This window comes from Ursus americanus, chromosome 11 (assembly GCF_024610735.1).
Source record: "Ursus americanus isolate L20-20 chromosome 11, mUrsAme1.1.p, whole genome shotgun sequence".
Lineage (NCBI taxonomy): Eukaryota > Metazoa > Chordata > Mammalia > Carnivora > Ursidae > Ursus > Ursus americanus.
In genome coordinates this window covers 20,683,544-20,827,722 of record NC_142137.1, presented here as the reverse complement: position 1 = coordinate 20,827,722, position 144,179 = coordinate 20,683,544, and the positions used below count along the sequence as shown (strand labels likewise).

Here is a 144,179-nt window from a genome sequence, read left to right as displayed (position 1 = left end):
ATCATCCAATGGAAGTTACACTGAATTTTGTTTCAGAATCACTATGCTACTTGGAAGAAATGTTACCAATAATGAATCTTTTTCTTTCCCTACACTATAGAGAAAAGTTGGAATGTATGCTGAGACCTTACATAATTGTGATAGGCAGAATGATACCTCTGAAAGATGTCTATGACTTAATCCTTGGCATTTGTGAAAATGTAATATTACATGGAAAAAGAGAATTGCAGATGTCATTAAGGTTACAGACCTTATAATAGGAAGATTATACTGGATTACCCAGGTGGACCAAATCTAGTTGCATGACCTTTTAAATAGAGAAATATAGCAGAAGAGGGAAGTCAGTGAAATGCTCCGGAGGTAAAGTCAGAGCAATTCCTAGCAGGAGAAGAATCAGCATGCCATTATGGGCCCTTAAATGGAGGGACCCTTGTGGAAAGGACAGAGAAGCCTCAAGGAGCTAGGTAGGAGGCCCTCAGCTGACAACTAGTAAGGAAACAGGGACCTCAAACTTACAACCACATAGAGCAGATTCTGCTAACAATCTGAGTGAGTTTGGGATTGGGTTTATCCCCAAAGCCTCCAGTAGGAAAAACAGCTCTGCCTACATCTTGATTTTACCCTAATGAGACCCATGCTGGACTCCAGACTTAAAGAACTATTAGATAATAAATGAATGTTCTTTTAAGGCACTAAATTTGGTAATTTGTTATTAAAAAGAATGCTAACACTGTTATGTAAGACTAAAGGCAGAACAGAGCAACCAACCTTTTCTTATGCACGTAGGAACTAGAAACAGAATAATTTAGAAGGAACAAATGATAGGTAAAGTGTCCTAGACATACCTCTGTTACAACCCACTGGATGGAATGATATTGTGTATCTCAGACCTATTGTTGGACACAGATCTGCTTAAGTTTCAAAGCAGTAGACCTAAACACTGTTGGCATATATGCTAGGATCAGTTGAAACATACTGTTCTAAAATTTCCTGGAATTTCTCCACTATTTCCAGTTTGGTAAGCCTAGAAAATTAGATAATAAAAACAAATGCACATTAGCTAGGAACTTTGTGTATGGTTAAGGAGGTGAAATCTGAAATAAGCCTAGTTAAATGTAGAAAAGAAACACTTTAAATGTGTGAACTCTCTTTCAGAATCTGTTTGACATTAAGCAAATGTTTTCTATTCTTATGTACTTTTCTATTAATTGTGAAAAATCTCTTAATCGTGGAATGGTGTTTATGAGAGATAACTAAATATAAATATATGGTCATGAAAAGTTGGCTGTAAGATGCAAATAAGGAGCAATTCAAATGATGAAATGTGTGATTAGTGAAATCATCCTTTATATGAGGGCAGTTATCAAAAGATTATAAGGCATTTATGAGGAGTGCAATTGCTCAATCAAAAGAAAGAAATTAAGCACTTACATCTACAAAGCACTATGCAGAAATCTTGCAGGCTTCAAGTTTTATTGGAATTCTGATAAATTAATCCCTTATATTCATTTGATGTATTTTCTTACTATAATATTATGAATCTTAATTTATTGTTCACTCACTTTGGATTTATCACTACATTTTATGTTCTGGAGTTTGTAAACCAACACTGATGTTACTCAATGTTTGTAAAGACTGTATTCTCTAAATTCATGATTTCCTTGTTTTCTTTTTAATTTTTTTTATTATATTATGTTAGTCACCATACAGTACATCCCTGGTTTCTGATGTAAAGTTCGATGATTCATTAGTTGCGTATAACACCCAGTGCACCATGCAATACGTGCCCTCCTTACTACCCATTACCAGCCTATCCCATTCCCCCATCCCCCTCCCCTCTGAAGGCCTCAGTTTGTTTCTCAGAGTCCATAGTCTCTCATGCTTCATTCCCCCTTCTGATTACCCCCCTTTTCTTTATCCCTTTCTTCCCCTACCAATCTTCCTAGTTCTTATGTTCCATAGATGAGAGAAATAATATGATACTTGTCTTTCTCTGCTTGACTTATTTCACTTAGCATTATCTCCTCCAGTGCTGTCCATGTTGCAGCAAATGTTGAGAATTCGTTCTTTCTGATAGCTGAGTAATATTCCATTGTACATATGGACCACAACTTCTTAATCCAGTCATCTGTTGAAGGGCATCTCGGTTCCCTCCAAAATTTAGCTATTGTGGACAATGCTGCTATGAACATTGGGGTGCATATGGCCCTTTTCTTCACTACGTCTGTATCTTTGGGGTAAATACCCAGTAGTGCAATGGCTGGGTCATAGGGTAGCTAAATTTTCAACTTTTTAAGGGACCTCCACACTGTTTTCCAGAGTGGCTGCACCAACCTGCATTCCCACCAACAATGTAGGAGGGATCCCCTTTCCCCACATCCTCTTCAGCAATCGTTGTTTCTTGCCTTGTCAATTTTTGCCATTCTAACTGACATAAGGTGGTATCTTAGTGTGGTTTTGATTTGAATTTCCCTGATGGTTAATGATTTGGAACATTTTTTCATGTGTCTGTTAGCCATTTGTATGTCATCATTGGAAAAGTGTCTGTTCATATCTTCTGCCCATTTTATTATTTATTTGTTTCTTGTGTATTGAGTTTGAGAAGTTTTTTGTAGATCTTGGATACCAGTCTTTTATCTGTAGTATCATTTGTAAATATATTCTCCCATTCCGTGGGCTGCTTCTTATTTTTTTTGACTGTTTCCTTGGCTGTGCGGAAGCCTTTTATCTTGATGAAGTCCCACAAGTTCATTTTATCTTTTGTTTCTCTTGCCTTTGGAGATGTGTCATGAAAAAGGTTGCTGTGGCCGATGTCGTAGAGGTTGCTGTCTATGTTCTCCTCTAGGATTTTGATGGATTCCTGTCTCACATAGGGGTCTTTCATAATTTGGAGTTTATCTTTGTGTATGGTGTGAGCGAGTGGTCAAGTTTCATTCTTTTGCATGTAGCTGTCCAATTTTCCCAGCACCATTTATTGAAAAGACTGTCTTTTTTCCACCAGATGTTTTTTCCTGCTTTATCAAAGATTAGTTGCCCAAAGAGCCGAGGGTCCATTTCTGGGTTCTCTATTCTGGTTTCCTTGTTTTTAATTGTTTTTAATCATCACCAAAAACTAGTAGATTTGCATATGCAGTAATCTAGATAGTCAGAGAGAGCCCTCCTCTTAAAGGACTCATTTCATAGTACACATTTCTTCCTGAAAAAGGAAAGATGGTCATGGGTGAAGCTATGATCTAGGAGATCAGGGGATGATCTGAGTAGGTATAAAGGAAAGGAGGTCTTAACATATGGTCTCAAGGCAAGGAGAATAAGGGTCAGGAGTGTGATCTGATAATATAATGTATATAATTGATATTTGACTGCTGGGTTAAGAATAAAGGAGTTAAGTGAGAAGAAAGTGAAAAGTGGTATACTTGCAAAAATCTATGACTCTTCAACCCATTATTTTTCTAGTCTTTTGTTAATTCATCAATCTATGAAATCTGAGGTGAAATTCAGCAATAGTAAGGAAAAACAAGAAAAACTGTAAGATGTTATATATATATAAGCTGTTGTGATATTTATATTTTATAGATGTCTTGGAAAGAGTATAAAGTCTTTAATGTGACAAATGAATTGCAAACTTTGTTAAATTTACTTTATGACATTGACAAAAGGTAGTCTGACAACAAAATAATAAGTTCTATATACTATGAAGTTCCCAAGTAATTGAGATGTGGAATGGTCTGTATATACAAGATCCAGCTATTGTTGCATACTTGTTGAACCCCAAAATAAAATAGTTAAAAAATGAAAGACTTATGATTAATCATTTTACAGAAGAGAGAACCAGCTGCAGTTCTTCCATAAAATTTATCTAATGGGTTTGTACCTCACTACAGTTGGAAGACTTTGATCATCATTTACTGATGATTACTATGGCCCTGAAGTAGTGCTTTATAAAAGATAGTTAATATAGAGGATGCCATTCCTCACTGCTGGCAAGTGTTCTTAAAGAACCTTCATGGTTGAAGATGAATATCATACTGAATATTAGTCTCTTCTTTTTATCTAAGAGGCAGCAGAGATGAATGCCTTTGACTCTATCCCTTCATTCAGGCATAGCACAGAAAACTCACTCCCTGCAGACTGTAGGCCTAAGGAGTCATCACCAGAGGAGTTTTCTTACCTTGGTTCAATGAACATTAGGTACAAGAGATTATTGCAAAAGGAATACCTTTTCGGTAATGGCACTACTGACATTCGTATATTTTTTTCATAGTTTGTATCTGTAATATTGTAAAATACACACCAAAACACATGAATTCATACATATATACACAAATGTTAAAAGTAGATGACATGATTTTCAGTGGAAAATTTTCATGCCATTCTTAATTTCTAAAAAGTAAAAGAGAAAAGGTCTCCTCAGAAGAAAGATGTCTTAGATGCTCAGTTTATCACCGTCAACACCCACACCTACTCCTCATTTTCTTTTCCTCCTGAACTCAAAGAAACAACGTTATATCTTTTATCAAAGTTTATTTTTGAGAGTATTTGTAGATGTAGGGTTTCTACAGAAAAGAATATACATTAAAAAATATTTTTGTACGTAGTATCAGTTGCCTTCTAAAGGGTTTCCCCATTGTAGAATCCCAAAAATATTCCACAAACTTTTCTTTTCAGGCCATATTTTTGTTGCTACAATAAATACTATCGATTTTTTTAAATTTGCTGATTAAATGGAATACGTCAACTCATTATTTTCTAAGTTATATTTATCTATGACAATGATTCAAGCAATTATTCACATTTCCTGTGAGTTCCTTTTTTATGCCTTATTTTTTTTTACTTATTTATATCAGTGCATTAGGTAAGAGTCTTTACAATCATATATGTATGTATATATATGTACATGTATAAACACACATATAAGCATATTATACCTTATAGTTATCAAAAAGAATCCAATCTTGAATTCACTTCTATTAAGTTCCAAACAATATTGTAAGATTTTGGAAATAAAAATTCACCCCTTTGTGCCATTCTTTCCTTCTCTATAAAAGATTAAATTAATATACTCAACCTATTTATAATAAAGTTCGGCAGAGCAGAAGCATTTCATAAATGAAATAATAAAGTAATATTAAATACTTTACCATCATTACCAGTAATTTATCTTTCTTCATTGGCTTGGCTCTTTGGGGAAAAAATATATCTATCTATATCTATCTATATCTATCTATATATATCTGTATCTCAGTGAACATGAATGTGTGTGTGTATATATATATATATATATATATATATATAGCTATCTATATATACAGAGAGAGATACAGATACAGATAGATACAGATATATATAGATAGATAGATACAGATAGATATAGATAGATATAGATAGATGATAGATAGATAGATAGATAGATAGATAGATAGATAGATAGATGATAGATAATGTTGGCCATGACTCTGTACATATGCAGTTCTCCTAAAACAGTTTTTATTTTTAAAAATGTAGGCCAACTTATTAATATTTAATTTAGTGGTTTCTAGATTTTGAGCCTTCAAAGACTTTACCATCACAACTAAATGTGACCTCTCTTTTCTATTATGTTAAAAATATATTTTGTTTTCTAATAAATATTTACATTTCTTTTTGTCTAGACTGTAAATTTATTAAAAAGTATGAAATATGAGTCCACTTCTTTCTTTAAATGATTAGCCAGGTGTCTCAGTACCTTTTATTTCTTCAGACCAAGGACAATTGACGGGATTTTTAAAATTTCTTTATAAAAATTATATAATTGTAAAAGCATTTTGTATCAGATTTTGGGAACCCCAGTTTAAGTTAATGGCAAACTAAAGCATTACAACTTAGATTTTGTTGTAACCAACAGAATAGACAATATTTTGAGGAGTTAAGCTACTTTATTTTTTTTATTTGAGTATAGTTGACACACAATGTTACAGTAGTTTCAGGTGTACATATAGTGTTTCAGTATCTCTGTACATTATGGTATGCTCACCACAAGTGTAGCTACCATCTGTCACTGTACAAAACGACCACCATATCATTGACTATATTCCCTATGCTGTACCTTTTATACCCATGACTTATTCATTCCATAACTGGAAGCCTGTATCTCCAATTTCCCTTCACTCATTTTGCCCATCCTTCCACCCCTACTCCCACTAGCAACCATCAGTTTGTTCTCTGTATTCATACCTCTAATTCTTCTTTTTGTTGGTTTCTTTGTTTTTTATATTCCACATATGATTGACATCATCTGGCATTTGTCTTTCTCAGTCTGACTTATTTCACTTAGCATTACACTCATGTTGTTGCAAACGGCAAGATCTCATCTGTTTTGTGGCTAAATAATGATCCATTGTATAAATATAGCATATCTTCTTTATCCATTCATCTATCAATGGGCACTTAGGTTGCTCCCATTATCTTGGCTAACATAAATAATGCTGCAGTAAACATAGGGGCCCACATACCTTTTTGAATTAGTGTTTTAATTTTTTTGGGTAAATACCCAGTAGTGAAATTACTGGATCATATGGATCTCTGTACTTCATTTTTGAGGAACCTCCATACCATTTTCCATAGCGGCCATACCAATTTACAATCTATGGACTCAATGCAATCCCTATCAAAATACCAATATTTTTCACAGAACTAGAACAAATAATACTAAAACTTGTAAGGAACCATGAAAGACCCCAAATAACAAAAGTAATCTTGAGAAAGAACAAGGCTGGAGTTATCACAATTCCAGATTTCAATATATACTACAAAGCACTCATTTGAAAAGACAGATGCACCTCTACATTTATTGTAGCATTATTTACAACAGCCAAGATAAGAAAGCAATTCAAGTGTCCATCCACAGATGAATGGATAAAGAAAATGTGGCATACATATATATACAATGGGATATAACTCAGCCATAAAAAAGAATGAAATTTTGCCATTTGCCAACATAGATGGACCTAGGAGGTGTAATGCTAAGTGAAATAATCAGACAGAGAAAGACAAATACCATAAGATTACACTCATATATGGCATTAAAGAAACAAAACAAATGAACAAAGGAAACAAAAAAAAGAGACAAACATAAAGCAGACAAATACAGAGAACAGACTGGTGATGCCAGGGCTGAGGTGCATTAGGTTGGAGGGTGAAATAGATAAAGGAGATTAAGAGTACACTTATCGTGATGAGTACTGAGTAACGTATAGAATTATTGAATTTTTTTTTAATAAGCTCTATGTTCAACATGGGGCTTGAACTCAATACCTTGAAATCAAGAGTCACATGCTCTACTGACTGAGCCAACCAGGCACCCCTAGAATTACTGAATCATTATAATGTACACCTGAAACTAATATAACACTGTATGCTAATTATACTTCAATAAAAAAATAACAGTATGGTACTGGCACAAAAACAGACACACAGATGAATGGAACAGAATAGAGGGCCCAGAAATAAACCCATGCCTATATAGTCAATGAATCTAGGAGTCAAGAGTATACAATAGAGAAAACAGTCTGTTCAATAAATGGTGCTAGAAAAACATGACAGCTACATGTAAAATAATGAAACTGGACCACTTTCTGACACCATACATAAAAATAAACTCAAAATGGATTAAAGACCTAAATGTGAGATCTGAAACCATAAAAATCCTAGAAGAGAATCTAGGCAGTGATTTCTCTGAATTCGGGCATAGCAACATTTTTTTAGATATGTCTCCTAAGGCAAGGGAAACAAAAGCAAAAATATGCTGGGGCGCCTGGGTGGCACAGCAGTTAAGCGTCTGCCTTCGGTCAGGGCATGATCCCGGCGTTGTGGGATCGAGCCCCACATCGGGCTCCTCTGCTATGAGCCTGCTTCTTCCTCTCCCACTCCCCCTGCTTGTGTTCCCTCTCTCGCTGGCTGTCTCTATCTCTGTCGAATAAATAAATAAAATCTTTAAAAAAAAAAAAGCAAAAATATGCTATTGACACTACAGCAAAATTAAAAACTTTTGCCTATCAAAGAAAATCAACAAATGTATTATATTCTTTAGTCATTTATTTTTACATTATCCTTATTTTTTCTTAATGAAGTTATAGTTTTCAGGATAGACTTCAGAGGTAATTTTTACATTTATTCCTAGACTAGATTTCTTACATTATTGTAAGTTGTATGATTTAGAAAAGCTTATGTTTGTTGTATAAATAAAATTATCTGTACTCTGTACCCAGTGACCATGATAAATTAATTCATTGATTCTAGTAGAACATCTGTAGATTCTTCTGGATCTCTATGTAAACAATCATGCCATCTGTAAATGACAACTTTAATTTGTCCTTTCTGAAACAATTATCTTTTATTTGTTTCTATTGCCTACTGCACTTTTAGAAAATATTTTATTTCAAAGTTAAATATAACTGATAATAAAAGAAGACTTTGTCTCATTTCAGAACTTTAAGGAAATAATTTGATATTTTACCATTAAAATAACATTGCTAAGGTTTTGTCTGTGTATGCACATATGTGTGTATTCTTTATCAGATTAAGAAATATCATTCATAATTTGAGGAAAATTATCACAAACACCCTGAAATTTTATCAAATGGCTTCCCTGAATCTGTTGAGATGACTGTATATTTTCCTTTATTAGGTTAACATGGTAATTTATGCTGATTGATTATTTGAATGTTAATTTAATCTACAATGCACATGACAAACCCCACCTCCTGTTGAAGTATTAACTTTTTTTTTTAAAGATTTTATTTATTTATTTGACAGAGATAGAGACAGCCAGCGAGAGAGGGAACACAAGCAGGGGGAGCGGGAGAGGAAGAAGCAGGCTCATAGCGGAGGTGCCTGATGTGGGGCTCGATCCCATAACACCGGGATCACACCCTGAGCCAAAGGCAGACGTTTAACCACTGTGCCACCCAGGTGCCCCAAAGTATTAACTTTTTATTACCAAATTAAATTTTCTAATATTTTCTTTAATATTTTTGCGTAAATTTTCTTTAATATTTTGCATGAAAGAGATTTGCCTGTGATTTTCCCACTGTACAATTTCCCTTTCCCGATAAGTTTGGCATCAAAATCATGTTGGGCCTCAAAAAAACTGTTGGGAAGCAGTTGCTATTTTTCTGTCATGTAGAAGATCTTATAAAAGATTACTATTATTTTTTCCTTATATATTCAAATTCACCAATTAAGCCATTGGAATTTCTCCGTGGGAAGACTTTTAATAAATATATTAACATTCAATCTTATAAAATATCTAACTATTCAGTTTTTCTATTTTTTTTTCTGTGAGCTTTAACTATATTTACCCATCTTATATTTGGTCTTATCTCTATCATATATATTTTACTGCTACGTATATTTAAACATTGTAAGACAATATGATCATTGATTTTTCCATTAACATGCATATTTACCCTAACATTAACCCCTCTGTTGTTTTCTGCATTTTCATCTTCCATCTCAGATCATTTTCCAATTACATGCATATTAATGACCTTTGGAATATGTCACACACACCTTAATATTCTATTCTGTTTTTGTTTGTTTTTCCATTCTTGTTATTCTTCTCTACTTTAATTAGGATATTACTATTAACCTTTGTTCTAACTAATGAATTTCATTTTATACTGTGTCCAATATGCTCTTAAATTCAGAGTTTATAATTTCACGTACTTTACTTTTCATTCTAGAATGCCCATTAGATTCTTTTTGAAATATTCTAGATATTTTTAACTTCTCAACACTTTATACTTCTCACTTCATTGTTAAAATAGTCCACCTTTTTATCCATTTTGCATAGAATCTTTGGCTCTACCTTTTTAGCTTCCCACATAGCCTCAGAAATCAGAGAAAGTATTACTGGAAAAAACTAGTTGTGCACGTGAGATCCTCGAATTCTTATTTTTGTCCACTCTAGTTTTGTACAATGTCTAATAACTTTAAAAGCTTTTGTTTTCCCCAGCAGCAAATTCTTGGCAAACCCTTTCTCCTCAGTCCATGAAAAAAATTGGCAAATGCTCCCAGAAAACAGAACAAAATGAAAACCAAGTAAGTCTGCTTGTTATTATTTCATCTATTAATTGCTCTTTCATCTCTGAAATTTTAGTAAACCTTCCACAAGTTGCTGATGGCCTTAAACGTTACTTAATAATTTTTTCCATTTTACTAGTGGTTACTGGGGACACTGATCTACTGCTACCTACAACATCCTATCTGGAAGAAGTTACAATCATTTTGATTGACTATTGTAATTATTATAAAGTTCTAAACTTTTTCTCTATTAGATTATAACTTCTTGTTTCTGTATTTGTGAAAAAATTTACTTACATAGTTAAAGCAAGATGAACAAAATTTATATATCACAGATTTAAAGCAAAATAAGCAAGAGATTAAGGCTTCAACATTGGAATTTCACAAAGGCATTAATTACAATGAAACACATTTTTAAAATGCTACCTTTAACTCATGAGGGTTTTGATATCATACTATTTTGATATAATTTTATCTTAAAGATAAAAATGTCACTATGAGAATCATATATTTTTTAACCACTCCATGTAACACTTTTGTTTTGTTTGGAATTCAGCATTGTCCTAGAAACAATCTTAATATACCTAATACAAGAATGCCGATAGCTCTAAAAAGACCTCAAATATATATGATTATAACTATATATACTCTGGGTAACTAGAGTGTTCATTTTCTCCATATGTATCTTCTAATTTAACACAGGGAAATACATATTTACAATTGCACTTTAAGCTTATTTTGCTTGCCTCTCCTCTATAACCTTATCCAATAAGCAAAACACAGCAAGATTCATTCTCTTTCTCTGAGACTAAAATATCTTACTACATACTATGCCCTTGCAAAGTCTTGGCTGAAATAATTCATAAGTATAGAAGCTAAACGGAATTAATTATATTCAACTCATTTTTCAAGTACTTTGAAGCCTATTTTTATGTTTGGTAAGATTACCAAAAGGTATCAACTTCAAATTGTATTACTTTATTCCCTTGAAAAATCACCTAGTGTTTTAATATATATTCTTAAGTTTATTATTTTAGCAAAGTATCCTATAAGTGAAAATAATTGAAATTACTGAATTTTAATTTATAGGACCCAGGAATTAGGAGGGTTTTTTTTTTTTTTTGATACAAAAATGGACACACTCATTTAAGTATTCTCTTTGATGTAAAGAGAAGCTTGCATATTGCACTTCTGCTTCCTGCCAAAATGCCATGGTGTCTAGAGGAAAAGCACTACTGTGATTGCTTTAGTTGAGAAAAGAACTAGCTACCTTTCTCATGAAACATTATTTTTACTAGAAAGAAATACCGACAAGCAAAAAGTATGGATATTCAGACTTAGGTATTATGTAATCATGTTTTTGCAAATGACTGGTTACTTTAAAGAAAACAAATGATGATGGTATTTGCTAACAATGGTAAAACTTGAGTTGAAAAAAATTTTAAAAACTGCCACAATGAAGTTAAAAGATTCTGGACACTTAAAAATTATACTTACAAAATTGGTAGTACTGTTAATTAATATGATTTTTTGATGTATCATAAAGTATATCGAGTTTTGAAAGATCTACCTAACTGCCAGAACTAATATTTTCCAAATGCCAAATGACAAAATATGATGTTACAAAATCACACAATTAAAAGACCAATTTAAAGAGCAAGATAGGGGGTGCCTAGGTGGCTCAGTCTGTTCGGGGTCTGCCTTTGGCTCAGGTCATGATCTAATGGTCCTGGGATCAAGGCTAGCATTGGGCTCCCTGGTCCGGGGGCAGGGCGGGGGAGGTCTGCTTCTCCCTCTCCCTCTGCCCCTCCCCTTGCCTGTGCTATCTCTCTCTCACAAATAAAATAAATAAAATCTTTTTAAAAAGTGCAAGATAGACCAATGGATTATAATATAACAGCTTATAAAATTGCCATTCATATAGTTTCAGATTCCATATGGCAACTAACTTTTATGAAAGTAATCACTTATCAAATTTTGGTGTTGTATCCAAAAGGGTATCACAACTATCTGAAAACTCTATTAAATGTGCCTTCCTTTTCTAAGCACATATCTGCAAGGGGCCAAGTTTTCTTCAAACACAAAAAACAACGTATTTCAACAGATTGAGCACAGAAGCAAATCTGAGAATCCTAATATCTTCTATTAAGCCAGATTTTAAAGAGATCTGAAAAACTGTAAAATATTACCACTTTCTCATTTTTTTTTGTTTTGGAATATATAGGGTTTTTTTCATAAAAAATCTTACTTTCATTTATATATTAATAATTTCTTATTGCTATTTAAATAAATTTGTAAATATTTATTTTCAACTCTTTGTCTTATATCCTACTATGATAATATTGATAGATATGAGCCACATAAACAAAAGTTCTTTGGGGTCCACACTAATTAAGTATAACCATGCAAGTAAACAAGTAAATTATAGTTGAAAAGTAACCACATTATTTTGAAAAGCCAGTTTATTGCAATTTGAAAAGCAAAAGACCTAGCATCCAAATACCTCAGTTCAAAACTTTGCTCTGCAACTCAGTTTAGACAATTGGTTTAATGACAATAATACCTATTCTCAAGTTTCTATAAAAGGGGAACCAAATTTGTTAGCATAATTACACTTGTCCATTAGCTAGGTGAGAGAAGGAAGACAGTGCCATAATCAGAGGCATCATAAGATTTTTCAACAATTTTACTTAGGTTGAGCAATTTGGTGTCTACTAGGAGATGAGGTCATATCCATGGCATAAAAAAATATTTGTGGTGTAAAATTCTAATTGTGTAGCAGTATCTAGTTTAGATTAATACCTGTCTCAAGCTAAAAGCTTACTCTTTTTTTTTTTAAACATTTTATTTATTTATTTGAGAGAGAGAGAGAGCAGGGAGGAATGGGGAGTGCAATGGGCGAAAAAGACTCCTCGCTGAGCAGACAGCCTGATGCGGGGCTTGATCCCAGGACACTGGGATCATGACCTGAGCTAAAGACAGATGCTTAGTGGACTAAGACACCCAGGCATCCCAATTAGGCCATTCTTGAAGGACTGCATAGTTCAGCAACTTGTCACCTGTGCAAGTAGATTAAGAGAATTTTATTTCTAACACAACTATAACATTTTTAGTTGATAGTATCTGTAATGCTCTTTTCTCCAAAATTCATAGATTTCTAATCAAGTTGTTCCATTTTTTCCCATGGTTCAACAGCATTCTTAGTCAGATGTTTGCATTAAAACACTTATTTTAGTTGGAAGTTTTACTGGGTTTTTACAGAAGACTATAGAAGTCTTCCTGTAATTCCATTTGTTATGATTTAGGATCTAGAATTACTTGGGTTCTTTAATTCTATAAAAACCACATTTTCTAAATTCCCTCTATTATCTTTTATGCCTCCTTAAAAACTGGCAAGTCTTTCCCTGAGTCCATCTCCCTCTTATATCTTCCAAATCCATCCAGTAATAGACAACATCTACTCCTTATTTGCCATTTTCAAACTCTTCCCTCAGAGCTATAGTCACAAGTGTCTGCTTTGTAAGTCAGAGCAGATGAAATCTTGCCATGCGTTTTAGACAGAATGACATGATTATATAATCTCTAATGGCTTTCTCCTCACCAGCTTCCCAACCTCAAAATTGAGGCCACCTCTTGCAGAACTGCATTGGCAGCCCACCATTTCAGGTACCTATGTCTATTACAGTTGGGGCCCATATGCTGAACAAATGAGTTCTACAATGTGGATACTGTTTGTGAACCTCCAGATTTGTGCTTCAAGATCTAGATATTGATTCTCTCAGCTGTCATGTGTCCCTATGAATGCCCTTGTCTAATGGTGAGGACTTTCCTGTGAATAAGGTGTTCATTTCTATGTTATTTTAAAATATAAAAATAATTTATAAGTGGCATAGCATAATCGGTTATAGTACTTATTTTGGCAACTTGGCAAAGTGATTATTTCTTTTTGAAATAAGAAAAATAACTTTAGTTAGGATCTCTGAAAGTAGGTAATTGTCCTTTGTAATGAAAACACAAATAATGAGAGGCATTTCATTTATGTGCAATATGGAATTTTACCATAATGATAATATAAAATTTGTCGCATGATAAGAATGGTAGCAACAATATAAAGAGACCTATGTATAATCATATTTTGGTTGAAGAGAATATATGTTAATAAATTATATGTTAGAAAACTACTCACTTATAGTACTGTACCACTTTTATTTCTCTTTAGTGAACCTGAGGTTGGAAGAAAATTCTTATGGGATTTCTTAGGTAAATATTTTGTATAATAGCAGAAATAATATTGGCAATAATAACTGTAACTTTTCCTTGAAGAATTATCTTTCTAATTTCTACAAGTCTCGACTATTCTTTAATCTTAAATTTATTTACTTGTTCCTAAATCTTAGCAACAATCAGAAAACTATTTTAAATGCTTAAACTTTGGCAATAATTGGAAAATACTTAAATTTATTTGAGTCTTTGTGGGACTGATGAGTCAAAAGTTTGAATCAAATATACACAGAATGGAAACATGAATTGAGAATTTAATGTTGTATTTTGAGGTATAGTAATACATAACATTTAGTGAGTGCTTACTATGTCAGACCTCGCTTTAATCATTCTGTGTGTGTGTGTGTGTGTGTGTGTGTGTGTGTGTGTGTGTGTGTGTGTGTAAAATCTCTAATTCTTTCAACAGTCCTTGGAGGCATATGCTTTTATTGTGCCTGTAACACAGAGAAGTAAACTGAGTCAGAAAAGGGTTAGCCAATGGAATAACAGTGACACAGCTAGTAAGTAGTGAAGCAAGGATTTAAACTCAGCTGGTCTGAGGGTAGAATACATTCTTTTATCTACATAGTTCATTTCTTGAAAGCTCACAATGTGTCAGCCACTCTATTAAGTAGATTATGTATATTATATCATTTAATTCTCATTACCACAACATGAGGTATGTATAATTATCCTTATTTTAGAGAGGAGATTACTGAGGCTTAGAGAGTTTCAGTAATTTTTGAAGTGTCTCACACCTATGTAGTGCACAGTTGTGATATACAACTGTATCTGTTGGACTGGTCTGCTGCTTTCTGTAGTAAAAGATGCTAATGAACTCTTTGGCATACTTTTATGCAAAAAAAAAAGAATAATAATAAGAAATTAAATGAAATTTGGCTCATGCTGGAACAGTTAATTTTCTACTATTAAGCAGAAGAAAATCAAGGTGTGTGTGCTATTACTTCCACTGGTTTTTCACTGTAATACTATATTCCAGACACCTATAAACTCATGGATATAAACATAATCCAAAGCCTAAGCAGCATCTTTCTTGTTCAATGTGACACACTGGACTTTGACAGAACAGACATAGAAGAAACATGTACTTTGCCATGTTTTATTTTTGTCAGAAAGCTATGCCTAATACTGTCACTAGCCTGAAATCTGTAGGCTTGTAGAAGAGTGACACGTGGAGATATTTACATATCCCAAGGCCATACTCTCAGCTATCATTGGACTGTCAAATACATTGTTGATGGAAACCTAAAAAAGAATTTTTTAGACTACTTATCCTTTTCAAAACTGTCCATCCTACATGCCCTGGTTTATCAGTTTGCTTGAGAATTCTATCTATATTGTATCTATAGAAACTTTAGCATAGTGGAAGAAAATACTCAAGCATTTTTAGAAGTATATGTACATCTAAATTATTTGCTTCATAGTTTGCAATAATTAGGACAATTGCTTTTTTTAAAATAAAGAATGGCTCCTATGATTTCATTAATGTTTTATTTGTTTTTTAATTGTTTTGTTGATTTTTAAAGTGGTAACAATGGAATATTTTATAAATATGGAGGTAAGAAAGGCACACAGTGATTGTGTTGTCTACTCTCACTTCCCTGTTTAAGTAATTAAACAGAGAGGCCACTAGACTGAAGTGGCTCTAACGCTTTGGTACTCTATGTAAGCAAACCAAAACCTAAGCCAGAGTCAATGAACCTGAATCTGAGAAAATGAAATTTAAGACCAACCAGTCACAAATAGCTACAAGGCTTTCCCAAATAAAGCAACTGCTTAAGTTATAGCTAACCAAAAGCTTTCCTTGCTTTGCTTCTATAAAAATCTCTCCTTTAGCTCCTGTTGGTGAAGCATTCCTAACCACCTTCAATTTGGTGCTACCACATTTGAATCTGTGTTTGCCCAAATAAAGTCTTGAAAATTTTAATTTGCTTCAGCTTATCTTTTAATGCCCCAATCATCAGATTCCCCTCTCCCTCCTTGTGTGTCTACTTTCATAACTACTTATATATACATATATATCTACATGAATATACATGTATATAAATAGATATGAATGATTCACATATATGAATATGTGTTCACATTATTATTGTTTTACACACATGGCAGCATATTCTATACAATGTTCTGCAACTCACAGCAATCTTTCCCTATCAGTATAGTACGTGCAGTACGTCTTTAATGACAGAAACTATGATAGATAATGCTTATTTAGATTTGTTATTGCTATTTTAAATGAGTCTTACATGCCCTCTATATTGTATATATTATATATTAGTGCTAAAAATAAAATTAAAAACTTATTTTCTTTCTATGATGTAAAAAAGCTTACATCAAGATATCAGAGAGTTCATAAACTTGACTGGCAAAAAAATGACATCTATAATTCCACTAACATAAATTTAGTATTTCCTTTGATCCTGAAAGTAGACAGCAAAAGGTAGCTGTATTAGCTATAACTCTGACTTGGTCACTAATAGATTTTGCAGATACTTTCCTATGAAATTATACATACTACAGATATTTTAAATTATGGTTAACTGTATTACCTTAAAATAACAGGAGTTATTAAATTAGATGCTAGATATTTATGTGATGTGTTAAGTAATACATAAGCTCTGTATCACATTTTTAAAAAGTAATATATTTTTATATATACAAAAAAACAAATAAAAAGCATAATTCCTTTTTTATAATCTTATGAATTTTATTTTATATTTAAGAAGAATAAAATCTCAGTAGCTATCCAGATTACAAAAGAGGTCCTTGGCACAAACATCTCTCTATGTTTAGGAAACACTTACATGATTTAGTTTACATGGTAATAGCTTCCTGTTTCTTCAAGTTATATTAGAATTCCGTGACAAAAATTGGGAGGCCTGGTCCACTTTAGTGACTCTCTTTCTTTTATGTAGCTTTTTGCCAATTTATATATTCAAATTATCCATTTTATCTAGATCCCTTAAATCGCATACAGTTTGGTAATAAAAAATTATTATTCCTTTAAGTTCTTCTCTGACATTGTGACCACTTCGTCATTTCTAATCTTGTGGTTTCATAACTTTTTCCCTTGTTTTTGAAAATTACATTCTTGCCCCATCAAGAAAGCCCCTCAATGTGTTAACCATTTTCTGATTTTTGTTTTATTCTTTTATGTTTTGACTTCAATTAATATTTTCTTCTATTTCTGTAGTTTCATATTCATTTTTAAGTTTATTTAGGAGGAAAATTAACACATTTATTCTAATTCTGTCTAGTTTACACTATATTTATTCAAGGCTATGGATTTTTCCTTTATAGTTATTAAGTTCTAGTTACCGTGTTTCTCCTTTTTTTCCCTACATAGTCTACAATTTGAGTTTTGAGTTGGTGTGTTAATTTAATTTTAATTACTGGGAGCTAAATTTTTCAATTTCCAGGGAATTTTCCTCTGAAATTAATTTCAGCTCTTACCTCATTATGACCAAAGCATATTATCTGTAATTTTTAAACATTTTTTTGTAATTTATTAATTTTCTTTAGTCTAATTATCAGTGTCATTATGAATGTTTTATGCGAGCATGAAAATGATATATAAATTATGTCTAATATTCATCACACTTTATTTCCTTGAAAAAATATATTACTATGGAGAATTTTTTCCATATTTTTTATACTTAATAGTTGCTTTGGTTTTGTTTTGTTTTGTTTTGTTTTTTGCCTGAGTGTACCTTAAAATGATGGGTATATGTTTTGAAGCTTTGATATCAATTTTCCTGAGATATGGAAATTTTTAAAACTCAAGATTTAAATTTATTAGTTTTTGATAAATTTACCTTTTTATTTTTTCATTATTTGATTCTCTCTTTCAGACATTTATGTTTTTTGATATATCTTAAATATGTCTTTTAAATTAGTTTTTGCTTTTCATACCAAAGGTTTATTAAAGTTTTTAGCTACTTCCTAAGTAAATATCCTTTCTATTGAATTTTTACATTAAAAAGAAATTAATTTTATGCTTATAATTAGAAACAACACTTACAATGCGACTATACAAATTGAGGTAAAAATAAGTATATATCTATTTTGTGACTTTATAAAACTTCATTTAACATATGTTTAAGGAAAGCAGAGTAACAACAGTATATGGATAAGTAATGAATGACTGTAGGCAAGGCAAAAAAGTAAGATTGTACTTTTGCAGACTGGGGATAATGAAATGTGTGTATATAATTCATATAAACAGCTGATGGATGATGAACCCATTCTCAGTTTTATCTTTTAATTTTGAATAGTTGAAATACTTTGTTTCCTCTCTTTTACTTTTTCCTTCAACACTGTCTTGCAAGTGCATTACTGTTTTCAACAGTCTCTCTTCTTTGTGCTGCCTCCAACTGTGCTTTCCTTCTTCATAGTTTCATTCTTCAACTCTGCCACCTCACACACAAACACATACCTCAAAATTTTATTTTTGTTTTAAGTTCTTATTTTATAAATGAGATTGTTTTAGTAAAATGTTTTTAACTGATGGAAATATATTAAGTGACAATTTTCATTTCCCCTGTGCCACATTTACTTATGATTTTTGGCTGCCCTCAATTTTTTTTCCTCATCTTTTCTTTTATCTTATAATAGATGTATATTGATTCTTAGCTAATTTCTTTTTTACAGCAAGAATATTAATGCTTTCTAATCAAATTATTTTCTGTATACTCATGTCAAAACATGAACAAAGGTATCTTCCAAAATGAAAAGTTTTCTTCTCATAATCTACTATTTAGATTATGTGAGCTCTTTAAATTTTTGTCTTTACAGTCAGTAAATACTTTTCACAAAAACTACTCACAGTGCAAGATATCTCATCTTTACTTCTCTCCAGTAAGAAGCTGCCTGAAAATATTTTTGTTTGTTTGTTTTATTTTATAACCCTGTCTAGCTTCTAAACGATTAATACCAAATCTGACTCAAAAAATATACCTAGCTAGCCTGCATGTATATTTTCATGTTTCTAGAGAGAGATTATTAGATTTTATTTATTTATTTATTTATTTATTTATTTATTTATTTATTTTGGATTATTAGATTTTAATTTCAGATTCTGCCACTTATTTTAAAGAACAATGTTTTATTTGCCTTTTTTTGTATTTAGTCATGAATATCCCAAGTATCTTCCTGCCCACTTGAACAACACACATACACTTATAGATACATATGTGTATACATACACACATACACGTATGAGTGTGAGAGAGGGAGAGAGAGAGAGAGAGGAGACTTTAGAATATCGGTATCTCTTAGTCTCACTGATTATGGCTTTTTCTTTTTCTATTTACCTTGTTGCTTTTGCGTAGTTTTAGAGAAGAAAGAAACGATCATTATTAATCTGTTGATGAAAATTAGAATGGAAGTTATATTTTAATCTTATATTTTATTTTCTCAAAATAGAGGGTTATATCATTATAATCTACAAATTTGTTGGAAGTTATTTTACCAAGAAAATTTCTAAAAAACACCAGAAAAAAAGTGACATAGGTGGTTTGAAAGAAATTCTGCAGTTTGATGCTGCTGGTAATTAGGTTTTGTCATCTGGGCCACATTTTTATTTGACTTCACACATTTTCATTTGAACACCAACTGTTACAAAGCATATGGACTTCTATAGCAATCCCATATGCTACATAATGGCTGACTGCTATCTATTTGGGGTTCAAACAATGAGATTTCATAATGATTGTAAAGTAGAAAAACTTTTCACCTTTTATTCAGTTTAATATATATTTTAGAGACTCTATAGAATTATGCTGTTTTGTTGGGTTAAGTTCTGTCCTCCTTATGTACATTTGAAGTTTGAGGAGAAAAGCTTATAAAACATTATGAAACACAGTACTCCAAATGAGAAATATTTTGTACTAAATGCAAATAATTGAGGGAATGCAAATATTTTGTATTAAATGCAAATAATTGGAAGGCCATACATTTTCATTTATGAATAAGAGCATCATTTTTTCAGGATGTCACTTAAAAATGGCAGAGTAGGAGACTCCAGCCTCCATTGCCCCACAGAGGTCAACAATTAGGCAGCTGTATATGAACAAAAATAGCTCTGGGTGAGATCAGGAGTCTACTTCAGAAATTTCAGCAACATACTGGAACAACAACAAATAATAATCCCTAAGAATAACTGCACAAAGAGATAAGGAAGAATAGCCTCATTCTGCCTGGACATCATCCCCCAGCCAGCACTACTCAATGCCAAGAGAAAACTCCCTGGCCCAAAAGACAACACCCAACCAAGAAAGGGAGAGTGGAGAGAGCAACCAGTACTTTTGGGGCACTGACAAAGGACCCGCTGCAGTTTTATCCCACCCAGAAAGTGGCAAATCTGAGGTTTATAGAGATGGTTTGGAACAAGGAAGAAAGCAGGGTCTACTAGTATCAGCCACACAGCAAGACAAACTTCAGTTCCCAGTGGCCTGGTCTCCAGGAGACCCCAGCAGCTTTTGCTGCCTAAAAAACCAGTGTCTAGCACAGCCACTGTGGACCCTCTGCAGATTTGACCACCCAAGTTTCCCCCACAGGTTTTTGTGTTCACAGACAGCAGCCAGCTCAGTCTATCTCTACTCTCTCTATCTCACTTCCTGTTAAAATCCAGGATCAACACTGGCAAACAGTCTTGGCCTCTGTGGCTATACAAATGCAAGACACTAGTCTAGATCCCCACAGCTGACTGCCACAATTGCGTATGCATTGAGGGTTAACCCCTATATCTATGCACCTGCACACTGCTGGCCCAACTCCTGCCATTGGCCTTCACTGCTGTGCATGCCAATGGCAAGACCCTACTGCTATGGCATGCATGACAACAGCTAAGATCCCCACAGCTGCTCATGGGCCTAGCTCCAGCCCTGTCTCCTTTCACTGGCCTGTACTTTTTGGTTTATCTGCAGCTAGCCCCTAGAGCTGTGCACCTGCATCCTGCTGGCCAAACTCCCATCACCAGCCACTCCTGAAGTTACACTGTGATCCTTTGTGGTGGCTCCAGGTCTGTGGGGGCATGATATCTCATTGGCTCAGGCCACTGGGGTCTATAACTTCAGTAACTGTGTGGCCCTCAGCAAGCACTGTAATGGGTCTGTAATAGCTGTGAGGGATTCTGAGTCCTTAGCAGCACCTCCACTTCCAGTGGCTAGGCTAGGGACCAGGGCAGGCATTGGTGGTGGCTGGAGCCAGTGGTGTGCACAGACTCAGCTGTGAGGGCTGGCTGCTGTGTGTCTGTGTAGTGATACGGACACCTTTGTAGTGGCAAGGATCAAGACCAGCAGCAAGTGCCAGAGCCAACTGTGAGCATACTAGAAGATATAGGGACCCTAGCTATTGGCATTCACTCCAATGGCTACAGGACACCCTGCAGCACATGACAAGGGTCATGAAGTTGTTGAAGTCATGGATCCCAGCAGCCTGAGCCAATGAGATACCATGTTTCCCTGAACCCAGAGCCACCACACATCCCCACTCCATTAGTGCCCTTGCACCTCTAGACTTGGAGTCATAGAAGGCTGCAGTGTGCCTTTGCACACAGTTGAAGGTCTTTCTTTACCAATGTCTTTCTTCACCTGAGAGAGGTGACTGCTTCATGAAATTTGCAGACACCTACACAAGGCTATAGGGGTCATGAAGAATCAGGGAAACATGACACCATCAAAGAAACACTGTAAAACTCCAGTAACTTATTCCAACAAAAAGGATACACATAAATTGTCCGACAAAAATTCAAAATAATTGTTCTCAAGATGCCCAAAGAGCTACAAGAGAAATTATTTAATAAAATCAAGAAAATAATACAAAAACAAAATAAGAAGTTCAACAAAGAGACAGAAAACATAAAATAGAACGAAACAAAAAATTTGGACCTGAAGAATACAATGACTGTATTGAAGACTTCAATAGACAGGTTTAATAGCAGACTGGACCAATCAGAAGAAAGAATTAGTGCACACAAATGCAGATCATTTGAAATTATCTAGTCATAGAAGCCAAAAGAGAAAAAAGAATGAAAAGGAATAAAGAAAGCCAACAGGGCTTATATGAATATAATCTACACATTTGTACAGTTCTGGAAAGAAAAGAGAGTGATAAAAGGGAAAAAGATTATTTAAAGAAATAATGTCCAATAACTCTTCAAAACATGGGAGAGTATGGACATCCAAGTTCATGAAGTTCATAGATCCCCATACAAATTAAGCTTAGAGAGATCTTCTCCAGACATATAATAAAATTATCAAAATCAAAGACAAAGAAAGAATCTTGAAAGCAGAAAGAGAAAAGAAGTTTGTCACTAACAAATGAACCATCATAATTCCATCAGCAGATTTCTCAGCAGGAATCTCGAAGGCCAGGACAGAAAGGAATGGTGCATTCAGAGGGCTCAAACAAACAAACAGCCAACCAAAAATACTTTATCCAGCAAAGTTGTCTTTCAAAAATAAAGGAGAAAGACAAACAAAAACTAAGGACGTTTAGCACCACTAAACCTGCCTAAAAAGAATCCTGAAAGGAGTTATTCGAGCTGAAATGAAAGGACCTTAGTGAGAAATATGAAAATATAAAACATACCAGTAAAGGTAAGTTTAAAGTCAAAATCAAAATACTCCAATACTGTACTATGGTGCAAATTAATCACTTAACTCCAGTGCAAAGGTTAAAGGACAGAATATTAAAAATAGCTGTAGGGCCCCTGGGTGGCTCAGCTGATTAAGCGCCCAACTCCTGATTTTGGCTCAGGTCATGATCTCAGGTTTCTGAGACTGAGCCCGATGTTGGGCTCTGTGCTGGGCATAAAGCCTGCTTAAGATTCTCTCTCTCCCTCTGCCCCTCCCCTCTCTCCCTCTCTAAAAAAAAGAGCTATAGCTATAATACTCTGTTACTGAATACGTGATATAAAAATATGTAAACTGTGACATCAAAAACCTAGAAGGTGGGGGGAAAAGAATCAAAGGTAGATATTTTTGTATGCAATTAAAGATAAGTTGATATAAACAGTTGATATGAACAGCTTAAAATAGACTATTACATCTACAAGATGTGTCATTTAAGCCTCAGGATAGCCATAATGCTAAAACCTATAGTAGATACACAAGATAAAGAGAAGGAAACCGAGTATACCACTGCAGAAAAATACCAATTCGCAAAGGAAGACAACAAGAAAGGAATAAAAGAACTACAAAAAAGCCAGAAAATAATTAATAATATGCATTAATAAGTCCTTACCTAACGATAATTACTTTCAATGTAAATGAATAAAAGTCTGCAATCAAAAGGCATGGAATGGCTGAATGAATAACAAAATAAGACCCAACTATATACTGCCTACAAAAGACTCACTTCAAGTTTATTTTTCAATTTTAAATTTTTTAAAAGATTTTATTTATTTATTTGACAGAGAGAGAGAGAACACAAACAGAAGAGTGGGAGAGGAAGAAGCAGACTTCCCACTGAGCAGGGAGCCTGATGTGGGGCTTGATCCCAGGACCCTGGGATCATGACCCGAGCCAAAGAGAGTTGCTGAACCAACTGAGCACCTAGGTGCCCCTCACTCAAATTTAAAAACATACATATGCTCAAAGAAATGAGAGGTAGCTTTACTTAAATCAGACAAAATAGATTTTAAGTCAAAAACTGTAACAATAGACAAAAGCGCCATTATATAATGATAAAGGGTCAGTACATCAAGAAGGTATGATAATTATAAATATGTGCCTCTGCATAGGAATAAATAAATATAAAAAGAAAATACTAGGAACCCACTTGCTTTGTCCTTAACAATTGGTATGGGCCACTAAAAATAGTGGTTAGTCCCTGGCAGAGAATAAAGAGTTTTGAAGAGAGAAAAAAAAAAAAACTAATAGAAATAAAACGGGAACTAATAGCTGAGGACCTTAATATCCCACTCTCAATACTGGATAGATCATCCAGACAGAGAATCAATAAGGAAACAGTATATTTGAACAATACTGGGACCAAATGGATCTACTAAATATTTACAGAACATTCCACCCAACAATAGCAGAACACTATTCCTAAATGCACACAGATCATTACCCTGGATAGATCACATGTCAAGGCACCAAACAAGTCTTAATAAACATATTGTCAGGCAAATTAGATAAAGAGCCAGCCCTCCCCCTCCCCCACTCCTGCCCTGAGGCTCCTTTGTTTTGGTGATCTTGGTTAATTTAGATAACAGACCATTTGGGTCACTTGTTTTGTTCTTCCTGCACTTTAAATTCCTACTCTTATGTTGTAAATTCATCAATAAAGAGGGAATCCATAAAATCCTAGGCCCGCATCCTCGACTCCAATAAAAGAACCCCTGGCCCAAGATCTACTTCTCTCTCTCTACCCATGACCTCACTATGTGACTGCACATTTGCCAAGTACCTTTCAGGACTTGCGAGTAACAAATCTTGTTCTTTTTCCAAGGTTTTCTGATGGTTATTACTTGAGGGTGTCTTGTTGTAATAATAAGAAACACAAGAACTGGTCTAACCACAACATTGGTTATCAATAGGCTGAAATGAGCACAAAACTCCCATGGATGAAAATGGTTCAACATCTATAAATAAATGTGATACACATTAACAGAATGAAGGATAAAAATCATATGAACATCTCGATAGGTGAATTTAACAAAATTCAACATCCTTTCATGATAAAAACTCTTGACAAAGTGGATATAGAAAGAACATCCTTCAACATAATAAAGACCATATACATATGACAAACACAAAGCTAACATCATACTTCATGGAGAAAGCTTGAAAGCTTTCCCTTTAAGATCAGGAACAAGTCGAGGATGCCCACTCCTATTCAGCAGAGTACTGGAAGTTCTAGACAGAAAAATTATGCAAGAAAAAGAAGCAAAATTCATGCAATTGGAAAGGAAGAAGTAAAAATATCTCTGTTTGCTGATGACATGACATTGTATATAAAATATTCTAAAGAATCCATCAAAAACTGTTGCAAATAACAAATTTAGTAAAGTTGCAGGACACAAAATCAATACACAAATATCAGGTTACATTCATATACGATAACAATGAATTATTTAAAAAGAAATAAAATAATCCCATTTACAGTAAAAATATTTAGGAATATGTTTAACCAAGCTAATAAAAGAGCTATATGCCTTTTTTTAAAAAAAAAGATTTTATTTATTTATTTGACAGACAGAGACAGCCAGCAAGAGAGGGAACACAAGCTGGGGGAGTGGGAGAGGAAGAAGCAGGCTCCTAGCAGAGAAGCCTGATATGCCGCTAGATCCCAGAACGCTGGGATCACGCCCTAAGCCGAAGGCAGACGCTTAACAACTGGCCACCCAGGCGCCCCAAGAGCTATATGCTACAAACTATGAGATATCAATGAAAGAAATTGAAGACAAAAATACATGGAAAGATATCCTGTCTTCAAGGATTGAAAAAAATGATATTGTTAAAATATCTATTAACTCAAAGCTGATTCAATGTAATTGCTATCAAAATTCCAATGACATTTTTTTGCATCAACAGAAAAAAAAAATCCTAAAATTCATATGGATCCACAAAAGTCTCCAAACAGACAAAGCAATCTTAAGAAAGAACAAAGCTAGAGGCACCACACTTGCTGATTTCAAACTATCCTACAACACTATAGGAATCAAAACAGTATGTTACCAGCACAAAAACAGACACACAAACCAATGGAAAACAGAATAGAGAGCCTAGAGTCATACAGGGGTCAGTTAATACAGGGTCAACTAATATTTGACAAGGGAGTCTAGAACACTCATTGGAGAAGACAGTCTCTTCAATAAGTGGTGTTTGGAAAATCATATATTTCAAACAAAAGAATGTATCTGGACCACTATCTTACACTACTAACAAAAATTCACTCAAAATGGATTCTGGACTTAAATGTAAGACAGAAAACCATAAAATTCCTATAATAAAACATAGGGGAAAATCTCCTTGTCATTGTTCTTGGCAACTTTTTAAAAAATATAACACCAAAGCATAAGCAACAAAAATGAAAATCAACAAGTGGGACTACACAAGCTTAAAAGCTTCTGCACAGGAAAAAAAGAAAAGAAAGAAAAGAAAAGAAAAGAAAAGAAAAGAAAAGAAAAGAAAAGAAAGGAAGGAAGGGAAGGGAAAAGAAAGAAAGAAAGAAAGAAAGAAAGAAAGAAAGAAAGAAAGGAAGAAAGAAAGAAAGAAAGAGAGAGAGAGAGAGAAAGAAAGAAAGAAAGAAAGAAAGAAAGAGAAAGAAAGAAAGAAAAAGAAAGAAAGAAAAAGAAAGAAAGAAAGAAAGAAAGAAAGAAAGAAAGAAAGAGGAAAGAAGAAAAGAAGAGAAAAGAAAGAAAAAAGAAAGAAAAGAAAAGGTAAAGAAAAAAGAAAGGCAAGGCAAGGCAACCCATGGAATGGGTGAAATTATTTGTAAACCAAAAATCTGATAAGAGAGTTAATACCCAAAATATTCACGGAGCACATAGAACTCAGTATCAGAAAAACAAATAGGCCCATGAAAAATGGGTGAATGAACTGAACAGAAATTTTTCCAAAGATGACATATAAATGGTCAGCAGGTACATGAAAAAGTGCTTAACATCACTAATCATCAGGGAAATGCAAATCAAAACCACAATGAAATATCACCTCATACTGGTGAAGATTGCTTTAATCAAAGAGACAAGAAAGAAATGCGCCTTTGAGGATATGGAGAAAAAAGAATTCTGTGCACTGCTGGTGGGAATGTAAATTGTTATATTCACTACAGAAAACTGTGGTAGTTCCTCAAAAAATTAAAAATACACCTACCCTGTATCCCCACAACCCCTCTTCTGGGTATATATCCAAAAGAAATGAAAACGGGATCTAAAAATGATTTGTGCACTCCTATGTTCATTGCAGCATTATTTACAATAGCCAAGATATGGAAACAATGTAAGTGCCCATTAGTGGATGAAAGGATAAAGATGAGATTACATATATATACAATGTAATACTATTTAGCCATGAGAAATAAGGAAATCCACCATTTGCTGCAACATGGATTTACCTTGACGGCATTACACTAAGCGAGATAAGTCAGACAGAAAAAGACAAATATTGTATGATATCACCTATATGTGGAACCTAAAAAAGCCAAACTTGTAGAAACAGAATGGAATGGTCATAACAAGGGCCTGGGGGTGGGTGGTGGGTGGGTGAACTGGGAAGATACAGGTCAAAGAATATAAACTTACAGTTAGGAGATGATCAAGTTCTGGAAATCTAATGTGAATAGTTAACAATACTGTATTATGTACTTCAAATTTGCTAAGCGATGAGATCTTAATATACTTACTGCAAAAATGAAATGATGATTATGTGACATGATGAAATGTTAGCTACTGCTATGGTGGTAATCATATTGCAATATATAGATATATCAAATCAACACACTGTACAACTTAATCTTTCTCAATGTTATATGTCAATTATATCTCAATTAAAATATTTAATTTTTTTAAATTAAAAAGAATAAAAATGCAGAGTAAAATAATGATAGAAGTCATCAGAATGAAAGACTATGTTATATTTTCATTAAAATATATGAAAACAGTGCATCATAACTTGGTTTTATTAATTTACCTGCTTTCTATTTATAGAAGTAATTATTTGCATAAACAGAACTCATTCATATTAGAAATCTAATACACGCATTTCTAAAAGTAAATGAGCAAATACTTCCTAGGGAAACTTAAAACAGAAGAACCAGAAGCAATGGATCATAGCATTTTAGGAAAGGAGATAAACTGAGTAGACTTCCACAAACATCTTTGCATGTGCTATCCTTTGGGGTATCTCTCTAAACACTAACAAATGGTCAACATGTTTCTATTGTCCTTAAATAAGGGTTTTAGGACAAAGCAGCCACTTATGGATGCATTAGATTCGTTTCAGTTATGAGCGAGCAGTAGATCTATTTCAACAAAAGAAATTTGTAAACGTTAAAAATGAAATTTAAGTTAATGCAGTTTCTACTGCATTATTATTTCTACTGCAAAATTATATAATATAACAATATTATGTCTTTTGCATGTGTTTTAAAATACCTGAGGACATTATCACCATAGTAAAATATAAAGCACTACAGAGATTTAGAATACAAGAACATATTTCCAAAATGTTAAATAAATATAACAAAAACTTTAACAGTTACCATTTTGAAAATTTAAAAAATGTTCACTCTTTTTAGTTTTTGTTTTAATTATATTGATATGCTGAACACTCAACAAAGCACTGAGATGATGCCAAGTCTCCTTTTTCTTAAAGACCACACATTTCCCCATAATATTATCATGATTTTATTTTTAATAATTTTATAGTAAAAGCAACTTCAACATCTTGAAGAAAATATGACCATAGCCCACAATTTTAACATAAACTTTTATCAGCTAGCAGCATTTTTTGGCAACCTATATTTTTATTTATTCATAGGAAATAAATAAATAATAAACTTCCAAAAAATTGTGATAAACCATTTGTCATAAAATAACCTATTACTTACTATAAAATATGAACTGTATTATCTAAATAATTATCTGTAACAATAAATTTTTAAAAGTATTAAATATATAAAGTCTTAAGCAAATACTTGCATAAAGCTAGAAATAATGATAGCCATCATTTTCATGTATGTAGAAAATTTAGCACATTCAAAGCAAACAGAACTTTATTGTATCATACTAACCATAAAAAATGTAAAGAAAAGTATATTGTGAATGATAGCTTGTACTTGAAAATACAGTATTTGTCAATCATAGCCTGGTAAGTATTCTAAATATGCTGAGGGAGATAAGCAAATTCTGATTATTCCCGATTCTTTAAGGCTAAGCACCCACAAAAGCTCTGTAACTACTATCACTTAAAATGTGATGTGCTAATTTGCCTAATAATACTCCTTTTGGCTCTGTGAATGGTGACAAACCACTGGGGTGTATTAACCTCAGCAATGGACAAATTTACGTTAAGTGTAGGAAATGTTAGACAATTTTGACAAAGTAATTAGATGTCTATGATAAGTAATTCACTGCTCTTTCAAACTGCTTTCGTGGTAACAAAGAAACTACTTAGAGTTACATAAATCTGGCACCTTTTAAAAAACATAAGTAAGTTAAAATAAATCACTTGTGTCTGTGACTGAACTTCAGTGAGTTTTGTAAGATCCTCTGAAGCAGGGCTCTTGAGACACAATTGTTAATACAAGAATCTCCAGTATTAGATAAAAACAAAAGCAAATTCTGCACCGTTCTTCTAGTAGAGTCTGGGTTCTTTGACCAATCGCAAAATGTGAATGAGTCAAATCACGATAATTTATGACATTAAAATATTAACTAAGATTCATATAACAGTTCACAGTATATTAACAAAATCATATGTCAAATATTATTTATTATAAAACAATGAAATAGTAATGAATGCATATTTTATAGTTGATTAAACTGAAATTCAAAGAATTTCAGTAACTTAACAAAGATCATACCTGCGTAAAGAAGAACTTGAAATTTTAACTTAGAATCTCTGATAGGAATTGTGATTTCTTTCCAGAGTACTCTTTTTTATGCCTATCTTTTTCCTGGATACTTTATTTTCAATTCATAAAAGTCCAGTGAAATAGTTATTTTCTATAGATGAATGATTGATATCAAGTGACATTTTTATTTAACTTAAAATTTCCAGCTTTATTTTATTTTTTTCAAGATTTTATTTATTTAAGAGAGAGTGTGTGTGTGCTCATGCATGTGCATGAGTGGAGGAGGGGCAGAGGGAGAAGCAGACTCCCCACTGAGCTCCAACACAGGGCTCATCCCAGGACCCCGAGATTACAACCTGAGCTGAAGGCAGACGTCCAGCCAACTGAGTCACCCAGGTGCCCCCCAGCTTTATTTTAACTTTTCCTCCATAATGGAACAGAACTGTCCTATTTAGATTTGGTCTTTTGGAGCCTTCACAAAAACATAAAATCTAGAGATTGCCAAAATCTGTCTTCTCTGGTTGCCAATCCTTTCCCTACGTGGGTTCTTTCTTAACATCAGGTAGACTCTTGGCACTTACCACCAAAGGGCTAGAGAAAACTATGAGCACTTAACATTATCTAAACTAAATACATGTTAATAGTAAGGGGGTATTCTTTTTTTAAAAGATTTATTTATTTATTTATTTATTTATTTATTTATTTATTTATTTATTTGAGAGACAGAGAGAGAGTGCAAGAGGGGAGAGTGGCAGAGGGAGAGGGAGAGAAAATCTCCAGCAGACTCCCCGCTGAGCTCAGAGCCCAATGTTGGGCTAGATCCATGACCCTGAGTTCATGAACTGAGCTGAAATCAAAAGTCGGAGGCTTAACCAACTGAACCACCCAGGCACCCCTACATGGGAGGTATTCTTAAAACAGCTCTTATTTCTGAACAAATATATCCATACATAATTTCATTCATTCATTCATGAATTGATCATTGAATGTCTATGTTCTTGGTGTTAGAGATATAAATAAAACAGAAAAGAAGTCTTAATTCTCATGGATCTTATTCTTGACGGTTGAAGAAAGAAGACAGAAAGAATAAACAAATAAAGATATAACATTTTAGGCTGTGATAATTGTTATGAAGTAAAATGAAGCAGAGAAATAATCTGGAAAATGAAAGGAAAGCAAAGATTTGAGTAAAGCTAGGGAGTGTGCTCTGTGGATGCTTACAGGGAAGCTTTCCGTAGAGAAGAGACATGTGACCCACAAGAAGGGCCCGACTAGGAGTAAGTTTGACAGGTTCAAGAGGCAAAAAGAAGGTCAGTGTGGCTGGAACAGAGTGAGCTAAAAGGGGCAGTGGTTAGAAATGGTGCCAGTGAGGTAGCAGGGGTGCCGCTCACTCAGGACTTTTGAATTTTATTTTGAAAGATGAGAAGGTATTAGATAATTTTAAGCAGAGGAATAAGATTCTTTGATTTACAATTTAAAAGAATCACATTGGCTGTTCTGTGGAGAACAGACTGTAGGAGGGCAAGATGGGAAATGAGAAACCAAGTGAAAGCCTCATTAGGCAATGCAGATGAGAGATAATGGTGACTTTAATGAGCATAGCAGAGGTGGAAATGGTGAGAAGCAGTTGTATTTGTAATAAATTTTGGAGAGAGAGCCAAGAGGGTTTGCTGACAGAATATACAATCAGATAGACAAGTTTTTGGATAGAGCAATTAGAAAAATGCAGTTAAAATTCATTAAGGTCATTCTTTCCTAGTAGCATCTGAGATAAATAAAAGAAAATTTATATTATTTCACCTTATTTTGGTGTGCCTATAATGTATGTCTATAGTTTTGATTTTATAATACTTGCTCAGTAAAGAGGCAAACATAAAATAAAAATGTGTAAATGCCTAAAATGACCTAAAATATGGGACAGGTCAAGAGGAACTACAGTAAATAAGGTCTTCCAAATGAGTTACGTAAGTGCTCTGGTTTTCACACTGGTTGTCTGAAATTGAAAGCAGTGGCTTAGGCAGTTGGCCCAAGCAAGACTAAATGGAAATGCACACAGCAGTGACATAGTTGTAACACAACATAAACAACTTTGGGAAGTGATTCAAAATGGAGCCTTATCACCCATAGTCGTATTACTTTTCTAAGTGAATTCTGAAAACTGATCTCATTACTTTATATTGAATATATAGGAAACTATACTTCTTTTGTTCTTTCTTTTCTGTCTGGAATTGTTAAGATGATCATACTTTCCTCCTACATATTTTCTTATCACAAATAAAGTTCATTCAACATTTCTATATACCACGTCAGTTATTGTGATTAATAGCCTACAAAGTCTTAAGAGTTCAGTGTTCTCCTTTGTACTGAGAAGTCTTTATAATCTTTCAGTCATATCTTTATTTTTTTAAAGATTTATTTATTTTAGAGGGAGAGCAAGAAGAGGGGGAGGGGCAGAGGGAGACGGAGAGGAAGAGAATCTCAAACACACTGCCCACTGAGCATAGAGCCCATGTGCTGGGCCGATCCCACAACCCTGAGATTGTGACCTGAGCTGAAATCAAGAGTTGGAAGCTCAACCACCTGAGCCACCCAGGTGCCCCCCCAGACATCTTTATTAGATGTTTTTCCTTAGAAAACCATAATGTTCTACTTCTACTATGACAATACATATACAGGTTGTCAATTATCTTGTATTTTTATTTAACTGTAATTTCTAATTTTATCTGTCTCTGTCAATAGACTATGAGCATCTTGAGATCAGGGAACTTTTCTTATTCAAACTGATCCCTAACACACAGCACAGTAACTTAATATTTACAAATGAAATCAATAAGTGAATTAAAATATGATCTATGTCTTATAAGTAAAATTATTTATGAAAATGTTTTGAATTGAAAAGAAGTGAACTTTGAAGTAAATGTCTTGCAAGATTGGTATCTATGAAGACAAAAAATAGTCAATTTCATCTAAATGGAATCTCCCTGGCTTCTTTTTACCACGAGATTCATCCATGCTGTTGCATATAGAGGAACATATCCCTTTTAATGATGAGAAGTATTCTACTTAATGGTAAGAATCTGAACACTTAAACCCTAATACTGAAGTCACTGTCAATTTTCCATTTGTCATACTCCTTGAGGAATTTGGGAAGATGAGAAACAAGTACATTGTCTCCCAACATTTTCCCAAGAATCAGTTTTAATTCCCACTTGTTATTTTCACTCATCTGTACCTGGAGTAGAACACAGAACAAAACAAGTGTTAAGTAATATTAAATTAACAGGAAGTTCTCTCTCTTAGGTAATATAAGCTTGATTATATGATCAAAGCTTGAAATATCAAGGCATCTTTTATTTCATTCTTTAATTTTATCAGTTGAATTCTGCTTCTTTAGAAAATAATAGTATTTATTCTTCTCACAGCATGACCAGAGCACTACAAGCTTTTTTTTTTTTACCACCTTTAGACTCTCTCAAATTTTGCAAACTTTATTTAGAGTAAGTTCTTAACTACTTTCTAATATTTGTGGTTTCCTCAACTTTCATTTTTGAAGGCTCTAGCATGATGTAGGGGAAATAATATAGACTTAAGAGCCAAGTTAATTTAGTTGGTTTTTTTCTTTTTTTCTTTTGTAATTTGTTATCTATGTAAGCATAGAAAGTTATTCAACCACTCCACTCATCAGTTTTGTCTTCTGTGACACAATTGTAATGACACATAAAATTGTTGTGAGAAATATTCACGTAAGTATCCCATAAATATTAGTACTCTCTTAATAATGACTGAGTTACCTATTTTGACAGATAATGGTTACTTTGTTTCTAACCCCTGTCCAGATCTGTTGATTAGCAGGTGCTGTCCTTTTATCAAGTATTTTATTAATGCAATTATATATATATATATATATATATATATATATATATATATATATATATATATATATATATATTAAAGATTTTATTTATTTATTCGACAGACATAGAGAAAGCCAGCGAGAGAGGGAACACAAGCAGGGGGAGTGGGAGAGGAAGAAGCAGGCTCATAGCGGAGGAGCCTGATGTGGGACTTGATCCCATAACGCCGGAATCACGCCCTGAGCCGAAGGCAGACGCTTAACCGCTGTGCCACCCAGGCGCCCCTAATGCAATTATATTTACTCTTCCCATCTTGATCTACTCAAGTTCTTAGCATTGAGCACAGAGATATTACAGCTTAAATAGGTAGTAAATTTAGAATACCTGAGAATGTTAACTGTATCTACAATGGTGATGATGTTAATATTGTGTAGGCTAAATACTAAATAAAATTTAAAGACCTATGACCATGGATTATGATTAAGAGCAAATACTATTTACCAGGAATTACAAGAAAGTTTTCACTTCATGCATTAGCTTCCAGTCATTGTATATAGTTCTTTAGTGTATGCTTCTGAAAAGGAAGCTGAGGATGTGTCTCTACAGATTAGAGTAAGGACAGAAATGATACAAAATTGGGCTTTACTATTTTTTGTGGTAAATTCTAGTAAATGCTGCAGCGTTTCTTTTAAGGGCAATTTGATTCATTTGAATGATTATAAACAATGTACTCTTTTATACACCTTTGTGCCATTTGCATTGTAGGTTCAACAAGTAGGTAGTTAAACATATTTTTTGTTTTAAGTTAAATGAATTGGACCATAAAGTTATATTTTGTTTTGGGTCATTCAAAGCAATATTCCACTTATTTGGGTAAGATTAAAAATTTTAAACTGACATACATCATAAATATAAACCACAGATTGTAATTTATTTTAAAACTAAAAATAATTTTTTACCTTGTTTCTACTTAAATCCAGCAATATTTCCCAATAAGAAACAGCATATTTTCTCTTTGAAAAACAAAATGTTGGCAATAAGTATTAGGGAGATGTACAGCTCAGTATGAAACAGGGTGGGGCAGGGTATATGGGGGGACAGGGTAGATCAATTGTGCATAAGCCAAGAGAACAAAGCAAGAATTGGATAAAACATTTTTTTAGAGCATTCCTACACCTTACATAGTATACCAGTATGCCATCACATAAATTTTATGCCAAGTGAAAAACAGCTTGTCCATCAACAGACAATATGATGTTTGGAATAACTAAAAAGAAAGTCACGAAAAAAGTGTCACTAACTTGGAAGCATATAAACCTCATTTTTGTTATTCTCCTTTTTATGTTAAAAACATATGTCTGTTTTGTAGAATAACTAAATCAAGCTGCACAGGTGATATATAAAATAAACAATTTCTGCCTGGTGTTCAAAGTGAACTGTAGTTATAGCTATGCAATTACAGTTCTGTTTTTTTCTTTCCTATCAACCAGACTTGCAATTGAAATGAAAACGTAAAACCAAAATATAGCACTAGAGTAATGCATGTAGATAACTATGCATTTAGATATTCTTTTGTGATAATTATTTCCTTTTGACAGAACTATGATTTCATAGCTTTCTTATAATACTCAAATGCCAAGGTAGGATTTCAATATGATGCTGAAATTTCAATATGATGATGCAATCATCATTTTTTTTTCAAAGAAAGGCACTTAGTATACGTAAACTCAATATCTTGGTGGTGAAGGGGTCAGTGGAAGAATATAAACATATTCTACGTTAGGATTTTCTCTGTTATCTCAATCACTCTGTTATCTCAACTCTACCATGTGAGTTGTATTATGCACTTAAGTAGAGCTTGCAAGTTCAGTTTAAATGTCATTCATTTAAGAGGCAACTCTGTTACAGTTATCTAAACCCACAACTTCCCTGAAACTGTAACTTTGCAAAACTCCAGATACACATGTGATGGACATAGTGAAGTTTATGGGTAGTAGGCACCTGCTTTTTAGGTCTGAATAGCACTTGAAGTTGCATAAGGAACTATTTCTTTTCTATTCCAATCACACAATCCTGATAAGGATATACTAACCAAACGTTGGCCACTCAACTGAGGAGTTCACAAGTATGACCCAAAATATGCCATTTTTATCCCTTCTTTTTTACTTTCTCATTTTAGAATCTTCTGGATGTCAAATACAGGAGGATCTCAATTAAACCATGATGACTACCATATGAAGAAAACATGCATTTATTAACAAAGAATAAAGCTAAACAGAGAAAAGCAGTCATGGGGGCAAGGAAGAGGGAGATAGACAAACAGTATGAGGGAGACAGAGAGGCAGAGAAACAGAGAAAGACAGAAAGAAAGAGAGAGGGACTTTGTGTTGTTGTACACAACTGTCCATAATATCTTCAGAACTACCCTGGCTGGCTCTCCTCTTCTCTCAATGTTAGCAGGTAATCCAGAGGATAAGCCACAGATTCCTCTGTTTTGATGAATACTGTGTTAGTGAGTTTCTGTCCTTTGTATCACAAAAAGGTAGACAGATAAAAAAGGATTCTTAGAAAAACAGAATAAAAGAAAGTGTGTGCCTAATATCACTGTCTAACGTTTAGAGCTTTTGTCAGCATTCCTACAATCTATTAAGGAGTACATTAATATAATCAACATATTCTGATAATAAAGCAAAAAGTGGATTTTCAGAGTTCACATCATCCAGATTCAAGTATTTATAGACTACACCAGTCAATTGCTGGTTTTAAATTTTCCTTGCATGTGACAAACTGGCAATTAAAAGAATGCAAATATTCCAGGGCAACTCTGAATTATAAAACCTAAATTAAAAATAACATAACTTTCCTTCAGGAAAAACTTCCTAGAGTAGGTTCTCAAACTGAATTTAAACAAGGTAAACTGGTTCAGTGCTGGGGAACATATTTGAGGTAAAGGGAAAAATAAACATGAATAGGTATAGTTCAAAGAGGTATAGTTCAGAAAATGAAAGGCACACACTATGAAACTTACGACTTGACACAGAATGAGAGGTAATTCTAAATTCTTAAAGGAAGCACTGCATGGAGTAGGCATTCTAGAAAGCGTGATGTCTTACCAAGGTAGCCACTCAACAGAGAAGTTAATATTATGAAGTCCTTTCATGCACAGTATTAGAGAAGTCTGTGACCTATGTGACAATGAGGAAGGAGAACCCCGATGACAATTCAGTTACTCAGTTGCCAAGGAAAAGTTAGTTCAGGCCACAGACTTGTAACTTAGGTCTGTCTATGCAGACCTAACCCTTGAGAAACTGGACCTATCAATCCTAAAATCAAGTGTAACAGCTATCTCCTCTTACTGGAGCACTCTCTTTGATATGTCACCAACAATCACACATGTACAAAGATTTCCCTCCAACTACTTACCCAGGAAGACCTTTAAGAGAACTTCTGCTCTGCTAAAACGTCACTGAAGTTTCAGTCCCTCTGTCCTCATCCTAGAATTGTTTGCCACCTTTTAGTGTTTGGTGCCCCATGCAACTGATAAGCTGGCACACATCTTAATCCATCTATGGACAGAGGACAAGGGTAAGTCAGTGAGATGATTCAGGAGAGCTGTGTATAATAAGCAGAATAATTTGATAGCTAAAGAGAATAACAGGATAGTAGTGCAATCATCGTGTAAGTTTGACATAATGTGGGGAAATTTCAGAGAGGTGGTTGGATATTCAGGGAATGTGCTTCACTCTTAGCTTTTAACATGAGATCTGGCTGGAGCACACCAGGCAATGTCTGTTTTGTTCCCAAGGTCATGGAGCCAGGTTGATGATGTAGTTTCTGCTGATCTAGGTCTCTCATGAAGTGACAAGTCACCCACCATTGTGAGAAATTTATACCACTAAATAATATATGTCAGACAAGGACACAAATTTCAAATCAGTCTTAAATAGACTCCATTTTCTGAAAAATGACAATATTAAGTTAAAAATCAATAATGAAAATTTATTTTAAAAACACAGTTTGGACATTAAAAGCAACATTAAATAACTGTAGGAAAACAGAATTGCATGTAACTGAATAATAAGCCATTAGAACATAGTATGACTAATAGGATGGGACTAAAGTGGACTATTGGGGAACTGTAGTTTCACGAAACATATTAGACACTAATAAGATGGAAAAATAATAAGTTAAGCAAGTTAGATGGTAGAAAAACACCCATGGAATAATCTAAAGATAGACCCCAAAAAGCCAATAATAAAGAGGAGAAAGCAATATATTAGAAAACAAAGCTATATCAGTAATGTACATTACAAAAATCTACTAAAAATTGGCAAGACTGGTAAATTTTCATTTAGAAATGAAGGGCACAGACAGATAATATTAGGAATTTTCACAATTTTCAGACATTAAAAATAAGAGGATACTATAAAATCTAAACATTAATTAAGTTAGAAAATGAATAGATAACCTCTAAATGAATGTAATATGACAAAATTTGAAGAGGCAACCATGTGTACTGGAGAGTTTCCCATGAGTCTCTTGTGTTTCAGCAAATCTTGCAAGCAAAGTTAGTATCTTTGTTCTTTGTTCCAAACTACCTTTTCAAGGATGTTTGTATAGCAAATAGCCTTGGAAAAATAAAGATAGTGTTTCCCACCAGAGTATAAAGCAAGTTTACCTATAGCATTTAACAGAAACAGTATCTGCTCCAGAGTAAAGGGCAGGCATGCTTACTGAAGACTATGAAATTTTGGGTTCCAAATATAAAGTCAAGTTTCCTCTTCTGTAATGTAATCCATTGCATGTGTAAGTATCCACCTGGGTCCACCTGTGGACTCAGGACAAGGGGGAACTCATACATATGAAAAGAAGTGATAGGAATTGAAAATAGAGGAATTTAACTTTCATTGTTTGTAGATGGTATGATTGCTTATACATAAAAACTCAAAGGATGTATAGGCAAATGATTAAAGTCAGTAAGAGCACAACAGATGTGTAGTTCAATGTCAAAAAATTAGTTCTATATTTACATACTAGCAACAAAATCATCCATAGGTAGAGTGACCATGTGATTTATTTTCCGAACAAGGGCAATCTGAAGAGTGAAAAAGAAAGTACTTAAAAATTAATAATAAACAACCTAGATGGACTTCAGCAAATCAAGGGAGATAAAATTTCTATATAAAAGGTTAAACATGGCAGCAAGAAAGCAGTTACATTGGTATCAAAATAATACAGATAGCTTGGACCAAGGTGGCAGAAATGCTGTTGGTGAGAAGTAGTAAGATACTAAATACACTCTGGAGATGGGGCAAGAGTGTAAGAAATGGATAGTCTCTTTTTTAAAAAAATGAAAGGAAGAAAAAAATTAAAGTAAAAAGACACTTGAAGTGTGAGAAGTATCTGTAGCACACATAAAAGCAAAGGATTTTTATCCAAAAGTATAAAGAGCCCTACATAAATTTAAAGTGATAAAACACAACCAAGAAAAGAGAAATAGCAGATATTATACAAAAGAAAACATGAAAAAAAATCTTTGATGAGAACTTTTAGGATCCACTCTCTTAGCGACTTTTCAATACATTATTACTAACTATAATCACCATGTACAGAATAATACTCAGCAATAAGAAGAAACTACTGATACATTCAACAATATGCAGAAATCTAAAAATCATCATGTAGAGTAAAATAAGCCAAGCAAACAACAGTACCTGTGTATGATATACATATCAAATTTCTAGAAAGTGTAGACTAATCTGTAGTGATAAGTAATTCAGAGATTATTTTAGAAAAGTGCAGGGATTAAAAAAAGGCACAGGAAACTTTTGGAGGATGGTGGAAATGTTTACTATATTGATTGTGGTAATGGTTTCACATATCTTATATTTATCTCAAAACTGGTGAAATAAAAATTGGTGAAATCATGCAATTTAAACAAGTGTAGCTTATTATACCTCCACTAAACGTCAATAAATTTATAATAAAATGAAACAAAAAATAAACATTTTTTAGAGAAAAAGTGCTGAGAAAATAGATTTCCATTAAACCTGAATTGAAAGAAATGCTATTGAAAGTTCTTCAGTAAAAGAAAAATGATTCCAGATCAAAATTTAGATTTACCAAAAGAAATGAACAGCTGCATAAGTGGCAAACACCTGAGTAAATTAAAAAAAATTCTTTATAAGATCTTGGTTGTTTAAAGTCAAAACTATACTAACGTATTGTCAGGTGAGTAATCAATGTGGAAATAAAATGTACGTAGGTTGGGTATCAAATAATTCCACTGAATACATTCAGAACTGTTCTGAAATGAGGCAAGTGAATTGGACCTCTGAATTTCAAATCAACTAGTCATTTCCCCAGGAATTGCTGGTGGGGGGAGGGAGGGTGCATAGCTGTCAACAGTCAGCTGGAGGAGTAAGTGTCCTTATACAAAAGGGGAATCCAGGCATCGCACCACAGCTCCACTATAATAATATTTTGTTGCTGTTACTGAATTGCAGGTTCAGATTATTTCTTATATAACTTTGTTTCATTGTTTCTTTGTATATATCAAATTATACATGCTTCTTTGTATATATCCATTATTTCCAAATTAAAAAAAAACTATTTTAGCAATTCAAAACATCATATGGATCAGAGAAAATCAGTGTTCACAAAAAGAAATGTGCACTATCCCCTATAGTGTATACAGGGGACAAACTATGACCTAAAATATAACCAAATAGAAGACATTATGTATATAATTTATCACTGAAGATATATATTCTGAAAATTAGATATGTGAAATATGAAATAATAGGAGGATTTACACATTCATGAAATAGAAAGTATGCAATGCTACAATATATCTTACAAACACAGTAATGGGTCAGGATTTCTCTTCATTACTGAATGCCATTTGTGTGTCACTTATAATTTCACAGGTAACTTTATAAAAATCCTCACCTCCCTGGCTCATAGCAACTTTGAAACTCCCTTTGTTTTGCAGGCCTCCTCAGAGACTTAGAGGCAAGTGTAAATAATGTGTTTTACTGATTGATGTTTTGAAATCCTATGAAATTCAGAATAAGATTTGCTAAGAAAGATACTTGGTTTAATTAAGGAAAGGTACTGCATATGAAAGCACCAGCAATGAAATACTGGATGTCTGTATATTCTTGATAAGCACTTTCTTCATCTGTCAAATGAAGGAAGGAGAATCATGTTTTATACTTTGCTAATGGATTTTCTCTCTGCTAACAAGCTCAAAGCTTGAACTAAAGGAAAATTGCCACATACCCCTATTTCCGTGATATCCATATCTATTTCCCTGTTACTTTATTCTTAAATTGCAGATTTGAAATGTACTCACACTTATTATTTATGCTTTATGCTCGAGGTTATGTTGTGTGATTAAAGAACAAACAACTGAAACACCATGTATTTGCCATTCCCCTTTATATAAAGCTACTATGAGGTTTCAGGAAAATGATTGAGTTTAAAAATGACAGTTTTAGTATTTACATAGTAGTTGTTTGAAGATCATACATACACCAAATAAAAAACTAATTAATAATGTTAGAGGGATATAATATCAAATCACTAGCTAAAGTTGTATTTTATCTATTCTTTTAATTAATTTTAAACAGGTACACTTAAAAGGCAGTAAGAACAAATTTTAAAAATAAATGGTTTATTATACGATTTCACTCACATGTGGAATTTAAGAAACAAAGCTAATGAACATAGGGGGAAAAAAGAGGCAAACCAGAAAAGAGACTCTTAACTATGGAGAACAAACTTAAGTTGCTAGAGGGGAGTTTGGTGGAAGGATGGGTTAAATGGGTGATGCGTATTAAGGAAGGCACTTGTGATGAGCACTGGGTGTTGTATTAAGTGATAAATCACTGAATTCTACTCCTGAAACTTAATATTACACAGTACACTAACTGGAATTTAAATAAAAACTTGGAAGAAAAAAGTAGTTGGTTTATTTATTTTATTTTTTTAAAGGAAACCTTTTAAAAAAATTACAAGATTTTATTTCTTTTATTTGAGAGAAAGTGTGAGAGAGCAAGAGAGAGCAAAAGCAGGGGGGAGCTGCAGAGGGAGAGGGAGAAGCAGGCTCCCCTCTGAGCAGGGAGCCAGACTTGGGGCTAGATCCCAGGACCCTGGGATCATGACCTGAGTCAAAGGCAGATGCTTAACCAACTGAGCCACCCAGCTGCCCCCAAACAGTTGGTTTATTAAATAAAAAGCCATTCTATTTTCTTTCAGTAGACAAGTGATGTTTCTTTTCTTATTTTCTCCTAGAAATATGGTCTTTATATACCTATACATGCATATATGAAGACATATTCTTTTCTCCCATTTTGTATTTGGCAATGCGAGCAAGTCCCAAGGCAATGACTGGGACTCTGGTAGATATGGGAAGTACATAGATATAGAAGGGCAAGTAACTAAACCTGAGAAAGAAAGAAGTGAAGGAGGGCTTCTTTGTGGCATGAAGCAATTGTTTTATTTTTATTAAAAATAATATCAAAATAATATAGATCTTGTGATCCAGAGAAACAGGTTCTCGCTACATACCTCCTCATCTCCAAGGCCATTCCCCTAAGGCAATAACCTGCAAGTATTAATATTTCTAGTTTTTATTTCTTTTAATATTTGAACTCTAAAACTATGAAATGTCCATGGATGATATCTATTGACTCCATAATATAAAAAATGAGAGTTTAGTACATTTAAACTATCTTGACCTCCTCCCTGTTTCCTTTTCACAAGCTTGATAGTTATATTATTGTAGTTATATTATTGAGTTCTCATCTTGCAGGGAAAATCTTGAAATTTTCCTTTTTATTTCTGTATGCCTTTCAGCCACTTATCTCTGTTTTAGTTTTTTTTACCTTACTGTGTAATATATAAATATATATGTGTATTTATATATACACTTTATATAAAGTATATATATGCTTTTATATTCTTTAAAAATTTATTGAGAATATGGAACAGATTATTCCTTCGTTGTAATTTTATAATAAATTATTTTTTTAAAAAAAGCAAATATCTTCAGAAGTACATAGAAAGCTTCTTCCTCCAAACTCAGTTTTCAGAATCACCATAATATGCTTGTATAACATTTCTGAATGTCTAGTATGTGTATAAACAAATAAATGGATGCACTATAATATAGTTTTGTATAGTTAGATTTTTAATTTGTTTCTGTTTTCCTGATATAATCAAAATAACATTAAACAATATAGTTGTGAAACTATGTATATTTTGCAAATGTATTTTTAGACTAAATTTTAGGAGCAGAAATGATTAATCAAGCCATATATGCATTTTTTTAAATTTAAAGATATTTTCAAACTGCCCTTTTAAATGTGTGCATCAATTTATAACATCATATCTTATATTCTCAAGTTTTATATGGAATTTATTTACCTCTTTTCCATATGATAAGCAAAACATTTCTTCATTTTTTGTTCACTTCCCTTGTGTTCGTTAGTGAGAGCAAACATCTTTTGTGAGCTGACATGCATTCTTTTCCTGGCATATCACCTGTTTGTATTTGAATCGTTTATGTTTATGACATATATATATATTTTTCAAAGATTTTATTTATTTATTCGACAGAGATAGAGACAGCCAGCGAGAGAGGGAACACAAGCAGGGGGAGTGGGAGAGGAAGAAGCAGGCTCATAGCAGAGGAGCCTGATGTGGGGCTTGATCTCATAACGCCGGGATCACGCCCTGAGCCGAAGGCAGACGCCCAACCGCTGTGCCATCCAGGCGCCCTTGTTTATGACATATATTAATACTTATTTTTATATTTAAGAATTACCCTTTTGTGCATTACTTTTGTTGCAAACAGTTTCCAATATTGTTCCACAGTATTTTTGCCATGCGGATTTTTAAAAATTTGCTTGGATCATTTCAGTCTTTCTTCCTAAATATTATTTTGAATCATTTTAGAAATACTTTATAAATTATTTTACTTTAATCATCTGGGTTCTTTCATACTATTCCAGTGTTTTCATTTATTTATTTTATAATTTTAATTCCATCATGAAAAACGAGAACAAACTGATGGTTAGCACAGGGGAGGTGGGCAGGGCGATGGAAGGAGTAGGTGAAGGGGATTCTGGAGTGCACTTGTGATGAGCACTGAGTAATGTACAGAATTGTTGATTTACTATATTGTACACCAGAAACTAATATTAACACTGTATGTTAACTATACTGGAATCAGAATAAAAACCTGATAAAAAATGTTAATTCCATCAGAATTTTTAATATATTTTCTTATGTTTCTTTTTAGGAGTATTTTCAAATTTATATCCTCTAACTTGACTGTGAAGTTCTTCTAAATGTCAGAATCTTCACAAAGAGCTCCGTAATATTATTGATGCTGGTTGGTGTTTTTTTTCTTTTGATGCTGTTTTACTTTATTTTTATCTACTCATCTTTTAAAACTCAGAGTTCATTGGGACTATATTTCCCATAGAAGAGCTTTTGTGAATTTTTTTGTTTCTTTTGCAGAGAAATCTCTTTTGTCTATGTCTAGTATTTCTTTACTGTGCTAACTACACCTCAATTTTCTTTTGTTGCACTGCCTTTTCCTCATTATACAGATTTTCACTATGAATCAAACTACCCTGCCATCTCTATCTTGAGTTTATTCATATTTGTCTAATGACTTTCTTTTTTGCTTATGTTAAACAGTTTTCATTTCATTTAAAGAACCCTAATATACAGCTCTCCTTACTTTCACCAGCTGCTGTTAAAACACTCATATAAACTCTTAAACTAGAAGTTGGGTTGTCATTTCTCATCTGTGAAAGCGTCACCTAAATCCAATGCTTTTTTTTTTTTTAAGATTTTATTTATTTATTTGAGAGAGAAAGAGAGCATGAGTGGGGGGTGAGAAGGGGCAAAGGGAAGAGGGAGAAGCAGACTCCCCACTGAGCAAGGAACCCCATGCTGGACTCAATGCGGGGCTCTAACCCAGGACCCTGTGATCATGACCTGAGCCAAAGGCAGCAGGTTAACCGACTGGGCCACACAGGCACCCCTAAATCCAGTCCTTTAAGATACCTCTATTAATGTGAGTTACTGATTGGAGTGGGGGCTTCCAAGTTTTCCTTCTAAAAATGACCACTAGGGTCCATTAGATTAACTATTTAAGTTTAGTCGTGCTAACTATCTTACATTATCAGTTCAGAAAATGTAAGTCTGAGGGTGCAATCATTTTCTCATGGGGCTTGCAGATTGGGGCCATTTCAGCAGAACTAGCATTAGTAATCTCATTCCACACCTCAAAATGCTTTCCTTCTAATCCTCATAGTCCTAGGTGGTAGCAAAGGGGAAAAAAGGAGAAGCATCACTGAGCATGAAGCAGTGGAGACACATTCATGTCCCCTAGCCTACAATCCACTTCTCACAAAAGTCTCTACTGACGTTAGGGACTGGTGAATGCCTTTGTCTAAAAACAGATGATCAGTGACTCTGGAGAGCCCTGCTTTGTTTTCTAAAAAGGATAGAGAAATAGTGTAGTTGGTGAGGGAGCACCAGGGGAACCAGTAGAAAACTATAAGTCCCTGCCTCCATTCAGTTTTGTAATTTATAGGTTTTTCCTAAGACTCAAATGGACAAGTAAGACTTAAATTATCCTGCATATACTATAGAGAGGGTTATGTGCTGGGTAAATGAAATCCCAGAAACATTGTGCAAAATGCAAACCAAGACCCGAAAGAAAACAAAGAGTAAAGGCCTCAATAAGCTTTCTTATATATGCAGACTAAGCCGTGCAAAAAACTAACAACAATAAATCTGTGAGAGAGATTTGTGTACTTGTGTGGCTGCCTCAGAGCTGGAGTTAGTACTGTTTAGATTCATTCCTCATGTTAGAAGGAATTAATGGAGGAGACTAGATTATATTTGATTTTGAGGTATCTGTGAACAGAAAATCCATTCACATCTATTTTCAGTGTATTAATTTAAAATATTCACTCAAGCCACTGGAAGAAAAAAAATGGCAATTCTCAGGAAAACAGTTTTAACATTCTGACCTGAAACTGAACTGTGAATAACTAATCTTTAAATCAAATATGCTAATACCTATTTTCATCTCCTTTATCTGGTATAACGTGCACTGTATTAGGATACAGACCTCAAACTAAAATTTTAGAGAATAAATAAATACTACTACGTTTCTTTCTGAGGGAGCAGTTTATATCCAGCTAGAAGTTTGTTGTCCCAGATAACGATATCTGTCAAACATTGAAAATATATGCCCCCAAATACTACCTTCAGCTTTAAATGAGAATTGTTCTCATTGCTATATGCCAGCACAACTACATAACTCTATCCTAGAGAACTTTCCCTAGGCTTCTCTATTTTTGAGACAATGAAGTAAACATTTAATGTTTATTGAGCAGGATTTATGAAGCTGTCAGTGAACTGACACATGGCCATAAAACGTATTGTGGCTAGAGTCTAGATAATCTGCAGCTGAATGAATTACACTAATTTCTGTGCTTGCATATTCATGCTATGGAAATAGTTTCTTGTAACAGATTTCTTCATTGTCTGCAGGTGCCACAGCGTGGTTAGAAGTAAAGTTAATTGCACTCTAGGACATGTGGGAATTCACACGTCTATAGAGTTGGCTTGTTTTCTGAAAGAGTATTCATGATTTGTGTAAGGAAGCCAAAACATCCATAATTAAATTATCACAACTGCAAATACTTAACTTTTGAAAAGACATTAGAAATAGAAATAGAAGTTCTTACTATCATGTTAATATCAGAATTTTATCTTCATCTGTGTTCCAAATAACACACATACTTATGTTTCAAGTTTAATGTCACTTGATAGAATGAAAATGTTGGGTGTATCACTCTAGCCAAGCTACATGCATAGCTGCTATACCTCCTAGCTAAATGAGATTACCTTGTTCTGTAACTTAATCAGAAGACGTGTTTTCCCTTATGAGGCATATTAAAAGCAAAATGTTTTATTTACTTCAGTGGAAGGTAAGTTAGAGGATCTATGGAAAAAGGGAAGTTAATCATAAAAAAAAATGCACATACTATTTTCTTATTGTGACCCAGTATACCCAGCTACATTGCAGGATTCAGTTGAAAAAAATGTGTCAATCTCTGCATTTTGCATTGGTTAATGATTAGGGAAATGCCAATGTTTTCATTCCTTTTGAATATTTTTTTTAAAAAATTCAGAATGATTTCATGTATTCATCCAAGCCCCTTTTATTTCTTTGTTACAATTCTTCTTTGCCTTACTGAGATACTCCTAGGAAGATGCTTTTCGGTTGAAAAACAGCAAATATTTTGAGACCTCTATTTATTGGTAGATCAACATATTAGATATAGAGAAACAAATACACTTTTTGTAATATTATTAATAGAATAAATGTAATAAACTGTGTATAGTCATTAACAAACAGAAAAAGCATCTTATGCCATCTTGGGAAATTAAGGCATATTTTCAGGAAAAAGGTGGCAGTAGGGTTGAATTTTGAAGGGGGAAAAAGGCATTAACGTCTATGTAAACAAATAAAATGTTTATAAGTAATTTTAAAATGTTTATAAATAAAATAACAAATAAAATGTTATATTTATTACAATGATAGCATCGTTCAAATGATGGAGATTTAAGGTGGTAAGTTATGGGAAAGTATAGGCGCTGGTGAAAGATGTATCTAGGGTTAAAGCAGGGAATAATACGGGAGAGAAGCCAGAATAAATAATAGGCCTTAAGCCTCATGCTAATGCATTTGGAAGGGATGCAAACAGTGACTTTGAGGGATTGCTAAAAGAGAAATCTGCAAATCTCTTAAATCTACAAATCTCTCTGACAGCTACTTGGAGGTTGAATAAGGTAAAGAAGAGGGAGGGGCATCAGTATTGGAGCCAGACTGATGTACAAAGAGAAAAGATTTAACATCCTAAGTGTTTGGATTGCAACATCAAAGGGGAAATTTGTAGAGTTACTGTTTTAGTTTCTGGTGACAATGCATTTTGCATATTGTGATGCAATATATGAATTAATATCATTAATAATTATTGATGTAACATATTAATATAATTAATAGGCTTAAAACAGTTTTCTTTTTTCCTGAGTAAACTCATGTGTGAAGTAGATATCCAGCATGCCTAAATTTTTATTTAACCACCTGTGGTATAACAGAAAGTTTTGTATTGTTTTTCAAAGGAATTTAAATGTGTAGATTATATGAAAAAGGAAATATTGCTTGTAAAAACACTTGACCATAAAGTAGAACTTCCTAGGACAGCCATAACTTTCAGTTTTCAGTTTGAAATTTCAATTTTAAATAAACAAAATTCAGGTGAAGAAAGTAATACAAATACATTGTAGAACATTTGGAAAATAAATATGATTTTATAATAATTAAAATCACATTCACAAATGTCTTACTCTTATGAGGTCTCACATTTTCTTGGGTTCTGGATTCTGGGAGGAGACCTTTTCAGATACCTATGCCACTATCCTTGTGTTTAATATACTGTTTATTATGCAATGTTGTACATTTGAAAATAAGGTGATATAGGAGCACAAAATAATAATTAAAAATATAAATATAACTACATATATTAAAATAAAATGCAATATAAATGTAATATATGTAATGTATTATAATACGAATACACTTGTTCATACTAACAAATATATACTTAAATACACTTATACATTTTCAAAATGAAAATCAACCTTGAATGTACTTTGTGTGACACAGAGCTCACAGTAACAAAGAAGTTCTTGATTTTATTTTAAATATAAGTTGCAAAAATTTTCTGTCAGATGGAATGTCAACCTCTGAGTTTACTGGAGAAGACTCTTATAAACTAATGTTACAGGGAGATTTTATCTATATGATTCCTACAGGGAAAATATTTTAAGCTATAGTTAATAAATAAACAAGACATACAAAAATATTTTGTCAGGTTTCTTCCTCTCATAGATTAGCTGGTTTATGGCAATATCACAAAATACTGACTCTTCAAAAATATATATCATATATTTACAGTAACATGTCACTAAAAATACATATCTAGGACTAATTTTATTTATTTATTTATTTATTTTAAAGATTTTATTTATTTATTTGACAGAGATAGAGAGGGAACACAAGCAGGGGAAGTGGGAGAGGAAGAAGCAGGCTCATAGTGGAGGAGCCTGATGTGGGGCTCGATCCCAGAACGCCGGGATCACGCCCTGAGCCGAAGGCAGACGCTTAACTGCTGTGCCACCCAGGCGCCCCTCTAGGACTAATTTTAAATATTTCATTGAAGATTGTTTTTCCCAAAATTTCATTTCTTCGTTCTAGGGACAGTTTATTTTATTGTTAAACCTTCTTAATTGAGTTTTAGACCTCCAAAAATCTTTGAGGCAATAAATTGAATATATTAAAATTTTTTGGAACAACATTCCTTGAAATACATGTTTAATATCAGTTGTTCTAAAGTTCTAAAGAGGCAGACCAACAAACTAAAAAGATGCTCAGATAAATCATTAAGCTGTATTAGGAAGCGAAAAGCTTATTTCATTTTATATTTATAGAATATTTGAACCATTTATTTTTTTATTCTACATATATTTATTAAGCATCACCATTCTATGCCAGGAAATGATCTAGACACTTGGGACATATCAGTGAAAAAATGGACAGAAAGCCTACCCTTTTTGAGAGTTTGATCTCGAAATTTGTACGAATCTCTTATACTAAGACTTGTGTGTAACTACTTACTATAGTTTAAAAAGCATCTTAGATATTTATTGTTCATTTGTCTCTTATAATACCTTATGTGTTTAAAACCCCATGGTTTCTAAAAGGGCCATAACGCCATTACAACATTAATTTTACTTTGTAACTACAAAGCCATATATCTCCTTTGGACATTTTCTAATTTAATACAGGCACTTTAATTTTATCACATTATTTTCATAATTAACTTTTATTGAGTTCAGTTTCACCATGTTACTTAAGGTTTTTTAATTAAAATATTTGTTTGACTCATTAAAACAAATTAGAGATAGGCAATTAAAATGTTCGTTTTATCCTGCCACAAATGTACCATAATTAGTGGCTCAGTTATGGTTTGATCAGTTTGTTGTTAGAGCCAGTACTATAGAGAAATTTGTTATTTTTGTATTAGTTCCAACTAAATATAGAATATTTGTCTACCTTTTATACCTTTTTACTTGAAAATGTATATCTTATCTCCAAAATGAAGGATACTTAGACTTACTATTTTATGCTCAATAATCCTATGTTAGGCTCAAGTTTTTTAATTAATGGTTAAAAACTTACCTCAAACTGGATTATTTAAAAAAACATTAACTATTTTCAATAATTTTAGAAATTTTAATTGTAATCCAAATTACTTCAGCTTTGCAGTTTTCTACCTAGTTTCTTTCAAAAGTTAATTCATCACACCAGAGTTTTAAATTGTGTGTGCAAATACATGAGTGCAAGTGTGCAAGATGAGTTTAATGTTATTTTCTTAATGAAGAATATTTTTCTATCAGGTGATAAAAGTATTGTGAACTCAGAAGATTCCCAACATTTTCATCTACTTTGCCAAGTCAAATGGTGGTTTGTATATTCCCATATTCGTTGGAGAGTCAGCATACTTTTTCTTTAACATATTCTTACTTGGCTTCTGGGACACTACATACTCCTGAATTTACTTTTTTGCAGTGGTTGTTAATGGCATGCCTTGACAGGAAATCCAATAGCTTGGTGTGAAAACGATAACAGAATACAGAAATGTGTAACTGTGCGGCTCTGAGTAACTCCCTCTCTATTTTGAGTTACATCCTTGGGCACCACTGTGACTGGCCCCTTGCCTAATGCTATAAAATCCAGAGCTCTTGATTCCTTGTTTCTTCCAACCTGAGAAGTTCCTCATTCCCTGTAGATTGTGTCATTTTGTTTGTGTATTCATGCACCATCATGAAGAATTGGGGCATCACTGGTGAGATTCTGAATCCAGTGATTTACATTTTTGTTTTGTATTTCCTCTATACTCAGTGTTTGCTGGTTTGAGAGTAAACTAAAGTGAAAACAACAGTAAAGTAAAATAAACAGACAAACTAAACACCCTCAAGTCTGAGTCATCATTCTCCCCCTAGGTTATGCTGGGTTGGGTCTTTTTGCTTTTGCATATTTTACAGCTTTTCCTCAGGCTACTTTGTTAGAACCTTTCATGTCCTCCACTTCTCAATATTGGAGTTAGGGAAAGGCATCTAAATAATTCCCAAATGATATCATCCCACCCAATGACTTTAAATATAATCTATACACTTGTTACCCCCAAATTTTAAGTCTAACCCCAACCTTGACCTTGAAATCTAGTATAATATATCCAGTACAATCTTAACATTTCCACTTGGAAATTTATTAGATGACTCAAACTGAATATATGTAAAACTCAATTTTTATTCCTTTCTCATTTCAGTGCTGCTTCTCCTTCAATGTTCAAACTCAGTAAACAACAATACCATCGACCCAATTGTTCAGGGCAGGTTCCTTAGGCTCACTTCATATTCATGTTTTTATTCTCACACCCTAAACCTAATACATCAGGAAATTGTTCTACCCAATTAACATACACATCTCAAATCTAACCATTGTCACCAACATCATAACTACTCCTATACAAGCCACCATCATCCTCATTCTGGTCAACTCTAATGTTTTCCTAAATGATCCCGTTCTTTATACCCTTGGACACCTACAATTAATGTTCCATACAGTAGCCAAGATGACTCTTTGAAAAATATGAATAACTGATTATGTTCCCATGTACAAAATAATCCAATCATTTTCATTACACTTAAAATATAATTCAAATTGACTATTTTTACATACACAAACTGCCCATATGCTGACTGCTGGTTAATTTCTTCCTGGCTCACTTCCTTCTCATCACACTGAACTCTTTGCTGATCCTATAACTCATACCAAACATTGTTCCATCACAGGACTTTTGCACTCATTACTTCATCTTCCTAGAACACACTTACTCTATATAGCTAGCTAACTCATTCTACTCAACAATTCTTTATTTCAGAGACATTTCTTTTGTCAAACATTTCTTAATTATATTGCCTCAAATGGCACATTCTTATCAGTATCTACCTGTACCTTGCTTCATTTTTCTTCATGGTACAATTCACTAACTAAAATTACATATTAATCTTTCACTATCTTTTACTGCTGACACAAATGAAGACTGTGCACAGCAGATATCCAATAAAAATTATTTAATGCATAGATACCCAATAAAAATATTTAATGCATTATTATACTATTTTTATAATCATAAAGTAAATTATAGCAATATTAAAGATTACTGTTTCTCTAATGTTTGCAATGACCTACTCGCTTTTCTAACCTCTGTAATATGTCATAACAAATTACTTAAAGGTAGTATAAAAAGAAAACTATGTCATTAATATCTTTAATTCTAGAAAACATTTTATTTTTTTATTTTTAAAGATTGTATTTATTTGAGAGAGGGAGAGAGAGAGAGAGAGCACAAGTGGGTGGTGAAGCAGAGGGAGAGGGAGAACCAGACTCCCTGCAGAGCAGGGATCCTGATGCAGAGCTAGATCGCAGGACCCTGGGGTCACGACCATGACCTGACCTGAAGGCAAACGCTTAACTGACTGAGCCACCCAGGTGCCCCTAGAAAACATTTTACAACCTGATTAAAAATGGGCAAAATACCTGAACAGACACCTCACCAAAGAAGATTTACAGACAAGAAATAAACATTTGAAAAGATGTTCAAACTCCTATGTCATTAGGGAAATGCAAATAAAAGCAAGGATAATACTGCATGCCTATGAGAAGGGCAAAAATCCACAACATTGGCAACACCAAAATCTGGTGAGGATGTGGAGCAACAGGAACCTCATTCATTGCTGACAGGAATGCAAAATGGTAAAGTCTCTGAAAAACCATTTGGCAGTTTCTCATAGAACTAAACATACTTTCACCATATGATCCAGCAATCATATTTATTGGTGTTTACCCAAATGAGTTGATGTTTATGTTTACATAAAAACCTGCATGCAGATGTTTATGGCATCTTTGTTCCTAATCTCCAAAAGTTAGAAACAATAAAAATGTCCTTCAGTAGCTGTTGTACATCTACACAGTGAAAGACTATTCAGTGCTAAAAAGAAATGAGCTATCAGCCGTGAAAAGAAATAGGACATGAAGTGCATATTACTAAGTGCAAGATGGCAATCTAAGGCTACATACTGTAGGATTCCAACTACATGGCATTCTGAGGATGGCAAAACTATAGAGACAGTAGAAAGATCAATGTTTGCCAGGAGCTGGGGGAGGGAGATATAAATAGGCAGAGCACAGAGGTTTTTAGGGCAGTGAAACTATTCTGTATGATACTATAATAGTGGATACAGATACATTTGTCAAAAATCAAAGAATGTACAACAGAAAGAGTGAACCCTAAGTAAACTATGGACTTTGGGTGATAAGGATGTATTAATGTAAGTTCTTTGATCATAACAAATGTACCATTCTGGAAGGTTGTTGATAATGGAGACGTACATGTGTGAGTGAAGGAGGTATATGAGGATTTTCTTCACTTTCTAATCAATTTTGCTGTGAACCTGAAACTGCTCTAACAAAAATAAAGTCTACTTAAAAAAATAATTTGAGGGGCACCTGGATGGGTCAGTCAGTTAAGTGTCTGCCTTAGGCTCAGGTCATGATCCTAGGGCCCTGGGATGGAGCCCCACATTTGGCTCCCTGCTCAGCGGGGAGCCTGCTTCTCCCTCTGCCTCTGCCACTCCTCACTGCTCATGCTCTCTCTCTCTTAAATAAATAAAATCTTAAAAAATAAATAATTTGAAATTGAAGAGATGGTAGCAAAATTCCTTAGTAACTCTTTCTCATTAATATTATAATGTTGAACAAATTATGTGTTTTTAAACAAATTATTTAAGCAAATATTATTTACTTATATCTTTCCCATCTGTCTTATAATAATTAAATTAATAACTGGAGCTCGTTTTTCCACATGTTGTAAGGTTTTGGCTGAATCTCTCCTGAGATCTAGAAGTCTCAGTACAAGGAAGTCTTTAGACTTTTTGGAAAGAAGTAAATGTTGTGCAGAAACACATGGGAGCAAGAATGTGAGAGAAACAGAAACTGAAAGAATACTATGAAATGTGATCCCTGTACTAGCCCATTAGTTAAGAAACAAGAGCCAAAAAGGTAATTCTAAAGAAATAACTATGTTTTATTCAGAAAATCTGTCAGGAATATATGACATATAAGGTACAAATAATGATGTCTTATGGTCTAGATGAAAATGTGTGATATATATTTAAGAGATTTTCTTCCACATTTGTTTTAGAATATACCATGGAGCAGTTGAAGTGGAAACTAAATGGAAATGAATGGTGTTTGGCACATCTAAGATTTTGCATCTGTGATAACTCTCAGGAAAACATCTTTTTCAGCTTTTTCTCTAAGAGCACCAGAGAAGCAGTAACCAAACATTGAAGAGTTCATGAAGATGGAGAGAAAACTGAATGTTTTCAATAAAACTTTGTACCAGGAATATGCTCAGGGCAATATAGCAGAGGAAGATGGGACAAGACTTATTTATAAACACAAGTAAGACTCCTGAGAGAATCTCAGAAACATTGTTCATGGTCATTGAAGGAAGATAGAAGTCTTGTATGTGGAAGGGATGAACTAAAAATGTTATATTTGGGTATATCCTACAACTTTTTTGTTACTTGAATATGTTCAACATGTCAGACTAATCTAATTAATCTTATATTTGATTCAAAGGTTTTTCATCCTCCAGTTCTGTTCAATGAACTTGAAGTGGGAAATGAAGTATGGCCTGCTCCTTCCTCCACATATAGGTTTCTTTTTACTGACTAGTCACACTTTCAGTCCTCTATGTTGATCACAACTTCTCTGTCTAAGAACTGACTGGTTGTTAATGCAGGCAATTCATTCTGTTCTGCTGGGGTACTTCCCTGGTTTCAGCACAGAAAGTCTTACAATCTAGAAATGCCCTCATTCTTGGGTAAACTGAGAGAATTAATCACCCTCTACTGCTAATCTCTGGAGCTGAGGCAATGGTGAGAGAGTGTTACCCATAAGCACTTTTCCTTAGGTTATTCTGTCCTGTGGTCAGCCTTCTTGGTTATTTACTTGACTCATAGGAAACACACATTTTTGCCTTGCCAAAAATAAATAAATAAATGCTGCCTCCTTCATTTCTCTGCCCCCTGCTCTCTAAAATTTCTTCTAATTCTATTTGCTTATATAGAGAGGCTCAGAGACTGGTGAGCTACTAAATAGGCAAGCAACCTGAAAATGGGAGAATGGAATGCCAATCAGCCCTTGTGAAAGCATCTCCAATGTCTACCAGTGACCCTTTTGGGACTTCTGACTTTAGGAAAAGATTAATCAGTTTCTTCTTCCAAGAAAAAGAGAAAAAAATATATAAAATCTTTACAAATGTGTCACTATTTCCAAAGTTATTATCAAAATTTAAATTGTTGCAGTTGCTAATACTTCCATGAAGTCTGCTGTCATCATCAACACAGCAACTAACAATAATATTGTCACCTCTAATAATATTGTTTCAGAAGGTGCCTCCAGGGAAAGATAGGAAGAAAACTTTCACTTTCTAGATGTCCTACACACTGGTAAGAATAATTGAGCTAGAACTGTTAATGAATTGGTGGAGGCTGGATGAGTGTTGGTGAAAGAATGTGAAGTTCTTCGGTGGCTTCAAATACTGGTGGTGTGGTATAAACACATTTGAAGGCTCTTCTCCAGCGACCTCCTAAACTAAAAAAAAAGAATTTTTCCGAATCCCGAATAAGCACAACTTTGGCACAGGCCTGGGGGAGGGGAACATTAGCTGCTATAAGAAAGGCAGGAAGATCTGATAAGATCCTCCCCTGCTATCTTTCCTATTGAACAAAAGTATCGGGGAGTAGGGTAGAGCTAAACACATGATCGCCCTAAGGCAGAAGTAAACAACAAATGTGATTGTAGAAAAGGAACAGAAAAAAAAATAAAAATAAAAGGCTAGGAATATGTATTGGACCCAGAACTACAGCTGAGGACATACCTCCAAGACCCAAGGATTCAGTACTCACCTAAGACCTAGGTTTACCAAGAACAACATAGAATTTTGCAGCCTCACTCTCAACTAGGCTAACAAGCAGAAAGCAGTAAGTAAAAGTGAAACACTGCAATGGAGAGTTACAAGGGCTACACAAGGGAAGATCTTTATTGTAGAGTGAAGTAGGAATTGAGAAATTCCTCTGGCCAAGTTGTCTCCACCCTAACACAAGATATTATTACTTAAAGAATTTGAAACTAGTAAAAGAGTCCCAATACAAATACGTTATCTTTGTTAAGAGACACATAAAATGATACTAAATATGGAGAGACCTAATGATCACCATGAAAATCACACTACATTCTTCTTATTTAGTATAAAATTTAAATAATTGGATGTGTATTAAAATATGTTTCTCTAAATGATTAGGTACAACATAATTTTAATAAAAAGTAAGTAATGGGAAATTTTAAAACTACCAAAAATGATTGATTTTATGTATGTATTTTCTATATATAATTTGATGGTACAGGATATTTCTTTTACTTGACTATTAAAAACCAATATTCAAGAAAATGATGATAGAAACTTACAACTTCCAAAGAATGGCCCATAAATTCCCACTTCAAAAGTTTCATTACAATGTAAACAAATAACTACTTTAAAACATTTATTTATTTATTTATTTGAGAGAGAGAGAGAATGAGTGGTGGGGAAGAGCAGATGGGAGGGTGGGGGGTAGAGAGAGAGAGAGAGAGAGAGAGAGAGAGGCAGATTCCCTGATGAGCAGAAAGCCTGATGCGGGGCTCCATCCCAGGACCTGGAGATCATGACCTGAGCTGAAGGCAGATGCTTAACTGACTGAGACACCCAGGCATCCCAGGAAATAACTACTTTTTATTCAAATAAATAAACATCTAACTTATCCAAAAATATGATAACCTTTCAGCCTTTCTATTATGTGTTCTTAAGATACACTGAATTTATTGTTATATGTTTTTAATAATTTTAGCCTTTAGCACTTTCTTCTTTCCACATTTATCCTTTATTATTACATATCAGAGATATAATAGTAAAAAAATTTATGATGGGGAGGAGAGAAGACATAGTAATAATTAACATGTATTAACTTCATATTATGTGCTAGGTAGGAATCTACTTGCTTCATATTTTTAATTCCATTCTCACAAAACTCCCTAACCTCAGAACTCTACTTAATCCTCATTTGGTAGGTGAAGAAACTTGCCTTAAATAATGAAAATAAAGAAGGTTGGAACTAGGATTTAAATAAGCATTCTGATCACAAAGTACAAATTTTTTTAGGCACTGACTTTCTTGAATTACTGAGAACAAAATGCAAAAAGGTTCTAAAACACCTAGACTTAGGTCCTCATTTAATTATTTAAATAACTTTTCTCTTCAGAACCACTATAAGAATTAAGTGAAGTGATAGCTAGGGAAGGTGTTTTATAAGCTAGTAATTAGTATATGTATGTGTTTGAACCCATTTATTATATGATATCAAGTTGTTCTATTTTGTTTTGTTTGGGTTATCAATTCTGGTTGCCTTGACTCCTAGAGAATTATAATAATAATTAATGCTTTTTAAAAGTTTAATGGAATAGTATTTTATTTTTAAAATAAAAATTATCTTTGATTTCCTAATTGTATGTCGATTAGCTAAACTGATAGCCAGATTTACCTGTTTATCGTACTCATTGTTATATGCTGATTATTTTAAAGTCAGAAAAAGAAAAAAAAGAATTTAGACATAACAAAGGGACATTACTTCTTATGTATTTTAATGACTGATTTAAGAAAAGGGCACAGTTAAAAATAAATTAACTCATTCCTATTCATTAAAGATTGAAAGAGAATTACAATGATGAGCTCTTTATTATTCATAAATGCTTTTAGCTATGGTGACAAAAATTGTATCAATTTAAAATGCAATTATATGTAAACACATTTTCTAATTTGTATTAGTAAGTATATGGGATTTTGTCATTTATGCAGGTTGGATAGTCCAAAATTTGACTTCTATTCTGCTTTCATCTCCCTACTATTCAATTTTGTCAGCAATACATGTAACAAAACTTAAAACTGCTAAGGCAATATGCAAGAATTAATTAATAATTTTTGTTATTAATTAAGGAGAAGGGAAAGATTATGTATAAATATTTGTGAGAGATTCTGCCTCAGATAATTCTCCATTGTAACTACAAAGAAACACATCCCAGATACATGGAGAATGGCAGAGAGGAAAGTTGTAATTTCCTCAGCTGAATCACCAAAGCAACTCTGGAACTACCTACCTCCAGATTGCTTATTAAATAAGTAATACACTGTCATGCATTTTAAGACACTATTTGGGTATTTGTTTTCTTCTAGGTAGAAGAATCTCTAATTCATGCTTTCCTTTCCACTTCCTTTATTAATTCTCCACTAATAAATATAAATCTCACTAGTATTCAAGGATAACTGATATATGCTGATGACTAATTCAGGAAAGGAACCCTGTACGTGTGTGTGTGTGTGTGTGTGTGTGTGTGTGTGTGTGTATACATGTATTTGCAGAGCTATGTGAATATTAAAGGAAGCAAACACAGCATATAAAAACATCCAAACACAGAAAAAAAAAAGATAGACTCAAGAAAAAAAAACAGATGGATGTATTTAGTGTTATTAGGGAGACATAGGGGCAAGGTTACCTTGGGCACTACAAAGTATTATAAAGATTTTGTACTTGATCCTGAGAGCTACTGGATGGTGGTTGTGATGGTGGTGTCTAAATCATTTTAAGTGACACATTTGAGTTTGTTTGTTTGTTTTTTGATACTGTGTGAGACAGAATTAGAGGGTGAGGAAAAAGTAAATGAGAGTAACCAGGTAGTAGACTTCTAGATGTTCTGGAAAAAAATGAAGGATTCTTGGGATAAGAATTCTCAGTGACTATGAGGATGTGAATGTAACAGAGAGGGATATGTCAATTTAACTAATGGTTTCCTGGCATGAGATGCTGGGTGTTATTTCCAAAAATAGAGAAAGTAGAGAAAGACACATTGTCCATCCCTCCCTCTACCCCTCTCTCCCTTCCTCTCTCTTATCTTATTTTTTCTTCATTGGGGTCTGGTCACAGAGAACTCTATTTTTCACATGATTCATAACTGAAACTTCTCGTGGCAACTGTCGGGGCCAAGGACAGGCTATCCCAAGATGGGTCATTTTAGTATGGGGATTATTTTGAGCTGAGGGTAATAAAGACACTGCAGGCTGAAGAGAAACTTTTGCCCTTCCCTTAACTACACAGAAGAATCTATATTGGAGTGTCTTTTCAGAATGAGGGTTATTACCAAAGATAAATTTTACCGGAGTAATCCATCTATATAGCAGGGCAAACATTTGTTTACCAAACATCTTTTTCAACTTTCTGTGAATTGCATTCCTTCCCTTTGAAGTCCCAGACTTCTACTTCTTTCTCCTTAGTTCAGAATGACATATATACCTCATTTTGCCTCACTGTCTTTGGAACTTCCATGTCTGTGTGGATTCCCTATATATATGCTATTAAATTTGATTTTCTCCTGTTAATCTGTCTCATGTTAATTGGATTATTATTCAACTAGAAGTACCTCTGAGGGGACAGGAATTCTTGCTACCCAACACCTCCACAAGAAGATAATTATCAGTTGTGTGTAAATGTATGGGACTATTGATATAGGTCTGGCATCAAGCTCTTAGCATATTATAACACTTAAAGCCATAGGAGTGGTTGCCAATAAGTGAAATGACCATATCTCAAAAGGACAAAACCTTTAAGACATTTTAGAAAGCCCAAAATGAAGACTGTGTTGAGATGACAGAGAGGGAAGAGAAACCTAGCAAGGTGTGATGTCACAGATATCAGCAATTTCAAGGAGGAAGTATTCATCTATTGATTGCTTCTGACATTAGGATATGGACAAAAACTGTCAACACAATATAGAAACATGGTCATTACTAACCAACCTGTGAGAACCATTTCAGTAGGGTAGTATAGGCAGAATCCAGATTAGAATGGTTTGGGGAGAAACTGAAAAAGCATCTATGTGTGCAAAGTATAGAAAATATATAGAGTATTTTTCTGAAAGAAAAAAATTAAGATACACTGATATACCTAGAAAACTTAGAATACTGTAAGATTTGTTTAGGGGATTTATGTTTTTTACTTTCATTTTATTTTTTTAAAGATTTTATTTATTTATTTAACAGAGAGAGAGCACAAGTAGGTGGAGCAGCAGGCAGAGGGAGAAGGAGGGTCAGGCTCCCTGATGAGCAGAGAGCCAGATGCAGGGCTCAATCCCAGGACCCCAGGGTCATGATCTGAGCCAAAGGCAGATGCCCAACCAACTGAGCCACCAGGTGCCTCTGTTTTTCACTTTCATTAAAAGAGAAAAGACTAGAGCAACCTCTTGAGCTGCTGAGCTAACAGTACATAAGGAGAACATGCAGATAGAGAAGAAAAGGAAGGACATTCATCTTACATTTCTTTGAATGTTGGGATAGTGGGGTGGGATCCAGAGAATAGCTGAGGGATTGACAGGAAGGGAAATATTTTCTCCATTTACTCGTAATGGTATCTGTACTCCAGGTAATGAGTACATATGTAGATATGGCTTTTGTTTGTGTGCTTGTTTGTCTAGATTTGGAGACAACATTTAGAGAGCTCTGTTTCTTCAGTGTCATGTAAGCAAGGGCAATCACTAAAAGTGAAAGAGTCAGAAGGGGTACAGATATTTTTAAGAATAGAGGATAAAGTATATGATTTCTATTACAGGATAGGTGTAGTAAATATGTTGAGCACTAAACTGAGCTTTCTTATGACGAATTTGGAGAGAGAGTAATTTATTTTACTTTATGGTTTTCCCCAGCAGAGTTCAGCAGACAGGTAATGATGAACAATATAGAAAAGAAGTGGAAAGAGGAGGAGGAGGAGAAGGAGCCAACATCATCTTCACGTTTTGCCTGATCCATTTAATCCTTCCAACTTTATCAAGTAGGTGCACTTATTATTTCCATTTTCATAACATATAAGGGAGAAAGGGGCACAGAGACATCAAATAAATTGGCAAAGCTTACACAGTGAGTGAGTGCCCAAGTCTGACTTGAACCCTGAACTGTCTAATGCAAGAGCCAATTTAACTAACACTAGGCATTATTACATTCTATAAAAGTAACAATGTGCATTGTGCAATTGGAGAAAAACAGTTTTCTTGGCCTGAAATAGTGACTAGTTTAAGGAGTAATGGATGATAGAGTTGAAAGTACAGAAAAGAAACAAGTTTGTTTAGGTTATATAAAGTCAAGCTAATGAGTTCCTAAACAGCATTTAAAATTGCTAAGGTCTTCAGGGTTGAGATAGGGTAACATATGCAAACAAGAGCTTCAGGAAATTTAGTCAGAAATAAAAGACAGAGAGGTTTGGAGAACATGGCGGAGGAGTAGGGGACCCCTTTTTCAGCCGGTCCCCTGAGTCGAGTTGGATAGGTACAAGACCAGCCTGAACATCCACGGAATCAGCCTAAGATGCAGGAAGATACATCTGGATCTCTACAAATGAATATCTCTAGCGCTGAGTATTGAGGTACGAAGCGGGGAGCTGTGAAACCACACACGGATATCGGAAGATAAACGGAAGGGGGAGGGAGCCGCCACGTTCAGGCGCCGGAAGCAGTAGCCACCCACACAGGGGAGCAGGCAGACTCGCGGACTGGCACCCACGAGAGAGCCGACTGAGATCGTGAGCTGGGGAACGCGCACAACCAGACTGAAACGGAGCTCTGGTGTGCTCACTGGAACCAGACTGAGACCGGGAGCTCCGGGAGCGTGCAGGGGCAGCTGGCGGTGTTAGAAACACAAAGGACAGAGATGCGCCAGCCCTGGAAGTGAGGGCTGGGACGCCGGCTGTGGGGCGCACATCCCGGGACACTGCAGGGTTGAGCAGCACCAACAGAAACAGAGTTAAAGTGGCCAGAACATCAGTGGAGAACGGTCCACGATCCCTCTGTTCTGAGACAGAGGCTGAGATTCGGCCACTGCTGCTCTGACTCTCAGAAGAGGCACAGCAAACTGCCAGGGAAAGCCGCCAGAGAACAAAGCCTGGAAAGACCGGCTCACAGTGTGCCCATCCCCATCCCCCCTCGCAGGGGACACGGAGACTCTACCCAAACAGGGTTGCCTGAGTATCGGTGTGGCAAGCCCCTCCCCCAGCGGGCAGGCTGAAAAATCAAGAAGCCCACATCCCTAAGATCCCTATAAAACAAGGGCGCACGGCCTGGGTCCCGGTCAATAATTTGGGCTCTGAACAACCCCACAACCTCTTCTCATCAGACTGACGAGAAGGAGAAATCCCTGCCAGCAAAGAAAAGAAAATGAGTCTGTGGGCTCTGCCACAGAACTAATGGATATGGATATAACCAAATTATCAGAAATGGAATTCAGAGTAACAATGGTCAAGATGATGTGTAGACTTGAAAAAAGTATTAACGAAAATGTTAATGAGAATATAGAATCTCTAAGGGTGAAAATGAGAGCGAATCTGGCAGAAATTAAAAATTCTATGAGCCAAATGCAGGCAAAACTAGAGCCTCTGAGGGCCAGAGGCAGAAGAATGTATCGGTGAATTGGAGGATGGGTTAGTAGAAGAAAAAGCTAAAATAGAATCTGGACTAAAAAAATCCACACTCAGGAATGTAGGTTACGGGAGATTACCGACTCAATGAAACGTTCCAATGTCAGAATCATCGGCATCCCGAGGGGGTGTAGAAAAACAGAGGTCTAGAAGAGATATTTGAACAAATTGTAGCTGAAAACTTCCCTAATCTAGCAAAGGAAACAAACATTCATGTCCAAGAGGCAGAGAGGACCCCTCCCAAGCTCAACCATGACAAACCTACGCCACATCACGTCATAGTGCAATTCACAAATATTAGATCCGATACAGTATTGAAAGCGGCCAGGGCAAAGAAATTTCTTACGTACCAGGGCAAAGGTATCAGAATTACATCAGACCTGTCTACACAGACCTGGAATGAGAGAAAGGGCTGGGAGGGGGAGGCCTTCTTAAAGCTCTTTCAGAGAAAAACCTGCAGCCAAGGATCCTTTATCCAGCAAGGCTATCATTCAGAATTGATGGAGAAATAAAGACCTTCCAGAATCGCCAGTCATTGACCAATTTCATAACCACGAAACCAGCCCTACAGGAGATATTAAGGGGGGTTCTATAAAAGTAAAAAGGCCCCAAGAGTGATACAGAACAGAAAGTCACAATCAATACAAAGAAAGACTTTACTGGCAACATGGCATCATTAAAATCATATCTCTCAATAATCAGTCTCAATGTAAATGGCCTAAATGCTCCCATAACGACACAGGGTTGCAGACTGGATAAAAAAACATGACCCATCCATTTGCTGTCTACAAGAGACTCATTTTGAACGTAAAGATACATTCAGACTGAAAGTAAAGGGATGGAATACCATCTTTCACACCAATGGACCTCAAAAGAAAGCTGGGGTAGCAATTCTCATATCAGACAGATTGGATTTTAAACTAAAAACTATAGTTAGAGACACAGAAGGGCACTATATTATTCTTAAAGGATGTATCCAACAAGTGGATATGACAATTATATATGCCCCCAACAGGGGAGCAGCAAGATACACAAGCCAATTCTTAACCACAATAAAGAGACATATAGATAAAAATACACTAATAGTAGGAGACCTCAACACTCCACTATCAGCAATAGACAGATCACCTAAGCAAGAAATCAGCAAAGAAACAAGTGCTTTGAATGCCATACTCGACAAGTTGGACTCCATAGATATATATAGAATACTACACCCCAGAACCAAAGAATACTCATTCTATTCTAATGCCCATGGAACATTCTCAAGAATAGACCATGTTCTGGGACACAAAACAGGTCTCAACCAATACCAAAAGATTGAAATTATCCCCTGCATATTCTCAGACCACAATGCTCTGAAATTGGAACTCAACCACAAGGAAAAATTTGGAAGAAACTCAAACACTTGGAGACTAAGAACCATCCTGCTCAGGAATGACTCGATAAACCAGGAAATCAAAAATCAATTTAAACAATTTATGGAGACCAACGAGAATGAAAACACAACGGTCCAAAACCTATGGGATACTGCAAAGGCAGTCCTAAGGGGGAAATACATAGCCATCCAAGCCACACTCAAAAGAATAGAAAAATCTAAAATGCAGTTTTTATATTCTCACCTCAAGAAGCTGGAGCAGCAACAGAGGGACAGGCCTAATCCACTCACGAGGAAGCAGTTGACCAAGATGAGAGCAGAAATCAATGAATTAGAAACCAGAAGTACAGTAGAGCAAATCAACAGGACTAGAAGCTGGGGTTCTTTGAGAGAATCAATAAAATTGACAGACCACTGGCAAGACTTATCCAAGAGAAAAGAGAAAGGACCCAAATTACTAAAATTATGAATGAAAAAGGAGAGGTCACAACCAACACCAATGAAATTGGAAGGATTATTAGAAACTATTATCAACAGCTATATGCCAAAAAACTAAGCAATCTGGAAGAGATGGAGGCCTTCCTGGAAACCTATAAACTACCAAGACTGAAACAGGAAGAAACTGATTTCTTAAACAGGCCAATTAATTATGAAGAGATTGAGTCAGTGATAAACAACCTTCCAAATAACAAATCTCCAGGCCTGGACGGTTTTCCTGGGGAATTCTACCAAACATTCAAAGAAGAAATAATACCTATTCTCCTAAAGCTATTTCAAAAATTAGAAACAGAAGGAAAGCTACCAAACTCATTCTATGAGGCCAATATTACCTTGATCCCCAAACCAGGCAAAGACCCCATCAAAAAGGAGAATTACAGACCGATTTCCCTAATGAATATGGACGCCAAAATCCTCAACAAGATCCTGGCTAATAGAATTCAACAGTACATTAAAAGGATTATCCATCATGATCAAGTGGGATTCATCCCTGGGATGCAAGTGTGGTTCAACATTCACAAATCCATCAGCGTGATACATCATATCAACAAGAAAAGGCTCAGGAACCATATGATCCTCTCAACTGATGCAGAAAAAACATTTGACAAAATACAGCGTCCTTTCCTGATTAAAACCCTTCAGAGTGTAGGGATAGAGAGTACATTCCTCAATCTCATAAAAACCATCTATGAAAAGCCTACAGCAAATATCATTCTCAATGGGGAAAAGCTGGGAGCCTTTCCCTTAAGATCAGGAACATGACAAAGATGCCCACTCTCGCCACTATTATTCAACACAGTACTAGAAGTCCTTGCAACAGCAATCAGACAACAAAAAGGGATAAAATGTATCCAAATCGGCAAAGAAGAAGTCAAAATGTCTCTCTTTGCAGATGACATGATACTCTATATGGTAAACCCAAAAGAATCCACTCCCAAACGATTAGAAGTTATAGAGCAATTCAGTAATGTGGCGGGATACAAAATCAATGCTCAGAAACCAGTTGCATTTCTATACACGAATAATGAGACTGAAGAAAGAGAAATTAGGGAATCCATTCCATTTACAATAGCACCAAAAACCATACGTTACCTTGGAATTAACTTAACTAGATACGTAAAGGACTATATTCTAGAAACTATAAATCACTCTTGAAAGATATTGAGGAAGACACAAAAAGATGGAAAAATATTCCATGCTCATGGATCGGAACAATTAACATAGTTAAAATGTCCATGCTACCCAGAGCAATCTACACTTTCAATGCTATCCCGATCAAAATACCGATGACATTTTTCAAAGAACTGGTACAAATAGTCCTTTAATTTGTATGGAACCAGAAAAGGCCCCGAATTGCCAAGGGACTGTTGAAAAGGAAAAACAAAGCTGGGGGCATCACAATGCCGGATTTCGAGCTGTACTACAAAGCTGTGATCACAAAGACAGCATGGTACTGGCACAAAAACAGACACATAGACCAATGGAACAGAATAGAGAACCCAGAATTGGACCCTCGGCTTTTTGGGCAACTAATCTTTGATAAAGCAGGAAAAAACATCTGGTTGAAAAAAGACAGTCTCTTCAATAAATGGTGCTGGGAAAACTGGACAGCTACATGCAAAAGAATGAAACTTGACCACTATCTCACACCATACACAAAAATAAACTCCAAATGGATGAAAGACCTTGATGTGAGACAGGAATCCATCAAAATCCTAGAGGAGAACATAGGCAGCAACCTCTACGACATCGGCCATAGCAAACTTTCTCATGACACATCTCCACAGGCAAGAGAAACAAAAGATAAAATGAACTTGTGGGACTTCATCAAGATAAAAAGCTTCTTTACAGCCGAGGAAACAGTCAAAAAAACTAGGAGGCAGCCCACGGAATGAGAGAATATATTTGCAAATGATGCTACAGATAAAAGACTGGTATCCAAGATCTACAAAGAACTTCTCAAACTCAATACACGAGAAACAAATAAGCAAATCATAAAATGGGCAGAAGATATGAACAGACACTTTTCCAATGATGACATACAAATGGCTAACAGACACATGAAAAAATGTTCCAAATCATTAGCCATCGGGGAAATTCAAATCAAAACCACACTGAGATACCACCTTACGCCAGTTAGGATGGCAAAAATTGACAAGACAAGAAACAACAATTGCTGGAGAGGATGTGGAGAAAGGGGATCCCTCCTACATTGTTGGTGGGAATGCAAGTTGGTACAGCCACTCTGGAAAACAGTGTGGAGGTCCCTTAAAAAGTTAAAAATTGAGCTACCCTATGACCCAGCCATTGCACTACTAGGTATTTACCCCAAAGATACAGACATAGTGAAGAGAAGGGCCATATGCACCCCAATGTTCATAGCAGCATTGTACAACAGCTAAATTGTGGACGGAACCGAGATGCCCTTCAACAGATGACTGGATTAAGAAGTTGTGGTCCATTTTTACAATGGAATATTACTCAGCTATCAGAAAGAACGAGTTCTCAACATTTGCTGCAACATGGACGGCACTGGAGGAGATAATGCTAAGTGAAATAAGTCAAGCAGAGAAAGACAAGTATCATATGATTTCTCTCATCTATGGAACATAAGAACTAGGAAGATCGGTAGGGGAAGAAAGGGATAAAGAAAGGGGGGTAATCAGAACGGGGAATGAAGCATGAGAGACTATGGACTCTGAGAAACAAACTGAAGGCTTCAGAGGGGTGGGGGGTGGGGGAATGGGATAGACTGGTGATGGGTAGTAAGGAGGGCACGTATTGCATGGTGCACTGGGTGTTCTGCGCAACTCATGAATCGTTGAACTTTACTTCGGAAACCACGGATGTCCTGTATGGTGACTAACATATTATAATAAAAAAATTAAAATAAAAAAAAAGAAATAAAAGAGAGTAGAGAGACCAATATGATAATTTTGTGTTACTGCAGGAATTTGTCCATAACAGCTGTCCGAAAAGAAATAAACAAACAAATGCTAAGCATTAGATGATATTCAAATGGTCAAAGGATCAATGTAGGATTTTTTCTGCCTAACTTTAAAATTAAAATTTTATTCACGTCAATTTACCTGACTGCTAAATTCATCATCTTCACCATCTTCCCCCATGTTGATCTATTCAGTCCCCCATTAGCCAACATCATGTGTAAAAGTGAAGATCTTAGTGCTCACATTTACTGAGTTCTGTGGATTGTCTGGCTAGTGTGCTCACCCACACTACCACTTCACTCTCAGTGCTCCTGGATGAGCTACAGTATTTTTTGTCATCTTCCCCCCTTGTCCCAGTTGATTGGTCCAGGGATCTGCATTTTATCTAGCCTGGGGTAATGAATCATCGCCTAAGAATGTTGAGTTAGTTCCTTGACAACAACAAGGTCAAAATCCCAGGAAGAATAAATCTTACTTACACAGAAATATTCCAGACAGGGTCAGAGACATCCTGGTAACGTTCAGTCTTAATCCTAGTCCTTTCTGCATCTGCTACATATCTGTCTTTCACTTTGTTTACCTTTTTACCTGTTGAGCCTCTGAGAATTTTGTCCGTCAATGTAGGGCCCAATTTTCTGATGCTAGTCAGATTTCTGCCACTTGAAACAAAATTAATGTAAACACCTAGTTAGTATTGGGCAGTGTGCAAAGAGTTAATTGAAGAGTATGTAATGTTGGTTTGGGGAGGAATAATTCTAAAGTAATAAAGAATAAAATACATTTATTTACCCTTTAAAAATACATTCTTAGTGGGATGGTTAAAAATTTGACTTTTAGCCTACTTCAAAACACCCCAGGTTATAAAATACTAATGTTACAAAGTAAGTGGAGCTCATCTCTAATGAGTGGATGTCAATAGATTAGCATATTAAGTATGGGATGACAGCGTGATTGCAACAAACATCTGTAAAATTTTTGTTTTTCATCTACATTAATTTGCTAAGTGACTGCCATTTAAATAGCCCCAAACCATAAATAAAAAAGGCATTCTGGAATCATTAGTAAATTAGACCTTGGTTACCTGATTAAAAATCAAAAAAGAAATTAAGTGTGTTGATGCATAACCTACAGTACTAAAATGTAATGAGGAGGTATAGGTTAGTGGAAACCAAAGTACTTTCATGTCCAAAGAGGATTTCAAGGAATGACTGCATGCTGGTTTTAGTGGTTATTGTTGGCTATTTAAAAAGAGATTGATGTGTTTCACTTTGTTGTTAAAAATGTTTCACATGCTGTGACAGTGTAGTTACCTTCAAATTTCTGCCTATGGATATGAATCTGTTTATTGAGATTGTTGCATTGTTGAGTTTATACAGGCCCCATAGTTACTGCAACTATATTGCTGTGAAGTTGATGTCCAAAAGTGGGAAAAAGAGGAAAAAATAAAGGAAATTGGCTAAATAAATATCTATGTGGCTCTATTTCTATGCATTACACATGCTTGTCAGATCTTTAAAAAAAAATAAACCATTTATAGATTTAAAAGTTTGGGGACCTTGCTTCACTTTCAACCAATGATTTTTGTTAAATTGTAGTTGTGTTCATATATTCTATTAAAAGGAAATTCAATTAAGGCAAACACTTTATTATCTGGGGTGGAATTCAGTGTTTAATGACTTGTTCACTAAATTCAGAACCTTTAAAATTATTTCAAATGTGTGAAGAGAGTCCAAAATATTCAATACAAAAATCTAGGATCCTTTATTATCCCACCTTGGGTCAGGATGAACAGAATGAACATAGTGCATGGCAATAACAATACTAATAACAACCATTAGTCACAGTGTGGACACTGTACTAAACTCATTGAAGTTATTATCTCATTTAATCTTCCAAAAATCATATGAAGAAAACATTATGAGCCTCTCATTTTACAGAAGAGAAAGTACTTTTGAGGGTGTAACTTTGCTAAGATTACAAAGAAAAGGTGTTCAGACTTGCCTTAGACCCAACTCCAATGAGAACACTTTTAACCACCCTATAATGTTACTTTGAATTAGACACCTATATAACTAATTCCCTGTTCCTTTCCAACCCCAGGCTTCCTGTATTCAACACACCGAGTCTTTCTAATTCACTGACTCTGTCATTACTCTGACATATACATACTTTGATTCATGCTTTCTCTTTCCTGATATTCTACCTACACATTGTGCATCTTCAATAATGGTTTGGTAAATTATTGAATGAATTAATGATCTTCATTTATCTACTCTTATTGATGATCAGCAGATAATATCTTTGTTGCATTGATAGAAATTATGACAAGGTACTTAAGTCTTTTCCTATATCTTAGAGCAAGCTCATATTGCCTTGTTATTGGCTTTCTCAAATATAAATGGTCATGTAATCTATTTTACTTAAGTCTTTGGAAAGTTTCCTAATCCTTGCTTCTTTATTTTACAGCTATCAAGATTATATCTTCTGTAGAACTATGTAATTCACTTTCATAGAATTCAATCTCCTATAATTATATGCTAAGTTGAATGATATTTTGTTTGATGTCTGTCTTCCCTCAAATCCTATATGTTCCATGAGAACTCTATGATTTGATGAAAATTTTGTCTCTAGAAACTATCATAGATTATAACACAGAAGTGAAATTCAACACAAATGAATAAATAAATTATTGTCAGAATTCTGAGTCTGAAGAAATCAATATAAGTTTTTTTTGCACAAAGTCCTATAAAAATGTGTTGACTAGAATCTCTAAATGATACATGTGAGATTAAATCATGGCTAAGTTCTAAAAATACTTTTAAACAATGAAGCTTTTTGAATTTAGGTAAAAATAAACTCATGTTATAAGTGCTTTATAATGAATTTTATTTTTTATTACATTTCTAGTATAACTGGTGCTAGCAGCAATAGCAACTTCCTCAAAATACATATTAAATGACCTTGTCTTCTGAAAATTAACTGAATTATAAAACTAGGTATATTATACTCTAGGATAATCCAATGGTATGAAATCTAGATGAACCTGGTAATGCTCATTATTGCCAGAAAGCAAAGTGTTTTCAAAATGCCTGGGAGTGCTTAAATGAAAGTTGAACCATTTTAAAGATATTTCATTGGCCAAATGGGGAAAATGTAAGCACTGTAACAAGAATAATAATTATAACTGTCATAAATTGTGATAAAATCATGTATCTTTAATCATATTTGTAAATAGAAAGATTACTAGTAAATTATAGAAATAGGTACAAAAAGATACCAGTAGTACAGAAAAAGAGTGGATTTTATAGGTGGCTGATTTTAAAATTAAATTTTGATGAGAAGATACCAACATATATGTGTATTCTATGAATATTCTCTTAAGTATATACTGGATTATACAACATGTGTTTATAGTATATTCTGCTGTTAGTAGGGAATGGGGAGTGAGAAGTGACAACTGTAAATATTGCCAACAGTTCTGAAAATATTAGGAATAGAATTAATAGTGGTTACATTATAGATGAGGTACAAACCTACTTTAATAATGTATTGCAAGATAAGGGACTAGCTAAAGGTCCTAAAAAAATGCTGAAGGTATAAGTTCCATCTATCTATTTCTAAAAACAACAATAACGAAACTTCTAATTTTCACTGCTTATTATAGAAGGTAATTCAAAAGGTACACTGAAGGCTCCTTTAATGCATCCAGATGAGGTCAATACTTAGTAACAGCTGCACAATGGACACTGATATTTGAATAACACATTATGCAGGTTTCAGGAAACTAGTATCTGTGAGAAAGAACTAGGATTAAAAAATTATGTTGTCACTTCCAGTTGAATGTGGCTATATATACCAGTTATCATCTGGAGAAATTAAAAGTTTAAAAATAGCCAATTTATCTATCTATCTATCTATCTATCTATCTATCTATCTATCTCCTTGCACACTTTACATTTGGTCAAACCAGGATGTAAGTACAACCCGCAGATCCTCAAATTTGTATAGAATACCATAAAAGACTGAGATCAGGCAGAAATCAATGCATATTGAGGTGGAGAGAAGGATGAAGGGACATCTGAGAGCAAGAAGGAATCAGGGAGAGCAAAACTCATAGAAAAACCAACAGGAAAACATTTTTTAAAAGAGAGGTAGACCCTGAGGTACAAATATTATGTCCCTTATTTGCCACAAAAGGAGTCTGAGTAAGGAAGGAGCTGATGGAGTAGATTTATCTAACAGAGACAGAGAATGGGCTCACAGAGATAACCTATATTTTCAGGAAGCAGTCTATCTCTGTGGCAGTTGGAAATAAACTATTTGAACTGAAAAACCCATCTATAATGAAACAACACAACATATGGCCTTTCTCTACATATAGGAACCTATCAAAAAATTCTTCAACAATTTTCCCGATCTCCCCTTGATCTTGTGTTTGTCCCAAACATAACATGAAGTTTAGTTATATCTCTTTTCTTGCCTTCTGATTTTTTTAATTTAAGTATACTTGATACACAATGTTACATTAGTTTCGGGTATACATACAGTGATTTCACATCTCTATACATTATGTTACGTTCCCTGACAAGGGTAGCTATCTCCTGTCACCATGAACACTTTGCAATGTCATTGACTATATTCCTTATGCTGTACCTTTTATTCTCATGACTTATTGATTCCATAATTGGAAGCCTGTATTGGCCACTCCTTTTCACCCATTTTGCTTACCCCCCGCCCTTATTTTTTCTACTCCTGTATTGTCCTCTTTGGACTCCTTATCCCTCCACTCTCTATCATTAAATACCCAAATACAGTATCTCTTTCTCCTTTCAGCCTTCCATGACTATTTGAAACTTCACTGACTTCTCCTAATTTTTTTTTTAATAAAAATCATTGAATTTTGCTCTCAATCACACGTCTTAAGTTACTAATTGGCCAGTCTTGACATTGGCAACAGAAAGTAAACTACTGACACTGATTCATTAATTATGTTCTTAGGGAAACATAAACTCTCTAAATACTATGGGGGAAAGTATTATTATAGGAAGTGGTCTTCTGTACATGTAGGAAGATCTCCGGAAGAGAAGATCTGGAAGGATTGGGGGATGGAGTTGAAGAAGAAGACAAGTCATCAACTGTCCTGAAGCATTAGCAAGGGTGAAAAGGCAGGAACACGCTCAAGTCAACTAACTGCATGTAGTTGCTAAAGTCAGATTGCAAAGAGGGAGCTTGTGCAGTGACTTATGGGAATCTGTTGTCTCTGTGTAATTACCACTGCCTAGTATCTGCTGGTGGGTATGGGGGATGCTGGTGTACAGCACAGATGACCCACAGTCAGGGAAGAGGTAGGAAAAAAACAAAAGAACAAGAAGACAGGATGGAACCTATCTCTCATCATAATCTGACTACAACAGAAAGTTTTTCTTCAACTCCCAAATCTCATGAAAATTATTTTCTGGCTATTTTTACTTCAGTATCATGGGGCACCTGGGTGGCTCAGTTGGTTAAATGTCTGCCTTTGGCTCAGGTAATGGTCCTGGGGTCCTGGGATCGAGCCCCACATTGGGGTTTCTCCCTCTCCCACTTCCCTAGCTTGTGTGTGCTCTCTCTCCCTCTCTCTCTCAATCTCTCTCTGTCAAATAAATAAACAAAATCTTTATTTCTGGATATCATACAGGGAAATGGATTCCCAGATTTACTAAATTGACAATAGAATTTAGCACAACAGATTAAATAGCTATACTTCTGAGTCCCCACTGCACCTAAAAATGACAGACATTGCTAACGTTTTTGCATTCACTCATTATACAGTCATTTATTGCTCACATATTTATTTGTGCTGTCAATGAAAATAAGGAATATTTTGGAAAACATTGTGCAGCCTGTAATAGAGGTAGGCAGAAAAAGCATGACTGATGCTTAAGCATATATAAGGCTAGGTGCTGCATATTCTGTACATCAAATATTTATACAAAATTAAGTATCTAACAACATTCTTCATTTGTTAGGAGCAATGTCTTATTTATTTTCCTTTCTTTTTAAAATTAGGTTTGGGCACTAAAATAGTAATTTAAAATTGTGATGGAAATATTAACTGTGTCTCAGTAACCAAACAGTCCCAAGCAAATTGTTTATATAGTAAATAATTCTATTGTATTCAATCATCTCTCCATATTATGCTGTTGTCAAAAAGTGATGAAATATAAGCAATCAGACATGGTAAATTTGTTTTCATTAGAAAGCTTTTCAATGGTATTCTGTTTTGCTTCCTAATCTTCTTATATGTAACCCCTAGGAACTGCTGGAAGATGAGAGGCACACAGATTGCCTGACTGCTTCTTATTTCTTCCCCTGAGATTTTTCTGCTGCTTCCAGCAAGCTTAAAATAATCTCTACATAAACAAATCTATTCTTTTGTCTTTCTTAGTCTTATCTGTCAAGTCCATTTCAAGAGTGTGGGTATGAACAAAATAATGATATGGATTGAGAGATTCACTAAGACTTATACCAGACTTGAATATTAATGTGGTAAGTGCCTGGCTTTTGTGGAGGGAATTCATAGGAGAGGGTCATATTGATATTTCTTATAGTGATACTAGATGTTATATTAGTTTCAGTAAAATAAATAAATGAGACAAAATAGACCAGATTTAATGTGAAATATATCAAATTTAGTCAGTACTATAAAGTGCCAGATACCATTTTTTTAATATTTATGATGTTAAAAAGTTTAGGAATATAGATTTTATTTCCACAAATTATCTTGGAACAAAAGTAAGCAAGAAGTTCAGAAATATCTTGACCTAGGGCGCCTGGGTGGCGCAGCGGTTAAGTGTCTGCCTTCGGCTCAGGGCGTGATCCTGGCGTTATGGGATCGAGCCCCACATCAGGCTCCTCCGCTATGAGCCTGCTTCTTCCTCTCCCACTCCCCCTGCTTGTGTTCCCTCTCTCGCTGGCTGTCTCTATCTCTGTCGAAAAAATAGATAAAATCTTTTTTTTTTAAAAAAAGAAATATCTTGACCATATACAGATCAGATCAGTGTATACAAGGCCTAGAGACCTAAGTTGGACAAAGTCCAGACCAGTAAGCTTCCAAAGCTTAACATATACACATGCCTATCTTACACCAGTAAGGCATACACATGCATTCAACTAACCTGAGTATATATATGTACAAAATAGCCAAGACCTTGAAACAAATCAAAGGTTCATTAGGAGTAAAATGAATAAATATAATGTGGAATATTCAGTGAAATACTATACTTCAATAAAATAAAATGAGCTCCTACTATAAACAACAAGAATTGGACACAGAAATATGTTAAATGGAAGAAGACAGACACAAAGAAATACACACTTTGTGGTTTCATGACATGAGCTTAATAAACAGACAAAACTAATTTATAACGATGTTATTGATTAGGAAGAGTCAGAGGGAGGTTTCTGTGGTGCTGGTATTTATTATTTCTTATCTCAATTTTAACTTTGAAAGTAAACCTAGTTCTACACTTAAAATGCTTCTGAGTTTATTTTATACTTATACTTTAAATATGTAAAAGATGAGTTTCCAAATGTATTTTGAATATCAACTATTTCAAATATGTTCCATTCTCAGAGAGAAGACATGAACGTTCCCATTATAAATGGAGCTCATAATTGGGTTGGGGTGTTAGATTTTTTTAAAAACAACAAACTATTAATTCCATATTACAGAAGTAAGAATTTTTACTGAAATAAAAAAAAAACATTTTATGGAAATACAGGGGAAAGATCAGTTAATTCCAAAGGGGGATCAAGAAAATGTCCATGGAATATAATTTAAACTTATAAACAAAAGGATGGTTAGAATTTTAATAAGTAAAAGGGCATTGGTAGAATTTGTTTAACAGAACATGTTAAACTTAACAAATCATGTTAAACTATAAAATCATAGGGCTCAAGCCAGGCAAAGTATGTTTAATTCTCTAACAGATACTGTTATTATATAATTAATCACATTTCATTCAATAGCGGTGACTCTGACATTTCTAAATGAGGAAGTTTTTCTTTTCTAGCCAAAATATAACCAGTTCTTGAATAACCTTTCCAATCTACAGCAGACTTGGAGGAAAAGGAAAGTCAACAGAGCAGTGAAACAGAGAGAACAGAGAAAGAAGTCATTTCTGGAATAATAGGGGGCAGGCAGTTCTGAAAATCATTAGAAAAATAGTGACTCTTCTTACATACTGCATAGGGTTTCAGTGTCTGTTAGCAAAACCCATATTTTTACATATCAAAGTGCATTAAAAGAAAAGACAGTGAAGTGTGAATAGTGAGAATTTGCACCCATAGGAACCAAGAAGTCTGCAGTCATTATAGAATCTCTGATACATAAAAGTAACAATTCTGCTAAAGAGCAGGGTGCCATATAGACAGCATTAGGCACACGGATCAGTAGTAATGCAACACTGTGACTGAGGGGACAGAGTCATTTTTATTAAACATGTCTGTAGTGTGTCTAATTGAGGACAATTGAAATTAGCTTCTTTTAAAAGAATAAATTGCAATTTATTCCATTGTTAGGTTAAGAAAGTCTCAACAAACTCATGGTGCACTAAATATGATCGATCCTGAAAAAAGGAAAAGGGTCCATGTGTGACATGATAAAGTTGGAGGGAGACTCAGCCACCATAAGATCCAAGACCACGTCCCAGCCACATGGAAAACCCTACCCTGAATGCTCACAACAAGCAATCAGGGGCAGCAGCGCCTCCAAGACATCCAAATACCTAAAGCTCAGGATTTAGTTAGGGAAAGACAAAACACTGCAGTTTCCAAAGGCAGATTGATCCTATCTGTGGATCCCATGTAATTTGGATAAAACACACTGGAGTTTAGTTATCACAGGACTGGACTGATACAGAGAATGATAAATCATTAGCCATCATGGAGGGATAAAAGGACCCCACTCTTGAGGTGCTGTGCAGAATAAAAGAAAAGGAGAAGATATATGAGCTTGAATAACTGCTTGCTCTAGAGCAAGCCCTTTGCAAAGACAAACTCCTACGGAGGGATATTCTAGGTTATTGAATGCCTGATAATAAAAGGATTAGGGCAAATCCATTTTTGTAATAGGATTAGAATGTTTACATGGAGCGAGAGACCTGAGAATCAAGTATTAACAGTTGAGGCTTGGGAAAAGCTCCTGCATCTGAAAAATGGAATAAGACCTGAAGAAGTTAGGAACAAGACGGAATGTATTCTTTGTAAGAACTGACTACAGCAATTGCAGGTCTTGAGTGGTATAATATTTAAAATACAGAAATATAGAAAAGTACCAACAGTCAAAAAACACACATATTTCTTTCAGCAGAATAAACAACTCAATATTTATTTCCAGTCTATCTTTACCATACATACATTTTAAATATTCTAATATATGCATACTTTCTCCTTTACAAACAGTTGCATAGAACAGATAAAGTAAGTTCCCTTGGAACATTTCCTCTACCACTGACAAGTGTCTTTTCACTTTCTTCATCTTCAGAGGAAATCACTGTCATATGCTTACAGTATATCAAGCCAGATAGTTCTATTCTTTTTTCTAAATAATACCAATTGTTTTCTAAATTGACTATATTAATTCACTCTGCCATTAGAGTGATATAGCAACTATTTTACCTTATGCGTGCAACATTTGATGTTTTCAAACTTTAAATATTTTTCCAAAGATGAAAAATGCAGATAGAAACATGGTCCTCAATCAATTTATGTGTAGATTGCTTTGATGTCTCTGATAAAAATCAAATAACTGTGTAAATGCTGATTTATTTATGGCCTCTCTATTTTGTTCCATTCATATATTTGTCATTCCTTATGCCAGTATCATGTTGTCCTGTTGACTGAAGATTTATGTTGTCTTGAATCAGGTAGTAGATTCATCCAACTTGTTTCTTTCTTAATATTGTTTGTCTTTTTCACTTCCTTTGCATTTCACATAAAATTTAGGCTCAGCATGTCAGTTTCTTTAAAAAGCCTTCTGGGATTTTGATTGGGAATACATTGAATCTGTAAATCAATTTCAAAAGAACTGACATCCTAACAATATTGAGCCTTCTGATACATGATCATGATATATCTTTCCATTTATTTATTTAGGTTTTACCCAGTTTCTCTCAGCAATGTTTTATAGCTTTCAGTGTAGACATTGTGAACATCTCTTGTTAAATTTATTCCCATTTTGGGGTTTGATGATATTATAATGTAATAAATCTACTTTTCAATCATTTACTGACAGTGTATATAAGTTTATATTTTTAAATGTAGACCTCCATCTTGCAATCTTGCTAAATCCACATTAGTTCTAATGTAGACATACTTTGATTTATTGTGTTTGTCAAATAATTGTGTTTTTAACAAACTGATGGTTTGTGGCAAGCTTGCATCAAGCAAGTCTACTGGCACCATTTTTCCAAAAGCATTTGCTCACTTCATGTCTCTGTGTCACATTTGTGTAATTCTCACAATGTTTCTAACTTTTTCATTATTATTATATTTGTTATAGTGATCTGTAATCAGTGATCTTTGATGTTACAATTGTAATTTTGGGGTTTTTGTAAGTTTTGGGGTTCCATGAAGCTTGCCCATATAAAAGGACAAACTTAATCCTCTGACTGCCTCACCAACTGGCTGTTTCCCTGTCTCTCTCCTTCTCCTTGGGCTTCCCTACTTCCTGAGATACAACAATATTCAAATTAGGCTAATTAGATAGCTCTGCAATGGCCTCAAGGTATTCAAGTAAAGAAGTACACAATCTCTCATGTTAGTCAAAAGGTAGAAATGATTAAGCTTAGTGAGGAAGGTATGTGGAAAGCCAAGATAGGTCAAAGTCTAGGCCTCTTGAATCAAACAGCTAACTTGTGAATGCAGAGGTAAAGTTCTAGAAGGAAATTAAAAGTGTACCCCAGTGAACACACAAATGATAACAAAGAAAAACAGACTTATTGCTGATATGGAAAAAGTTTCAGTGGTCTAGATAGACGATCAAATCAGCCACAACATTGCTTTAATCCAAAGCCCAATCCAGAGCAAAGCCCCAACTCTCTTCAATTCTACAAAGGCTGAGAAAAGTGAAGAAGTTGCAGAAGTTTGAAACTAGCAGAGATTGATTCACGAGGTTTAAGGAAAGTCATCATCTCCATAACAGAAGAGTGCTTGGTGAAGCAGCAAATGCTGATGTAGAAGCTACAGTATATTATCCAGAAGACCTAAGATAATTAATAAAGGTGGCTACACTAAACAACAGATATTCAATGTAGGCAAAACAGCCTTCTATTGGAAGAAGATGCCATCTCAGACTTTGATAGTTAGAGAGAAGTTAATGCCTTGCTCCAAAGCTTCAAAGGACAGGCCAATTCTCTTGTTTGGGGCTAATGCAGATGGTGACCTTAAGTTAAAGCCAGTGCTCGTTTACCATTGTGAAAATCCTAGGGCCCTTAAGAATGATCCTAAATGTATTCTGTCTGAGCTTTATAAATGAAATAACAAAGCCTGAATGACAGCACATCTGTTACAACATGGTTTACTGAATATTTTAAGCCTGCTGTTGAGACCTACTGCTCAGAAAAAAAAAGATTTCCTTCAAAATATGACTGCTTACTGACAATGCACCTGGTCACCCAAGAGCTCTGATGGAGATGTACAATGAGATTAATGTTGTTTTCATGCCTGCTAACACAACACCCATTCTGTAGCCCATGGATCAAGGAGTAATTTTAACTTTAAAGTCTTATTATTTAAGAAATATACCGCATAAGACTATAACTGCCATAGATAGTGGTTCCTCTGATCAATCTGAGCAAAGTAAATTGAAAACCTTTTGGTAAGAATTCATAATTCTTGGGAATTATAAACATTCGTAATTCATGGGAAGAGGTCAAAATATCAACATTAACAAGAGATTGGAAGAAGTTGATTCCAACCCTCATGGATGACCTTGAGGGACTCAAGATTTCAGTGCAGGAGGTAACTGCGGATATGGTGGAAACAGAAAGAGAACTGAAATTAGAAGTGGAGCCTGAAGATGTGACTGAATCATTGCAATCTCATGATAAAACTTTAATGGATGAGGGGTTGCTTTTATGAATGAGTAAAGAAACTGGTTTTTGAGATGGAATCTATTCCTGGTAAAGATGCTGTGAGGATTGCTGAAATAAAATTTAGGTTGTGACATAAGCACAGTTGATAAAGCAATAGCTGAGTTTTCAGAGGACAGACCCTAATTTTGAAAGAAGTTCTACTGTGGATAAAATGCCATCAAACAGCATCATATGCTACAGAAAACTGTTCATGAATGGAAGCGTCAATCGATGTGGCAAACATCCTTGTGTTTTTTTTAAAAAGATTTATTTATTTATTAGAGAGAGAGAGAGGGACAGAGAGAGTGTGGGAAGGGGTGGAGGGAGAGGGAGACAGAAACCTTAGCCAACTCCTTACTAAGCTTGGAGCCTGAAATGGAGCTTGATCTCAAGAGCCTGAGCTCATGATCTGAGCTGAAACCAAGAGTTTAACTGACTATGCCACCGAGGGACCCCACTGTATCTTTTAAGAAATTGCCATAGTCACCCCAACTTTTAGCAACCACCACCCTGATCAGTCAGCAGCTATCAACATTAAAGCAAAACTTTTCATGAGCAAAAAGATTGTGACTTGCTGAAGGCTCAGATGTCAGTTAGCATTTTTAGTAATAAAGTAATTTTAAATTAAGGTATGTACATTGTGTTTTTAGACATAATACTATTGCACACTTAACAGATTACAGTGAAGAGCAAACATAATTTTTACATGCACTAGGAAACCAAAAATTTCATTTCACTTGCCTTACTGCCTTATTCACTTTATTGCAGTGGTCTGAAACCAAACCTGTAATATTTCTGAAGTACGCTTGTAATTTTATAGGTTGCTTAATATATTTTGTATATACAATGGGGTAATCTCTGAGTTAAGATAATTTTAATTCTTCATTTTTAATCTTTATGCCTTCCATTTCTTTTTATTGCATTACTGCAGTTTTCTTGAAGCTCTAATTAAAGGTGAGTAGAAGTGGCACCCTTGCCTTGCTATTGCTAATCTTAGGGGAAGAGCTTTTGGTATTTTGTCACTAAGCTTGATGTCAGCTGTAGAGTTTTGGTATATAACCTTTATCAAATTGAGAGTATTTTATTATGAATGGATATGAAATTCTGCCAAATGCTTTCCCTCCATGTGTGGAAATGACTATATAGTTTTTCTCCTTTATTGTGTTAATTTAGTAAATTATAATTTTTGTTCTTTGGATGTTAAATCAACCTGGTATTTCTAATAAAAAATGTTATATTCCCACCACAAATCCTTAGGGATTTGATTTGCTTATAAGTTATTAAATATATTATGTGTATGGCCAAAAGGAATATTCATTGGTATTTTTTTAATTTTTATTTTTTAGTAGTATTCTGTCAGATTTGGCCATAAAAAAATGAATTGAGAAGTGTTTCTTCTTCCTATATTTTTTACACAGATTTGTGTATAACTGATATTGTGTATTCCTTAAACTATTGATAGAATGTATTGATAGTATTTATCATTACGAACCATCTTTATTATTTTTGGAAGATTAGATTTTCTTTTTTTTTTAAGATTTCATTTATTTATTTATTTGTTAGAGAGAGAGCACAAGCAGGGACAGCTGCAGGCCAAGGGAGAAATAGGCTCCCTGCTGAGCAAGAAGCCGGTTGCAGGACTTGATCCCAGGGCCCTGAGATCATGACATGAGCCGAAGGTAGCTGCTTAACAAACTAGGTTACCCAGGAATCCCAAAGGAAGATTAGATTTTCTATATGATATCACTTACCTTCACCTGAGGAACCTCCTTTAGCATTTCTTGTACTATATATCTGCTAGTGAAAAATTCTTAGTTTAAAAATTTTTTTTAATCTGCAGGCATCTTTATTTTGCCTTCATTTTTGAAAGATGTTTGCTTTTTACAGAATTCTGTTGTCAGCCAGTGAATACAGATAATTTTGCACAGGGTTCAGGGTCCACCTTCTGTAACTCCTTCCTTTCTCGGTTTAACTCTTCACACTTCAGTGTTTGTGCTTTCTCCAAATTCTGATGTCTGGCTATTCAAACCAGAAAAACTGCCTTTTATATTGCAGTCTTAGCCGTACTGCACAGAACAAAGAGAAGCCTCAAGAATAAAAACCCATAAAAATGAGAAACTCACCTGTGTTGTAACCTTCATATAGACCCACTTTTTGAAGGGGTCCAGATTTTATAGTTATTATCTGCATTAAGATATGCTTAGCAGGAGCTTAATCAGCATTATGCTACTGCATTCTTTTATCTCTCTCTTTCGTGATCATCTTCTTTCCTTTTTCTTTTTATTTATAGGGCTATCTTTTTAAAGTTAGTTTTCAGAATTTAAGGATATAAATGTGTATTTTGGATCAATTAGATCTTATCGGGGTCTACTTTTTGCTTTTTTCCTTTCTGTGCATTTGTGTTTGTGTGTGTGTGTGCGTGTGTGTGTGTGTGCATGTGCATGTAAAGGCAAATTTATAACAAGTGAATTTCCTCTTAGTTTTTATTACTTTTTGTAAATTTTACATTAACTCTGCTTATCAGAATACTTTGTAAAGTGTTGTTTTGTTATAAAATAAGAATGTTTTTTCTCTTTTATTGAAGTATCTGTCTTTTCCACATACATCTGATGCCATCTTTTCCAATATTTTGTATGTGTACCTTTGTCTCTTTACAAAACTAGGATCATACTATTTGATAGCAGATACAACATAGACTTTTTAAAACATATATTAATTTACTACTTAAATTTTGGTAGGTGGTTATTTTTTAAGATGCATTGTGGTATAATGCTTCTCAAAATTTATATGTGTAAGATTTTCCAAGAAAGTTTATTAAAGCACAGAATCCTGGGCCCTGTCTGGAATAGAGACCAAGAATTTGCATTTATAAAATGATCCCAGGCAACACTCACGCTGCCTGTCTGAGAATCACACTTTGAATAGTTCAACTTTAGCTTATTTGGACATTCCTTTAATTTGAACATTTAAGAAGGTCATAAGTTTGCTATTGCCAACATATTTGACCGTAGGCCACTGCATATTTCTTAAAATGTTTTTATGTGATTTTCGTGAAAATAAGGATCTGGACATTTTAAAATATTTTATGCAGAATTTTGGAAGGTTTTCAGAAAGGATTTTTTAAATTTATAAGCCTATCAACAATCAGTTTACTCCTGTATCATCACTATGATTGGCCATTATGATTATTATTTGTTAATTTGACAGGTGATATGTATTACCATGTTTTTCTTCATTTTGTATTCATTATTTTTTTTCCTCCGGTAGTTCTTATTGTGCCTAGAAGATATATTTCTATTGATTTATTTGTGAAATCCTAATATATTTGCAAAAGCAAGTAAAAACAGGAATGCCTCAGGAAACTGGCTGAAGGAAGACAGAATACAGGAAACCTCAGTGGCTATATAATACCTGAAACATTGATTTGTTCTGAACCAAAGCTTCTTTTCCTCCACAGAATGCAGCCTTCATTTATGAAATCATGACCAACAATAAGAAGCTAGGATGGATGAGGGATGGGGCACTGCATGATTTCCACAATCAGAGGAAGACAGATCCTAATGCAATACAGCACACTGCCATGGTCAGAGAGGGCTGTGCTGGCTGGGTTGTACAACTGAAGTTGAGCAGAATATATGTGCCAAGCAAATAAGACCTTATCTCAAGAAGAAGAAAATACAAAATAAAAAATGCCAAGACTCCCTTAAGAAGACCACTGCCAATAAAAATTTCATGAAACGAAACACCTGAGAATCAAACATTTTGTTTAATTAAAGGATATGCTGAAAACTGCCATAGTGCATGTTGAAAGGATATTGTATTTAAAAAATAAGTCAAGCAGAGAAAGACAATTATCATATGGTTTCACTCATTTATGGAACATAAGAAATAGGAAGATTGGTAGGAGAAGGAAGGGAGGAAAGAAGGGGGGGTAAACAGAGGGGAGAATGAACCATGAGAGACTGTGGACTCTGGGAAACAAACTGAGGGCTTCAGAAGGGAGGGGGGTGGGGGATTGGGATAGGCCGGTGATGGGTATTAAGAAGGGCACGTATTGCATGGTGCACTGGGTGTTATATGCAGATAATGAATCATGGAACATTACATCAAAAACTGGGGATGTACTGCATGGTGCCTAATATAACAAAATAAAAATTATAAAAAAATAAAAAAAATAAAGACATAAGTAAAATTAATAAATAAATAAATAAATAAAATCTAGTGAAACAAGATTATACTTTGATAAGGAGGTTTCACATTAGAGATAATGTAAATAAAGTCTGTTCTTTAGGACAAATAAACTTTCTGTGCAGTTTCCTCTTATTCAAAGTAAAGAGATGCGTTCATTTTTTTTAATTTTTATTTAAATTCAATTTAGTTAGTACATGGTGTATTATTAATTTCAGGGGTAGAATTTAGTGATTCATCAGTTGCACATAACATCCAGTGCTCATTACATCAAGTGCCTTCTGTAATGCCCATCACCCAGTTACCCCATTCCTCCTCTTACCTCTCCTCCAGTAACACTCAGTTTGTTCCCTATAGTTAAGAGTCTCTTATGGCTTATCTCCCTGATTTTGTCTTATTTTATTTTTCCCTCCCTTCCCCTATGTCCATTTGTTTTGTTTCTTAAATTCCACATATGAGTGAAATCATATGGTATTTGTCTTTCTTTGACTGACTTATTTCGCTTAATCTCCTCTAGTTCCATCCATGTCGTTGTAAATGACAAGATTACATTCTTTTGATGGTTGCATAATATTCCATTGTATATAAATACCACATCTTCTTTAAAAAAATATTTATTTGAGAGAGAGAGAAAGATTAAAAGAGAGAGTGCAGGGGGTAGAGACAAAGGCGGAGGGAGACCTGCACTGAGCACAGAGCCCGCTGAGGGGCTAGATTTCACAACCCTGACATCATGATCTGAGCCAAAATCAAGAGTCAAACCTTAACTGACTGAGCCACCCAGATGCCCCTATACAACCACGTCTTTTTATCCATTCATCTGTCAATTGACAGCTGGGCTCTTTCCATAGTTTGGCTATTGTGGACATTGCTGCTATAAACATTGGGGTGCTTGTGCCCCTTGGAATCACTACTTTTGTCTCCTTTGAATAAATATGTGTTAGTGCAATTGCTGGGTTGTAGGACACGTCTATTTTCAACTTTTTGAGGAACCTCCATACTGTTTTCCAGAGTTGCTGCACCAGCTTGCATTCCCACCAACAGTGTAAGAGGGTTTCCCTTTCTCCGCATCCTTGCCAACACTTGTTCTTTCCTGAGTTGTTCATTTTAGCCAGTCTGACTGGTGTGAGGTGGTATCTCATGTGGTTTTGATTTGTATTTCCCTGATGCTGAATGATGTGGGGCATTTTTTTCATGTGTCTGTTAACCATTTGTATGTCTTCTTTGGAGAAATGTCTGTTCATGTCTTCTGCTCATTTCTTGACTGGATTTTTTGTTTTTTGGGTGTTGAGTTTGATAAGTTCTTTATACATTTTGGATACTACTAGCCCCTTATCTGATATGTCATTTGCAAACAGCTTCTCCCATTCTGCAGGTTGCCTTTTAGTTTGGTTGATTGTTTCCTTTGCTGTGCAGAAGCTTTTTATCCTAACAAAGCAATCTACACATTCAGTGCAATCATTATCAAAATATCACCAGCATTTTTCACAGAGCTTGAACAAACAATTCTAAAATTAGTATGGAACCAGAAAAGACCCCAAATAGCCAGAGGAATGTTGAAAAAGAAAACCAAGCTGGAGCCATCACAAGTCTGGACTTCAAGCTGTATTACAAAGCTATAATCATCAAGACAGTATAGTACTGGCACAAAAACAGACACATAGACGAATGAAACAGAATAAAGAACCCAGAAATAGAATCTGAACTCTATGGTCAACTAATCTTCAACAAAGCAGGAACGAATATCCAATGGAAGAAAAGACAGTCTCTTTAACAAATGGTGCTGGGACAATTGGACTGCCACATGCAGAAGAATGAAACTGCACCATTTCCTACACCATACACAAAAATAAATTCAAAATAGATTAAAGACCTAAATGTAAGACAGGAATTCATCAAACTCCTAGAGGAGAACACAGGCAGCAACCTCTTCAAACTCGGTTGCAGCAACTTCTTGCTAGCCATGTCTCTAGAAGCCAGGGAAACAAAAGAAAAATGAACTATTGGGACTTCATCAGGTAATGTGTTCATTTGTTTTAACATTATATGGCAGGGTTGATTATTCCACAACCATGTTTATAGTGGGCTAGACACTAAGGACAACAGTGGCAAATGAAAAAGTGTTCAGAGTTAGGGTCCAAAACGTAGAGAGATAAAATCTGTTGTAGAACAGGTTCATGAGTAAGATACATTAGCAAGTACTTGGTTTGAGAAAAACAAAACTGAAGGGGTACAGTAATTTGAATACAACTCAATATCTTCATGGGTTCCAGGTACCCTTCGGTAGTCCAGGGTTCAAGGATCAGGCAGCCAGCTTGGCCAAAGGTCAAATTTGACAAGCTGTATATTGTTGAATATGGAACCCCATCCTTGATGACAGGACAGCAGAAAAGTAGACACAGCATCTCCACAAAATGTATCTGTATTTATGAATATCTGCCTCAGTTTCACTAGGATTTAGTACAATATTCAGGAAGTATCCATACATAATTAGCATCAAGCTCATCACTATTGCTCACCAACCTGATAAAACTATAGCAGGACCAAGACCTTCATTATTATGTGTTCCAGTTCTGCCAGGCATACAATGGAGCCCCCACAAGCTATCCCAGTAGTTTTCGTATTTACTAAGCTGTAATTCAAGGTCTTGATAACCTGACATGGTGTGTTCTTATCTGTCACACTAAAACACTTGCAGATTTGATATATTTGTCAATACCCAGTTTGCTCAATGATTGTCCACATGTGGTCACATGGAGAGCCACTGTATTCTTCACAGCTGGAATCAATAAACACCCAGATGTTTTGAAGTATTGAGTGGGGTTCTACGTCAAAGCTCGAAAGCTTGCATCTGATAGTAAGTGCAGCTAGGTTATTACACACTATATTCAGCTATATTTCCTCAGAGACAAAGTGTTCAACCCTGACAGCATACCTAAATGGAAAGTTTGTAGAAATACTTTGGTAAGTTCAAAGAAAGAAGTTTTATGATCTGATAACATATTAGAAAACTGGCTGCTGATGAAAAGTGGTGTATAGGGGGCCAGGATAGCACACAGGGGAGACATTAGTCATGTAGATGAACAAGGACAATGATTCACATTAAGATAGTAGTGATGGAAATATTAAGATATTACTAATTCAGAATGCATATTCATTTATACCTTTATATTTACTAGTTTGAAGTATGACTTCTATCAGCATCTTCTTATAAGGTTTTACCATTTAACTAAGATATAAATGATTCAGAACAATTTAATTTACAACATGTTCCTCTAATGGAAAACCAAACCTCCATTAACTATGATCAACCCAGATTTATAAGCCATAGATTTTTCACACCTGTATTTTTTTCTTCTGATATCAAATTCCTGAAGGAAAATAATTTAATATGGTTTTCAAAATATGAACCTCTTAGTGTTGAGTTCAAGGTTAGAGCTGGAGCAAGCAAAATAAAATGGTACCATAATTCACCCATTGCATTATAATGATACATACAATCTGTAAAAAGGTTTTTCCTAACAATACCATGACTTGAATGAATGTTGGAAATAAATATTATGACCTGATATTTGGCAATTACAGGCAGATATTTTTGGGGGTCTGGGGATTATTAATTATGTTGAAAATATACCTTACACTCCCTCTCTCTCTCAAAGTAGAAAAGGAAACACATTTTAAAATCTTTAAGAGGTTACAAGGTATTAGGATGACATATTGTAACAAGAAATACTACCTCTCATAAAAGCAAAAATACCAAAAGGAAATAGGAAGCTAATTATGAAGCACTGTTCTGTGGCATTTTCTGTACTGTGACATATTAAAAAAGCTTGAAAGATGAAGTTAAATGACGTAGCCTGGCAAAACAAGCAGTTAAATGTCCTTTCTCTCTATGGGAGTTGCCTGCCAGTCAAATTATTGATTGCAAAGGAGAATAATACATATTGTTAGCAAACCTGACAGAAACATCCTGATACATCATTCAATAATGAATAACATGAACTTGTCAAGATGGGAAAATGTTTTCTTGAGACTTCCATCCGATAGGTCTTAATGACTGTAATTTATGCAATGAATTTTCATACCATGTGAAAATATACGTTGATGATCCTTCTGTTGTGGTGTGGTATAAAAGGCATGTTTTAATCAGGGCTGTAAAATCTCTAATAATACAATTATTCTTATTATCAGGATACACGCAAGAATATAGTTATATATTATTCAAATGTGTTATGCATCTTTTCTATTGCTGTTTCAATGTCTTTTTTTTTTTTTAGGTGTTCCTTCAACATCTGATGATTCTTTGTGATTATTTTTTCATTCTTATAAACTAGCATTCTTATAAAAAACCTGATAGAAAGCTCAGATGTGTGAATAGAGTTTGTCAACAGATAGGCCTTTAAATCCACTGTATACAATGAGATCAGGCTGCTTTATATGGAGCAGCCATTTTCCCCTCCATCTACACCAACATCTCTATCTGCAGCCCATTTCCGGAAGAGAACTCTAAATTTGGCTTAATGTGGTTAGTGAGTTAGTGAGAAAAAAAGAGTTTCATGAAATAAGGCACCTCTTCCCACCTTCATCAGGATTTAGTAGGCCCAGGACAATTTTGCTGATTCCCCTTTCCTAAGAAGTAAATTTCTTTTCAGCAGGAGTGGAGGAAGACATTCCCTTGATAAGGTAGTGACAGGGTTTATCAATTCCCTTCATACACTTTCAAGCAGTCTTCCAGCAACTCTCCCTCGCACATATATTTTCAGAATGGTACATTGGCCCTAAATCACTGAGCATTTTTAAGGAATTCTGTGGAAGGAATCGACAAGATTCTTGGACCATTCTCTACCCACTAGCCACTCATTCAGGCACTTCTCAGGCAGGGAGATATACATAAACCCTTTATCATTTATTATGTGTACATCTACTTTTCTTCTTGCAAACTTGGTTGACATTTCTCATCTGTGGTCATCTCTACATGCTTCATATATCAATCCTTGCAGATTTATTCCTTTTTAATATACATTCACTATTTTTTTTATCGGAATTGTGTATAGAGAAAACCTATGTATCCAATTAAAGTTTATTAAAAACCCCAATTATATTTTATAAAAAATCCTCTAGACACCTTTTTTCCTTTATAATTTACAGAAAGCATATCATATTAAATTATCAGTTAATTAACCATGTATCATTTTCATACCTATTAGTGTATAAAAACTCATCTGAAATATGTACCTTCAGTTTCCTCCTGAGATTTAAAAATATTTCCTTAGTGTGATGTTTTTAACTGAATATTCATAACTATAATATCTTTATTGAGATTTTTATCTTATATTAACACAAATTGTCTAATGATGTCAAACTAATATTCACTTCAATTTTATTACTTCATTCTATCCACCAAGTATGACTATTTTGCCATTTTATTTTAATTTTTTAATTTAAATTCCACTTAGTTAACATACAGTATAATGCTAGTTTAAGGTGTACAATATAGCGATTCAACTCTTCCATACAACACCTGGTTCTCATCACAACAAGTGCACTCCTTAATCCCCATCACTTATTTAACCTATCAAGTTTGTCTTTTATAAGTATTTTGTGGTTGCATATGTTATTAAAGAAAAACTGAAAGCATTTCACTTTTAGTTTATAAGTCTTTATAATAGATATACTTATTTCTAATTTTGATGTCTTCTGTTTTTTATTTTTTTATAATAGATATACTTATTTCTAATTTTGATGTCTTCTGTTTTTTTTTTTTATGTTTTTTTGATACGTCCCTCTATTCCTATCTCTTCCTCTGTTTTGTTGTTTTTCACCCTTTTAAATGATTTGGTGACTGGATATCCTTCTTTAGAAATCCTAGATAAAGTGCATTTATCAAGGACATGCCCATATCAATATATTAGAGTGATTAAGTAATTATATTTAAAATATGATCAATGTTACAACATTGATATAGTATTATCTCTGAAACAAGTTGCTTATCTTTTCTGATCCTCATTTTTCTTTTCTGTAAAAATGAATATAATAGGGGTGCCTGGGTGGCTCAGTCAGTTAAGCGTCTGCCTGGGTCATGATCCCAGAATCCAGGGATTGAGCCCCACATCTGGCTTCCTGCTCAGCGGGGAGTCTGCTTCTCCCTCTCCCCCACCCCCACTCATGCTCTCTCTAGCTCTCTCTCTCTCTCTCAAATAAATAAACAAAATCTTAAAAAAAAAATACATGGCTTAGGAATGTCAAAAGATAATGAGACTACTACTCAGTATCTGAAATAAGAAGATGAAGCTAAATTTATTGCTTATTATATTAAGCAAGAGGTATGTCATATAAGTATAGTTTCTGAATCTGAGTAGAACAAATTGCTCATCTTATATAATTTTTTTTAGGAAGAGTAAGATTTGGGCATCAGTGGACTTTCAAATGCATCAGTAGGATGACACAATCTGTAGAAGCATGATTACTCAGGTAAGACTAATTGGTTACTAATTGCTAATTGGTTGGCACTCAGAGGTGTATCTATTGGAGTAAGTCTGATATTGGCTAACTTTGATAAATGAGGAGCTGTAATTGATTGGTCAGTATGGAAAAGTATACTCAGTAAGGAAAGTTTTTGCTTATTGAATAAATAGGCTTAAAACTGGTTTGGATTGCTACCTGTATCATAAGACAATCAGTCTTTTTCTAGATGTGTATGAACTTTCTTTTTCAGGAATTTCTGAACAAACTAAATCAAAGATCATATATACAGGAATAAGTACATTGTATGGTTCAGTTTATTACTGAATACATTGCAGTGACTATTATCATTAATATTATACTCACTTTTCAATTAAAAAAAACAGAAAATTAACACAGCTTTCCCTGTTATGCCTCTATATTGTGAAATTATCCTCTCGGAAACTTCCACTAAAATGAACTTTCTCTAAACTCCAAAATTTATATGTGTGTTATTCTCTACCAATATAAAACTTTAAGTATTAACATTCTTGTACTTTCTGTCTACAGTGAGTGCTCTTTAGTCTAATTTATCCATTCAACACTTAAGTGCCAATAATGTGACCATGTACCTATATTTAAATATACATACAAATATATATTTCTTATATACATATAGATATATATGTATATATGTATACCAAACTTTGAGGCACATGGTTTTATATATATATATATATACACACACACACATATATACACATACATACATAATTTTGTTTTCATAATTTTCAACAAACATTTAAGTTTATACATTTTCACACAAGCTTTGTAATATAGTTTGACTTGTTTCTAAACATTTCAATGTATGTTTTGATTTTATTTTTGCATTAAATAAATATTTGGCTTTTGCCTTTTCTTACATTAAATATCTGAATGGGAAGATTTATTTTCCTTTGGCCACCACTTTGTTGTTAATTCTAACACCAGTGAATTCCGGTCAGTGAACATGTGTTGTAAAATGTTTCCTGTTTGGAACTTAATGGTTCGTTTTCAGGACTGCATATATGGCTTTTCCTGGGATTTCTTATGTGCATGACAGTCCAAACTTTGCATTTGTCCTCTACGACTTCATTTATTTTAACTCTGCCTACCTTTTTCTGAGGATAGTATTTAAAGTTATCTCCTATGATTGTGCAGTTTTCAGATTCGTCCTCATTTCACTAATTTAGAGCCCATCAAAGCTATATTACTTAGTAAATTAATGCTCTTATGTGACATACATTATGTTAGATGTTCTTTTTAGTTCCCATTGATATTTTTGTTTTGAATTTATTTTTATTAGATAACTTTTCCTTCATATGTTAGTTTCATTTTATCCTCTCTATTCAGTTTTGTTCATTGCTTTCTTAAACAGTATATCCCTGAATTGTAAGCCACTCTAAAAATTTATTTTATTAAAACTAATAATTACCTAAGGTACATCATGCCTATTTTTTTCTTTTAAATGCAATAGAAAAAAAATCTTTCTTCTGGGGAACCCTCTTACACTGTTGGTGGGAATGCAAACTGGTTCAGCCACTGTGGAAAACAGCACAGAAGGTCCTCAAAAAGTTAAAAATGGAACTACCCTATGACCCAGCAATTGCACTACTAAGTATTTACCCAAAGGATACAAAAATACTGATTCAAAGGGGCACGTGCACCCTGATGTTTATGGCAGCATTATCAATAATAGCCAAATTATGGAAAGAGGCCAATGTCCACTGACTGATGAATAGGAAAGAAGATGTGGGGTGTGTATGTGTGTGTGTGTGTTTATTCATATAGGTATATGAATAAAAAAGAATGAAATCTTGAAATCTTGCCATTTGCAATGATGTGGTTGGAGCTAGAGTGTATTATGCTAAGCCAAATAAGTTAAAGACAAATACCATACGATTTCACTCATATTATGAAATTTAAGAAAACAAAACAGGTGATGGGTAGTAAGGAGGGCACATATTGCATGGTGCACTGGGTGTTATACGCAACTAATGAATCATCGAACTTTACATCGGAAACCGGGGATGTACTGTATGGTGACTAACATAATATAATAAAAAAACATTAAAAAAAAGAAAAAGAAACAAAACAGATGAACATAGGGGAAGGAAGAAAAAAAGAGAGAAGAAGGCAAACCATAAGAGACTTTTAACTATAGAAAACAAACTGAGGTTGCTGGAGGGGAGGTGGGCAGGAGGATGGGCTAAACGGGTGATGGGAATTAAGGAGGGCATTTGTGATGAGCACTGGGTGTTATATGTAAGTGATGAATCACTAAATTCTATTCCTGAAACTAATATTACACTGTATGTTAACTAATTAGAATTTAAATAAAAACTTGAAGAAAAAGAAAGAAAAAATCTTTCTTCTGTGTTGATGGCAGCGTTCATAACATGAACATACCTTTTTGTCTGTTAAATTTATTCATGATGTGCTACTTCTCTCAGTTAAAAGGCAAGGAAAAGTATTTAATTTTTTATATCAACTGTCTTTCAGCTCTAACCTGGTTTCTTAGGATCATTTAATATTTCTTTTGAATTTGTGTTAAACACATAGAAACAGATCACTTTTTATCTTTATGTACATCATTAGCTATATGACTATTATAATGCCATCTAAATTAGCTAAATTAGGAAGCATCCCAGCATTTGAGTTTTGAGTAACTCCATATGATCTCTGAAAAGGTAATTTATTTCTGGCAAAAAATAGAGCAGCATCTAAAATCACTTGCAAGACAGTCTACCATTTTTGGTTTTCTAATTTTGTCACTTTCTGCTATCACCTGGAATAGTTTGAATATTTTCAGACTTCTGATTAGAAAACATCACGGTGGGGAGCACCTGGGTGGTTCAGTTGGTTAAGAATCTGCCTTCAGCTCAGTTCATGACCTCAGGGTCCTGGGATCAAACACCACCGCCCTCCCCCCACCAACACACAAATACATAGGGCTCCCTGCTCAGCAGGGAGTCTGCTTCTCTCTCTCCCTCTGTCCCTCCCCCTGCTCCTGCTCTCTCTCTCTAATAAATAAATAAAATCTTTAAAAAAATTAAAGAAAAAAATCATGGTGAAACAGTGAATCTTTGTAGTCAAAAATCTTATTTGGTTTTGTTGTATTAGTTCTGAAATGTAAGCATGGAACAAAATAAAAATAAGAATTCTTGAAAAAAGTATTTAAAACTTTAGGCATATAGTCATTAAAACTAGGTTTGTACTTAGTTGTGCATATTATTTATTTGCCATTTACCATGCTTTTTTATTATTTCATTTTTAAATTTTTCTTCTTTTTTAAAGATTGTATTTATTTATGAGAGAGAGAGAGCGCGCACAAGCAGGGGGAAAAGCAGAGGGAGAGGGAGAAGCAGACTCCCCACCGAGCAGGGAGCCGGACGCAGGGATCAATCCCAGGACCCTGGGATAATCACCTGAGCCAAGAGCAGATGCTTAACCGACTGACCCTAATTTTTATTCTCATATGTTTGTCCAAACTATTGACTTTGAATTTACCATTGTTCTCCCTCAGTTTATGCACTGAATATGAGTTTTCTTATTTATTGAATGAAATTGTTTTTATCGCATTTTCAAAATCTTTTGATGGATTGATTCTTCATGCTAATAGTAAAGTGGCCTAAATTAACCTTCGCAGTTATTCCAAAATAGTATTACTAAACAAGAAATTATTTTAAAAATCTCCAACTAAGAAAACTGAGAAGTTAGTTTGTAACAGTGAAATTTTAAATAAAAACTCAATTTGACGTTCTAACATAGACTTATGGTGTGCACTGTCCTCTGTAAATGACCCATGATGTTATTCTGTCATTATGGATTCACTACGACCTTTGAATTTTTTTCCTAATAGTTACAGTGAATTTGTATTGTGCTAAATACATGGCTCTATCCAAGCTCTCTTACGAAGCATAGCTCTCATTTTAGGATTAGCTGGAGTTGTGTAATCTATGGCCAAGGCTTGATTTGTCATGGCACTGAAGTACAGGTAGCTCTTTTACTTTTGTTCAAATCTATTTTCTGCATGATTCAGACTGGTCAATGAAAGGATTACAGAATGTCTTAGAAGTAGAAGAATTTTTGAAAATCAATACTTTAGATGACTTGAAATGTCAACATAAAAGCAAAAGTTAAAGAGCAAACACTTCAATATTAGATAAACAAGTTTCTTAATTCAAAACCATATAGAAGTAGAAATTTCTATTATAAATATAGAAATGTATCCATACCAGAAGATAACTATCTACAGAAAATAATATCAGAAGAAGAAATAACTATTATAGATACATTGAAAGAAGTCAGAGTTTTCCCCAGCTTCCATCTCTTTAGAATTTGCCAATCTGGGGAACTGCTGGTCCAAATGAACAGTACAGGTAAGAATAAGAACATGTTGTGCTAGCGGGGATGATGACTTATATAATTTTCCAGGGGACTTGCGTCAAGGTATAGGAGTATGGAGCTTTGGTATGAATTTCATTTATCTGTCATTCCTCCCAAGCCATGACCTGTCTCACCTTCAGAAGATTCAGAACATTTTATAGAAGGCCCTTTGTGGAAAGGGACCTCCAGGGAATAACAGTTTTGCTTATTGAAAAAAATTATCCGGCTTGATTTGGGAGAGGAAAAAGATCCTTGGTAGATCTTAATAGAAGTATCAATAAAAAGCCTTTCCTCCTAGTTGATGATAGATTATCATAAATTTTCTGATTTCGAAAGGAATCTCAGTAAAGAAAAGCAGATGTACTTTATACCTTCTCCACTCTGTGAATCTCTTCTGGTCACAATCACAGACTGAAGCCAATTATAAAATGTTCAGTTACATAGTTCCGTGAACTCTTTCATGATTTAAAAGACTAATTTGGACCTTTCTCTTGTTCATGTATTAATTTATGCAAGGTCTGAACTAGTACAATCACTTTTTTATGGACCCAAGACACTTTCGCTATAACGTCACCTGCCTAGTCCCATAATAAATAAATAAATAAATAAATAAATAAATAAATAAATAAATAAAACAATAAAAAATAAATTCTACATTTTAGGAATCTTATTGACTTCTCATCAGTTAGCTTGGAAATAAAGAGTTGTGATAGCCTTACCTAAATTGCTAGTCAATGAAAAAGTCAACAACTGTATATGTATAGTTGTGATATTATCTATGGGACTATCAGAAAATTATTTTAAATGAACCCACCCTTACACATAATTAACATTCAATGAATTCTTGTTCAACAACTGGATTAAAAAATGTAGCCTTATATGTTTGCAAAATATTTTATGTAGGCTGTAATAAGAAATAATTTCTATAAGGAGATGTCAGGACAAAGAATATTTCAGTCAATCCAGCAGAAAATGAAAATATCTGTATAGTGTCGCCTAATATGATGACAAGATGAATTATCATTTTACGTTGCTTGACAAACTGTTTTTTGATGTATACCTGCTCCTTTACAGTAGTGGACTACCTATGCCCCTTGTTCCCGGCCCAGCCCAGAGAGAGAAAAAGGGCAGACGCACAGAGGTCCAAGAGACCTCTCCCCAAGAAGGCCAGACAACCAGGAAGCGCGTGGGTGGGGACGGCGAGCCGCTCAGGCCATCTCTTACCGTGAAGATGCCGCGGCCGTCCTTAGCTCAGATGGTCTCCAGGAAGTTAGGCTGCTGGCTGTCCTCCTCAAGGAGGAAGGGCTGCGGAGGCAGCAGTCCGAACTTGGACTTGTTCCTGGAGAGCTGCCTCATGTTGATGCCGGGTTCGGGGCCTGAGGCCCTTTCGCGCTCGTCGTGCAGCCGCGAGACGCCTTGCCAGAACCCTGCAGCGAGAGCCTGGTGGGCCCCTTGCTGGAATTCTGCGGCGAAAGCTTGGTGCGCCCCGTCAGCATGCAGCCCTGCAGTCCCTCGGCAGCAATGGCGCTTAGAACGCTCAGGGCTGGTCCCAGAGTGAGGAGACCTCAGCTTGCAGAAGGGCCGGCGCGAGACCCAACCTGTGTGTGTGGACTCGGCGAAAGAGAAAGAGCTGGCTTCCGCCTCCTAAGGATCCTTCACGTCCACTTTTGTGAGAGAATGTCAGTTTTTGTGAAGGGACAGGTGGTGGGTGGATGTGGAGGCCCAATAAAGCAACGCTCTACCCAGAAAGTCGACGGTGGACTCCGTGGAAACAATCCGGAAGACTTGGCTGAGCAGGGAGCACCCCTCTTCTGCAGCAACCCCGGTTCCGCAGCTAGGATTGCCAGGCAGCCGGCCTTCACAGGCCTCAACTGCTTTTCTGACAGGGAGCCTGAGGTGAGGCCCCTAGAACTTGGCGCGCGTGGACTCTGTCTGGGAAAATGGTCCTGGGCTGCCTACAGGACCGCCAGATGCAAGGCTTCATCCCGGAAGTGGGGGACCCTGCAATGGTGTCCTTCTGGTTCCTCCCGACCAGCTTCGCGTTGCGGGCGAACAAGCTGATCACAGCACCGTGCTCCTGCGCGAGTATTGGGGAGCCAGTGGGCTTTGCGCCGTCTGTAAAGTGCAGAATCTCATTCCTACTGGAGGCATTCAAGTACCTTGGTATGTATGTTAACGGAGACCTAAGTACTTTACCTCTTCCTTGTAGTCAGTCGCTCAGCACTGTGTGGCCAGCACGCTCAGGCAAGGACAGCACCACAGGGAGCGGAGGGCACCTCTTCGTCACCGTCTTCCGAGCTTATCTTTATATTTTTCACCTTTGGGAATACTTGTTCAAGTGGTGACACAATTCCAGGCTTCTTGCCATTCTTGCCTGGCTCGCCCCATGCAGCTCCACGTCAAAACTGAGTGAGATTAAGTGTATATTTTATTCATCAAATTTTAATATATTAGTCATGTATTAATTTAGTGTTTTATCCTAGTCTTAGAGTGGAGAACTTTGGCTTTAATTATAAGGAGAGCTATTTTGACAGCTCTTACATACAAAAGACGGTTAATAGCAATTTGTATGTTTGGTAGTTTATAATGTTAAAAACTCCACATTTTAAAGAAATCTGTACCGCTTTGTCTTTAATCTTTTTTTTTAATCTTGTTTTAGATATACAGATTTAATTTATTTCTGGGCATAATAAAACTAACACACTTATGAACACAAAAAAAGATTTTGGGTAACAATTGAAAAAGATATTCTTAGATATCAATGTTTATCATGGTAGAAAATTTAAATTTCTCTTTGTTTCTATGTTAAGAAATAATATATAGAGTACTTAAGAAAACACTTTCTTATAGAAAACAATTGATAAATTAATGTTTGTCATTAAAACTGAACTACCAAGTGCCTTAAATTCATTTATAGGAATGGTATTATTTTATACAGTTTTAATTTTATTTAAGAGGATAATATGCATGGTTTCTTCTTCCACTGAGGTCCCCCTATAACCAAGTCTAGAAAACTGAGAAAGGATGAAGTGCTATTAATTCAAAACCATGTCAACATATTATAGCTTCTATTTAATTTATGTTTGTTATTAATAGATATCATTTTCTCTCATGAAAAAATGTAAACATATATCTAGTGATTATTTTCCTCCTCTGCTATATAGACTCAGATTTTTAATAAAAATTATAAGTTAAAGATGTATTCATCTCTAAAAAATAAAATATTATCCAATATTGACAATGCTTAAATAAAATTGTAAACATATAAAATTAAATTTATAATAAATAATGTTAAGTGGTACATATTTATGTAACATAAGATAGCACTTAATAATATGTCCAAGAGTAGCACATTACTACACATATTTGTGAGTCATTTAAAATCCTTCTCTTTCCAAAACTTTTTTGTGGTTTTATTGACATCATTTACCAAGAATTTATAATAAAATGTACTATTTATGAGTATTTCTTTAGTATTATTCATTATACTCTGATTTTATAATATCAATGAATTTTTTCATCACATTGCGTATACTTATTTGTGAGTATGCAGCAGCTCATTTAATGAACAAAACTAATTATCATTTAAATATTGAAGAACTACTTCAACTACTTAAATAATTTTACAGAAATATGTAATTTCAAAATATTTTTCCATGGCTACATTTTTACTTTAGTAACCTCACTATAATTATAATAGTAAATGTACACTTTGACATTATAAATTTCTGTGATAAAACTTATTTTATGACAGAAATATTTTCCGCTTTACGTGTATGTTAATAAAAAGTAAAAATGTATCTGAACAGATAAGCATAAATAATTCATTATGCAGTCATGTCTCTGAATAAAATATAAATTCAGAATATTTTCAATGATAATGCTTTACTTTTAAAATTAGAATATGGTATATTTTTCAGCAAAGCTTCACTAATTTAGTGATATAGACAATGACATAAAGATATTTGTCAGAGTATTTTTTACATATACTATTGGAAATTAGAGATAAACGGTAGAGAAATTTTCATGGCATTCCATTTTTGCCCCTGATATGTTACTACCTCACAAATACTGACATTTTATCTAAATACTTTGCCCTGTTTGATTACTAACCATTTAAAACTGGTTATGGTGAATTTCTATATTTCTTTTCCTTTTTACCTATGAAAAGCAAATAAATATAAGAGCTCAAAGATAATATATGATTTGGGAAGCATATCCCAAAGAAACCTACACTAAGAATCAGACCGCTGAATGTTCAACATCGCTTAAACATAATGCAAAGGGCTAAACAATGAAGTTTTTCAAATTCTGAATTCTTCAGTACTTGTAAAAAATATGTGTGTGGAGGAGGGACCAAAAGTGATGAAAAGACAAAATTTGGTAAACATCCAGAGAATTCAAATTCCTAAAGTCAGCTTTTGTTGCTTTAATTTATCCCTGATAGAAGGTTTGGGCCAAGTCTAGGACTGTAGAGATCTCTCTTGCATGCTTAAGATTGGTTTGAAACTAACTTGCAATCCAAATGGCATCTGTTAAAATGGTTCTACATACAAACCCTATTAAGGTGGAGGAAGTCATATTGGTATTTATGTAGGGCAGAGTAGATTCATGCTGGTTTGGGAAAGTTCTACTCATCTCTGGGGATACTGGATTTTGGCTTTGACTCTTGGCCAAGATAAGAGCTATGGGATTTATAATATGCAGTTTAAAGTCTAAAATTCTTCCAGACACATTCCAGGGTTGGGTTTACTGATGTTTTTCACCTGGTGTAGCCAATTAGACATCCATGTTAAACTATATGGCCAGAGTGTTTAAACCCCCTTTCTAATTTATGTCTTGAGCTCTTATGAGGCCAATATTACTTGCACAGATCTTGATGGTTCAATTGATATGGAAGCCTAGCTCATATGCCATTAAGGATCCTGGGGATATTATACTTGAATATGTTTCAGACCCCCACACTTGCCTGTATTCTCTTCCTATTGCTACATCAAATTTTTACTTTTAAATAAAAAGTGTTATGTGACTATTCTGTGGGAAGTATGGTGAGTCCTTTGAGCTATCCAAACTTGGGAAATCTTTGCATTATTTAATTCACTTTTTCAGGGCTAGAACTAGGATAAGGCAAGCCACGAGTCTAGGGCACAGAATTTTAGGAGGCACTCACTTGCAAGAATCTGAGGGTTCCTCCTTTAATTCTGTGTTGTGGGTTCCTCATTTGCCTCATTGTAGTCCAAGACATGCTATCTCTATCCCTGGTCTCAGGTTTCTTTCCAATTAAATACATAGGACAACTCAGACTTAGACCTCTGTCACCAACTTGTCTTTCTTGTCTTTCCTGTCTTTGTGTTACCTCAGACAAGGTATTCTTTATGAACTTTCAATCATAAATTCATTAAAATCTGTATATTTATTAATGCTCTCAATAGCTATTGTCATTAAAACAATTTTAAATACTCTTCTGAAGTAAGCTATGCTAAGATTTTAGTGAGAAAAGAATGGATTAACTATCGCCATTAAAACAATTTTAAATATCTTTTGTAATACATTATGCTAAAATTTTCATGAGGAAAAAATGGTTTGAAATCTGTCTCAATTATAATTCTAGAAACCCTCCAGAAGTAGGGAATTGTGTTTATTGTTTCTCATCCAGAAGTTTGATACTATCGTGGAAATATTTTGCAAAGTGAAAGTATGAGGAGCACTTTGACAAACTATTAGGTGTGGCGTTCCATACATGAGAGAGTAGAGCCTTGAAGTACAAATAACTCTCTTCAAGGGAAGAGCATTAGCCTTTGGTCCACAGCACTTACTAAAGCACATAATATTTAGGGGGCACCTGAGTGGCTCAGTTGATTAAGCATCTGCCTTTGGCTCTCAGGTCATGACCCCAGGGTCCTGGAATCATGCCCCAAGCCCCACGTCGAGCCCCGCATTGAGCCCTGCATTGAGGCCCACATCTGGCTCCCTGCTCAGTGGGAAGCCTGCTTCCCCTTCTGCCCCTGCCCCTGCTCCTGCTCTCTCGCTCTCTCTCTCTCAAATAAATAAATAAAACCTTAAAAACCCATATAATATTTAGTTGATGATTATTATAGGTTAAAATAGAAAATATGATAAACCCTAAGAGTTCATAAAAGATGTCACATACTCAGAGTATTTTGGACAATTTCAAGTTTGAAATATTCTTTGTAACCTCCATTGATATCCTTCTTACGTTAGTTTCCACAAGGATTCATAAACCTAGAAGATTCATTTTAATTGTGATGGCATTTTCCCACCATGAGCTAGTCCATTAAAATCACATTGAATGAGATTACAGGTAAAGTTCTCAGCTGTTGGTTAATTCTCAAGCCAAGATAAAATTGTTTAATGCCAAATATCCTGCTATGATTTAAAGTAACCATATAAAACACTTGTCAGTGAAATGTGAAACTGTTAAGTGCTTTTCTTGGGGACTTGGCTTGATATCTAGCAGAGTAATATAGTAACATGGAAGAATATTTAGAATAAAATTCTAGGAAAATATTTCCTCTTTTTTTAGTAATTAATCTATTCAACACTAAAGAATTTAATATTACAGTTTAATCTTTATTTTCCCTAGTAAGAAGGCAATGGGCTAAAATAGTTATATCTTTATCTTCTAAGTACTAATTTCTTGGATAGACCATCATTTGTCAATGATAAAGTAGTTCACATTGATAGAAATTCATATAAATATATTATGTTGGAGACCAATATTCATGACATAAAGAATGGTATTCTAATATATAGATTAAACCATTTCTCATCCATGGAGAACTGTATATCTTAAAATGACTCACAATAACAGATAAAGTTTCATTGTTAATTAATTGTATATTAATCAATTTTATAAATATGCCATTAACTTCAGTTTTCATTTTTATTATAATGTTTATAGTGCACTATTACATAAGGCATAGAGTAGGTTTGGAACAAAAACATGGATTTTGGAAGCAGTAGTTTATTTACAAACTTCAATGCACATTTTCTAGGTAAACTGTCAGAAATTTTTCCTCCTTCAGCATTGATTTTTTCATCTAAAAATGAGACTACTCCTACCATATAGGAATATTTTAAGATTAGGTTTCCCATTTTACAAACCATAAGATTTTACAACAATCTAAGTGAAGCCCATGAAAGAAATTACTTACAAAAGTAAACAAAAGGGAACAATTGTCTTAATAGACAAAGTTCATTGAATTCAATTATATATGGCTGATGAGCTACATCAATGTTTCAGTCTTGATATATAAACTAATTAAAATGTATATATATATTGTCTTGATATATAAACTAATTAAAATGTGTATATATATATATATATACATTTTCATCTTCCACCATGATTTTAAAGATCTGGTAGAAGTGTTTCTAGCACACTTTCTGTAAAAATAGAATAAACATTAAATCTGTCAACAGACAAATGGATAAAGTGCTACAAAATATTACATATCATATATATTATATATATTTACATGTGTATACTATTCAGCCATTTAAAAATGGAAATTCTGCCATTTTTTACAATATGGATGAACCTTGAAGACATCATGCTAAATGAAATAAGCCAGACAGAGAAAAACAGATATTACATGACCTCACTTTTATGTGGGATCTAAAAAAACTCATAGAAACAGAGATCAGGATGGTGGTTTCCAGAAGTCTGGGATGGATGGTAGGAGAATTGGGTGAAAGTGGTCAAAAGATACAACTTTCAATAAGATGAATAAGTTTTGGGAATATAATGTACAATATGATGACTATAGAGAACAATACTGTGTTGTATATTTAAAAATTGGAAAAGTATACCTTAGGAGAAAAAAATTATAAATGTTGAAGTAACGAATGTTAACTAAACTTATTTTGGTAATCGTTTTGCAATGTATGCATATAGCAAATCATTTTGTTGTACACTTTAATCTTTATGCAAGGTTATCAGGCAATTATATCTCAATAAAATTGGAAAAAAATAAAAAAAATAAAATTCCAAATATTATGAAAGAAATAGGACACCTAGTTAAATAGGAGGAAAGGCTTTAATTCAATATTGCTAATGTGTTAATCTCCCCATTTTGATCCATAGATCCAATGGAATTCCAATCAAAACCTTACCATATACTTTGGATATATTTACAAGCTGATTATAATATGTATATGGAAAATCAAAGGACCTTAAATTTCCATAACTGTTTTTCCATAGCCAAAACCATTTTTCAAAAAGAAGAATAAATTTGAGTCTCGGACTACCTAATTTCAAATATTATTATAAAGCTACAGTAATCAAGACAGTATTCAGGAAGCACTAAGGGATTTTCCTTCATTCTTCACAGGGAGAAGCAAGTGGGAATCCTGGAGGTGAAGCTCGTGAAGGTGTGCGGGGTCTCCTAACACTGAGCTTCCCAGAGATTTTAACTTCCAAGATACTCCACACTGAGCTGCCAGCAGTTCTTCAAGCACACTGTAAGTTAACCTACTGACACTGGCACCAACAGTGGCTTCTGCTACCGGTAAGTTATTCTCTATGGTTCTCTATATCTGCCTCTCTCTGCAGTTTTGGGGGCAATAGCTTACCTTGTGGCCTTGATTATCTGATGAATCTTTAAGGAGTTATTTTGCAGCTTGTTTAGTTTTATCTTATTGTGAGGCTGAGAGTGCTGCTTCCTCACTACTTACATGTTAGAGCAGAAATTTACGCTTGTATCTTTTAGAAACAAAATAGTCTAGGAGACTTAAATTTTATAAATCTTATCCTAAGGAAAATATTTTTCACGGTATCGGACAAAAGCTAATAATTAAATGAACCCCAACTGACTTGGTATTACATATATTAATCACATTTATACCTAAGAAAGCTATACAATGTGGAGAGTGCTGCTTTAGTTTGTTGACTATCAGGAAAATTGAATCTGTTTAATTTGCCAATTCATTTTAAATTTGTTTAAACTATTTACTCTATAGAAGTTCAAATGGACTATTGATCTTGCTTCAGATTTTCCTTATGTGTGTACATATTAATCTCCAATCCTAGAATAATCTTCAAATACTCTATATCTCTGCCTCAATATTTTTTATTTAACTTCAAGGATTTCATTTTAGTTTTTAATGTGTAAAGATGGTGTTAAAATGAAATTCCTAGGTGGGAATGCAGTAGACCATTCAATCTTGACTTTATCTCCAAGACAACTGTGATGTTGTCAGTTGTCATTGTTTCTGTAATTTTCTCTTTATGGTGAGCTCCAAATATGGAAGCATAGACAAGCACATCAGTAAGTCTCTTAAGGTGCAGCCGTATTCTTCCTTGTCTTGATTTTATGGCAATAGCTATATTTCATCATGATAATGAAAGTCAACTGTCCCTACTAATGTTGGAACAACTTTGTTTTGCCTGGCATAAATACCCCAAAGTGACCAGACAACAGATATAGGTTTAGTTGAACCATTACTGTATTTCCAGGTAGAAAAACTCTTCCCCAGGAAATCAAAACCAAGAAGCCAAATTAAAAAGGAATTTTTTAACAGTTGAAAATGTGGGGGATAAGTTCCTCAGGGTGTACTGAGAGGCGCTATTATAACTTCCATTCCTTGGTTCTAGGCCAGTAATGTTGAAACAGTCTATATTTAGCTCATAGCATTACACTGAGCTAGCCTAGCCATTAAATGGAACTAGTATTTTTCTTTCTTTGATATCTGGTCTTAGGCAACTACCTTTAAAGTGAGAAGGATAAACACCAGTGCAATAGTGGTATGTAAAAAGTGGGTCTAGGACACCTGTTTATTAATACGCTTTTGCTCTTTTTAATTGCCTGAGCTTTACCCAAGGACACCATGTTTGTTATATAATAAATTGGTTTGAGGCACTCAAACTTATTATCTGGTGTTTTGGAAAATATGTATTTGTGATGAGCATCTCCGAGCCCTCTTGTTACCTAATGTCTCAAGACTAATGCCAGGGGCTTAGAGTCTGTGATAGATTCACAAACTGTTTTTCAATTGAAGAATAATTCTCTGCAGGACACAGCATAGAGTTGCTAAAGAATCCCAGAAGTCTATGCTGCAAGTTCTTACTAAATTGGCCAGAAATTCCACATAGTACCTTTTTTCCCTAGAAGTATCTCGGGTCATGGCATCTACAGAACCGTATGACTCAAGTGACACTACTACTTAGTACCATAGTTTGAAATAGATACAGGCTTCTCTCTTGCTCTTGGCCTGCTCAGAGCTCCAAAATCGATTCAGATATTATCAATATGGAGGATAGGAATGAATGTTCTGTACATTGTCCATAGGATCTAGCCTTCAAACTTTATTATGACAGAAAAAAGAAAAATTAATATAGCTCTGAGGCTAAATGTATGTGTACTGCTCTCTGTCCTAAGGGAGCCTAAATAGCTTCTGATTTCCCTTCTGGATTGAGGTTGATAGGAACACATCAGTAGCCATTCGGCAAGTGCTCAAGTTGTGGGGCATGTTTTAAAAAAGACACTAAATTCACTAGAACTGGGACTATCACATAGTTAAGGTTAAAAATAGACTGTCTCCTCTGCTATGATCAATATCTGCTTTTGCAGGGACCAAAGTATTGAATTAAGTGAGAATATGACAGAAACTATCATCCTTGCATCCTAAAAGTCTAAGTAGTTTGCACTACACTGTGCCATTCTAATTAGTGTTGCTCTTGGGACAATGGGGATTTTGAGTGGGGATCAGAGGTATCATGGGCTTCTTTTGAGCCTTTCCTACCATAAATGACTCTGAAATCCACAAGTTACGGAACCGAAATGAGGGTTCTGAGAGTGCCTAAGTGTATCCATCTTGATCATGCCTTCAGAAACCATAGAAATACCCTAGATTCACAGACCTGTTGAAAAACTGTGAGATGGACTTGGATTGGTATTTGAATTATCACTCTAAACAGAGGCCAAAGGGACAATGAGGATTGATGGATGACTTCTGAATTCCCTGGTATCAGTTCAGTGTCCGCTCACACTCTGCATCCAATGGCCCTGTGAAGACTTGACCTTTCTAGTATTTAGTTACTATGAAAGATGGTGGTAGTTCCTGTGGAGAAAAATTATTGACCACTGTGATGCATACTTCCTGTGGTTTTGTAGGGTCCTTCTTCAAGGAGATCTAGCCTTCCATTAAATCAATGAGCTCTAGGTCTCAGAAGTGGTTTGTATCTAGAAGCTGGGCATGGGATAGTGCTTTGTAATTGTCAACTGACACAGCTAGAGGTCCTGATCTTTTCTGGTTATAGATGTCAAGAACTACTTGTATGGGGTCCATATTTTTCTTGTCTCCTGAAGAACCATGGTTTATTTTAAATTGTCACAAATCCCTGTAGGTCAAGTTCCCCTGGTTTATATTCTGGCATTGCTATCCATCACGTCTATCATTCCTTTTACAATTAAGTGTTACCACTTAGTCTGCGCTATTGAAATCCTCTTATTCCCACTGGTAATAGGAAGCCAAATTTCATAGCAGATAATACATCAGTCCTGGACTACAGTAATGCAAAGGAAAGCTGGGAGGAGGGGGAGATGATTCGTTGGCTGAAATTTTAAGGAGTTTTCTCACACAACCGTGGAGGCTTGGCAAGTTCAGAATCCTCAGGTAGGCCAGTGGCTTAGAGATCCAGGGAGGAGTTTCAGTTCAAGTCCAAAGACAGTCTTCTGGCAAAATTTCCTCCTCTTCCAGGGAGGTCATTTTTTTCTGTTAAGGCCTTGGATTGGATAAGGTCCACCCACATTATGGAGGATAATCTGCTTAACTCAAAGTCTATTGATTTAAATGTTAATCTTGTCTAAAAATTACTTTCACAGAAATGAATCACAGACCTGTACTCCTGAAACAAATAATACATTATATGTTAATAATAAAAACAAAAAAAAAAAATATCTAGAATAACGTTTAACCAAATACCTGGGTACTGTAATCTAGCCAAGTTAACACATAAAATAAAATAAACAATCATAGGTGGTAAAAGTAAGAATTCTGAAACCATATTTTTCTGGATTCATAATCCAGTTACTTCACTTTATGCCTATGAGTAACTTCACTTTCCTGTAATTCAAATGCCTCATCTGTAAAATGTGGATAAAAATAGTATCTATTATCAGAGGCCAAATATGAAAATTAAAGGAGTTAATATGAATAAAGGTCTTAATGCAGTGAGTGATACATAGTAAATGCCCCAAAATGGTAGCTCTGATTATTGTTAATAGTTTGGAATAAAATAGCTTTTGTAGACATTTTTGTACAATAAATGTCAAGTTTTGATATCAGTGTTTTAATAATTTCATATGATTAATTCACTGGCTTTAAACCTCTTTGCATGATTTGTAACTCATCCTTAAATATATAGAAACAATGTTTCTAAGGAAACAAATGGAGCAAGAGGCTGTAGGAACAATTAATTCTAGGTTTAGTTATGTTTATATTAAGATATTTATTTTTTGTTCCCATTTTAAATTTATAATCCTGTAGATAACTTTATAATAATTTTTCAAACTACTACAATATAATTGTGAATTATAAATTGTGACTTATAATTTTGACTAAATCATCTTTATAATTTTATTATAATAAATTTTTAAAATTTCCTCCTCAATTTTATTTGTGGAGGAGGAATAGTGTTTAAATATTTCAGTTCATATATATTCTTCCTACTAATACATTTCTTTCTACATTAATCTTTATTTTTCTATCTTGTTTTTCATTTGTTCTTGTTTTATTATTTCTGCAAAATTGTTATATTTTAGCTTATTTTCATTATTCTTCAGTACTTAATAACATCTCATGGGTTTTGCTGCATAAATTATCTGCTTTTATTACTTTAACATATCTATTATTTTTAATGTTTGTTAGGATAAAAGTTATTTAAACTTTACTTTTTTCTGTGTAGTTTTAGAGACTGGAAGATTATTTGTTTCTATTTTTATTGCTTTATGATAATAGAATACCGACTTTTATTTTTCATAAACATTCTTCAGATTGCCGCAAGTCTTTGGTTAATCTCCAGAGTTTTGAAAAAGCTCATTCTGACAATTTTTACCAGAGGAGAGAATTTATGGAGGGCCTCACTCTGTCCAGTTCACTGAAGTTACTAACATTTTAAATTTTTCTTCCTATTAGCTTTTGAAGATCTTTTATATTCTCTATACAATTTTTGTCAGATATGTTTTTTTGCAAAAAAAATTGTTTCTTAACTTTTCATTTTTTAACATTATCTTTAGGAGAATAAAATTTTTATAATGTTAATGCAATTTAATTTATTAAGATTTTTTCCTTCATAGTTTGTGGCTTTGGTATTAATTTGTGCAAAATCATGAGTATTTTTTCCTATATTTTATTCTAAAAAGTTATTGTTTTACTTTATAAATTTACATGAATGATCCACTGAATTAATTTTATATACATTATGAAGATTAAATCAAAGTTTATTTTTGAATATTTATGTCCAGTTATTCTACACCATTTACTGAAAAGATTTTTCTTTTCTCTACTAGAATACTTTTGCATTTTTGTCAAAAATTAATTTGGCTGTATTTTTGTGGGCATATTTCCATTTTTTCTAATTTATTACATTCATTTATGTGTTCCTCTCCTTTACCAATGTAACACTGCCTTTATTCCTGTAGAGGAAATCAGTAATCAGATGGCTATTTTTAGCTATGTTATTCTAGTCTCCCTATTTTGGCTTTTTATATAGATTTTATAGTCAGCTTGTAAATATGTACATAATCCTTACGATTTTATAGATAAAAAGTTGGAAAGAACTGACATCAGTACTAGGTGTAGACCTTCAAGTCAAGAATAATTAATCCATATACATTACTAAGGTCTTTTTCATTAATTTCATTACATATTCGATTTTTAGCATGTGGTGCCTATAGATTTTTTTTGTAAAGTTGAATTCTGAACAACAACAAAAAAATCTGTGCTAGATTGGTTTTTTTTTAATTATTATTTTGGCATGTATTTGTTAGCATTTAGACGTATGATTTGTGTGTGTTCTAGTCTATTTTGTAAGTTTGCTAAACTCATTAATTTTAGGAGGATTTTCTTTCTTTCTTTCTTTCTTTCTTTCTTTCTTTCTTTCTTTCTTTCTTTCTTTCTTTTTCTTTCTTTTTTCCTGGATTCCTTGGTATTTTCTATGTAGAAAGTTGTTTTTCTAAATAGGGACAGTTTAGGTCTTTCTTTCAAACTGTACGACTTTTACTTTTTTTTCCCCTTGCCTTATGGCTCTGACCTACACTTCTGGTACAATATTGAATAAGAATGGTGAGCAAGGACATATTGTGTCTGACCCCAAGAGAACAGCATACAGTCACTTACTGTTAATTATGTTATCACTAAGATTTTTTTTGTAGGTATTTGTTATTAGGTTGAAGAAGTTCTATTTTTGGATTGATGAGAGTGTTGAGTGTTGAATTTTGTCAAACTCATTCTGTATTAATTGATATGATAATGTCCTTTTTGTTTTTTTAGACTATGAATATGATTATGTTATTGATAGATTTTCAAATATTGAACCTGCTAGCTTTCCTGAGATAAATCTCACTTGGTCATGATATATTATTCTTTTATGTATTGCTGGATTCAATTTTCTAATATTTTGTGGGGAATTTTTGTATCTACATCCATTACACTTTCTCTTTTGTTATTTGAATTTTTGTTTTGTTGTTATTTTTTTGTTTGTTTCATTTAATACTCTTCTTGTGCAGTTTTGCTATTGGAGTAATGCTGGCCAAATAAAATGCTTTACTTTCCTTTCTATTTTATAAATGATAATGTGGTTGAATTGGTGCTATTTTTTCCTTAAAAGTTTGGTAGCTTTTGATATCACATTTTAAAAATATATAAACTATGACATCAAAAACATAGAACATGGTGGGGGAGAGAAAATAATGTAGTGCAAGAATGTATTCAAAATTATGTTATCAACGTAAAATAGACTGTTATAAATATAAGTTGCTATGTGTAAGCCTCATGGTAACCACAAAGCAAAAACCTGTGGTAGATGCACAAAAAATAAAGAGAAGGAATCCAAGCATACCACTCAAGAAAATCATCAAACCTTAAGGGAAGGGAGTAAGAGAAGAAGAAAGGAACATACAGGAACCACAAAATAGCCAGAAAACAATTAACAAGAGACAATAATGGCATACCTATCAATAATTACATTAAATGTAAATGAAGTAAATTCTTCAATCAAAAGACACAGAGTGGCTGAATGGATAAAAATCAAGACACATCTATGTGCTGCCTATAAGAAACTCTCTTTAGCTATAAGGACATGCGCAGACTGAAAGTGAAGTGACAGAAAAAGATATCTTATGCAGTGAAAATCAAAAGAAAGCTAGGGTAGCTATACTTACATCAGACAAAATAAAGTTTAAGACAAAGACTGTAATAAGAGCCAAAGAAAGGCATTACATAATGATAAAAGGGTCAATCTAACAAGAAGATATAACATTCGTAAATATTTAGGCATCCATAATAGAAGCACCAAATATATAAAGCAAATATTAACATGCCTAAAGAGAGAATTAGCAATACAATAATAGTAGATACATTGATAGTCCATGTCCAATCGTAAATAGATCAACCAGACAGGAAATCAATGCAGAAACATTGACTTTAAATGACATATTAAACCTGATGGACTTAAAAGATATCTACAGAACATTGTATCCAAAAGCAACAGAATACACATTTTTTTCAAGTGTGCATGGAACATTCTCTAGGATGTAGGTCACACGTTAAGCCACAGAACAAATCTGAATATGTTTAAGAATTCTGAAATCATATCAAGCATATTCTCTGACCACAAAGCTATGAAACTAAAAATCATTATAGGAAGAAAACTAGAAACTCCACAAATATGTATAGGTTATACAATATGCTAGTGACCAACCAATGGGTCAGAGAGGAAATCAAAAAAGAGGAAAAATACCTTGAGAAAAATGAAAATGGAAATTCAACATAACAAAACTTTTGGGATGCAGCAAAAGCAGTTCTAAGAGGGAATTTTATACTGATAAATGCCTACATCAAAAAATAAGAGAAATCTCAAATAAACAACCTAACTTTACACCTCAAGGGACTAGAAAATGTACAAAGCCAAAAGTGAAAGAAAGGAAATAGCAACGGTCAGAGCAGAAATAAATGAGAGACTGAAAAGACAATAGAATAAGGTACTGAAACTAGAAGCTGATTCTCTGAAAAGATAAACAAAATTCATTAACCCTTAGCTAAACTCACCAAGAAAAAGAGAGTAACCAAATAAATAAAATCAGAAATGAAAGAGGAGACATTACAACAGATAACCACAGTAATGCAGAGGATCATAAAAGACTCCTATGAACAATTATACACCAACAAATTTGACAATCTGGAAGAAATAAAGTCCAAGCAACATACAACCTGTCAAGACTGAATCGTGAGGAAAAAGAAAATCTGAACAGACCAATTACTAGCAGGAGATTGAAAAATAATTTTAAAAACCTCTTAAGAAAGAAAAGTCCAGGACCAGTGGCTTCACTGGTGAATTCTATCAAACATTCAAAGAATATATTAGTCCTTCCCAAACTCTTCCAAAAAATATAAGAGGAGGTAACACTTCCGAACTCATTTACAAGGCCAACATTACCCTGTTACTGAAACCAAAGACAACAGAAGAAAAGAAAATTTCAGAAAAATAATGAATATAGACACAAAAATATTCAACGGAATATTAACATACCAAATTCAAAATATATTAAGAGGATCATACACCATAATCAAATGGGTTTTATTCCAGTGATTCAAGGATCATTCAACATCCACAATCAATATGATATACCACATTAATAAAATGGAGGATAAATATATATAAATACATATATATTTATCTATAATGAAATATTATTCAGTCACAAAAAGAATGAAATTTTGCTATTTGCAACATCATGGATGGACCTTGGGGGCATTATACTATGTGAAGTAAGTGAATCAGGGAAAGGCAAACACCATATGATCTCACATATTTGTGGAATCTAAAAACAAAAGACAAGCTCTAAAATAAAGAGAATAGATTGGTGGTTGCCAGAAGTGTGGGGGGGTGGCGAGGGATATAAGAGAGTGGGTGAAATGGTGAAGGTGGTCAAAATGTGCAACTTTCCAGTTATTAAAATAAATAAGTCATGGATATGTAACGTATAGCATGGTAACTAAGTTAATAATATATCATAATGCATGTTTGAAAGTTAGTAAAAGAGTATATCCTAAAAGTTCTCACGACAAGAAAAAAATTCTTTTCATAACTATGTTGGTGACAGATGTTAACTGGACTTATTATGGTGGTTATTTTACAATGTATACAGATATTCAATCTTTATGTTGTATGCCTGAAACTGATATAATGTATATCAAATAAAGAAATACATTTGTCTGAATTTGCCATTGAAAACATCATTGGCCAGATACATGTTTTTCAAAATGTTTTTAACTCAACTAAACTTCTTCATGATGTGTGTATATATATGTGTGTGCGTGTGTATGTGTTAATTTTTTATCTTAACTGTCTCTAAATGTGTGATCTGGGGGAAAATTATTGATTTAAGCAATTTGTTGAATTTCTGAGCATGTAGTGTTCATAATATGCTCTTGTTATCTTTTGTCTGTAGAATCCAGTTGTATTCCCTCTTTCATTCCCAGTATTAGAATTTTTATCTTTTTTCTTGTTAAATATTTATCAAATTCTTTGACTTTCTTAAGGAACTTGATTTTAGTGTCCTTTATGTTTTTCTACATTTTCAGTTGTAATTTTATTATTTTCTTCTTATCATTATTTACTCTTTCTCACTTAATTTAGCTTAGTTTTCTAAAACCCCAGATAATAAATGAGTAAAGTTTCGTTGTTCTTTTTCTGTGCATATGTGTTTGTTTAGTACCTTGAGAAATAGGTTGAATTGTTGTGAACAGGACTTGGATATGTATGAATTATCTGGCAAAATGTCACCATAAAATACTGTCATAGTGAACTTTCCCATACTTCCTTAATTTATGTATCTTTATATGCATAGCTTAACCAGTATGATATTAAGAGCTGTGCTTTACATGATTTTGGTTAGCGTGTCTGAATCTTTTCTGAATAGCTTTAAGAGATTTTGAAAATTAATTTAATTAGTGAAGATCAATTTAATGAAGGTATAGATGCAACCTAGGGATCATCCTTACTTAAGGCTCTGCAGCTGATTCCAATATGCAACACATTTCATAAAATCTAACGTAGATCCTACACACTCCCTCAATGAAATAAGTATTTATGTGTATTTATGAAACAACTAAATTTTAATATGATCTGATTCTATGAGTAAAAATAAATATATATCACCAACTGATTTTCATTTCTGCTTTTGGTTTTCATAGACCAATCATTCTCTAACTCTAGTGAGAACTCATTATTTCTATATGTAAAATAATGTATGGTCACCTCATAGAACTAACCTGGTATGATGAACTTCTGCCTGGGTTAAATACAGTTCTAAAAGGACTTATTTCCATGCTTCTACCTCTATTCTGAGGCTAATCTTTGAAAAGTAGAGAGAATGAAGAACAGTAATAGCATTATTTGTAGGCAATGGTTGTGCTGATATAAAATATATTATTTAAACTCACTAGATGTTAAAAAGAATTAAAAAAAACAAGGAGGAAATAAGTAAGTTTAAATAAAGGAAGAGCAAATATGAGAATTTTTGATGAACTCACTCTTGATTTATTTCCTCTTATGTGAGAGAAAGAAAAAGGAGAACAAATAGTTAGCTGAAAGAAACTGAGAAAATGACCCAAGTCAAATTAGAGATTTTCTCAGGTTAACATTTTACTCTCAGTTGCACTGTGCCTTTTTATGCCTTTTCTTTTCTTTTCTTTTCTTTTCTTTTCTTTTCTTTTCTTTGAATTTGAATTCAAATCAAATTTGAATTTCTGTGGTCTTTGAAAATATTCTGTATCTGAGGTTCAGTTCTCATTATATGGAAACTCTCGGTTTCTTCCCTGGAGTCCCCCAAATGTGAAGTGGGCAAGATGACTGCCTCCTCCCTTTTTGAGATCCTGATGAACTTGCCCAATAAATGTAATATGAATTCAATGACTTCCTGTAAAGATTAAGACTTTGTTAAATATGGATAGAAAATTAAAAAAAAAACTAAATATAATGTTACTGCTAGAAATCCAACCACTCTACTTTCAAAATCAAGATTTATACGTGAGAGAGTAAGTTCCAGTATGTCTGATAATAGACATTGAAAGGAACAGCAAGTGAGCAAGTTGCATTGATGAAGACTACGTGGACCCCATTCCATGATTAGGTTAGTTTTTAACTTCAAATAAAATGTCTACTTTTTTAATTAAGAAAGAGATATTCACATTTTCCTATGTGCTGTCATCATTCTGTACATACACAAAACATAACTTGATATTGTATTTGTCTCCACATCTAGACTAAAAGTTTTATGATGAAATAAGTAATGAATTGAATTTTTTTGTCTTTAGTGACTGGTGGACAGGAATGAGTTTGACACTTTTTCTCAGAGAAATTAATGCATTCCTTCAATAGATTTTCCTAATTAGATGATCTATATATAATATTTTGGTGATTCTAATGTATACATATTCAAACTAATATTAGATCAATAATGTTCTCCCACCTATTAAAAATTAGTTTATATCCCACCTATTAAAAATCAGTTTATATCCTACAGCAGAAAAGATTGCACTAACTCCAGTGACATCAGGTATTGATTTGAACATTTTGCTCTGAAATTATAAAACTGAAAGGGGCCATGTCCTTATGTCTGTGAGCTGGTGACCTCATTGATTTTTATCTGACACCTGAAATCCATGTGTGCTATTCTGTTACATTCCTCCTGCCCGTGTTAATTCCCAAGGATGTATGCTTTCTTCTTATGAAAGACTGTCTCAACCATTCCCATTTAGTAAAACAAGGTGAGTTCAATATCACATTTACTAAGACTGGCAAGTATTCTGTTTGTAATTGTTGCCAATTTCTCTTTTAGGTAGTGAGCATAAATTCTGCCTTATATAGTGGAAATAATAAGTAGTAAAGTGTGTAGGATATAACAACAGCATGCATTTTTCCAGAGAAGGCAGGAACTGAACATGAGGTAGAGTTTGGGATTGAAGAGATGAAAGCTAACTGCAACTGGAGGAGAGACCTTATGGTTTGCTGATGTATGTAAAGTTACAGGTATTAGTAGATCCTGAAAGAAGAAACAATATACTAGTGACATTGAACAGAAGAAACCCTAACACCTGTTGGCTGGTGATAATGTGCAGCTAAAGAAATGGAAAGGGCAAAGATAGCTCTTTGTTTCTTTCTTAATTCCTGTTGTTGGCTTTCTTTCCTTAGTCTATCCCTACAGGCTTGATTGCTGTCTCTTAGGAGTCTGTAATCCATTTCTCTTCTTTCTCAGCATACCATCAGCAGGCAATTCCATAGGCCCGTTTGTTTTTCTATCATCTATGTGCTCATACTTCCAAATTTGTATTTCTAGCCCAGATAGCATACTGAGTGCTAATCAATTTAACCTAGCTAGTGGTTTTCTGTACTTAGATTTTTTTTAAAGGGACCTCCAATTCAATACTAAAAGGTGTTCATTACTTATCCTACAAATCTAGCATTCCTTCAATATTGTTTTTTCAGCATCTAGCAATAGTATTCATTCAGGATGAAAGAAGATTATTAACATACTGATCTGGAAAATTTTCATTTTTATATATTTGTTTGCATGTTTTGGGACACATGTCAATTTTTGAAGTTATTATAAATCAACCGTGAAAATTGTCCCGTATGTAGGAAAAAATAAGGGCCTAAAATATTAAAATAATATTGCAGTGAAGATTAGAAATAATTAATTCATATAATCCTGTACATAGTTGGTCATTTTTAATGCTTTCTTTTTTTTTCATTTTATCAGTGCTTTTTATTTATTTTAATAATAATATTTTTGATTATATTATGTTAGTCAACATACAGTACATCCCTAGCTTTTGATGTAAAGTTCCATGATTCATTACTTGCGTATAACACCCAGTGCACCGTGCAATACGTGCCCTCCTTAATACCCATCACCAGCCTATCCCATTTTTAATGCTTTCAACAGAATTGATTCAGATTTCAAAAAATAAAATAACTGATCCATACTATTGTTTCAATTATTCCTATTTTCCTATTAACTATAACCTTCAGTGTGACTCTAATCTTGGTTCAAATACTCTTGGCTGGCAGTATTCTGATATTTTACCTGATATTAAACATTTTATTAAAAAATAAAAATATCACATTTTAAAGCCTTTCCTGGTTACTCCCTTTTCAGTTGCAGTTCAACACATATTAGGTCATTATGTTTGAGGATTCAGCTATCACACTGTGATCTCCCTGTAAGGAGAGGAAAGAGTGTTTGTTATATTGACAGTTAATTAGCAGCCTTAGTACTGAAATGGTCTGGAGATATTTAAAAAGACAAGGAAAACAAGCATGGGGAAAATTGCTTTTAAAGGAAATCACAGAAAAGCCTTCTCTATAATTCAAGTGTTCCTACAGATAGTCTTTTACATATCATACATAAATATATTTATATTTATATAATTGTCATATATATATGTCAAACCCTGGTTCTGTTTACAGTGTCAACACTGCTCATGGTGTAATGTATATTTTAACTTCTGGAAACTGCAAACTACATAGTCATTGTCCATTGTAGTCTAACTGATACATGTTAGGACATGACTTAATTTTGGCTTTGTGTATGTGAAATTCAGCAGTGGTGTTGATTTTTTTTTGAAACATTTCTAAGGTATTTCATTGATAATTATAATGATATAGGAAAAAGGGATAGTTCATCAAGTATTAAAATGATTCTGAATCTATCAGTGACCATTTAAATAAGACAATTGTTAAGTCTATCAAAGTTTCAAATCTTCTTTATATTCTCAGTAAGCTCAAAGTCTGAGCTATCATTTATGTCATCAGAGGTTATGAGTACTGAAAACTACAGCACAAATTAGGAAAAAATATCAATTGGATCCCATTAATTGAATTCCATACATAAGTGGATACAACTGCATCCTCTATTTTGATTATTAAATTTCGTTATTGAATGTTTTGTTGATATTTAGACAATTTTAATTTGTGGATTATTAAACATATATATGAAATTATTTTAAATCTATCTTTCATTTATGGAAAACTAGCCTAGTATGTGACTGCATCCTACTAACCTGTGAAACAAATTCAATGTGATTCAAAAAGCAGACAAAAAACCAATATAACAGGTATTCATATTTTTACTGTGGGTTCTTAACTAAAATATGAGCATTAATCTATCTTTCCACAGAATTTGGGTCCTTATTAACCTGGTGTATGAGGGGTTTTTTGTGGAAATAGCTATAATACAATTATGATGGGATCAACCTCTGTTATTGTTCTTATGTTCATCATCTTCTCACCATGGGTGAAAAATTTCCTTTTATACTATATTCATGCCATTTTTCATGCTGGGGACAACATTCATTTCATTGGTTTATGTGCTTTTCTGTTAGCCTCACAATTCAGTTTAAAATTACAGAGAAGTAACAGTAATGAGAGGTCATATGTTTACATGTGTCTATTCTTAAAAGCCTGTTCCAAAATTCTTCCATCGCTTTGGTTATGACTCCTATTATATAATACCGTTGTTAAGGTTTTCAAATTTAAAGCATGTCCCTCTCTGAAAGATCATTCTAATTTCTGTCATTGAAGAATATCCTCACGGATTGTTTAGGATTGTTCATCCCCTCTCTCAACCTGAGCATTTAGAACAACAAATGTGTGCTATCCAGTATGCAGAAATTATTTGAGGAATTCCATCCTTGTAATGAATTCCGTCCCACGTTATTTTTTTGTTGGGCTCCACATCAGGGCTGCTTGTTTCTCCTGTAGAGGATGGGTATTCCATGTTATTAAGGAGTATGAAGAGGTCCACTCACTCCCTGTTCATAAGTCTGATTGTAAACATATCCATACCTCTTTCTCTAGGCTCTGTGGCCAAGTTATCAAGGCATCATATAAATCTTGATGAAGCAGTAGAGCTAAAAATATTTTACTAATTATTTATACTGGCTTATGAATAAAATAATTTAATAATTAATTTTCATCTTGATTAAGATGCCTTTAAAAGGATACCTCTGAAAATTAATAATATCATTCTCTGTTATTGAGTGGATAATATGAGAAATTTCTTGATATGATAAAATCAAATCATCAGATTTATCCTATGTCTGATATTTGTTTTCTATTTTTATTTTTTTCTGATTAGATTTTGTTAAAAGGAAATTGTGTCTTTAGTATTGTCATAATTTCTATTATAAGCCCTTTCACTATTTGTACATAAAGGCTTTTGTTTGTGAAGATTTTCCTGCCTATTACTGCTTACAATTTGATCAGTACTGAAACTGAGATCTAAGAGAAATATTTCAGCTACTGGTAATGAATATTTAGATGTTTTACTTCTGAGACATTTTTTAAAAAATAATTATACTTTATACTTTAGATATGCATTAGTTGCAATATCTGAAATAGGAAATATGCAAGGTTTTGTTAGTGTTTTATTTCAGTTATTCTTATTGAGAAGACAAATACTGTTTCCTTTAGAAAGAGATGGCCACATATTTTAAACTGTTAAACTCTAAGCATTTTATTTTGAAGTTTAAAGCACAGATAAATATCCATATATTATTAAAGTTGGATGTGGTTCTTTAGCTGTATGTATTCATATACAGTCTCATGCATACACACATATATACACATATTCTCTCTCTCTCTCTCTACACACACACACACACATATATATACATATATATATACGTATATATATATATGTATATATATATGTATATATATATATAAAACTAGACAGTGACAACCCAAGTTAACGATAGCCCATTCGATGGCAGTCAGTATATAAAGGAAGATTAATTATCTCCTTCTAGAACTACAAATCTGTTCATCTTAAGGAAATAAAGCATATTTTCCATGTTTTTACCTTTAAAATATTCACTATAATGAATTTATTTTATTACTCATACTTTCTTACTTGCATGAAAATTTATATCATATTTACTATTCATACAGAAACAGAGATAACTCTAATGAGACTTATAAGTAATTCTGGAATGGTGAAATGACATTTGATTGCAGGTTGTATTCTGGCTGAAATCTTTTTCTATTCTAGGAAAGATCATACCCAAAAAGGGAGATTTCTTAGAAATGGCAGCAAAGCCTCCCATGACAGATTGGATATCGCATGTTCTGCAGGATCTCTTTGTCTTGATACCTAGCTTTAGAAAAGCCAAATGTGTCTAAAATGTTAAAAGAGAAACCTCTAAGAGGGCACTTTAAAGAAACTTCAAGTATTTTGAAGGTCTAACATTTAAAATGTTTACTACAAAAATTTGTCAGACATCCTACAACTTTTTCACTTTTCTCAAGTCACAAAATTATAAGAAAATATTGATGGACCAAATATACATAGCATTTATATATTTATATAATATAATATTTAAAATGAAATTGAAACCATAATAAAATTAAAAAGAAAAATAAGTCCAAACACAAAGCTGACTTTTAAAACGAACATTTCCCAAACATGATAACATTCTCAGGTTCCAAACTTAGTTCCAATTTAAAACACATCTTAATCTCTGTCATTAATTTATTTTCTTAACCCAGATCCACAATAAAGGAAGATACCCTACAATTTTCAAGGAAAATATCTTTGAAATTCCCTATATTTTTCAGGGAAATTGCATTCTAATTAATATATCTCTCAATTGTATCTTCTATCTTTCTTCTGGTTTATTCAAATCAGTATTTATACATATACTGTTATCTTTCATTTAAAATCAAGCAAACCAGAAATAATTTTAATAACTTATAATATAAATGCTTAAGTCATATAGAAATATACCAAAAAGAAAACTATGTGAAAAAGTGTACCTATTACTCAGCTCTATCAAATGCTATCATTTTCCATACTTAAATACTTACAATTAAATATGTGACATGGTTTATTTAGTAGTCAAGACCTATAGACCCCTCTCCCTAATAATGTTCCTGTCCTTCCTTCATCAGACAATCAGAACCTGAATTTGGTAGTGTTTAGTTCACTGGTGATAGGCTGGACATGTTTTCAAATTTTTATTGACCACTGGAGGAACCTTTGTTAATCATTATTATCATGTTGTTTACATTCCCTTCGGACTTTTCTTCCTCACTTGATTTCTTTTGGGCTGTATATATAATTACAGGATACTAACTTCTGTTGGTTATATGTATTACAGATGTATTATTTGAGTATGTGTTATCCTTGTTAAGTTTTATTATTGTGTCTATTTTTGAAATTTAATGTAATTATATCAGTATTTTATTCTTGCCTATTTCTTTATGTTGTTTAAGAAATTATTGTTTATTATAAAATACGGTATTTTAAAATGTTACCTTTTCTATTAGGCTTTTGATTTACCTAAATATTTTTGTGTGTGTGTATAAGAGTATTTTATTTTGTTGCCATATGGAAAACCAATTCTTTCAGCATCACTTATTGAACATTTAATCTTATTTCCACTGGTTTGCAATGCCTTCTCTATAATACATCATCTTTTCATATATATTTGAAACTATTACCAGGTTTGCTATTCTGTATCACAGGTATTTTTCACTGTGTAAAGTTATACAGAATTATTTATTGTGATTTCAGAACATGAGAGAACTTCTAATTTTTTTCTTCAAAATACACTTATCTATACTACACAGCAAGAGCAATGAGAATAAATGCAGTTAACTACATGCAACAAAATGGATGGATCTCTCAAACACAGTATTTTGTAAAAGAATCCAGATGCAGATGTATATATGCCTTATGATTCCATTTACATAAAATTCAAAACCAGGCAAACTAGTCTATGATGTTAGAAGTCAAGATTGTGGTTACTTTTGGAGAAAGATATGACTGGAATAAAGCAAAGGGTATGGGTGGGAGGTTTATAGCATCGATAGCTTTCTTATCTGGGTGTACATTACACTAGTGCTCACTTTGTTTTAAAGATTTATTTATTTATGTGTTTATTAAATTTATTTGAGAGAGAGAGCATGCGTGAGTGAGCAAGTGGGGAGAGAGAGGGAAAGGGAGAGAAGCAGACTCCCCGCTGAGCGCAGTACCCAACCAAGGGCTCTGTCTCAGGACCCTGAGATCATGACCTGAGCCAAAATAAAGTGTTGGACTGACTGAGCCACCCAGGCACCCCATTAGCACTTACTCTGTTAGAATGTATTAAGCTGTGTATTCTTATGTTTTTATGTGATAAATGAATTTACATAAAAACATTCTTTGTTATTCTTGACAATAGCACATTGTCAAGAATCTCTCTTGGGGCGCCTGGGTGGCACAGTGGTTAAGCGTCTGCCTTCGGCTCAGGGCGTGATCCCGGCGTGATGGGATCGAGCCCCACATCAGGCTCCTCCACTATGAGCCTGCTTCTTCCTCTCCCACTCCCCCTGCTTGTGTTCCCTCTCTTGCTGGCGGTCTCTATCACTGTCAAATAAATAAATAAAATCTTAAAAAAAAAAAAAAAAGAATCTCTCTTATCTTTAGCTTTTTTTTTCAACTTTCATTCTTACCTAAACTCATTATGATCTGATTTCTTTTTCTTAGAGAACTACTACCATGCACTTACTAAATTCACTAAGAATTTTGCTTTAACAACACACAACGGAAAATATATATATAAACTGTCAGTTAGTCTCTCAGTAACACAAGACATGATTGAACATCTCTCTTTAAAAAAAAATGCTATCTTTTTGTGGGTTTTGTGGTAACAGATTCTCTTCCCTTTCTACCTACATACCTGACTACTCTTTTCCAGTATATGTCACTGGCCTTTCTCTGCCCATACAAAAGTGGCCGTTTCTTCTACCATTTTCTGAGGATCCTACTCTGTTCTCTCTGATTTCCGTGAATGTTCATCTTCACTGTCAGATCTTCAGTTGCCATTTGCATAATATGTGGATGAGTAACTGTAAGCCTAATTCCAAAGGAGTTCCCAGTTTTTGGTCTCCAGATCCAAATGCAACTGTTGTCTATCTCTCCTGAATAGTCTGACAGTTACCCAGATAGAATTCATTTTTTTTTCTTTTCAAACCATTTTCCTTTTTGGAGTTTCAATAGCTAGAAATCTAACAATTACCCTGGTGTTCTATCACTTTTTTTTCTCTGTCAATTCTCATGAAATAAATTAGTAACAATAATGGGTGTGGCAAATTAAAGATGGCCAAAAATAATTTTTTGATATACCCATAAAGAGTTAAGGTCAATGATCCCTCACCTTTCATCTGGGTAAGGTTTGGTATCTGCTTTGACCAACAGAATATGGAAGAAGTGTCAGCTTCCAGGACCTGGACTTAAGAGCAGTCTCTACTATCTGTTAGAACACTCATGTAAGAAGTCTGACCACCATGCTGTGAGAAAGCTAACATAGCATGTGGAGAGGACTTAGGTAGAGAGAGAGATGACTTACAAGCTCTAATTAGGTCAGCCATCCCAGCTCTACTTAGGTAGAATAAGTTCTAGATTGTTCCCATTTGAAACCATTCTCTGTCTTAGACCCGGAATGACCCTCAAAAATATGAACAAACTATGTTTAAAACATGTCAGTGTTTCTCTGTCCACACATTAAGTTGAAAAAACTTTAAATGACATAGAAAGACCACTTTGTACCCCCACCTCTATCTGCATTTTAACATCACCTTTCATAATTCTTTTCCTGTTTGTTTCAAATTCTAGTTTCCTGGATCTTTGAATTTCATTTTTTAATTTACTTTTCTACATATGCTGTATTATTTTCTAAAATCCAGTCCACCACCCCACATCTTTTTTTAAGGATTAGTTTTACTAGAATCAGTTCCTCTAATAGGATTTTAAGGTCAATATAAGGCTGAGGTGCTGGTGTAGGTCTCAAAGCATCCTACAAGTAGGGCTGTCAAATCTTCCATCATTCTGTATTGGATGAGTGTGTTAATCTGTTTATCTTCCCTACTGGGAGCATCTGAGCTCCTTCTGGGTAAGGGAGTATGAGCATTTTACTATGATAAATTCAACACTGAGCAAGTACTTATCACATTTTATGCTGCAAAATAGGTTGAGGAAGAAATAAGTAAATAAATGAATGGTGAAGCTCATAAATTATCAGTGTAAACAAAATTAAAAAGGTAATTTTATAAGGGACACCTAGGTGGCTCAGTTGGTTAAGTGTCCAACTCTTGATTCAGGCTCAGCTCATGCTGAGCGTGGAGCCTGCTTAAGATTCTCTCTCTCCCTCTCCCTTTGCCCTTTTCCCCCTCAGTGCACATGCTCTCTCTCTCTCTCTCTCAAAAAAAAATAATTTTATAAATAAATACACTAAGAGAACTGATTTTTTTTGAAAATCCAGTTACATCCATTTTTATAAAATGTTTTCTAATTTTGCTTCATAGTAATACCTCGCAATTATTGACTGCTTGCTATGTGCTAAACACTACAACTCTTCTGACTAATTTAATCTTCACAACTCTATGTTGTAGGAGTTTTCTGTCTCCATATCATAGGTGAGGAAACTGAAGTTCAGAGAAGTTAAAGAAAATGCCTAAGGTCACATGACTTCTCACAGGCAAATCTAGGAGTAAACTTGGGTCATCTTTATTAAGACTCTTTCCCCTGAACTTGGCTACCTCTCTTTTGAATACAAAAGTTTGCAGATTTGTTTTACTTTAAGTGGGAGATATCTATAGGAAAGAATTTTATTTTATTTTTTTTTGTTTGTAAGGATATAGTTCTCTTGAGTCATGTTTATTACATAGTGGTATAATTTTAAGTATTTGAAGAAGTAAAATCTTTTATCCCTTATAACGAGTGATACTGTAACTCTGAATAATAAATATTCAGAATTCTCTGTACATACTATCAAATATTTTTATTTTATTTTTAATAGGTGACAGGCTTAAGATACATACAAACAACAGCCTGGCATCATCTATCTAAGAAGTAGTGAATATTTTTCCTGGATTCCTAAGAGGTACATTGATTTTGAGGCAGTTGGAAAAATTGATGTGTAACCTATACTGGATCACATCTGAAGTCAACTACCTTGTCCTATCTATAGTTATCCTATGCTGACAGTCCAACTCAGTTTGTTTATTTCAATCAATTTTTCTCAAGTATGACTCTAAATAAATAGAAAATATTTAAGATCACCTACTCCAAGCTAATCAAATCATGTAGATCAGCTCTGTGCAATATTGGAGTAGACAGTATTCCACTATATTTAGAACCATGCTGTTTTCCCATTCCTAGTTTTTTCATTATACCTAAGACATTCTGATAGGACCTACAGCAGGTACATGGGGCTATCTGTGGAATCAACTAATTGAGATGTATGGTGTTATATCTACACTGAGTAAAAGTGATACTGCTGAGTGGCTACCTGGCACCAGGCATTAGAAGGCTGAATCATTGTCCCTCCCACACTGTACAACTTGAAATTGTACAAATAATTAAATTTTTTCTTACGAGTTTCCACATGCATTATCACATTTGATAGTCACATAAATCTCAAAAATTCTTGAGATAATAGGAGTCTGGGTTTATATATTAGAAATCTGAAACTAAGAGTCGAATGACTTAACCAAGGTTATATCTATCAGAGATAGATATCTATCTATCTTATCTATCAGAGATAAGAACGGAACCCAGAATTTCTGTTTGTTAATGTAAAATCTTAAAAGATGAAATAAGCATTAAGGAACCTATTTGGTACTTTGATTACCTTAAATGAGCCATCAGGGGGAAAATATTTGGATTCATCAAAAGTTGAAGTTTTATTAAATAAATGCAACCAAATTTAGAGGTGCAAGGGAGTTTAGGATACTGGTGAAGATATGTTGCTGAAATGATAGGCCATGGCTATCTCATTAGGTAGGAAGGAAGTGACAATAACAGAGGAGTGGTTTATTGAAAGAAAGTAAAATGGTCAGTACTATTGTGATTGTGACCTAAATTTTGACTGTAGGAATGGGTTACTAAAATGGCAGAAATTAGGTCAGTTGAAATAAGGTTGTGAAGAGATTGACAGAGAAGGCTTTGGGATTTGGAGTCCCTTAAAACAATGACAGGTCTTGAGGTGAAGAAGAAAACTGAACCAGGGTTCAATGGATGTGGTGGACAGGAGTATATGGCAAGAAAGAATGGAGAAGGCAAAATGTAGAATAGAAAGTGGTCATGTAGCTGAAGGTCTCAGCATGCAACAGAACTGGTTTTGTTATCTTATAATTGTGGTGAAGTAACAGGGATCAAGAAGGAGTAAGTACAAATCCCATCTCTGAGGAGCCTCGTGAATCTAAGTACTCATCTTCTGAGGAGATTGCAAGGAAGCAATTTCCTCGGGGAAGATTTAGGATTAATTTACTGCAGGAAAGAGGAGAGAGCCTTGACATAGAGTAAGTAGTCTGTTGGTTTGGGAGGGCGGTTTCAGAAAGTACAAAGAAATGAGAAATGGGGAAGAAGGTGTGTGGGGTCATGGACTGATTGGACAAATTATATAAATTAGGATTATTGCTTTGGTTGGTGGGTATGAAGGAAGTGTCGAAATGCTAGCTGTTTGAGGGACATGATGCATTATTCTCTGAAAATACTTCGATTTATAAATATTCTAAATAAAAATTCAGTAAAATTAAACTTTAAATTACTGAATACATTGTTCATTATTTAGAAGATCAAAAGAAGAAGGAAGGAAGGAAGGAAGGAAGGAAGGAAGGAAGGAAGGAAGGAGAGAAAGAAAAAAAGAAAGAAAGAAAGAAAGAAAGAAAGAAAGAAAGAAAGAAAGAAAGAAAGAAAAAAGAAGAGAAAGAGAAAGAGAAAAAGAAAGAAAGAGAAAGAGAAAAAGAAAGAAAGAGAAAGCAAGCCAAAAGTTTTCCTTTGTACAAATTTCTTTTGGTCTCAACAATGCTCTGTACTGATTTTTTGGTACTCCTATTTAATAAAGGTAACTTTTGGCTGAATTTTTCTCTAAGAATCATTGGCTTTACTTCTTTCAGCTATTTCTTTTGAAGAGAGAGAAAGAGAAAAGACAGTGTGGTTTGGCATAGGCAGGGGGTTTTCTTTTCATTATCTTGAAAATATAAACAGATGTCAAGCTGTGAATAAACATAGATGCAGTAATAACATGGTCACAGAGAAGAGATTTCTTAAGAAAAGTTTTCAGTATTTTTAAACTTCAGAAGTAAATTCATTTACCTTTATATGGCATCTATCCTTAAACACGCAGCCTCTTCTTTTCTTATCACTCTCATCATTTTTTCCCCTCTTGTCAGTCTTGCTTTGATTTTGCAGCTGCAAAGCATGTTTTTTCTTTCCAACTACTATTATCTTCTTTATATCTGGTCCCCGAAGAGGCAATTTACAAAAGTACCTAGGCTTTCAGTCATCCAATTCTCGTCATGATCTCTTACAACCCACTTTTAGCCAGTGTCTTCATTTAAGACTCCTTTTGTATGGTAGCTACTGCCCTTATGAAATTAACTGGTCTGTGTTTTTTATACATTCCCAAGCTCTCAACCTCCTTCCATACCCCTACTCGAGATATGAGTACTAATTGTCAGTACTTTGTTGTCGTCATCAGATCTCTATATTTTTCCAACTTGAAATCCCATAAATCTTCTTAATCTTCTTACTCCATTTCAAAAATGTCGGATATCTGTTCACCGTAAAAGAATTCCCTTTCTCTTTTTAGTTATAATATCAGCAACTTACCCAGCGATTTCTATATTTTACTCACTCTACATAATCTATTTACCATTTTTTTTCCTTTCATATTCTCTTCTATTCTCTTACCACTGGTCTGTATCTTTTCCCATGTCTTCATTTACCATCCAATCAATTGCAGTTCCATGGGTCTCTCAACCCATGACATGTTCTGCTTTATTCGATTTACTATCTGTACCTTTACCTGTGACATCTTCTGGTATGTTCTGTTGCCATCTAACTCAATGTGACTAGGTCAGACTTTTGAAATTTTCTGCTAAGCACCCTTCCACTCTTCCTAACTCCATTACTCTCAATTTTACCAGTGTGAAGCTTGGCATTAACTCAAATGCCTTCTTAATCTCTCCCTCAAGGCCTTATTAACTGTTTTGCTTGTATAATCTTTATAAAGATACTTCTTTCTTTATCCCTAAATTTATAGTCTTATAAATGTTCTTATTTTTATGCTTGAGTACTGTACTTTTGTTTTCCCTGATGTTTTGATTTCTCACCTATTACACTATTTTCTCATAATATGCTCACATATTGTATTATTGAAGATAATATTGCTTTTTCACAAAGACATGCATCCTGGCTTCATTTTATTATTTTGTAATAGTCTCCTAAAGGAAAAAAAAAATCAGAAGAAAAGATGTATCTTCACTTCTTGAGTTCTGCATTTTTTCATATACATTCTTATTAATATTTTCTAATATACTTTAGTATTTCATAGCTTTTTCATATATATGTAACCCATAAGGTATTAGGCATTATTTTCTCTTAACGACGTCTCGTTTAAGCAAAAATAACCCATGGGATTTATTTGTACTTAATAAGCACACATTCTAAAAATTTAGTTATTCTGTACTCCAAATGTTTTTAAGATGAGAGAATAGTTCGTATGGTTTCCAAGTCTTATAAAAATTATATTGAAATAGACCTATTTGAGATTTTGTGAAGGAGTGTTTTCTTTGGGTAAAATAATAAACCAGTTCTTTTCCAAGTTTCCTTTCTTAACTCCATAGTTCTATTTCTACAAATTCTCTTGAGACTCATTCTTACTGTTTTATCACTGCTAGAAGTTTTTTATATAATCATAGTTAAAGAAAGAAACTAATCAAATAATATAAACTTCAGTAAAACTCTCAAACAAAATTTCTAGGCAGTGTCATATTACTTTTTCAAATTTTGGTAATAAGTTGGACTCCACCAAAGGAAAGTTTGAATTTTATTTTTTCTGAATTGTGTTGAAACATCTTAATAGTATTTATACTAAGGTACCATAAATAGATTAAATGTTTAAGCCTTGTAAAAAGAGAAAGTATTTATGAGATTGCTGATAGATAAAATGGAAAATTTATGTAAAAGTAATTTCTAGGTCTTATTGTATTAAAGTTTAATTCTGACTAACACAAGCATGCTAACAGTCTTTAATATTAAGGAGATGGTTTCGGAACACCTTATATGTGATAGGGATATATCAGTATATTTCATCTTAATATTTGTGTTAATGTGGAGATGGAGTGTGGAGTGTATATGTGTATGTTCATGCACACCTAATTATTTATAGATAGTTGGCAATTGTGTAGTATTGTTGGAATAGAATGTAGAAGGGATATAAAACCATTTTCTATGTAGTAATCTGAAAAAAAAAATATTACCAAATTATTTCCTTGCCCGATGTGCAGCTAGAATTAAGTAAATGGTAATTTGAAAATACCAAGTAACCTCTTATGCCTGAATTTTTTATATTCTGATATTAAATTTTGAACAATGTGATATAAAATATTATCAAAGCTAACACCTACCTTGTGTATTGTAATTGAGAAAATAGTGCTTGATATTCTGTTCAAGTAAATGAATTCTCTTCCTTTTTTTAAAACTTTCACCAAAAGACCAAGTTATTTATTAATGTAACTTTGCTTCTAAACTTCCCCTTTATTTGAGCTTTATTTTTTTAATACATTCTTCAAGAAGAAAAGATGAGTCAAATTTCAGAAATTTCATTAGGTATCTAAGTATCTGGCATATAGAACATTTACTAGAGAGTCACTATATGAAGTAAAGGAACGAGACCCTCTGCCTATTTCTAGTAAGTTATTCATAAATATATACACACACACATTCTAGCTCATTCAGTAGAAGCTTTCAAATGAGCTCTGGATAAACATTATAACAGCTGTATTTTAAGTTGGCAGAAAATGAACTCAGTCATTTCAAAGTGTTAACTTGCATAATGTAAACAAAATTTTTGGTAAAGTATTTTCATTTTATTATACAAACTGTCAAGTCAACATAGCTGTATGAATCTTGGTTATAGGACCAATTTTCTCTAAAAGACTTTATGTTTTATAATTCCCCAAACTCAGGGATTATGTTTTTTATTCTCTTTCTTTTCAAACACAAATTGAACATGTTTTTCATCTTGGTTTACAAGATGAACTTTAAATATAGCAAAAGCTAGACAGGCCTTAGCTGTCATTTTGTGTCTTATTCTTACAACCTAGCAAACTTTCCCTTTTTTATGACTTTATGCACTAGTTGAGGAATTTGAAATAGTTTACAATTTTTTATGCTTTACAAAGTACTATTTAAAAATTAGGGACATTCTTTTAAGAGATATTGAGCAAGAGTTGATCTAAAAAGCCTATGGAAATATTATTTGCTTGGAAAAATGTATGTAGGATATTAGTCATATTCACTGTTTTTTTGTGATTGTGTATAAATATAAAGGTTGATTCTGCAATCACTGTGTATCTCTTAAGAGTAACATAAATTTGACTGTTCCTTATTTTATTCCTACTCATTCTTTGAACTAATCATAAATATCACATCATAAGGGATATCTTTTCTAACCTTAAAACTAGGTCAGCCCCCTCAGCAACTTTTAAGCTGCCACAGCATTCCGTACTTCACCAGTTGTAACTCACCCTCTTGAAATTTTTCTAAAACCTGAGGTCCATATCTCTCATATTCACCTGTCATCTTAGTCAGGGATTAGGACAAGATTTATAGGGACAGCCATGAATATTTAGAACAATACTATAATCAATTACACTTGACAATGTATGTCAAAATGGAAATATTAATTATTTTGTAGAAAATAAACCTATGGATTCACTTACAAAATTAATAAATGCATATACAAAGATGTTTTTCATCTCTGTTAAAAAAAAAAACCCTAAATACCCTTCTGTATTTAAAATAATGAGGCTAACAATTAAGTTCTTTTTTTTTTTTTTTTAAAGATTTATTTATTTATTTATACGACAGAGATAGAGACAGCCAGCGAGAGAGGGAACACAAGCAGGGGGAGTGGGAGAGGAAGAAGCAGGCTCATAGCGGAGGAGTCTGATGTGGGGCTCGATCCCACAACGGCGGGATCACGCCCTGAGCCGAAGGCAGACGCTTAACCGCTGTGCCACCCAGGCGCCCCTAACAATTAAGTTCTGATATAAAATTATTTCTAAGATATAAAACACATAAACACAATGTGCTAATCAATTTCCATAGCATATTTCCTTTTATGAAAATAAATGGTATAAAATAGCATAAATAAATAAACTAGTATAACTAAACTAGCATATTCATTTTTTTAATAATTTTTTTATTATATTATGTTAGTCACCATACAGTACATCCCTAGTTTTTGACGTAAAGTTCCATGATTCATTACTTGCGTATAACACCCAGTGCACCATGCAATACGTGCCAGCCTATCCCATTCCCCCACCGCCCCCCTCCCCTCTGAAGCTCTCAGTTTGTTTCCCAGAGTCCATAGTCTGTCATGGTTCATTCCCCCTTCTGTTTACCCCCCCTTTCTTCTTCCCTTTCTTCTCCTACCTATCTTCCTACATATTCATTTTTTATAGAAATATACCTAAGAAATTTTGTTTGCAGAGGGTATATTGTTGAAAAAGGAGGGAGGGGAGGATAAACTTTTAAGATATTTTACAGTATTCTGTTGTATTTGAATTTTCTTACAATATGCAGGTTTTATAACTTTTTATATCAATATGACTTACAGTAGTAGTGAAAATATGAGTGATTTCTTCTTGTCTTCCCAGAGGACAAGAATAAAATTCCAAAATACTGACATAAAAATTGATTATTAAATAATAATATAAAATAGACATTCAATATGTCATAGCTCACTAATTTATGCTAGAAGTATTTTATTTTAAAATAGTTGATACAATCTTTAAAATGGTCAAAATCAAAAAAGAAAGTACATTATCAAAGATTAAGAGAAATCTAGAAATATAAGTAAACGAAGTAAAATAGATTGAGAAAAGAATGTCAGTAAATTTTTTGGAACTAACATAAGTTTATTTTCCTTACAAATATTAATACACACGTGTGTTTAAAAAAACAATATTGATTAATAAAATAAGAGCTTTTTAAAATAATTCTCTAAATCACAATTTAGTAGAAAAAATAATCTTTCATGTCAGCTTAACATTCTTGACACATCCCAACACTGGTAGCCAAACTAGTCATTAAAATCATCCCTTCTGAAATCTTTAAAAAATTATAATGATTGGGGCGCCTGGGTGGCACAGTGGTTAAGCATCTGCCTTCAGCTCAGGGAGTGATCCTGGCGTTATGGGATCGAGCCCCACATCAGGCTCCTCCGCTATGAGCCTGCTTCTTCCTCTCCCACTCCCCCGCTTGTGTTCCCTCTCTCGCTGGCTGTCTCTATCTCTGCCGAATAAATAAATAAAAAATTAAAAAAAAAACTATAATCATTGTCCATAGTTGGAGATAGAAACAACAAATAAAGTGGAAGGATTCTTTTAGTCAGTTAATATTCTGCTATTTTTGCATACATGTACAAATACTTGTATTGTTTTTTGAAGTTCCACAACCTAGAATCTTATTCCCTAGAACTATATTTTCTCATTTAATAATAAAGAGAACAAAATATTTTAAACTTTTTATGTGTTTATTTTGACTACTCAATTATCTTTTATTTACACTTTATTACTTGAAGAAAATATTAGAAAGAAAATAATATTAGAAACTTATTTATTCATTGCAAATGACATATTTTTGCAGATCCTGAAAACATACTTCACTTTTCGAATTATTAAGGTTAATCTCAAAACAATATTCTCAGTCCCTTTAATAATGTTCAGAAAGCATTACATTTGACAAATTGTTCATCTCTAATTATGAGGAACTTGAATCTCTAAAAGGGAAAACTATACAAACAGGCCACGATGGCATACTTATTTAAGTGTTATTTCTATTTGATTGTTTAAAATGAAAGGTTTTAAAATGCATTTTGAACTCACACAACATCATTGATTTCAATCATGTAGTTTTCTAGGTGCTTTTGAGTGAAAGGATGTGGATCAACAACATAGTGTGTATAAAATCTTTTTGCAAATGGTTTGTGAAGCCCAAATGTGCATAAAATAACTGAGGAAGAGTGTAGAGTAAGAATAGGTGTGAGTCTAAAATTTGGATTGAGGAAGTCCCATATTTAATGACTTTACAAAATGTTTCCAAATAAAATACAGATCTTATCTATACCATACTTTTTATTAACTAAATTATCTTCTAATTTAATTCTTAACATTTTTATCTGTGGATGAATATGGCCGACTAATGTCACAGTGCCGTCAGTAGTACTGTTAGTGATGAGAAGTTAAGTCTTAACAAAGAGGCATGATAAAGTATATAAACTCAAAATGGTAAAACTGAGGTCATATATACCTATTTTATAAATAGGGGTCAGTCTCTTAGGAACACTTCACAGATCAAATTGAGTCTTCACTTTGACTTATTTTCTGTTAATATCAAATATTCTAAAGATTTCCAGACATTATTCACTCTAAATGCTTTACTGTGGCTGTTGTTGTTATTCATGGTTATGAAATATTATTTATTTAATACTAACAATATTAATTTTATTTTAATTCACCGAGACCTATGCCAATAATAGGTTTTTTAATAGTTATACTCTTTTATTTTAGTAGGTAGATGCCAAATAGCAAAAAATTGAATAATAAACAAGCAAAACAGTAAAATAATAAACAAATTAAATAAATAATAATCTCTTAGATGATTGACAGTTTTCACTGGTCATATGCAATATGCAAAATCCCAAAACGAAATATATTAAATCAGTACTGAAAAAATGTAAAACCAAAGCTAGATATGAGGTTTTTGTGGAGTCTATTGCTCAGTGAAAGACTGAGATTATAACATGTCAAAACAATACATCAATACAAAAATCTTTTTTGTTGTGAGGAAATTATGATGCCTTAGGCTTTAAATATACAAATTTAATACATTTCAAATTAACATAACCTAAGAATACGGAACCAAGAGAAAATTTTTGAATCAATACTTTGAAGGCTTTTAAGTGAATTTTGAAAGAATGGTTTACTTTAACATTGACTAGTTAGAGGAAAAAGAGATAATTAAATTCCAAAGATAGTTTATCCTCTCCACCTAAAAAGTGTCTATTTTGTTCTTGAAAAAACAAACAAGCAAACAAACAAACAAACTGCTTAAAACCAAATTAATAATCTGGGCTAAATCAGGTGTAAAGTGATGATATATTTTGACTTTAGTTTTTCTATATAACGTGGTTTTAGGTATTTGGGAGTTCAAATCTATACTGTTCTTAAGATATACTCCTTTTTTAAAAAAACTTTTTATTATGTTCTGTTAGTCACCATCCAGTACATCATGTTTTTGATGTAGTGTTCCATGATTCATTGTTTGCATATAATACCCAGTGCTCCATGCAATACATGCCCTCCTTAATACCCATCACCGGCTAACCCATCCCCCCAACCCCCTCCCCTCTGAAACCCTCAGTTTGTTTCCCAGAGTCCATAGTCTCTCGTGGTTCATTCCCCCTTCTGTTTACCCCCCTTCATTCTTCCCTTCTTTCTCCTACTGTTCTCCCTGCTATTCCTTATGTTCCACAAACAAGTGAAACCATATGATAATTGTCTTTCTCTGCTTTACTTATTTCACTTAGCATTATCTCCTCCAGTCCCATCCATGTTGCTGCAAATGTTGGGTAATCGTTCTTTCTGATGGCTGAGTAATATTCCATTGTCTATATGGACCACATCTTCTTTATCCATTCGTCTGTTGAAGGGCATCTCGGCTCTTTCCAGAGTTTAGCTATTGTGGACAGTGCTGCTATGAACATTGGGGTACATATGGCCCTTCTCTTCACTACGTCTGTATCTTTGGGGTAAATACCCAGGAGTGCAATTGCTGGGTCATAGGGTAGCTCTATTTTTAACTTTCTGAGGGACCTCCACACTGTTTTCCAAAGTGGCTGTACCAACTTGCATTCTCACCAACAGTGTAAGAGGGATCCCCTTTCTCTACATCCTCTCCAACATTTGTTGTTTCTTGCCTTGTCAATTTTTGCCATTCTAACTGGCATAAGGTGGTATCTCAGTGTGGTTTTGATTTGAATTTCCCTGATGGCTAATGATTTTGAACACGTTTTCATGTGTCTGTTAGCCATTTGTATGTCTTCATTGGAAAAGTGTCTGTTCATATCTTCTGCCCATTTTATGATTTGATTATTTGTTTCTCATGTATTGAGTTTGAGAAGTTCTTTATGTATCTTGGATACCAGCCTTTTATCTGTAGTTTCATTTGCAAATATCTTCTCCCATTTTGTGTGTTGCCTCTTTGTTTTGATGACTGTTTCCTTGGCTGTGCAGAAACTTTTTATCTTGATGAAGTCCCAAAAGTTCATTTTGTCTTTTGTTTCCCTTGTCTTTGGAAATGAGTCATGAAAGAAGGTGCTGTGGCTGATGTCAAAGAGGTTACAGCCTGTGTTCTCCTCTATGATTTTGATGGATTCCTGTCTCACATCAAGGTCTTTCATCCATTTGGAGTTTATCTTTGTGTATGGTGTGAGGGAGTGGTCAAGTTTCATTCTTCTGTATAGAGCTGTCCAATAGATCCTTTACCTGTCTGGTTAAGTTTATTCCAAAATATCTTACGGGTTTTGGTGCTATTATAAATGGAATTAATTCCCTAATTTCTCTTTCTTCAGTCTCACTGTTCGTGTATAGAAATGCAACTGATTTCTGAGCATTGATTTTGTATCCTGCCACATTACTGAATTGTTGTATGAGTTCTAATAATTGGGGGTGAAGTCTTTGGGTTCTCCATATAAAGCATCATGTCATCTGCAAAGAGAGAGAGTTTGACTTCTTCTTTGCCAATTTGAATACCTTTTATTCTTTTTTGTTGTCCGATTGCTGTTGCTAGTACTTCTAGTACTATGTTGAACAATAATGGTGAGAATGGGCATCCTTGTCGTGTTCCTGATCTTAAGGGAAAGGCTCTCAGTTTTTCCCCATTGAAAATGATATTCTCTGTAGGCTTTTCATAGATGGTTTTTATTAAATTGAGGAATGTACCCTCTATCCCTACACTCTGAAGGGTTTTAATCAAGAAAGGATGCTGTGTTTTGTCAAATGCTTTTTCTGCATCAATTGAGAGGATCATATGGTTCTTGACTCTTTTCTTGTTGATATGATCTATCACACTGATCGTTTTGCGAAAGTTGAACCACGCTTGCATCCCAGGGATGTATCCCACTTGGTCTTGATGGATAATCCTTTTAATGTATTGTTGGATCCTATTAGCTAGAATCTTGTTGAGAATTTTGGCATCCATATTCATCAGGGATATCGGTCTGTAATTCTCCTTTTTGATGGGTTCTTTGCCTTGTTTGGGGATCAAGGTAATACTGGCCTCATAGAATGAGTTTGGTAGTTTTCCTTCTGTTTCTATTTTTTGAAACAGCTTCAGGAGAATAAGTAATATTTCTTCTTTGAATGTTTGGTAGAATTCCCTGGGGAATCTGTCAGGCCCTGGATTCTTGTTTTGGGGGAGGTTTTTGATCACTGCTTCAATCTCTTCATGATTAATCAGTCTGTTTAGATAATCAATTTCTTCCTGTTTCAATCTTGGTAGTTTATAGGTTTCCAGGAAGGCATCCATTTCTTCCAGGTTGTTTAATTTATTGGCATATTGTTGTTGATAATAGTTTCTAATGATTGTTTCTATTTCCTTGATGTTGGTTGTGATCTCTTCCCTTTCATTCATAATTTTATTAATTTGGGTCCTTTCTCTATTGTTTTGAATAACTCTGGCCAGTGGCTTATCAGTCTTACTAATTCTTTCAAAGAACCAGCTTCTAGTTTTGTTGATCTGCTGTACTGTGCTCCTGGTTTCTAGTTCATTGATTTCTGCTCTAATCTTAGTCAGTTGTCTTTTTGAGTGTGGGGTAGGCCTGTTCTTCTGTTCCATTTCCAGCTTCTTTAGGTGAGAATATAAGGACTGCATTTTAGATTTTTCTATTCTTTTGAGTGAGGCTTGGATGGCTATGTATTTTCCCCTTAGGACCACCTTTGCAGTGTCCCATAGGTTTTGGACCGATGTGTTTTTGTTCTCATTGATTTCCATAAATTGCTTAAGTTTGTCTTTAATTTCCTGGTTTACCCAATCATTCTTAAGCAGGATGGTTCTTAGTTTCCAAGTGTTTGAGTTTCTTCCAAATTTTTCCTCGTGATTGAGTTCCAGTTTTAAAGCACTGTGGTCTGAGAATATGCAGGGAATAATCTCAGTCTTTTGGTCTTTTGTTATCAGTTGAGACCTGTTTTGTGACCCAGTATATGGTCTCTTCTGGAGAAAGTTCCATGTGCATTCAAAAAAAAATGAGTATTCTGTTGTTCTAGGGTATAGCGTTCTGTATGTATCTATGAGGTCCATCTGGTACAGTATGTCATTCAAAGCTCTGGTTTCTTTGTTGATTTTCTGCTTAGATAATCTGTCTATTGCTGAGAGCGGAGTGTTGAGTTCCCCTACTATTAACGTATTATTGTCTATATGTCTCTTTATTTAAGATATACTCCTAATGAAAGATATACTCTTAATGAAAACCACCACTGGCAAGTCTACTTTCTATTTTCCAAGGAACTGAAATTATGTACATTTCAAATTAGGAGAAAATGAGCTCCTCTATACTTTCCAAGTTTAAAAATGTTCACTGATTCCACAATTTAGGCTGGTCTCTGCATGCATAGGATCAAAAAGCACAGATGTCAAATGACTACCAGTATATTCTATATCACTAAATATTATACATGAAATTGTCACCCTTACATTCTTCTTGCCATCTTAGCTTCTTGCCCCCCCAAATTCAAACACAGAATGACTGGTTTTCAATAGAACACTATGTATACACTAGTTTCATTTTATTTAATCCTTCTTGGAAACCTTAATAAAGTCTATGACGCCTCTCAGCATTGGTTGAATATAGTGTCAACTACTATTGGTACGATAAGTCCATGTTAGCTTATACACATGCACACACATGCAAACACACACACAAAGGTATAAGAGCACTTACCTTTTCTTTGCTAATGCAGAGTATATTTTGGACTCGATTAGCAAAAAGGGATATGTACTTGGCTTCTTTTGTAACTCAGGTTTGTTTTTTGGATAGTTACTGAGGGTAAGTAACTACTTACATTTCATGGTTTGTTTTTTTTATAATTTTTATTTTGTTATATTAGTCACCATACAGTACATCCCCAGTTTTTGATGCAGTGTTCCATGATTCATTATTTGCGTATAACACCCAGTGCACCATGCAATATGTGCCCTCCTTAATACCCATCACCAGCCTATCCCAATCCCCCACCCCCCCCTGAAGTCCTCAGTTTGTTTCATGATTTTTAAAAGAAAAAAAATCACTTGATTTAATTATACGTCAAAAGCTTTTCTTTGTAGTCTAGACTTCAGCCTGCACACATGATATCACCTCAAGAAATTACTTAACTTGCTTGTAACGTATGGTCAACATATCACTTGGGGTTGTTTTCTTGGATTTTAAAGTGGGTTGCAAATGCAAAGTATTGTTACCATTAAATTGCTAGTTTTCTGTAACTCAACAGTCACAATCCTTGATGTTATCTCATCAAGTAAATGTTCCTATAGAAAAACTGACTACTTTCCTGAAGTTAATCTAACTGTAGAAATTACAGTGGACATTTTTCTCATCATATTGAAAAGCAATGGAAAACTGGGCAATAGCAGCAAGAGAAGGAAGAGAGCGATAAGTAAAAAACAAGTGTTTGCCTTTGTCTCAGGTCATGATCTTGGAACCCTGGGATTGAGCCCCATGTTGGGCTCCCTGCTCAGCGGGGAGTCTGCTTCTCCCTCTGCCTCCCCACTACCACTCATGCTTATTCTCTCACTCTCTTTCAAAAAATAAAATCTTTTTTAAAAAATAAATCACATCAGGCTCCCCTGCTGGGAGCCTGCTTCTTCCTCTCCCACTCCCCCTGCTTGTGTTCCCTCTCTTGCTGGCTGTCTCTCTCTGTCTCTGTCAAATAAATAAATAAAATCTTAAAAAAAAAAAAAGGGGGGGGGGCGCCTGGGTAGCGCAGTCGTTAAAGCGTCTGCCTTCAGCTCAGGGCGTGATCCTGGCGTACCGGGATCGAGTCCCACATCGGGCTCCTCGGCTATGAGCCTGCTTCTTCCTCTCCCACTCCCCCTGCTTGTGTTCCCTCTCTCTCGCTGGCTGTCTCTCTGTCACATAAATAAAATCTTTAAAAAAAAATCAATCAATCAATCAATAAGAGACTTAAAGAATCAAAATAAAGTAATACTTATTTAGTTTGGTGATTTTACTTTCTGGATGTAAGCACACAGGCAGAAGTGAGGAAAATTTTACTCCGAAGTAAGGACGGAGTGTGTGTGATTTATATCAGTGGGACTAGATTAGGCATATTTATTTTTACACTAAGGAGTGGCTTTAAGGGTGTAGACTCTTGTTTGCATACTAAATGTGAATTTACAGTAGTAAACTAAGAGCCATAGAACTGAGAACTTCTGGCTTCTGCCCCAAGACGTAAAGAGCTAAATAGTGGAACACTTCATCTCTTGCACCTGAAGAAGAGGTGAGCTAACTTCAAAATTAGTAGAACAAACAACTGGCTCCAGATCTAAGAAAAGATGGTGCTTGAAGAGAGAGAGCAGATATTCACACTTACTGAGATAGATGCAACTGAACACATTAGAGTTTAGCTTGAATTGCTGACAAATTATTGAAGGCCAAGGGCAAGCTGGCAGAATAGCATGAAATCCCTGGAGGGGTGGTGAAAATATACAAGCTGTTTTTTCTGAGTCTTTATAGAAACAACTCTGAGAAGTGTCTTGTGCTACAAACCTCGGGGAGGGAAAAGGCAATCTTGCAAGAGGAACAAGAAACTCAACCCTGATTCTTCTCCTATCTCTTCTGTGGAACAAAAGCCATAATCTGTGTAGAGAGGAGAAGGGCTGGGTCCATATATGGGCAACACTATGAGCCTTAGGCCACTAGTGAAAAACTCATTGCACCTGGAAGAAGAGAACAGGATGAAGGTTGGAAGAGCAGAAAAAGGGATGCCAACATATACTCAGATTTAATCAGTAAAACTATAGAGACTATATAGTAGTTGCCAGTAGTTGAAGAAGAAGAGAGGGGCTGACTGCAAAAGAGTTTTGTGTGGGAAATTTAGGTGTTGGAATCGTACTGTATGGTATTGGGTGGGTGGATACATGACTCTATGTGTTTGTCAAAACCCATAGAATGGTAACATCATAAAGAATGACTTGATTGGTTACTGTGATGGGGTGTAGCACACACTACCCTAAAATATGTCACCTTAGCATATTGAATATTTTAAGCTTAAAGAGTTTGAGAAAATGGTAGAAGCAGAAAGGTCACTAGAATTTCTTCCCTCCATTTCACTCTTTCCTGAAACGGTTCATAAAACCCTCATGTAAGAGATACTCTCCTTATACCCAGAGAAAGGAGCATCCTTATCTCTGAAGACAAAGGGACATCAAGATGAATCTTAACAAATAGACCTTGCTAAGTTTCCCACAGTTTACTACAATTGCCTCATACTCCTTAAACTATCATATTCCTCCACAATTGTCCATTCCTCATCAAAACTAGAATAAAAGTACACAAGTCTGTTTCTTTGGCTCTTCATTTCTTTACAGATGCTCGCTCCCATGTCACATAAAATTTGTATTAAATATATTAGAATTGGGAATGCTAGTATAAACTTAATTTTAATGTATGTATATAGATAGTTAAAGAAATTATTATACATATGTTTTGTTATACAGACGTATATATTTCTCAGCTTTGTCCACTCAGAGGGCTAGAATCAGTGACACTACAGAAACAATGAGAATACCTAACATTCTGTCCTTTGTTTCTAAATATCATTCTCCCATAAAAGAAACCAGATCTCCTTAGAGAGATGGTTAGTTCTGCATCTAGGGTAGGAAAAATGCAAAATAATACTGGAGTTCTTATAGTACTAGAAAGCAAGGAAATGCTTAAAAAAGAAAAAAAAAGAAGTACATGCCAAAAGACATAGGCACTCCTAGTAGCCTGCAAAAGCCCCAGTAGCCAAAATGGAGAAAAAATTCCAGTAAAATAGTAAATAGTGGTAGCACTGGATTATAATCCAAAGGAAAAAAGTCCATGAGTCTATCATGATACAAATTTATGACAAATAAATGGAGGAGAAAAGAGGACCACATTTTTCTTACAGAATAATTTTGGTTAATAAATGCTGATAGGGTTCAGGCCCTAGGTATAATCCCAAGAGAATGGAATATATGTCACCTTGGCATATTGCATATTTTAAACTGAAGGAATTTGAAAAATGTAAGGTGCAGGAAGGACTCTCTCACCTCCTCTCCTGAACTAGGTCATAAAATGCTCACGTGAGAGGTGCCCTCCCTCCACCAGGAGGGAAGAAGCATTGTTGTCTCTAAATATAGAGGGATACCAAATAGAATTTGCATCACCAGGCCTTGCTAATTTTCTCCTGGCTTACCACACTTTTGTCCTATCACGTTTTCCCAGAACTTTCTACTTTTCATCAAACCTAGTATAAAAATGCTTAGTATTAATTGTTTCTGTGGGCCTTCATTTCTTTAGGAAAGCTCTTGTGTCATGTAAAACTGATTTTAAATAGAGTTGTGTGCTTTTCTGTTACTAATCTGTATTTTGTTACAGAGCTGCCCTACCCAAGAACTGAGAAGGATAAAAGGAAATGATTTTTCCCCTCCCCTACAAGTAGAAGAAATGAAAGAAATAGAAAATTATCACGAGAATACCACAGTAATAAATGATGCAGGCAAGTTTCACTGATGAATGACAAAAGTAGTAGACAAACTTAAAAGAGAAACTAGCTATTGCATACCTTAATATAGCTTTCCCCCAAAGTTCCTAGTTACTCTGATAGTTTAAAAAAATTATCATAAATTCTGTTATCTCTCTATCAAGAAGGGAGAATTCAGGTACCTTTTCACTTTGGGCTGCGCTTAGTAAATACCTTTTACTAGTAGAGTATGAAAAAGAAAAACTAGTAGATTGAAGGAGACTGAATAGACATGACAACAAAATGCAATGTGGGATTCGGAATTGGATCTTGGAACCAAGACTTCAGGAAATGAAGTCTGTGATTTTATTGGTATTGATTATTGTAAGAAAATTAACATTAGGAGATGGGTGAAAGTTATATGTGAACATATAATTTCTGTACCATTTTTTAAACAGCTTTGAGATATAATTTGTATACCAAAAATTCCAACATGTACAATTCAAGTATTTTTAGTATATTTACAGAATTATGCAATAATCATAAAAATCTAATTTTAGAACATTGTGTCACCCCAAAAAGAAAACCTTTATCCACTAGCATTCATTTCTCATTCCTTCCCACCATCATTTCTTCCCACTTTCAGCAACCACTAATCTACTTTCGGTCTCTAAGTATGGCTATTATAAACCTTTCATACATATAAATGGAATCTTTCAATTTGTCCTTTGTGACTAGCTTCTTCCACTTAGCCTAATGTTTTCAAGCTTTATTCATTGGAGCATGTATCATACTTCATTAATTTTTATTCCATCATATGGGTGTTCTGTTGTATAAATTGATAACAAAACCACATTTTAAAAATCTCTTCCAATCAGTTGGAAATTTGGGTTGTTTCCACTTTTTGTTTATTATGAATAATGCTACTATGGCATAATTATACAAGGTTTTGTGTGGACATATATTTACAGTTCTCTTAAGATTGTACCTGGAGCTAGACTTGCTAAATCAAATGATCAGTCTACATTTCACATTTTGAGTTGCTACCAAACTGGAACAGTTGTCTTATAGGAAAGAAGCTTCTACATTGACTTTAAATGAGAAGGGAGTGTTAGCTCTCAATAGGGAAAGTCAGGCAACTTCTTCAGGCTCAGGGCTTGCAAATATAAGGATTCAACATTTTTGAAAAAGCCTGTATCAAGTTATTTTTCCAACAATGCCTGACTTTAGCATAAAATATCTTTGTATTTACTATTTATCTGTGCCTCTCAAATGTCTGATAATGGCATCAGCTGTCACATCCCTTTTCACTGTCAAACCATGACAGTTCATTACCTCTGAGATTTTTTTTTAAGTAGTCTCCATGCCCAGCATGGAGCCCAATGCAGAGCTTGACCTCACAACCCTGAGATCAAGACCTGAGCTGAAATCAAGTCAGATGCTTCATTGACTCAGCCACCCAGGTACCCCTTAATCCCTGTGAGACTTTTAACAAGTGGACCACTACCTTATGGCATGGGCTCGCTGTGCTCTGCTCATTACCAAGGAAGGGTTTCTCATTACTCTCTGGCAGGGTGGCAAGAGAGCCCATTTAAATATTGTCACTCTCTTTTTTGCACCACTCTTGAGAATTACTGTCACTAGTTTATTTCTGAGGAAGCAGAAGTTGAGAAAGGCTTTATCATGCTGTGTCTTAATTAAGGATCAACACCTGTGGAAGGATGGGGGAGGAAGCAGCACTGGGCAGAGGGAGAGGTCAAACTGATACAGGCCTGACAAATTTGGCCAACCTCATGAGTACATCTGGAATGAATATGTCCTGTTGGCATTGTTCTACACTGAGATTGGCTGTGTTGATCCATCACTGGATATGGGCCACACAAATAAAGCATGGCCTTGAGTGAGTTCATCTGTACAGCTGAGTCAAACCCAAACACATATGCCAGTTACAGTGACAAGTCCTTTCAAAAGGAATCTGGGTGGTATACTTTACCTATATCTAACATGGGATAGAGTTAAAAATAGAACACTCATTTCTAACTCTCAGTTTAACATTCTGATTTACCTATTGTTCCAGGTAAAGAAATGGAACAATGTTTGTCTACAACTGAGAGCTAGCTAAAAGATGGGTTTTATTTTTTCTGTAAATTTTTTCTCAACCGAAACTGTTCTCAGTAATACCTTTATAAATGTTTATGGGGAAAGGGTTCCTTTCACTCAGTTTACAATGTGCATATGTGTGTTTTTCTTTTCCAACTGTGTGTCTTTTATAGTCCTAATATTTAGCTGTTTATATACAGAGTGCCTATTAAGATGTCTACACAAATCATCCATGCTAAATTATAAAGAAACCCAGGCAGAAGAATACATTTAAAGGCAAACTTATTATTTTCCTCTCTGTCATAAAAATAAAATATGTTCATTTTGAATAATTTGGGAAATAACTAAAATATGTTTTTTAAAAGCAAAATGTCCACTTCTTAGAAATAATTTGTTTTCTAGGTTGGTTTTCTAGATTGGTTGGCTTTTTTGTTTGTTTACTTGTTTGATTTTTAAAATTTTAAAAATATTTCTCCTTATGTGTCAAACTATATTTTGAATTTGAACAAGTTCACACTATGTTTTTCAGGTTAAAAAATAGAACATTTTACAGAGCATGTGTCTATAGACAGTAAGGTATTTAGAGTTAGAGACTGAGGTGTTAAGACATATAAGACCCTTATCGAAAATATAAAACACCATTTTGTAGAAAACAACATAAAAGCGTGATTTTCTTGTCATTTCTAATTTTTGAATCATGGAATACCAAAATAAAAACAAAATATATAGGATGTATGAAAATTTAGATAAAAACAGATGAGTGAAATGTTTTTTACATGGCTACATTTATCTTTGTAAATGTCCTTAAACAAATGCAATTCATTCAATAATATTTTATTATTTGTTGTTTTACAGCCACTATAATGTCAATTTGATGCATGTAGTAAATTTTTCTTCAAGTTGAATAATATTCCTGTGTATGTGTAGCAGATGCTTTTCTATACCAAATGATTCTAGTCTGTTCTCATCAAACACATAAAGTCATTTTGGAATAGCATGCATGCAAATGAGAAATACATGCATGTAAATTTGCATTTGAAATGACTAAATTCTCTTGCCATTTCCATTCTTTATTCTCAATAGCAATCTATTTTTCATATTTTAAAAGAACATATTTGTTCTAAGCTCAGATGTTTGTGACATTAAAGCCAAAAGCAGATGTTTACATCTAAGTAATAGAACCAGAACATTTGTTGTTATGATGACCTACTTGATATTTAAATTTAAAACATTTTAGAATAAAGAGTATAGAGTTCCATGGGCCAAATTTTTATTTGGGACATTTTTCCAAAGCAAAAGATGACAACTGTCACATCTAAACCGTAACTAGTTTATAAATCCAATATACTTTTAACAAAAAGATGTTTCCTTACAATTTTATGAAAGGCAGAAAATTCAGGGACTCGTGAAAATTGCTAATAAATATGTCTAATGTTAGAAATTGGTTGGAAC

General features: G+C 34.2%; 1 pseudogene; it reads right to left on the bottom strand.

Annotated features, from left to right (window-relative positions):
• Window positions 1-32,956: 32,956 nt before the first annotated feature.
• LOC123798581 (cerebral cavernous malformations protein 2 homolog) lies at window positions 32,957-129,438 on the bottom strand (annotated as a pseudogene).
• Window positions 129,439-144,179: the final 14,741 nt, after the last annotated feature.